Genomic DNA, 137,796 nt, shown 5'->3' with positions numbered 1-137,796 from the left:
TCAGCCCCAGAAGGGAGAGGGATCATCAGGAACAATAATCCTACTGATTAAACAATAGCTGCCTAATCTAGCATCCACACAAGGCGCTGAGCCTGCAGAGAGATCTTTCTGTTCTCCTGTTTAACGTATAACTCTACCTCTCAATATAGTATAGACAACGCGGCCTTCTTTATCCCCTCGTGATGATAAAAATGACTTTTACTATTGGAGGGTTTTCCAGCTTTTTCAAAGATCCTGTTCACATTCACTTCTTTTGATTCTCAAGATGGGATTTCGAGGCAGGGAAGAGAATTTACAGATGAGGAAACCCAGTGACTTCTAAAAATCATACAGCGGAGTGATGAGAGCATGAGGGCCAGAAATTCGAAATTGTACCAATTCCAGTGCTGTTTATACCACAACAGACCAGGGAAAGCAAGAGATACTGAGAAGCCTTGCTGCTTGAGGTATGTCAAAAGACAAGTGATGGATTAGTTGGCCTATGGAAGTATTTTACACGTTTATAATAACGATTTCCTTTTAGGCTATACTACAACAGCTGTAATAATGGATATTATGACTTTAACAGTTATATGCCTCATAAAATGCAGCTCAGGAAAATGACTTAGAATATCTGAATCCATCATAAACTAGGCAATTTTCCCCAAGATAATGGCTATAGAAATGCTTCATTATCTCTGACTCCGAATACATATAAGGATCAAACCCAATCATGTTGTTACAGCAAAATGAATATACTGTGCTTATAACAGACACAATTTTTTTCACCCCTACACTTAAGATACAGGTGAAAAAATATATATGTGGCCTTAATTAGCAGATTATAATGTTCTGTTCCACCCGGTTACATGAATAGCACCTGTGTCCTGGAGAATAATGAACGCATCCTCCAAAATATATTCCTACGTGGCTAATGTTTCCATCACCCGCATCCTAGTCCACGTATAGAGCAGTGGAGATATCAAGGACACATGGTTTCACATGGCAGGGGGAGCATATTTGCTCCCTGTTTCTGGTTTAAAGGCTAATTGGAATTTTAAAAAGATTTGCCACATTATCCTGGCAGATGGTATTTTGCTTTATCATTATTCATGGGTATTAATGACTTCCCTCTGGAGCATGTGTATCCTGTCTATTTTGAATTTCATTACATTTCATGCTGACTGCTCCGCACAGAATCGGATCCAGTGTTTTCTGTGTGGTGCCTAAGCCGCAGATTGTTGGGTTGGTCAAAGTTTTAGACTTGATGAGGAATTAAGGAACGCTTTGAAATGAAGAAAACGTTTTTCTTCTCTGACCGGAGTATTCCATCCCATTTCTTGTTTTGTTCGAGCTTGCTGTCCCACAGGGTAGCCTGTCATATCTGGTGTATGTGGAGACAGTTCCAGGGTGGATACATTCTTCGCCAGCCTGAGATTATTAGACACCCGTTCTTTTTCCCTAGAAAGGTTGGGGTTAGTTTCCTAAGTGCAGAAAATGCATGAGGACATGATGTAATGATCTGGCCACAGAAAATCATCTTTTAAATTAATCTCTTCAACAAATATTTATTAGAGAGCAGCCTCTTCTTTGTTTAGGTGATCTCTAGGATATGTAAGCCTCAGTGAGGCAGCTGGCGGAGTTGATTCCAACTGGCTAATTACCTGAGGGGAACATTACATCACAGGGCAGAGCAGCGCAGAACAGAAGATTGTGGTGGGTGGAGGCCATGGTCTGTACGTGGGAGTAACAAGCAGCCGGAGGACTATATCATGTATGTTCTGAGTAATATGGATTATAGCTCTAGGGAGCCTTCTGATAAAACCAAAGCTTTTCTGCAACCAGAGGACACAGAGTGTTGTTGGAACATTCGAGAATGGGAAGGTAGGGCCAGGGGAGCCAGACCTGGTGGATTTGCTTCCTGAAGCCCCTGTCCTAGCTTGATTCCAGATACTCTATGGCCAACTTCACATCCCTCCTCCGCAAATTGTATTCCCCTATTCTTAGATGTTGTTGAGCTAGGCACTGTTTTAGGCACTGGGATTCAGAAATTAACACGACAGACAAGATCTCTACATCATGGGAGACAGAAATAGTCTTTCTCCAGAGCAGAAAGCAGATTTGTTTAACGGCCAGTATAATAAAGACGATGTCCCCTTCTGGGACAAATGTTGATCACATTCACTTGCAGCCCATAATAAAAGACTGGTGCTTCCTAAGCTTAGGGCTCTTGAGCTGTGACACAAAGCCAGTGCCTGAATAGCACCCACCCAGGACACATTGCATTACCCCCACAGGGCTTGGGGGGCAGGGAGAACTGATGTAAATACCAAGTTCATGGTATTTACTGGATTGTGAGTAGTAAAGTCCTGTTTCTGACTTAGGAGTCTCTTGTGTTTTCTGGCAGCATCCATGAAACCGTGGTAGGCCAATTTGTTAGCTTGCAAATAGGATGAAACCTCAGACTCTTCATAGTTCTTAACACTAACTGAGCACGGTACCAGCCAAGTAAGATCTCCATCTTCTTCTTCCCCAAACGATGCCCCCCATTAGCCCTGAAGGGACTGTGAGTAGGGAAGGAATTAAAAAGCTCTAGTTGGGGGAGATAGAGAAGAAACTGGTCATCATCATCTTTTTAATGCTGTAACCTTTCCTTTGCCTTCTTCAGTAGTTCCAAGATGGGGAAATAGAAATTAAACCTTCTCATGAAGTTCAGAGTTGATATAGTTACTATACTGGAGGAAGTAGAGAACATTTCATTATCTAAGCATGACAAAAAATGTCAATGGGTTGATTCTAAATTTCATCAAAAGGGACAGGAAGAACGAACTCTACAGAATATGTATGTAGGGGAAGTTATGGGACAATAATTAATTAAGGTTGTTTTCTATTCTAATACATGTTCAACCCAACCATTGCATCTCAACTCTACAGAAAACAGGGAAAAAATAGCAATTTCCTACTTCTTGTGAGAATGATATATTTTGGTGCAGCCATTCAGCTCCTATCATAGCTCCTTTTGCAACCAGAGTGAGACTATAGTGATGGTAGGATCTAAGAGATGTCCACAGTGAGGGTAAGGTTGCAACACTCTATGATCTATTTATGATTTGGGAAATAAGAATCCTTCCAAATCAAAGCATAGAGTGATATTTTGTCATATTTTTTCTAAAAAGACATTTATTTAGTCGTTACTCAACAACCATTTCTCATGTATCAAGTCCTAGGGATACTAGTATCACTCATGTTCAGTGAACACTGTGGTAAATCAAATTATGCTTTAGAACTATATTCCGCCCCCTCGTCTTCACAGGGGAAGTAGATATTCTCACTGCATTGATGTTAGACTTGACCATGTAACTCTCTTTGACTAACAGGATGTTAACAGACATGATACAGTGGATGCTTGAAATTTGTGTTTAGGGCTTATGCTCTTGACATCTTAGCAATATTGACTCTTCCAACATGTGGACATGATTACCTCTGTAGTTAGTTAGGTCTTCTTTATACTAATATCTCAGTTATAAAAACTATATTTTAGGGGCACCTGGGTGGTGCAGTCGGTTAAGCGTCCGACTTCAGCCAGGTCACGATCTCGCGGTCCGTGAGTTCGAGCCCCGCGTCAGGCTCTGGGCTGATGGCTCAGAGCCTGGAGCCTGCTTCCGATTCTGTGTCTCCCTCTCTCTCTGCCCCTCCCTCGTTCATGCTCTGTCTCTCTCTGTCCCAAAAATAAATAAACGCTGAAAAAAAAATTAAAAAAAAATAAAGAAAAACTATATTTTATAGTTTTATGTATTTACATACATTAATTTTTTCTAAATATTTCATTTTTTGAAGCCATACATAGCATTTTTTCTATATCTATTTATAACTGGTATGTAGAAATGCAATTGACCTTATATTCTGCAACTCTGTAGGTTCCTAAAAAAATTTTTTTATACAGAAAGTGATGTTATCTGTGAATAAAGACAATTTTACTTCTTTCTACCCAATTTGGATGCCTTTTATTTGCTTCACTTATCTTATTTCACTGGCTAGGAATTCCACTACATAATTAAATGGATGTGGTTGATTAGGAAAGCTTTTTCCTGCATCTATTGAAATTATCATATACTTATTGCTCACAGACTTTATTTTACTCCACAAGATTCTTAGGACAGTACAACTATTTATCTAAGGTCCTTATTGCTTACATTATCCTCAGGTGTCTTTATCAAAGTGTTCCCTCCCCTGGGGCACCTGGGTGGCTCAGTCAGTTAAGCTTCAGGCTCTTGATTTCAGCTCTGGTTATGATCTCACTGTTTGTGGGATTGAGCCCTACATTGGGCTCTGTGCTAACGGTGTGGAGCCTGCTTGGGATTCTAGTTCTCCCTCCCTCTCTCCCCTACCCTGCCCAGTGCTCTCTCTTTCTCTCAAAATAAGTAAATACACATTTTAAAAAAGTTTCCTCCTCAGATGCTTTATGGCTGGGGTCTTTTTTTTAATGTTTATTAAACATTTTTAATGTTTAATAAACATTAATAAACAATAAATGTTTATTTATTTATTTTGAGAAAGAGAGAGTGTGGACATGAGTGGGGGCAGGCAGAAAGAGAGAGAGAGAGAGAGAGAGAGAGAGAGAGAGAGAATCCCAAGCAGGCTCTGAGCTCTCAGTGCAGAGCAGAGCCTGAGGTGGGACTCTATCTCACTAAGTGTGAGATCATGACTTGAGCTGAAATCTAGAGTTGGAAGCTTAACCGACTGAGCCACCCAGGCACTCCAAGTCTTTTTTTGTTCTAAGACTCTTTTATTTTTTTAATTTACTTTATTTTATTTTTTATAAGTTTTTAATTTTAATTACATTATAGTTAACATGCAGTTTATATTAGTTTCAAGTGTACAATATGGCGATTCAACAATTCAACAATGTATTTATTACTCAGTGCTCATCATAAGTGTACTCTTAATCCCCTTCAGCTATTTCACCCATCCCCCCCACCTCCCCTCTGATGTGCTTTATTTTAATAGAGTACACACAGTTAAAGCTTTTTTTTTTCCAACAAGAATATTTTTTTACTTGAAGCATACTTCAGAATACGTGCTTCTAAAAGATATATATAGAACATTCCATCCTTATTCATAATGGATATTGACTTATAGTTTTCTATTCTTGTCATGTCTTTGTCTTAGTTTGTATAAAGGTAATAAAATGGCCTTATATAACGAGTTGGGACATGTTTCCTCCTCCTCTGTATTCTGGAAGAGTTTGTGTAGAATTGGTATTATTTCTCCCTTAAATGTTTGATGTAATTCATCAGTGAAGCCATTTAGGCCTGGAAATTTCTTTGTTGGAAGGTTACAAATAATGAATCAATTTCCATAAATGTAGGGCTCTTCAAGCTATCTAATTCTTTTTGAGTAAGTTGACTAGTTTGTGTTTTTAAAGAAGTTTGTCCATATCCATTATGAATATATTATAAAGAAAGTTTATAAATAAATAATAAAGTTTTTATTACTTTATTACTTTATTACAATATTTTATTGCTTTATTACTTTATTACAATAAAGAAAGTTTTTTACTTTATTGGCATGAAGTTGTTGGTAACATTTCTTATTATTTTTTAATATTGTAAGATCTGTAGTGTTGTCTCCTTGTTCATTCATGATATTGATAATTTGTGTCTTTCTTTTTTTATTGACCAGAGGTTTGTCAATTTTAGGAACAGTTTTGAAAAAAAATCAGCTTTTGGTTTCATTGCTTATTCTCTAATGTTTGTCCCATTTCTATTTTATTGATTTCTACTCCTTATTACTTCAGGATTAATTTGCTTTTTCTTTTCTGGTTTCTTAAGATAGAAGCTTAGATAATTTATGTAAGACCTTAATACTTCCTTCTAAGAGTTATCGTAGGTGCATTCTACACATTTTGGTAAAGTGCAGTATGATATATAATATATAATTCAAAGGATTATCAAAATACAGAGAAAAAAGCTTTTAAAAAATCCAAGGAATGTTGCAGAGAAGTGTTTGAATTGGCCTTTGGAAGATCTTTATCCCCCAGGCAGAGAAGGAGGTAAGAACATTCTAAGCCAAAAGAACAATAAACCAGGATTTGTGAATTGACCTTTCCTTTATAAAGTGTGCTCATGAATATTTAATAACTATAATCTACAGATAGAGCACCTCTTTGAAAGACAGGGACAGAGCCAGTCATTCCCATAAACGAAAAATGATGTTGAGGCTGAAAATTTGGCTCTTGAAGTCATCCTTTTAGTTGATACCATTTCAAATGAGAATAGTATAGGCCCAGTAGAGTAAAAAAACAAGTACTTTCATGTGTGAAATTCTTGGGTATTGATCAGAACAAAGGTAAAATGAGGTGGAAATAAGGCAGTGTCTGGTTATAACTCTCAGGTATAGATCATTACAAAACACTCATTTGTCAGAGAGATATTACCTTGGAAATCCCAATTTCTCATCTACTTCTACAGTCATGAGACCTTTGTCTCTGCCTGATTTCTACCCTCTGCGGCAGATGTTATAGATCGGCTCACTCAACATCTTTCTGTATATTGTTTTTATTGCTTTTTAAAAATACAAATGTTGGAAAACAAAACACTCATTCCCCGGAACCTAGAATTTGGCCATGTGACATGATTCTGGTCAATAAGATGTGAGTATAATTTCTGGGGAGGACTTCCTTATTGCATTAAAAAGGCAAAGATGAGAAAAAGTTTTTGTCTTTCTCACATTGTCCTTCCCACTTCTTCCTTCCTGGAACTTGAAGACACTTCCTAACGTTGTAGCAGCCATCTTTTGACCATGACATTAAAAACCCTAAGGGGCGCCTGGGTGGCGCAGTCGGCTAAGCGTCCGACTTCAGCCAGGTCACGATCTGGCGGTCCATGAGTTCAAGCCCCGCGTGGGCTCTGGGCTGATGGCTCAGAGCCTGGAGCCTGTTTCCAATTCTGTGTCTCCCTCTCTCTCTGCCCCTCCCCCGTTCATGCTCTGTCTCTCTCTGTCCCAAAAATAAATAAACGTTGAAAAAAAAAAATTTAAAAAAAAAAAACGCTAAAAATGGCAGTCCAGGAGACTGCAACAGGTTTCCTGATGACATTCTTCACAGGTGCATTAGCCCTGACCTCTATAATTCCACATTCTTTTTTTTTTTTTATGCTTTCATGACAAAAAATACATGTTTAAGTGACTATTTCCATGTTTTCCATCACTTGCAATAAATGCATTCATAAGTGATGCAACTTTTTATAACAAGCAAAAATGTTGTGTGGGGACGTCTGTAATTCCAAGTTGTAATATACTTTCTTCACTGGGTTTCCAAGACATCAACATCTCTTGGTTTTCATCTGGCACTGCTGGTCGGTTTTAATCACTCCCTGCTGATCCTTCTCTTCTCCTGGTCTCAATTTATATTGAAGTACCCCAGGGCAAATTCTGAACCTCATTTTTTTTCTGGTCTCATCTAAGCTCACGGCTTCACATACCATGTATATGCTGGCAATTCCTAAATGCATATTTCCAACCCAGTCCTCTCTCCTGAACTGCAGATTCATGTGTTCAACTGCATGCTCAGCGTATTCATTTGGATGTCAGATAGTTGACCTCTTAACTTCAAAACTTGACCCCCCGCTTCTTCCCTCAAGCTTTGTCCATCTTCAGTCTCCCTCAATTCAATTGATGGCAACCCTAATCTTCCAATTGCTTATGCTCCAAATCTTGGAGTCATCCTTGACAATTCTCTTTCTCTTTCTCACACTCTGTGTTTAATCTGCCAAAGACTTTGGTTCTACCTTAAGCCTAACCAAGTGGATTCAGACTCTGGCCACTTCTCATTAACTCCATTGCTACCTCTGTGCACCAAGTCACCATCACCTTTTGCTTGGATTACTCTTGGGTCTACCTTGCTTTGCTCTTTTCCCTCCTGTGGTACACTATTTTCAATACCACAGCCAGAGTGACCCTTTAGAAATGAAGTCAGATCGCAGTTACCCCCTTGGCTCAAAACCCTGCAACGGCTCTCCATTTTACTCAGAGTAAAACATAAATTGCTGAAAAGAGGTGTCAAGGCCCTTCAAGGCGTGACCTCTGCCACCCCGCTAACTTCTTCTCCTCTAGTTCACTCTCTTCCAACCTCACTGGCCTCATTGCTAAATCACAAGAACACACTCATGCTATGGCCTTTGAATTGGCTGTTCCCTTTGCCTGGAATCCTCTTCCCCAGCTATGCTTGGATAATTCACTCATTTTCTTCATATGTCTGTTCAATTTCACTTTTTTCCATGAAGCCAAGCCTGACTGCTCTATTTTGTATTGACATCGGCACCATCCACCACCTTACTCCCACACCGTCTCTCACCTCCAACACTTCCTTTCCACCTACCCTCCTCTACTTTTTCTTTTTTCCTCCACTTACGAGCGTCTAATTTACTGTATAATTTATTGTTGTGTTCATTGTTATTTCTGTCTCCTCTGCTAGTATGTAAGCTACATGATTACAGGATTTAAATCTGTTTTCTTTACTGATATATCCCTGGTACCTACAACAGTGCCTGGTCCAGAGTAAGTGTCTAGTAAATATTTGTTGCAGGATTGAGTGAACCACCTATCCACAGAGAGGGTAGTTACAGGAGGCTTCAGGTCAGCAGAGTAATTGAGAAAGCAACACTCTGCCACAACTCTGGCAATTCTGGAGGCCAAATTCAATGTTGACCCCAAAGCTCCTGCCCGTATGCACCGATCTAAAATGCCTGTTCCATAATGGCTATGCTTTTCTCTAGTGAAAAGAGGAACAACAATCATGACAATGAATGTATGGGACGTTTTTAGTAGGACATATTTGCAAAGCGCTGAAAAGTGTCTAAACAGAGCTTCTCTTAAATCCCCCCAAATCAAACCTCCTTCTGAATGCCTTCATTTACCATCATAACACATCTTTCAGACTTATGGGAAGAATTACGTTCCTTATTTTGAATAAAACCCAAAGTTTTTAAATAATTGAAGTATAATTGACATCCAATGTTATATTAGTTTCAGGTGTACCACAGTGATTCAATCTTTGTATACGTTGCAAAACTATCACCTCAATAAGTCTAGCTACCATCCATCACCATACAAAGTTACTACAATATTACTGACTATATTCCCTGTGCTATACATTACATTCACATAGCTTACTTATTTTATAACTGAAAGTTTGTACTTCTGGATCCCCTTCACTCATTTCACCCCCCAACTCCCGTTCCCTCTGAAACCACCAATCTATTCTCTGTATCTATGAGCCTGAGTTTGTTTATTGTGTTTTTTAGATTCCATGTGTAAGTGAAATCATGCGGTATTTGTCTTTCTCTGTCTGACTTATTTTTCTTAGCATAATACCTTCCAGATCCATCCATGCTATCACAAATGACAAGATTCTATTCATTTTATGGCTAAGTAGTATTCTATTTTGTATATATATATATATATATATATATACATATATATATGTATATGTATATATATATATATACATATATATGTATATGTATATATATATATATATATATATATACACCACATCTTTATCTATTCATCCATCAATGGATACTTAGGTGTTTCTGTATCTCAGCTATTATAAATGATGTTATAATGAACCTAAGGGTGCATATATCTTTTTGAATTAATGTTTTTGGATAGATACCCAGAAGTGGAGTTGTTGGATCATATGGCATTTCTATTTTTAATTTTTTGTGGAACCTCCATACTGTTTTCCATGCTGGCTACACAGATTCACATTCCCATCAACAGTGTATGATGGTTTCCTTTTCATCTTCACCAACGGTTGTTATTTCTTGTCTTTTGGTAGTAGCATTCTCACAGATGCGAAGTGATATCTCATAGTGGTATTGACTTGCATTTCTCTGGTAATTAGTGATGTTTAGCATGTTTTCATGTGCTTATCGGCCATCTGGATGTCTTCTGTGGCTTTCTATACAGATCCTCTGCCCATTTTAAATCAGATTCTTTTTGTTATTGAGCTGTATGAGTTTTTTGTGCATTTTGCACATTAGCTCCTTATCAGATATATGGTTTGCAAATATCTTCTCCCATTCAGTAGGTTGCCTCTTTTTCATTTTGTTGACGGCTTCTGTTGATGGGCAGAAGCTTTTTAGTTTGCAATCTCACTTATTTCTTTTGCTCTTGTTACCCTTACTTTTGGAGTCAGATCAAAAAAAAAATCTGTAAGACCCATGTCAAGGAGCCTACCACCTATGTTTTCTTCTAGAAGTCTTCCGGTTTCAGGTCTTATAGTCAAGTTTTAATCCATTTTGAGTTAATTTTTATGTTATGGTGCAAGGTAGTGGTCCAGTTTATTTTTTTGGCCTGTGGCTTTCCAGTTTTCCTGGCACCGTTTATAGAAGACCTGTCCTTTCCCCATTACAACGGGGGATTCCTCCTCTGTTGTCGGTTAATCGACCATATATGCGTGGATTAAATAAAACCCAGCACTTTGCCGGAAGCCTGTCCAAGCCTGGAGTGAGGCAAAAGAAAGAAAAACCAGAGGCGAAATCCTGAGCACTGTTGGCATTAAGTACATGAGTCGTGTCGAGTGGTGGCTACTTTCATGAGAAGCATTTCTTTGTATACGTAGAACTTGAGGCGAATTTCTCAGAAACACTGACTTTTACCTCACTAAGACGGAGAGTTTGTCCCACTTCCGGTGTGAATAAGCGAACAGTGTTTAGTCTCAATTCCTCTTCAAATTCAGGACTCTTAGGTTTTGATGGAGGCTACTTGGCAAAGAACCCAGTCTACCCATAGAGGCATGCTTCAGTGTGGAGGATAGCACACAATAGTCCGCATTATGATTATGCTACAGCTGAGGACTGGCCACTTGATAGAGGTTCTCTATGTTAATGGTGCTAGAAAGGAAATTCTTTATCTGTGGAGCTGTACTGTAGGGTGGGGATCAGGGGGCACTCACAGTCAGAAATCTCAAGTGCCTCCTTAAATTTTGCACCCTTGGCATCTCACTTACCTCACCCTGATCATTGTCCTCATCTGTTCTCATTCTGAACCAAGTGGAATAAGCAGTAAGTGGTCTAGGAAGTCTAGAGTTTCCTCATGCTGAGTTCCTGTAAATAGTCACTCGCCATCTTGACTGTGGTACTCTCTGATGAGTCTTGGACAAGCCCTTCCCTGTCAGCATCTTGAAACTCTGGAGGGCTATCTGTGGGAACTTCATTATTTCTTAGAACAACAATAATACCATTTTGCTTATGGAAAAGACCATTTTCCTTCTATTTACTCCCTTTCCCTCCACAGATTATCTCCCCCTCCTGCCTGAAGCATCATTTATTCCATTTATTGTGTTTGGAACAGCAACAATTAAGAATCTGGTGGGAAGTTTTTATAAACTAGCAATTAGATTTAATAAAGGCTTAATGGTCAAATTCTGTTTAGTTGGACTCCTGAAAAAGTCTAACTAGAATGATCATAAATCCAGCCATCTTTTTATACACTAGGGGAATGCTTTCTCCTGATTTTCCTTTTTTTTAATGCAGAGTTTTATATATGATACTGCATCATGTAAGTCCAAACAATCCAACTCCTCGTAGCTCTGTAACTGTTGCTTGAATTTATCTGAGTTCTGATAAGATACTCTTCACCTGGACGGGCACGATGCTTCATGAATATGATTCATTGATTATATCGTCAGGGGAAAAAAACATCAGAAGCTGATTTTTCCGGGAAAGGTACTAACAGATCGGATTTTTGAGGGCTAATTATAAGAATGGACATGTTTATAATGTGCAAAGACTATTATCACATATTTGAAGTAAGCCTCATGACAATCATACGAAGTAACTCATTGCTATTATTCTTATATTTTAGTTAAGCAAAAGAAAGTTCAAAGGAAGTAGCATGTCTAGAATTACAAAGGAAGAGGTGTGATTATTTTTCCACCTTAATTTATAAAAATAAAGGGGACTGAGTGATGATATGGAGAGGTCAATGCCATTGAAAGAAGATTCTTCTTCTTTGCATTTCCTGAGAGGAGGGAGCTCACACCACATCATGCAGGACCACATGGGAAGCATTGGAGTCAGTCAGGAGGCAGATGAAAAGGGGGAAATATGAGTAGTATAGGTTTAAGTTCATTGGGTTTCCAGCCAGGAAGGCAAGGCAGGACAGGGTAGATGTCTTAGGACTCACTCATTTGAACGATTCCAGCAGGCTTTGGGGCTTAGGAGCTGTCCCCGGTTGTTCGGGTTGCTTTAGGATGGAGGAAATTGATACGGTGTGTGTGAATTAGATAAAGGAGGGGCTGGGGGGTATGAACTTGGGACTGGTTGGGGGGTTTGTAATGCCATTTTTGTGTACCTGTGACATTTGGATTGTAGGGGAGATATAGACAACTCGTTAGTTTGGATCTGTGATTAATGGGTGTCAAAGACAAATACAACCTAAGAAAATACAGTTAGAACCAGGTGGCATTAAGGCAGGAGCCTTACTCCAAATGCAAGACTCTTTCCATGAAAACCATTTGAAGTCTCCATCAAATTCTCCTTCTTGTGAGCTCTATACCCCCCAACTCTTCTCCAAGCCTTCTAAGTTTGCAACATCAGGTATTAGGACTACCAGCTGCTTGGTTGCTTTAGTTAGTAAGCTAAGCCATCTGCTAAGTCCTTCAGTTCTAGTCCCAAGTATCTCTTCAGTGTGTCCTTCTCATTCTTTATGTTTACTACTTTTGCCATGGGTCAGACTCCCTCGACTTTGCTCTCTCCTCATCCATCTTTTCCTCTACACCCATGCCCACCCCAGCTTCACCCGGTTTCCAGAATGAGCTTTGGTAAATGCCAGGTGTGGTGACATCACATCCTTGCTGACCTACCACATGTCTCCCTATCTCCTTCAAATTTCTCGGCAGAATATAGAGGGTCTTTCATGATTTGACTCTTGCCTCTCTGCTAGCCGTCTGTCTTACAAAAGTATGATATTGTTGTGCCCATCTATTTACCCAAGCCACAATCATAAGGTTGGTACACAGTAGAAGCTAATTAAATGTTTGGAGGATGAAGAGATAGAGATAGCAAATGAGATCAAGAGAGAGCCAGAGGTGGGGAGAGAGATTCTTAACTGAATTGGTTCTCTTAAAAGAATTGAGTTTCACTGGTGTGTAGGAAATAGTGCTAGCTTTATTTTAATTACTGTTAACTTTTTCTTGCAAGGTCTACAAGATTCTTGTGCTTGAGACAAGGATTCTAGTGCATTCAAGGTCAAGAGTCGGGAGCTGGAAGGGGTCTGCAACAGAGGCTCAGAGCTGCAGATTGTTTCAAGTTCCACAAGGGGATGCTAGAGAGCAATAGAAGTTCTAAAGAAACCTAAATTTCCCCTTCTGTCCACATCCTCATTTACTTAGTTTCATAGAAGTGAGGTGTTTTCTTCCATTCGGGATTATATTTATTTAGCGGATATGGCTCTGCCTGGGTTATTCATATTTGTCTGCTTGTGATACCAGTGTCCTTTTTTTTTTTTAAAGTTTATTTATTTTGAGAGAGCAGGGGGAGGGGCAGAGAGAAGGAGGGGAAGTGGGGGAGAAGAGAGAGGGAAAGAGAGAATCCCAAGCAGGAGAGTGCAGAGCCCGATGTGGGGCTCAAACCCATGAACCATGAGGTCATGACCTGATCTAAAGTCAGATGCTTAACCAGCTGAGCCACCCAGGTGCCCCAGTACCAGTGTTCTTTAATCCAATCCGTCCAAGTGCTTCATCTGTCTTCTTTGCTGTTTGGAGGGACTGCTAAGATGTTTTCCTATTCCTCAACTTCTTTTAAACAATTTTTATTTTAGCTTTTAAAAGTTCTAAAAAATTTTATTTATTTTGGGAGAGAAAGAGTGTGCAACGGAGGGGCAGAGAGTGAGGGAGAGAGAGAATCCCAAGCAGGTTCTGCTCTGTCAGCGTGGAGCCCGATGTGGGGCTCGATCTCACAGGCCACGAGACCATGACTTGAGCCAAAATCAAGTGTCTGATGCTTCACCGACTGAGCCATCCAGGTGCCCTCCTATTTCTCAACTTCTTTTTTTTTTTTTTTTTAATTTTTATTTATTTTTGGGACAGAGGGAGACAGAGAATGAACGGGGGAGGGGCAGAGAGAGAGGGAGACACAGAATCGGAAACAGGCTCCAGGCTCCGAGCCATCAGCCCAGAGCCTGACGCGGGGCTCGAACTCACGGACCGCGAGATCGTGACCTGGCTGAAGTCGGACGCTTAACCAACTGCGCCACCCAGGCGCCCCTTTCTCAACTTCTTAAATGCCATCTAAATAAATGTGGTTTTCAGAGGAAAGGAATAAGGTGGGCCCATGTATCCACAGGGAACCCGCTAATACATCAAACATCTTTGTCTCCATTTCTAAAGGAAGCCTCTTATGGGTGAACAAATGGCCAAGAGTGCCACTACTTCCTGGCTGACCTGGCCTCACCCCAGGGCAGTGTTGTTTTTTTTTTTTTTAATTTTTTTTTCAACGTTTATTTATTTTTGGGACAGAGAGAGACAGAGCATGAACGGGGGAGGGGCAGAGAGAGAGGGAGACACAGAATCGGAAACAGGCTCCAGGCTCCGAGCCATCAGCCCAGAGCCTGACGCGGGGCTCGAACTCACGGACCGCGAGATCGTGACCTGGCTGAAGTCGGACGCTTAACCAACTGCGCCACCCAGGCGCCCCTTTCTCAACTTCTTAAATGCCATCTAAATAAATGTGGTTTTCAGAGGAAAGGAATAAGGTGGGCCCATGTATCCACAGGGAACCCGCTAATACATCAAACATCTTTGTCTCCATTTCTAAAGGAAGCCTCTTATGGGTGAACAAATGGCCAAGAGTGCCACTGCTTCCTGGCTGACCTGGCCTCACCCCAGGGCAGTGTTGTTTTTTTTTTTTTTAATTTTTTTTTCAACGTTTATTTATTTTTGGGACAGAGAGAGACAGAGCATGAACGGGGGAGGGGCAGAGAGAGAGGGAGACACAGAATCGGAAACAGGCTCCAGGCTCTGAGCCATCAGCCCAGAGCCTGACGCGGGGCTCGAACTCACGGACCGCGAGATCGTGACCTGGCTGAAGTCGGACGCTTAACCGACTGCGCCACCCAGGCGTCCCCAGGGCAGTCTTTAAGAATTAAATTCAAGCTGGATTTCAGCTCTCACTCATTCCTTTGCTCAGGCAACCTGGAGATAGAATTCTAGAAGAATTAACGAACCAAAGGGAACTGAGAATAGCGTGAGGTGTAAACATATATTAAAAAAAATTCTTGGGGCGCCTGAGTGGCTCAGTCGGTTGGGCGTCCGACTTCGGCTCAAGTCATGATCTCACGGTCCGTGAGTTCAAGCCCCGCATCAGGTTCTGTGCTGACAGCTCAGAGCCTGGAGCCTGTTTTGGATTCTGTGTCTCCCTCTCTCATGACCCTCCCCTGTTCATGCTCTCTCTCTGTCTAAAAAATAAATAAACGTTAAAAAAAAACTAAAAAAAAAATTCTTTTCCAGAAATTTTTCGTGAGGGTGCTTTCTTTGTACAGAATGGATGTGCATCCCAAGCAGCGGAGATGTCACACTATCTAAATTGTGTGAAATATTCTAAACTTTGCAATTATTCAGTTATGGTTGTTAGATCTTACTCACAATGAGCCCTCTTTTTGTATTTTGTTTCTGTACACGGAATTAACATTCCTGTGTGATTCAAAGATGTTCGATTGCTAATAGCTCCCAAAGGGAGGAATTTGCCATGATCTACTTTAGCTTTTGCACTGCCAGTTCAAGACATTGTGAGAAATGTGGAAAATTTCCCTGATGATACACGAAAGAGCATTTTGTGCCTTTATGCAGCAGCCTAACCTGCTTTATTCTTTCCTGTGCATTCCTACATGATCTTGAATTCACTGTCTTGTCTGATTATCACATGGATGATGTATCGGTTAGATTATGTTTGACTTCATATGCCACAAAATCCACACACATATCAGTAACTTATACAACATAGAGGCTCATTTTTTATTTCACATCCAAGAAGTCCGGAAATCACCTAGGCTGGAATGGTAGCTCCACAGTCATCAGAGACCCAGAAACTATTTTTCAGTCCATCCCTCCACCCTTCGTTCAAGACTGCCTCATGGTCTAAGATGGCCTCTGGAGCCCCAGCCATCAGGTCCAAGTTCCGGGGAGAAAACGAAGGAAGGTAGAAGAGCGAAAGGACACATACCTCTTTGTTGAGTCAGCCCCCTTAGGAGGGCTTTGTTAGCAGTCTCAGCCACTTACACCTGTATCCTGCTAGCCATCCCTACCACAACGGATGCTGTTTTCTAGGTGGGAAATACAGTTTTCTAGGTGGACACACTGAGTCTTTTGACAAAACTGGAGTCTGTTACTGAGGCAGAAGAGAGAATGGATGTGGGGTAGGAAACTAACTGCCTTGACTACATATGAGAATTCAATTCTCTGATGCCCAGAAAAATACAGAGATTAAAAGCAAAATGCAAGAGGAATTCTGATGCAGAGAGTTGCTGCGCTGTCTTAACACAGTCGCTGAATGCCCATATATTCAATGGCCGTTAGGTGGAGTCGCTTGGCCTTTCTTATCTTGAACTCACCTGGCTTCATTTTCCATCAATAACGTTCTCTATTTCCATTGAGAACTCTCTCTGAGTTCCAAACTCACGTAGCCAATTACTGACTTGATAGCTGTTCATGGAGGACACGTAGGAGCCTCAAATTCGGGAGGTCCCCAAAGAAGCCCAGAGACCTGTTCCTCTCCTAGAGTCCATGCACCAGCTGCTCAAGTCCCAGATCTGGCAGTCATCTCTGGCATCTTCTCATACCTCCTTACACTCTCCAAGTTCTGCTTCCTAAGTCACTCCTAAATCTTCCCCCTACTCACCTCCATGACCACCACCAAGGGCAAGCCCACATCACTTTTCACCTGGACGGCCACGGCAGCCTCTTAGCTAGTCTAGCCCTGTCAACTCTTCCCTGCCTCCGATCCATGCTCCCACAGCAGCCAGTGAAATGATTATTTTTTAAACAACGCAAACTCCATTATGTCATTCCATAGCTTCCTACCAATCAATGGCTTCTTACTGCTCTTAGGGAAAAGTCAAGCTCAATGACAAGTACTGAAAGCCCCTGAGTGATCTGGCCCCTGCCCACATCATGTTGTGTCACTCTCCCTTTTGCTCTGGTTTCCATGATGGTCTTGCTAATGAGCTAAGTTCTTCCCCATCTCAGACCTTGCCATGCTAGTTCTTGCCGCCTGGAATGCTCTCCCTTGGATCCCTACATCCCTACATCTTTGTTTAGTGACTCTCCATGCAGTCTTTGAGGTATCAGATCCACGCATGCCCAAGCCATGCTGGATTCCTGTCAGCTCCCACAGCACACTGTACTTGTCCTTTGAATTTATCAGTTTTCTAGTTACTTGCTCAGTTGTAAGTTCCTTGAGGGCGAATCTTGTCGCCTTCTGTATTCCTGGTGCCCTCGCTCTTAGCGCCTGTTCATTCGATGACACAATCCTTCATTCATTTACTTATTACCTCAAAAACATTTGTTGATCCCTGTCCTCATTAATGGTGCAGTGGTGGAGAAAGACTTCGTGAAGTAAGTACTCAAATAGTCACCTCATAAGAGTTCTGATTAAGACTATAAGTAAAAAGATAGGGCATTACGAATGTACACCAAAGAGGGATCTGATCTTGTGTCAGAAGGACAGGGAGAATGGGAAGTTGATTTTCTATCAAGGACATAAGTAGGCATGGTTTTGCGATCTCCACTCTAACCGTCCTCTGCATCCGCACCCTTAACCTTAAACCTGACCAACCTGACCTTAAACCTGACCAACAAATATAAACCCAGTGTGAAACGAGTTCACTTGAAACATCTTTTAAGCCATTGGTTACCATAGTGCTATCTTCCTGGAGTTTCTGATTTCAAAGAAAAACAAATCGAGGAATGAGCTGCCGATTCCTCTGCCTCTCTATTCACCATTTTTTCCTGCTCATTTTCCTACCTTCAGACTCTCTCTGCCACCTTAGACTGGTTCTGCTCTGTTGGAACCTACATAGAACAAGGCTCCATGTACCAAGCTAAACATCCCCCTATTTACCATCCCCTTCGGTCCTGAATTGGGCACCATGGAGAAGTGAGGTTGTGGTCCTTATAATCTTGCAGGTTGCGATGGCCCCAGGATAGTGAACAAGAAATGCTTAGAAATGGCAAAGGAGATGGAAGGGGAACCTGGGTCCTATTTTTTTTAATTAAAAAAATGTTTTTAATGTTTATTTGCTTTTGAGAGAGAGACAGAGTGTGAGCAGGGGAGGGGAAGAGAGTGAGGGAGACACAGAATCCGAAGCAGGCTCCAGGCTCTGAGCTGTCAGCACAGAGCCCGATGTGGGGCTTGAGTCCATAGACTGTGAGATCATGACCTGGGCTGGAGTCAGACACTTAACCCACTGAACCATCCAGGTACCCCAATCCATTTTCTATCAATAAAAATAGCAGTTTCAAAAATGCTTTTATTCAAGTTTATATAACATTGAAAGAATATACACATAATGAAAGAATAAGGACACCAAGGAGAGCTGGGAGGCAGCATTGATGGAGATTGTGGGGTGGTCAGCCACCAACTAAGTCTCCTCCCCCGGCCATCCTTTGGCATCAGCCATTGCTTACAACCTACTGACATCCTCAAGATGTGTTCAGCTTTTGCTGACAGGCAAGAGTTAGCCCTTGAACAACCGTAAAGTTCCCGGCTGGCATTAGGAGGTCAGACACTCCATTTGTGTACTTAATTCGTTGGAGCCTCAGCTTTATTGTGAGCAAACCTCCACCTCCCTTACCCACACGGTAAGGATTTTATGTAAAATCTGTGGGCAGGGAGCTGATGGGGATCCCCTCCAGACCATCAGACTCAGACCCAGGCTTCTGAGTAGGTACATAATCCCTAGCAAGGAAGACCTTTGGAGAGTTCATTACTTCCTGTCCAAAGCAGCAAGTTGGCCACAAGGGGGAAGCATCATACAGAGATAGTGTTCTGGCTGGACCTGCTCTTTGTTCTGGCTTTCCTATTGTCATCCACAAAAGGCGGGCAGGTGAGGCCCACCGCCTGTGGCTGTTGCTCAGCTGTGACCCTGTCCTTCTGTGGTCTTGAACACAGCCGCGCGGCCAATAGACACTCAATGAATAGTAATTGACATGGATGAATATTCAGGACTTAACTCATTAATGAGAGTAAGCAAATCACCGAAACAGGTAAGTAGAGATGGCAAATTCTTAGATTCCGAAGATTGGTCATATACTGAAAACTGGGAACCAGAAAATCTGGTCCCAGTGCTGGCTTGCAAGGCACTCAGTGTCCTGTGCTTTTAGGCAAGTCTCTCCTGGCCGTATCCCTCATATGCTCCCCACGGCCTCTTTCGGTCCATGTTACAGTGCGGACGCGAGGATGAAGCGAGAGAACGTGGGGGAAAATGCTGAGGAAAATGGTAAAGCCGGATTAGAAGTTTACCGGCACTACAGTTTAGACAAGCAAAGAAAATGCAGCTTGCTATTTCTCTACAGTGATGTGATCTTTCTGAAGTGGGGTGTGTGTGTGTGTGTGTGTGTGTGTGTCTCAATTTAGTGCAACTTGGTTTAAAATCTTAGCTCAAGGTAATCATTTAAACTATCAGCTCTTCAGGCTAAGGTACTGTCTTCATTCACCAGGACTTCCCCAATTTTAAACTCAAAGTCCTGTGCCTGAATAGCCCCATCAGTCTGTTTGGGATCATCGCTCAGTCTTTCCAATGTCCCCTGCTCTTTTTTCTTCTGCAAGAAGGCACTGGTTTAAAGGGGAAAGGTGTAGTTCACCTCACTTGCACCAGTAAAGAGGAGCCCAGGTCTTTGGATCCCTGTAAAATTCTCTGGATCCTGTCCACCTACCTGTCTTGGGGGTAGCGTTGGAGGAAGAGCAAGGAGGACTGGGCGGATTGGGACTGCTTGGCTCTTGCTCTGGGCCCACGGCTGGAGTATGGCTCTTGCTTGAGGCCTTTGATCTCAGCGTCTTCACCTACTTCCTCCCCCTAACTGTGCCTTCAGGGCAGGTCACCAGCCCTCAGTGGCCTTGAAGACTGTCTCTCTGGGCGTGGGCACTTCTGAGTCAGCCGCTCATCATGGGCTCATTTGATTATTCCCTCTGCCACAGTGTCCATCACTGCTCTTGTCATAGTAGGACAGATAGCCCCATCAGCTGTGGGCTCTTCCCAAAGGCTTGAAACCTTCTCCCAGGATTCAAGGGAAAGTGTGCACTAGCCCCGATGTTTTCCATCTGATTCATATCTGGGTGTTTGTGACTGCCTGTGGCGGGCAGAATTCTAAGATGCCCCCAGAGTCCGGGCCCTTGTTGTGCTCACACCCTTTCCCAGTATTCAGGAGAACACTAGCCTAGGTGCTGCTGTGAAAGGATCTTGCAGATCAGTTGATCGTAAGAGAGAGAGATTACCTTTCTCTTGAGCCGGACCCGATCACACGAACTCTTTAATGAGGTCTGGAGGTCAGAGACAGGGTCAGAGGCATTGGAAGTGTGAGACAGCCTATGGAGAGGGACACACAGAAAGGCACTGAGGGCCATCCCTGGGTGACAGATAGCAAGACAGGGGACCCAGTCCTATACTTGCAAGAATAGGAATTCTGATAACAACTAGAATTGGCTTGGAAGCAGATCTTTCTCTAGTTAATCCCCGGGATAAAAATACAAATACCTTGAGATCTGTCTTGAGAGACCCTGTGTTGAGCTAAGACATGCTGGACTTCTGACCCATGGAAAATGTAAGGGAATAAATTTGTGGGGTTTTAAGCCACTAAATTTGTGCTAATTTGTTACACCGCATGGAAAACAAAGAAATAAAGACAATGTCCCTCTTTAGGGTGAGGGCCCCAAGAGAGGGAGAGGAAGCATGCTTATATCTTCCTCCCTTCTCAACCCTTTTCTCCCTTTTCCTTCCTACAAGTCTTCTGATTGGAAGGGTCAGGCTTTTCTTCCTCCACAGTAGCCAGCCCCGTAGCCTCACTGTCCTGGGGAAAGGATCACATTCTCTATGGTTCTGAGGAAACCTCTGATCTCAAATACCCACACAGGAAATGACTCTCGCTCCGGATGTTTGAGAACAACTAGAACCGAAGACAGCCAAGGATGAATCTGGTGGTTATCCTGAATAGTGAGCAAAACAATTTATAATCACTATTTTCTGAATAGGTCTTCCAACCTGCTCAAAGTGGCTGGTTCTTTCTCTTCTCTTCCAAGGTAACCAGTTTCACAAATATCGTCTCAACTCCCTGATACAGTCAGTGCTGTCGGGCCTGAACTACCAGACAGATTTAGTATTGGCAAATCACCAATATTTTTGAAACACGGGCCCATTAGTAGGGAGCACTCAGCAAAGTGTTAGAGTCTGTTAGAAGTCATGGAACCAAAGTAGTGCTTTATACTGGCAAGTCAGTTTTATTTAGAGATTGGGAGAATCAGCTAAGTACTTTGGATAGGTAATTTAAAACTGATTTGTAATATTTAAAAGAAACAGTCATTGGTTTTGGAGGGCAACGGAGCATGCACATGAATCTGCAAGATGAACACAAGTTTTCAAGATTTCAAACAATTCATAGGCTTGTTTTAGGCCGTGATGCAGACCTCAGGAGCCATGTGGCCATTCTCTTCCCCTACTGACAACCCATTGGAAGAGGAGTTTAGAAGACCATTGCCCAACCATACGGAGAAAATGGAGAGGGAGGGAGAGAGTAGAGGAGGTGCCCCTCAGGAGTTTATGGGAAGAATGAAAGATTGGGGGTCATGTGACCCACCATCACGGGAGGATCACTGAGCACCCAGGGCTGTTTGGGTTCAAGTCATAGAATCATAGAATGTTTGAGTAGAAAGCTTTAGTGTATCAGTTAGTTTCTAGATATATAAATGGCACTATCCTTTTCTTGTGTGTGTGGGAGGAGACATTATTTCCAAGTATTCAGCCAGAGGCACATCTCCAGAGAGGACCAGGATTTTTATAGTTGGAATACAAGAAGAAATAAAGCGTTGAAGTTGAAGTACTTGCAGCCCAAATAGACTCTTGATGCCTATTTCAGCAATAGTAGCTGGGAAAGCCATAGATTGATTGCCAGAGCCAGGCACTTGAGAGAAAAAAGAGTCTATTTCTCCAAATTCCAGAAGCTTTTCTTTAAATATTGAGGACCAGAGCTTGGAAGACCAAACGTAAATTTTTCCCTTTATAAACTAAAGAGAGAAGAGTGTAGCATATGACAAATTCAGTTTCTTACTACACAGAAAGGACATTTCAAACTTTTGAACTGGAAGGAGGAATTGGGGCAAGAGAAGAGAGCCAGACAAAGGACCCTGGGGTAAGGTGGGCTGTGAACACTCCGTGGGTAGGTTTGGGGATGAGAGGACGGAGAAAAATTCTACCCCGTATCCTGTGGGAAGGGAGCTCATTGAACATCCTGTGCCCATTCAACGATAGAATTACATCTTCAATTTCTGCAAGATATTCCATGAAATTCCATGAAATTCTATGATTCTAAATCTTCCTATGCAGATTGGGTGGATATTTTAAACATCCAGATTATCATCTTTGCTGGAATGTTCTGAGTTTCTTCTGATCGAGAAATGCTTGTCGTATTGGGGTTATCAGAACTACAGGGAGGTTATGAGGTGAGGATCAGAATGCTTCTGTTCACAACTCCCTTTTCTATCATGAACTGTGGTGTGGTTTTTCGGCTTCAGAAGTTAACTTCCCCTGACCTCTGTGAGAACTCTGAGCCCCATGAGCCTTTGTATTTCCTTCTATGCACTTAGAGCATAGTTACAGGAAGTAAAACAGTGACCCGTGGAAAGAAAATCCTGATGAGAAGACCCACAGGAACTCTTGATCACTTCTCACCTTCATTTTTAAAAGATCTTTTTTTTAATGTTTATTTCTTTATTTTGAGAGAGAGAGAGAGAGAGAGGAAGGGAGAGAATCTCAAGCAGGCTCTGCCCTGTCAGTGCAGAGCCTGACTCAGGGCTTGGGGCTCCAACCCATGAACCACGGTATCATGACCTGAGCTGAGATCGAGAGTAGGGTGCTTAACCAACTGAGCCACTCAGGATCCCCTAAAAAGAGCTTTATTGAGATACAGTTTACACACCATACAATTCAACCACTTAGAGTGCACAATTCGGTGGTTGTTAGTATATTTACAGGTAGGCACAGTGATTACCACAGTCAGTTTTAGAACATTTGTGTCACCCTAAAAAGAAGCCCCGTATACTTCAGCTTTCATCCCCCTTCCCCACCAGAACCTTCCTCCCTTAGCCCTGGCAAGTACTAATCTGCTGTCACTATAGATTTCCCTGTTCTGGACATGTCATACGTATGGAATCATATAACACGTGGTCTCTTGTGACCGCCTTTTTCACTCCTCACAACCCTTCGAGGTTCATCCATGTTGTAGCATGTATCAGAATTTCATTTCGTCTTACGATCAAATAATATTCCGTTGTATGGATATGCTATGTCTTGTGTATCCATTTATCAAATGATGGACATTTGGATTGTTTCCACCTACACTTCATGTCGTGGGTCCTGTAGTGTTTGGGGTTCTACTACTAGGTACCTAACAATGAGACCCACTTCCCTTTCCTGAAAACATAGGTAAACTAAGAAAGCCTGGTGTATCTGGGATTCAGACAAATCAAGTTCTGTATGTGTTAAAGTGATGTCAAACAGAGAGGCCAGGGGCTTAGGACCTTGTAGTGGAGTGTCAAGATGGCATCCAGGACAGAGCCTCAGAGAGGACCAGGCCCTCACGTTCCTTCAGAGACGATCAGGCTCAGGAGACCTGACTCACATTTACCCAACTTATTAGAACTCCTACCCCAAACTGCCTGATGAGCCAAGGATCCAGTTTAGGAATTTACAGTGTCTCCAAACAGACCTGGAGTCCGGAGTTGGCTGGTGTATACATAACGTCTCTGTAGGAAGGTCTGCATGAGAAGTCAAATTACTATCAGAAGTTTGCCTTGTAAGCACCACTGTGGGCATAGGAAACTGGACAACTTTAAAGAATTGACAGTTAAGCCATAATAGCTGGACGCACTTTGATATGTGGGCGAATAAACACCCTTCTGGTCAAGATATCCTGTTTCTCGGTAGTGTTGGATAAACACCGATCAACTCTTGCTATTTTCACGGTCTCCTTCTCATTACGAGTTGACCACCGGCTCTTTATGTACACTGAGGTTTTGTAATTACTTAGCATAGCAATATCCCAGCTTTATTTTATTGTTCACCCCTATGACTAAAACTTTTTGGCCACTAAAACCACATTTATTTATTTACTTATTTACTTACTTGCTTATTATATACCCATACTGCCATCAATTTGTATGTTAAAATGAAGATCATTGGGGCACCTGGGTGACTCAGTTGGTTAAGCAGATGACTTCAGCTCAGGTCATGATCTTGGAGTTCATGAGTTCAAGCCCTGCACTGACAGTGCGAAGCCTGCTTGGGATTCTCTCTCTCCCTCTCACGCTCAGCACCCACGGCAGCGGGATCCCCCACTTGAGCTCTCTCTCTCAAAAATACATAAATGAACTTAAAAAAATAAAATGAAGATTTATTTATTTCTATGAATTAAGTTGAATCTAATTTGAAGTGTTCAATTTTTTCTCTACCCCAAATGGTCTTATCCTCCCCATCAAAAAACACTGTTTTTGTTTTTGCACTAAATCCAACACAGATCTAAAGTTATACTCTGACAATCTGCTCTGTTAGTTGTGTTTACTCTCAACTGCACCATCTTACAAACCTATCTTTTTTTTTTTGACAATACAGTGATACCTTTATTTATTTATTTATTTTTAATATATGAAATTTATTGTCAAACTGGTTTCCATACAACACCCAGTGCTCATCCCAAAAGATGCCCTCTTCAATGTCCATCACCTACCCTCCCCTCCCTCCCACCCCCCATCAACCCTCAGTTTGTTCTCAGTTTTTAACAGTCTCTTATGCTTTGGCGCTCTCCCACTCTAACCTCTTTTTTTTTTTTTCCCTTCCTCTCCCCCATGGACAAACCTATCTTTTAAAGTAGATTATTTAGATGAGATCAGAAAGGCTACTTCAGGTGTTTTTTTTTTTTTTAATTTTTTTTTCAATATTTATTTATTTTTGGGACAGAGAGAGACAGAGCATGAACCGGTGAGGGGCAGAGAGAGAGGGAGACACAGAACCGGAAACAGGCTCCAGGCTCCGAGCCATCAGCCCAGAGCCTGACGCGGGGCTCGAACTCACGGACCGTGAGATCGTGACCTGGCTGAAGTCGGACGCTCAACCGACTGCGCCACCCAGGCGCCCCTCAGGTGTTTTTTAAAATTAATTCTATTACTTCTCATTTCAGCTAAGGTGTCATTTTCTGTTTATTTCCCAAGATTCCAGGGGCCAACCTACTGCAGCCTTCTCACATGGACTAAAACCTTGCAGGGGAGCTAATGTTCTGCACTTTGGCTTCTCAGGCAAGAGAAATGGTGAGAGACGAGTGTCTGAGGGTGTCATTCCTAGCAGGAACGAGAGTAAATGGCACCAAGAAGGGAAATTGGGGTGAGCAGAACTTGGGAATTGGCAAAAATCTTTGAGAACTAAAGCTTGTCAGTGGTTAGCCTCCTGGAAGCAGGCCCTGTACTCTAATTATGCTCCCTGATGTATACATTGGATTGTGGAGATGCTCCAAGAAATACAAGTGACGTCTGATACCCAGAGCAGAGAACATGACTGTTCTAGAAAATTCTTTGGTCGCAATTGGAAGACACCAGTGAATTAGGATTTGAGTACCCTAGAGAGAATATAAAATAAAAAATAAAATAAAAGATGGGTTTGGCTCAAAATAAAAGATGGGTTGGGTTCCAGATAAAAAGGAGAAAACTCCATTCTTGGACTATGTCGGTGGTTCTTAACGTTGGTTGCCAACTGCAGTCACCTGAGGGCCTGTTAAAATTCCTGCGCCTGAGTCTCATCCCTAGAGATTCTGATTTCATTTGTTTGGGATGACGCTTGGCCACTGGGGCTTTTTTTAAAAAACTTCTGATGTGCACCCAAGGTTGGGAACCATTGGGTTAGAGGGTGGAAGAATGGAGTGACCTTGGAAGTCACAGGAGGAAACTTGGAGGGAAGAGGAAGGGCCTGGAACAGCCTAAGTAATTAGAGAAGTTCGTACCGCAGGGCCTTCTGCGACCCCATCCTCCAGGCTGCCATAAACACTGTGAAGAGAAGAGCGAGAAAGAGAAGGAAATAGGGAAAGGCTGGGATTTCAGGACGGTGGCGTGGAACTGGGTCACGGAACCTTCTGTTTGGGGGCTGCTGTTGGTCTCGGTTACAACAATAGCTGTGACGCAGCAACTCCCCGGTGAGGCTGGTACAGGAAGCAGAGAACATGTAAATGGCGTCTCTTGTGGGAGTTTTTTCCTTCTCGCTCCCCTCTGGGCCTCTCTGCACAGGGTAGGCTGCGCCTAACATCTTTTTTCCCTTGCATTCTGCATTTTCCAGGCATGGGAAGGAAGGCAAAGAGAAGGCTTCCTCTGACCGGCAAGTATCTGGCAGAATCTGGCATAATCTGGCCTACGGTCTGCGGAGTGGATACTCTGGAGCTGCATTTTCCCCAGTGCGTGCCTTAGACACTGGCTCCTCCGGGTGTCCTTCCCCGGGGCCACACAAGCTCGGGAAAGGCAGCGAGCCTCAGCGCCCTCACTGACATTCGCAGTGCGCGGTAGTCATGCTCTGAGACCTCCCGCAGAAAGAAACCTGTTTTGTTTTGTTTTGTTTTGTTAACCCTCCTGTCCCTAACTCATCTGGCCGTGGAACTGTGTTTTTTGTTTTTGTGTTTTTTTTCTCCTTAGCACATTAACATCTTGCCTCTTTCTCATGACACACTTTTGGGAAACTGCCCCAGGAACCACAATCAGTGGCTTCATTCACAAGGGACAAAGAAGGCAGCTGCATCCTGCACTCGCGAAACGGGGCAAGAACCCCAGTTGGGCCCTGGCCTCTCACTGTAACCGTGCCCTTCTTCCACCCCTTCTGCGGCTTCCTCCCGGTTGCCATGGCTACGCCCCTGGAGAGTCAGGACCAGGCCTTCTCTTTCTTCCCCACCACCCCTCCTACCCACCCCTTTTGTGTTTCCAAGGGCGCTGAACACTGAGTAGGTGATGTTTTGAAACACTGATTGATTGAGAGTTTGGGATTTCATCTGGGCCATCTGCAGGTGAGCTGGGAAGGAGGAGAAGGCAGTGCCGAGGCTTTGCTTCTATAGATCCGGTAGAAGTGCGGGGCTAGAGGGTGGGAGAGGGCACGTCTGGGAGCTCACACAACCTCGGCGTTGCCTTAAAAAAAAAACAACAACGCTATGATCACAAATATTTCACCAATTAGGAGTGGCAAAGGGCACAATGGAAAAAGAAAACATTTTGGTTTCTTGGTATGTTTGGTTCAGTACTATTTCTGGTCATGTTTCTTGCTAGGATGTTGTTTTTGTAATAAGTAATTTTCTTTTAAGTTTGAGAAGAAAAGAATGTCCTACTTTCTCCTCTGTCTTTCACTGGCGATCATGTGTTCAAAGCCCCAAACCAGACACATGGCCTGATGCACAGCCTGACAGGGTATTTGAAATAGGGGCTCTGATGAGACAGAGTGGTTGAAATGAAGGTGCCCGTTTGAGAAAATTTGGTCTCCTGGCTGCTGACATTGAGTAGGGTCATTTCTAAATTATAGAGACAGTGAAGCCCATTTTGGTATCCGTTGATGAAAACTGGGTGTCCATGTATTTTCTAAATTGATATCCACATTAAAAAGAATCTATTTATTGCTACAATGTCAAGAGCGGCCTTCTCAGAGGGGTGGGGGGAATAGAAATTCTATTCAGTGCCCAAGTGCATGAAAGACCTGGTTATTTCTAGTCTGCTCTCTACCCAAGGCCAGGCTTGGGTGTTTTATGAATGAAAGGTTTGTGGACATCTGTTTCATGCAAACCAAGTGCCTGGGAAAACCTCACACTACTGGTTCTGTCTCCCAGACGGCTGAGAAGGCTTCCCAGGGTCTGAAAGTATCAATTCTTAAGGCGTGAGCACCAGCGGAGGATTATAATTTAAATCAGCTGGTTCTTAATTTCTTAAGTGTGGAAAAAAAGTGGGTGATTAGGAGGATGGGCGTGTGTGTGTGTGTGTGTGTGTGTGTGATGGGTTAACATTTGTGGAGTATCTGCTATGTGCTGAGAATGTTATATATCTATAGTATACATAAACTGATATCTATCTCTCTATAGATTTGTATCTGAAAGACATGTATACTTATATAACTAGTATTTATATATCTGGTATATGTATAATGGCTATATACATATAAATTGATATAACTGTGTATCACTTTCAGATATATATCTGAACCTCCATCAATATATATCCATATATCTGACTATATATCAATATGTATCAATATATGTCTATATATCTATATCTGTCTATATATATCACTTTATTTTATTTTTACAGCTTTGTTTGATACTGATAAGGAGAAAAGGAGCTAGAGGTCAAAATTGGGCAGATAAATAGGCTTGCCCAGGGTCACACAGTGGAGCCTTATTCTCAGCTCAGGTCTGTCTGACTCCAAAGTATTCTTTCTGCTGCACGTTTTTTTTTTTTTTTTTTTTCCATATCAACCTTTATAATCACCAGAAATGTATTCATTAAGACAGAGATGAGGTGGCAAACACGAGCCAACGATTATGCAGTGATCTCAGTCCCCATCTGAAACTCTCCATTTAAAATCCCACTTTCCTGGGGCACCTGGGTGGCTCAGTTGGTCAAGCATCTGACTCTTGATGTGGCCTCAGGTCATGATCTCACGGCTCGTGAGATCGAGCCCCACGTCGGGCTCTGCACTGTCAGGGCAGAGCCTGCTTGGGATTCTCCGTCTGCCTCTCCCCTGCTCTCTCTTTCTCTGTCTCTCTCAAAACAAATAAATAAACATTATTTTTAAAAAATCCCACTTCCCTGACATGACTGTCTATTCTTCTGCTGCCTTTTTCAGGCCTTGTTCCCTGGAGCTGTTCTTTGACCCCAGCTGTGCCCTCCAGTCCATCAACCTCTCTCTTGTACCACCGGATTTCTTGCCTTTCCTTAGTGCATCTTTATGGTTCTTCCCTTGCCCACTGAATATGGCCTACCCCGTGTGCTGCCCATTGTCCTTCCTGTCTTCTCGTACTGGAAGAACCCAGTCCCAACACCTGCCTTCTCTGTGCCTGCCTCCCAGCTGATAAGGGATTTGGGAAAAAATCTCACAGATTGGTATTATTTCAATAATGTTCAACAATCTCGACACTGCCCAGTAATCTTATTGTGTCTTTCTAGTTAGCTGGCTGCCCCCCGCTCTGCAAACACCTGACTTCCCTTCCTCCGGCCCCGTCACCCTGAGCCAGTGACTTCGCTTTCACACTTCTCGGAGAGAGTAGGTACCACCAAGAGGAATGCACCCTCCTTCCTTCTGCCGAATCTGCACGCCTCCCGGTGTTTGCACTTCACTCCCTTTCCTTGGCAAGGTTGGCATCCGCTGCCGTGAATCCAGCCAGGGCCAAGGACGGGGGCCTCCATTCTGCTCCATGGGGGCCTCTCCGTGTGCCCGGCTTCCCAGGGCAGGTCCCAAAAGAGGACACTAATCGGAAGCTGCATCGCCCTTGAGGCCCTACCTCAGAAGTCACGGGGCATCTTTTCCAAAGTGCTCTATTGCTTAAGGCATTCACAGAGACCTGCCCCGGGGGCAAAGGGACGAGACGAGGAGATGCACACGCGGCCACTTGACAGAGGAGTAGCAGGTTCTGGAAGAGCATGTGGGACGGACGCGTGGTCCTGACCCTTTGAGGGAAATACAATCTGTTGCAATTGATCCTTTTCCTTTTTTTTCTTTTAGAAAGAGAGAGCGAGAGAGCAAAAGCATGGGTGCATGTGTGCACCTGAGCAGGGGAGAGAGGCAGAGAGAGAGAGAGAGAGAATCCCAAAGCAGTCTCCACGCTCAGCACCCACGACACTGGGATCATGACCTGAGCCGAAATCAATAGTTGGACGCTCATCTTATGGAGCCACCCAGGTGTCCCTGCTCTTTTTCTTCTAGTTCTCGTGTAGAGTCTGGGTTCCATGTCACCCATCTGTCTAGATTAGTTGCCCCAGACAAGCCAAGGCATCCCCTTCCTGCCTTTGCGGTTCTTATAAAAATTTTGCATTACACAATTATTCCTGTGGCAGTTTTGTTTACCATCTGTTATTCAGTGTCTTGTCGCTAGTGTAGACTGGGTGCTTCTCAAGGACAGGACTATGTTTTTCCTACTCACCCCTGATCTTCAGCGCCTCCCAGTACCTGGCATGCAACAAGCCCCAAATAAACACCCACCCATGAATAATCTGACGAGGGGGGAATAAAATCTGCCGCCCCCACCCCCTAAAATAACATGAATTCAGATGGCGTTCGGTCGTGAGTTCATCCTGAACTCATACATCAAGTGACTGCAAACGGAAAGGGGTGAGATGCAAACTGCAGTTGTAACGTGGTAAACGGCATTGATTCCTCTGGTGTTGGTAGATGTTCAGCCCAGAAAACCACAGAAGCAAGTAGGCGTTGCTTCAAAGGAGGCACTTTCAAAACCAGGGGCACTTTCAAAACTTCTCTCGGAACTTTCATCTGAGAGACTGGTTACTACTCAGAGGGCTGATGTCCTTCAGCCAGAGGGGATCTGGCAAAATGCACAGAAAAGAGAACTCCTCTCCCTGACTTTAACCTGTCCACCTTCAATCAGAGACTCTGGGCTCAAATGAAATAAAAGAATGGTAAGTAATTCATTTAAACTCAGAATTCTAAACTGTTAGCGAGCCAATGGGTGCAGTTTTTTTTTTTTTTCATCTATCACAACATAAAAATTCTTATTTTCCTAAGGTAATTGGTAGGAAGGTTCACACTGAACAAATTAAGAAAAGATAGGAAAGTCTGGGAGCCTTGGACTGTGTCGATTTCTGAAAGAATGACTGGTTAGCTCAAAGTAATGAATAATTAATGGGATTTCGGTGCCCTCCCTCAGGAGTCTAGACTAGGAATCTAATGAGAGCCACAAGTGTGAGTCACATATGTAAATCAAATTGTCTAGTTGCTGCATGAAAAGAGTAAAAAGAAAAAGGTGAAATTAATTTTAACAACGTGTTAATTTAACCCCATCTATCTAAACTATTATCACTTTAACATATAATAAATAGGATGTTATTAACGAGATATCTGACATTCCTGTTTTTGGTACCTCATCTTGGAAGTACGGTGTATATCTCACACTTACAGCACATCTCAGTTCCAACTAGTCACCTTTCAAGTGCTCATTAACTACAAGTGCCTGGTGGTTACATTTTGGAGATAGGGTTCAGGCCGAAAGCCAGGCCTCTTGTACCAAGACGCCAAGCTGAGAATGTAAAGGAAAAGTTCTCGAAGGGAATTAAAAGTGCTCCTCGAGTGAACCCACAAATGATAAGAAAGCAAGAGTCTTGTTGCTGATACGGAGAAAGTCTGAGTGGTGTGGATAGAAGATCAAAGCAGCTACAACATTCCCTTAAGCCAGAGGCTAATCCAGGGCAAGGCCTTAACTCTCTTCAATTCTGTGAAGGCTCAGAGAGGTGAGGAAGCTGCAGAAGAAAAGTCTGAAGGTGGCAGAGGTCGGTTCGTGAGGTTTCAGGAAAGAAGCCGTCTCCATAACATAAAGTGCAAGGTGAGGCAGCAAGTGCTGACGGAGAAGCTGCAAGTTACCCAGAAGGTCTCGCTCGGATAATTCAGAAAGGTGGCTACACTAAACGGACTTTCAATGCAGATGAAACAGCCTCCTATTAGAAGAAGATGCCATCTGGGACTTTCACAGCTGAAGAAAAGTCAAGGCCTGGCTTCAAAGTTTCAAAGGACAGGCTGACTCTTTTCTTGTTAGGGGCTAATGCAGCCGTGACTTTACACTGAAGCTAATGCTACCCATTCTGAAAGTCCTAGGGCCCTTTAGAATTACACTAAATCCACTCTACCTGTATCCTATAAATAGAACAACAAAGCCCGAATGACAGCACATCTGTTGACAATGTGGTTTACTTAATGTTTTAAGCCCACTGTTCAGACCTACTGCTCAGAAAAGAAAAGAATCCTTTCAAAAGATTACTGCCCGTCGACAATGCTACTGGTCACCCAAGACCTCTAACGGAGATGGACAATGAGATTAATGTCATTTGCAGGCCCTCTAATACAATGTCCATTCTGCAGCCAATGGATCAAGGAGTTGTTCTGACTTTCAGGTCTTATCATGTCATAAGGCTATAACTGCCATAGGTTGTGCTTCCTCTTAGATCTGGGCAAAGTAAATTGAAAACCTTCTGGAAAGGATTAGTGATCCAGGATACCATTAAGAACATCCATGATTCATGGGGAGAGATCCAAATATCAATATGAACAAGAGTTTAGAAGAAGTTGATTCCGAGCCTCGTGGATGACTGGGAGGGGTTCAGGACTTCAGTGGAGGAAGTCACTGCAGACGTGGTGGAAATAACAAGAGAACTAGAACAAGTGGGGCCTGACGATGTGACGGAATTTCTACAATCTCAGGGCAAAACGTGAACAGATGAGGGGCTGCTTCCCATGGACGAGCAAGAAAGTGGTTTCCTGAGATGGCATCCACTCCTGGGGAAGATGCTGTGAAGACTGTGGAAATGGCAGCAAAGGAGTTAGAACACAGAATATGACATAAACTTAGCTGCTAAAGCAGCAGTAGGGGTGCCCGGGTGGCTCAGTCGGTTAAGCGGGCAGCTCTTGATTTCAGCTCCGGTCATGATCTCACAGTTTGTGAGATCGAGCCCCACCTCGGGCTCTGTGCTGACGGTGTGGAGCCTGCTTGGGATTCTCTCTCTCTCCTCTCTCCGCCCCTCCCCTGCTCACTCTTTCTGTCTCTCTCTCAAAAAAAAAAAAAAAAAAAGATAAGAAAAAGAAAAAGAAAAAGCAACAGCAGAGTTTGAGAGGACTGACTTCAATTTGGAAAGACGTTCTGTTGTGGGTAGAATGCTATCAAACAGCATCACATGCTACAGAGAAATGTTTTGTGAAAGCAACGGCCAATCGAAGGGACAGGCTTCATTGTTGTCTTATTTGAAGAAATTGCCACAGCCACCACAACCTTCAGCCATCACCACCCCGAGGAGTCAGCAGCCTTCAACATCAAGCCTCCAACCAGCAAAATCATTATGACTCACCGAAAGCTCGGATAATGGTTAGCATTTTCTAGCAAAAAATTATTTTTCCATCAAGGTATGTACATTGTATTTTTTAGACATAATGCTATTACACATTTAGGCTACAATATAGTGTAAACAAACTTTTAATATGCACTGGAGAACCAAAATATTCATTTGACTTGCTTTATTGCAATATTCCCTTTATTGCCGTGCTCTGGAACCAAACCTACCATATCTCTGAGGTATGTCTGTGTGCCATGATACATGTGCCCATTTATTTGTTTAACTTATGTTTCCCCTAGAAGACAGAAAGTCTTGCGTATAAAACATTATTCTAGTCCCTAGATCTAAAGCACTGAACCAGAATTTAAAGTATGTCCCTGCTTGTCTAAGGTTTAATTTGTAGTGGAGGGACACTGAAAATAAACACATGAATGAGCACGTCGGCCATATCATGTATCACATCCTTCCATGGTCTATCATCTCATAAATCACTTAATGAGAAAAGCAATGCAGAAAAACAAAAGAGGTAAGGGAATAAAGAACAATATGGGAGAGGTAAGGTCTCTTGTTTTAAGCAGAATGCTGAGGGAGGAGTTCACTGCTGATGCCTGAACAGACATGAATGAAGTGAAGGAGCGAGCCATGCAGGAATCTGGAGGGAGTGAAGTCTCGGCAAGAAGAATAGCAAGTACTAGGATGTTCATTGACATGGAGAAGTACTTGGAGAAAACTGAGTAGTGGGAGGTGGGAATCAAGATTTCAGTTGGGCCCTTTAAAAATTGAGTTGCCTACCTAGTAGGTGTGATATTGAAAAGTATCAACAGATAGGGGCACCTGGGTGGCTCAGTCAGTTAAGCGTCCGACTTCAGCTCAGGTCATGATCTCACGACTCATGAGTTCGAGCCCCGAGTCTGGCTCTGTGCTGACAGCTCTGAGCCTGGAGCCTGCTTCAGATTCTGTGTCTCCCTCTCTCTCTGCCCCTCCCCTACTCATGCTCTGTCTCTCTCTGTCTCTCAAAAATAAATAAAAACATTAAAAAATATATATATCAGCAGATGGGACACCAGGCTGGCTCAGTTGGTGCAGCATGTGACTCTTGATCTCATGGTTGTAAGTTCGATCCCCATATTGGGTGCACAGATTACTTAAAAATAAAATCTTAAAAAAAAAACTCGACAGATGTTCAACAGATGCTGGCCAATAAGGAAGGATTCTCCACTATTCAGAGCTGATGACACTTATAAACCAATGATAATACCATAGTGAAACTTGCCAGTGAGTGTTAGCTCTGCCTATGAGATGTCCAAGTGGAGACATGTGATTCTGGAGTTCAGGAGAGGATCAGGGCTGGTGATGAGTGGTTTAAGACCATGGGATTATGGGAGGTGACGGGGAGGGGAAAGTGGGTGACGGATATTGAGGAGGGCACCTGTCGGGATGAGCACTGAGTGTTGTATGGAAACCAATTTGACAATAAATTTCATATTAAAAAAAAAAAGACCATGGGATTGATGAGATCATCAACTGAGTGGGTGTAGAGATATACAAATGAAAAGGTCAAGCACTGAGAAAGATAGCCTGCAAAGGTGAGAAGTGACCATTGAGGTAGAGGAAAACCAAGTAGGGGTGGTGTCCTAGGAGCCAAAGGGAGAATGTATTTCAAGGAGAGAGCAATCTATGGTGACAAGTGCTGTTGCAGGGTTAAGAAAATCACCGAAGACCCATCGTTGGATTGGAAACGTGGAGGTCATTGGCTTTGACCAGGACGGTTTTAGTGGAGTCGCTGGGATAGAAGCCTGCTTGGAATGTGATCAAGAGATGACCAGAGCTGGAAAGTCTGCTTAACTCTTTGAAGACGGTGTGCTGTAAAGGCGAGCCGAGACATGGGGCTGGAGCAGGAGAGGGATGTAGGGACGACTAAGATATGTCCGTTATTTGTTTCTTTGTTCCAGATGAGAGAAATTACGGTGTTTGCTTACTGATGGAAATGATCTGGCATAGAAGGCATCGATGAGAAGCTACTGCAGAGCAAATCTTTGAGCAGGTGGAAGGAAATTGAATGGAGTGCAGAATAGAACATAGACAGGTACATGGTTCATCCTTTGCACCAGGGAAGGCAGAGTTTGTGGGCATGGATGTGGGATTGGTAGGGTTGGTGGGGGAGAATGTAGAAGTTCTCTTCTTCTTGCTTCCACGCGCTCAGGGAGATACAAAACAAGATCAGTGTATTTGGAAGGCACTACTCCAAGATGCTATAAGTGTTCCGCTCTCATACGTGGAATTAGGGGCATTTTAAACGATCTCTTTGCCTTTTGTAGTTTTGATTTCTATCCAGTGTGTAATATTATACATTTTTTCTGAGTAACATGTGTCTTCTCCCACTGTCCTCCTTTTCTGCCGCTCAGAAAGATGATCCTGACCATCCTGCCACTCACCAGTTGTATGTCCTTGAACTAGTTACTGACATTTCTTTGTGTCTTAATTTCTTTATTAGCAACGTGGAGATGATAATGTCTGTGCTATTTAGTCTGCTGGGTTGGAAGAGTATTAAATGAGAAAATGTATGCAAAAATAATTTTAAAAAGAATCAGCATGGATATAAAATGTTCCTAGTGTGGTTATTTCTGGTCTGTGTAGGGAAGTCTGAGGCAGGGGCGGAATCTAAGAATAGGCGGATCATCCGACCACCTCTTACGAGCTAAGTCCTGAGAGCAAAAACTACTTTTCTGATTCCAACAGCGCTGCCTGCTTTTATCAAGCGTCTAATTAAGATTAAAAGCTTTGTGCCCAACTCTAGACAACAAAATAGGGAGCATGTTTCCTTTGCTGTTACGTTAAGTTAACTTTATTACTTGGCACTCTAAGTGAAAATGTTTCCTACTGGGCCAGGTTTCTCTAGTTGGCTTCAGATACATTAATTGTGACATTTACCACAATTTTTGCATTTGTATTCAAAACCACCCAGAGAATATATGGCCCTGATTATTCTTTTGTTATTTTTTTTTCCCAAATTACCGTGATCTCATTGTGAGATATGCTTCAGCACATGGGTCCCGCCGGCTTGTCATCATTAGACACATTCATAGAAATCTATAAATAAAAAAAAAAAAATCACAAGATGAAGATAATACCACTTATTTAAGACACTTTGTATGAATTAAGCAATGATAGTGGAGTCGCATAACTCTTCTGCAAGTGCAATCCTGAAGTGCTTTTGTGTTTCTTGGCATTTGAATATTTCATTGTGAGCCTCGAAGATTATAAAATGGAAAGACAAGGACTGGGTGGTGGTTGTTGTGCCGCGTGGACACGATTGAAGATAAATGCTCATTAATCTTTGCTTTCAACTTATTTACATCCCCTCCGTTTTTACTGTAAGACAGTATAACCCCAGCATTAAAGAACACTTTGAAAAATAAGAAAAACACCACCGTCTATCTCATCATCTGAATGGAACAATTTTCCCTTTTGTGTATTCTTTTTTGTTTGTTTGTTTAAAAATTTTTTTTTTTTTTTTTAGGGGCGCCTGGGTGGCGCAGTCGGTTAAGCGTCCGACTTCAGCCAGGTCACGATCTCGCGGTCTGTGAGTTCGAGCCCCGCGTCGGGCTCTGGGCTGATGGCTCAGAGCCTGGAGCCTGTTTCCGATTCTGTGTCTCCCTCTCTCTCTGCCCCTCCCCCGTTCATGCTCTGTCTCTCTCTGTCCCAAAAATAAATAAAAACGTTGAAAAAAAATTTAAAAATAAAAATTTTTTTTTTTTTTTTAGCGTTTATTCATTTCTGAGAGGCAGAGTACGAGCGGGGAAGGGGCAGAGAGAGAGGGAGACACAGAATCCGAAGCAGGGTCCAGGCTCTGAGCTGTCAGCACAGAGCCTGATGCGGGACTCGAACTCCCGAACTGGGATACCATGACCTGAGCCGAAGTCGGATGCTCAACCGACTGAGACACCCAGGCGCCCCACCCCTTTTGTGTATTCTTGGTGCATCTTTGTTCTTCCACGTACGTAGCTTTTCATGGTTGCAATCATAGTATGTATGCAGTTTTGAGTATAAATTTCTAGAGTTGCATTTATTTATTTAAGTTTATTTAATTATTTTGAGAGGGAGAGAGAGTGGGTGAAGAGTAGAGAGAGGGAGAGAGAGAGAATCCCGCACTGTCAGCATGGAGCCAACGTGGGGCTCGAACTCATGAACCACAAGATCATAACTGATGAGGTTTTGGGGGGGTGATAGTGGGTTCATGGAGTCCCGAGCCAATGATCAAGAAATAATTTTTGAAGATGTCTTTGGTGCAAAAAGGTGATTTTGTTGAAGCATAGGGACAGGACAATGAGGAGAAACTGGGTCTATACTATGGGGGTGGGGGAGGTAAAGTCCAGGGGAAGTTTCTAGTGAGATTTTTATATGCTAAAGAAGAGTCACAGGATCCTGGAGGCCTAGCCATTGTCAAGCTAGGATTGTTTTTCCCTCTAGCAAAGTGTTAACATAAAGACAGTAAGGAGTTCCTGGAGAAACACTTTACTCTGCCAGCCTCAAATATTTGCCAACAGGCTACAGGTTGTAAGGAAATTTAGTTCTATCTGCCATTTCCTTCTGCCTCTGTTTCCCGCATCACTATGGACGGGTGATGGAGACTTAGGTCCTGCCTGACTCTGCTCTCTGTCAGTTAACCATTTGTTTTCCCCCTTTCTTTGTTCTTGGGCAGCCAGGAGTGCCTGAGGAATATCACACATATCCCACCTGGTTTGGGGGTGGTGGGGGGTGGGTGTTTGTGGCCTGTCAGCTTGCCTTATGCTCCCTCGTCAATAACCTGAACCAAAATCAAGAGTCGAATGCCTAACTGACTGAGCCCCGAGGTGCCCCTTGGATCGCATTTAAAAGAGGGTGTTCTGGGGTACAGAAAAATTGCCCAAGTTATGTTTCTACCTTCTGTTAAAACTAGACTGTAGTAGAAAAACCCTGAGGTCAGACCTTACAGAGAGGAAAACCCTCTTGGTGGTGGTGGTGGGGGGGGGGGTGGTTGGAACACAAACTGGCTGGTTATGGCTGATGTCTTCTCAGGTAGTCCTTGATTAAAATTTTGATACTTTTGGCTTTGATGTTGATGAAGATCTTATGGTTTATACTGTCTCAGAACAAATTTCAACAATGAAATATATTTCACAATTGCCGTCTCTAATTTCACAGACCATCATGTTTCACGATTGTGTATGGTAGATTGATTGCAAATGTGGGGCCAAATTTTCATCCCTCCTTGGACCCACATCCTTGCCACATGACTTTGCCGCCATTCCCTGGAATGTGGGTGGGCTTCTATTATGCTTTGGCCCATGGAATGCAGTGGAAGGTGATGGAATGTCAGTTCTGAGCTTAGGACTCAGAGCGTGTGCGCACATCCACTCCAGCCTGGGCTAGCCTGATGGAATTTAAGAGACCGAGTGGATCAGGGCCAAGGGAGCCCAATGGAGGCTCAGCCCCGGCCAACCACAGCTGCCCACAGAGGCATGGGTGAGCCCCATCAAGGTGAGCCGATCTCGCCCAGCTGAGCAGAACCACCCAGTGGAGAAGTCATCCCAGGCTGTTGCTTTTTTCAGCCACTAAGCCGTGGGCGATTTATTGTACAGCCTTAGTTGGGTAATATGTAACCGATAAAAAGTTCTATCACATTTTGACCTTTCAGACAATTCTAATTTCTCCCCTTGGGTTTCTGCTGTAACATTAAGTTGCAGAATTGGAGTGGAAGAACATGCCCTATTGCCATTGCCATCACCCTTCTTCCACAAAAGGCTAAAGATTTGTGAAGACTGTAGATTGACTGAAAAGTACTTCGACTCTCCATTGAATGCTTGCGCTCAGACGATCTACCTGAGGGCTTATGTCCTGCTTTCTTCAATGAGGTGAATGTGAGGTAAGACTGCCTTTATTTTATTTTCTTTTCTCTCTTTTTATCCAATCTATCAAGCCTACAATCTGTCCTCGATAGATTTTCAAGCGAGCAGGAAACTAGAAAAGATAAAGGTTTGAGTGGTATTGTTACAGGAGAAATGGTCTGGATGGCCGCAAGGTAGCATCTAATTAACCTCAGATGCTGGCCCCGAGGCTCCTGATAATAGAAGTGCCCAATGCACAAAGAACTAACAAACTGCCTGAAATTCAAGCAATTCACCTTTTTGTAGGGGCGATTCTGCGGCTGTTGTTATTTATTTTCATTCCAATATTAAATGATTTAGCATATAAATGTGGCTTTATTCCCATGCGGTGTTTCTCAACACAGCAGCGGGTATAAGAAATTCCTCCTATGAAATTATGCTGTTGCACAGGCTCGGGCAGCTCACAGGTCAGGCGAGTTCCCAGGGAAAGCAACAACCCTTCAGCACACAGCAAGAATGACATAGCCAGTCTTGTCCCCTCTGTGGTACTGAGTTCCTGATTTCTTCTTTTTTTTTTTAATTTTTTTTTAATTTGCATCCCAATTAGTTAGCATATAGTGCAACAATGATTTCAGGAGTAGATTTCTTAGTGCCCCTTGCCCATTTAGCCCATCCCCCCTCCCACAACCCCTCCAGCAACCCTCTGTTTGTTCTCCATATTTATGAGTCTCTTCTGCTTTGTCCCCCTCCCTGTTTTTATAAGATTTTTGCTTCTCTTCCCTTATGTTCAGTTGTTTTGTGTCTTAAAGTCCTCATATGAGTGAAGTCATATGATATTTGTCTTTCTCTGACTAACTTCGCTTAGCATAATACCCTCCGGTTCCATCCACGTAGTTGCAAATGGCAAGAGTTCATTCTTTTTGATTGCCGAGTAATACTCCATTGTATGTGTGTGTGTGTGTGTGTGTGTGTGTGTGTGTGTGTGTGTATATATATATATATATATCACATCTTCTTTATCCATTCATCCATCGGTGGACATTTGGGCTCTTTCCATACTTTGACTATTGTTGGCTATTGTTAATAGTGCTGCTATAAACATGGGGGTGCATGTGTCCCTTCGAAAGAGCATACCTTTATCCCTTGGATAAATACCCAGTAGTGCAATTGATTTCTTCTTAATACACCCTGATGAGGAGGGTGATTAAGTTATTCAAGGAAGAGGAAGAATGGACTTAATCTTCTCTTCCTTCAGTTTTAAACATTCATTTTATATGTTCCATTACAAAAATACACACAATTATTTCTAGAAAATTGCAAAATACAGAAAAAATAGGTAGAAAAGTGGTCCCTCAAAATCCGATGAATAACTTTGGGATATTCTTTTCCAGTGTTTTAAATTATTTTTTCTTCTTAAAAAAATTTTTGATGTTTATTTATTTTTGAGAGGAAGACAGAGCATGAGTAGGGGAGGGGCAGAGAGAGAGAGAGAGAGAGAGAGACAGAATCCGAAGCAGGCTCCACAGTCTGAGCTGTCAGCACAGAGCCCCACAAAGGGTTCCAACCCACGAATCATGAGATCATGACCTAATGCTGAAGTCGGACGTTTAACCGACTGAGCCACCTAGGTGTCCCTCCATTGTTTAATTTTCTATAAATGATTGCAAATGCAAATAAATAAACAGAAGATACTCATAAATAAGGGTAAGAGCAAAGTCAGAAATTCTAGTGGATTTGGAAGACAAGTACAGGGCCATTCCTTCCTCTAAAGAGTAAGGGCAAGGGGTGCCTGGGTGGCTCAGTCATTTAAGCATTCAACTTTGGCTCAGGTCATGATCCCACGATTCGTGGGTTCCAGCCCCGTATTGCACTCTGTGCTGACAGCTCAGAGCCTGGAGCCTTCAAATTCTGTGTCTCCCTCTCTCTCTGCCCCTCCCCACTCACACTCTGTCTGTCTCTCTTTCTCTCTCTCTCAAAGAATAACTAAACATTAAAAAAAAATTTTTTTTAATGAAGAGTCAGGGTAATCATGATGTCATGAGGTGGGGAGGAGGGGAAAGTACAATGAAGACTTAGGCTGGTACCTGGCAGTAAAATTCACTATTAATCACAATAAATGGAGCAAACAAACATCAATCTGGAGCTTTGTAAGTGCCAGGCACCGTTCTAATCGCTTTCTCTATATTAACTCATTTAAACTTGGCAACAACCCGGCCATTCAGGTGTCACTGTCATCCTCACTTACACAGGAGGATTTGTTAGCTGGCTTGCCCAAGCGGGGAACTGCGATCCAAACTCACATAGCCTGTTTAAGGTGTCCTTGCTCTTAAAGGCTATGCGATTATCTTATTATTTTCTTTATTATAATTATCAATCTGGACTCCCCAGAGGACTCCGACACCTTGACCATTTAGAAGGGGCCCATTTGGCACAGCTTTGGAGAATTTCATGTCACCATTGCAATCATTTATTGGCTTAAAAGCATGTTCCTTTGAAACTGAAATCTGAGTGTCATTCGTCACCATTCATTTGTGTTATAGCCTGTCAGTACCTTTTCTTTTTGCCACTTTTCTTTCAGGACACAATAAATTATATTCAAATGGCAGCCATGGAGGAAACTTCCCTTTCCTTCCTCATCCACCAAGCTGATCGATGGGCGCTAAAGCCCCGGGGAAGCAGCATCTGTTGTAACTCAAGGATCCCTGCTCGAGCTGAGTATGAAATTAACAGACACAGAGCAGTTAGCAGCTCAACATTTGTTCAAGTCTGGCACATGCACACATCATTAGCAACTATATTTGAGGAGCAAGATCAAGGAGGTGAGGAAGAGGGTGTATCTGATTAAAGGGATATTCAGGAAAGAGGAAATTCAGAGCATTTAGGTAAAGCTTCATGGCTAAAATAAATGAACTGGAGAGCAGAGCAAACAGCCAGGGACATGGGATAATTTTGCCTGTGCAACTTCCCAAACAAAGTCATTTCACGCAGTGGATCCCCCAGAGTGGCTGGCTGCCTCTTTTACTTCAGCTCCATGGGCTGTCTCTCCATTAAAATTCGAGGGCAAAGATTTTGCTGTCCTGTTCACTGCTGTAATCTGGGCTCTTAGTAGATAAAATTAAATATTCATGGAATAAGTTAACGTATACTTGCTCAAAGCCTGCCTTGACCTGAGCTAGGCAAATAAAACCTGAGATGTTCGGCAGGAATCCAAGGCAACGTGCGTGCCGGAAGAATGGCATCTTCCAACCAAAACTTGAGTGTTAATTAAAGTGTACAGAATTAGCGGGGAAATATTATGGGACTGCCTCTCACGTGCCCAACATTACTCTAGGCCCCAGAGGAGATACAGTAGAAGCACAATCACAAGGAACAGTGAATATTTGCTGAGGGCTTGCTATCGGCCAGGCATATGCTAAGCTCATTCCTCCCATTAGCGCGCCCAATTCTCCCAGTACCACCTACGGGGCAGGTGGGCAGCAGGCGATCATCTCCAGCGGGTATTCAAGGCAACTGGTGCCAGGTCAATTTCATAATGCGCCCAGGGTCCTACAGCGAGTAAGCTTTGCTGTGCTCTCCACCTCCATCCCCTGGGGCCCTTGAGGAACCTGCCCCTAATCTGAGGACACGAAAGGGGCACATGTGAACAACGAAGCCTTAGCCTCGGTGGCCCTGGCAACCGAAAGCGGGGGAGTCAGTGTAGACTTTGACACAGAGCTCCCGGAAGGAGGCTGTACTTGGATCTGTCTTGAATTTCATCATGGGTTTGTTTCTATGCCCGTCTCTCTGTTCTCCATCTACTCCTCCGCTCATCCTCCCTCCCACCCACCCAACAAACATGTCCTGGGTTCCACTGTGCACCGGACGCCGAGCGCCGAAGTGGAATTTGTGCTGAGGTAGTCGCATGGGAGCCGTGTGTGCTCCTTGGCACGAGAGGGCCAAGATTAACCCCCCCCCCCCCCCCCCCACACACACACACACACACGCCAGCAGAGGGGCTTCCCCAGCACGGGCGGTTTGGTGCTGTAAACACTGGGAATGCTCGTATCCTTGACCCAGCAATCTGACCTGCTGGAGTTAGCCCAGAGGGAAATGATCTGTGCCAAAGTCACTACCTATAGCGCTGTTTGTAACGAGTACGTATTGGAAATAGCCACGTGTTCGTCCAGAGGGAACTGCTGAAAAAAACAAAACAAAAAACTCCACAGTACCCCCAAAGAGATTACTAAGCAGCTGTGAAAAGGAGTGAAGAGGCGTAATGAAGTGATCTTTAAGACATTTGAGTGAAAAACGCAAGGAACATACGAACGGTAGGCTACCGTTTGGGTCAAAGGTGGGAAATAGGAACAAGCTGGGTAGGCTATCTAGAAAATACCGCTGGAAGGATACACCAGGCACTGATGATGGTCTGTGGGTTTCAGTGGAAGGCACAGGGACTTGAATGGCAAGAGGAGCAGGAGGGATGTTTGATGACATACCCTTTTGTGTGTTTTGAATTTTGAAACTTGCGTGCGTGTTATCTATATTCCCCTCTAAAAAGTAAACAAAAAATCATGGGCAAAGACCAAGTTACCAGTGGTTTATCTATGAGTGATGGAGTTTTAATTTTGGTCCTCCACATCTCTCAAGGCACTCAAGAGGGGAATCCTGTGTGCCAGGATGGGTCGGCAATCTGGAACCCTCCCTGCCTGACTCACGCCTGAAGTGCTGTGACATTTGCTTTCTGTCCTTGGCTGGACCGGGCACCTTTCCCAGGGTTCTCTTCCTTAGCAAGGGAGCTTATCCCCAGACCTGGTGTTTGCGGTTTGGAAGAGGGTGGTCAGGGTGGGCTTCACGGAGAAGGTGACATCCGTGCAGAGCTTGAAGTAGGTGAAGGAATGGTTCCCCTAAGGGCATTCAGGGGAAGGGAATTCCAGAAATACAGAAGAGCAAAGTCAAAGAATGTGAAGTCATAGGGTGTTGGGCTGGGCAGCAGACCTTCCAAGAATGGAGTATACAAAAGGCAGAGAAGACACAAGACAAAGGCATAGTCCACAGTTGGTGTGTGGGTGAGGAAGGTGGGGATCATAGACAGCCTTCTACCTCTTTCCTGGAGATTCCACATCCAGACATCTGCCCATTTCTTGACTCTGATCTCATGTTCCAGGTCTACTAACTGGCCTGCTCCTGGGTCCCTGAGACCCAGTCCGTTGCTGTTGGCATCCCGGCCTTAGGCCCTGTTTCTGTAACCATCTCTGTGATCTGGTCTCTCCTGGCTGCCACCAAGGAATGGGGACCTGAATTCCATTCTGGGATGGAGACTGCTGCCAGTTCAGTCCCTGTGGGGGCCACGGGCATTGTGAGGAGGGGAGACAGGAGTAGGGAATCCGTCTTTCAATCCCTGCTCTCACCGGTCTTCCTGCTACTTCAAAAGCGGCACACCTTTTCTTCAGGTGCCTTTGAGCTCCCGAGTCCTCATCCTCAAACACTCCTCCCCTACTTTGTGTGACAAACTTGTTCTCTTGTTTCACTCAGAAAATGAGTGGTCCTCAAATGTCCTCTTTGGAGAAACGTTCCCTGACCTCCTGATGGAAGACGGCTGCCTCTGCCCCTCTATTCCTTTACCCAGTTGAACGTCTTCACCCCGTATATGGACGTGTTTAGTCTCTGTCTCTCCTCTCTTAAATACAAGCTTGAGGATAGTAGGAACTTTATCCAGAATCCCAACCCTGGCAGATGGTTGGGCCTCCTGGAACTTGCCTCGGTGAATGGGTCTGGTTCCAGATTTTGGTCCCTCCAAGTCAACTGCGTCCCACTAGAGAACCAGACTCTGCCTGTCGGGGGGATGGAGATTCCTAGGAGTTAGGAGGAGATGTGTGGGTGAATAGAATGGCATTATGGGCAGGCACTCCAGGAACACCGTTCCCCATCCTGAAGCAGAGGGTTGCGGAGGCAAGGGCAGTGTTTGCCAACATTTTACATGAAAAAAAAAAAAAAATTACAGGGACCTTTTACCTTCTCAGAATCATGCTTCTCTTGGTCTTATCAGCTTTAAGGTGGGTGTAAAGTGCTCATAATTTTAAGGTTCACAACTGTTGTAAGGTGGCAATCTACTTTTTTTTTAAATGTTTATTTATTTATTTATTTATTTTTTCAACATTTTTATTTATTTTTGGGACAGAGAGAGACAGAGCATGAACGGGGGAGGGGCAGAGAGAGAGGGAGACACAGAATAGGAAACAGGCTCCAGGCTCCGAGCCATCAGCCCAGAGCCTGACGCGGGGCTGGAACTCACGGACCGCGAGATCGTGACCTGGCTGGAACCGACTGCGCCACCCAGGCGCCCCATAAATGTTTATTTATTTTTGACAGAGAGAGAGAGAGAGAGAGAGAGAGAGAGACAGAGTATGAGCGGGGGAGGGGCAGAGAGAGAGAGGGAAACACAGAATCTGAAGCAGGCTCGAGGCTCCGAGCTGTCAGCACAGAGCCCGATGCGGGGCTCGAACTCACGGAGTGTGAGACCGTGACCTGAGCCGAAGCCGAACGCTCAACCGACTGAGCCACCCAGGCGCCTCTGTGGCAGTGTACTTTTAATCTTACTGATTCTTCATTCTTGAGAAGCAGCTTCGACGCCAGTAGACTGGGTTTCAAATTTGGGCTCTGACGTATGGTGACTTTGGGCAGATCAAACCTTTCTGAGCTCATTTCCTCATCTAACACAAGGTGGGGGGAGTGGGCATGGGGGAACTATATTTACTTCCCATCGTTGGCAGGACATAAAGCATGGAGTCTTTGGTACATAGTAAGAGCTTAATTAATGTTTCACCATTTCCTCCGTCCTCAGCCCTTCTCCACATCTCCTATCACGAAAGATCTTTTCCATGTACTCTGTGGTCCAAGAGATTAATACTCGCCTGTAAGCCGTGAGGACTGAGAAAAGGAAGCGCACGATCTTTGAGATCATCAAAGACGATCTTTGAAGCGCAATGCCCTGGCCACAGGTCTGAGAGCTATAAAAGCTGATAAAGTCAAAACAATTTCTTTGCTGGTGGAGTTATACTACATTTCAGGCATATTTTCACAAACGCACAGGTGTGGCTTAGCTGATGTAACAAAAATACCCCCAAATACAGAAGCTTACGTACGCTAGGAGCTTGTGTCTTTCTTATATAATAATAATAATTTGGAATATTATATAATAATAATAAATTATATAATATATAATAATAATAATTATTATATATGGCTGCGAGGGTGCTGGGCAGATTTTATTTCTACCTCCATGGCCACAGGCTATGCTGATGCTTGGTAAGTGGGGGTCTACTGCTAGAAGAAGAAGAAGAGAGTGGGTGTGAGGGGACGGTAATCTCCTCAACACTGCTGGTGTGAAGGCGAGAGGGCAGCTGACTGGCTTGGGGGGAGCTCGCACCCGCTGGAGTGAAGCAGCTGCCGAAAGGTGCCTTTTTACCTGCAGATAGTGGGTTTTGAATAAATGGGGAGCATGCATCTTTCTCCCTCCCATTTAAAAAAATAGATGTCGGGGCGCCTGGGTGGCGCAGTCGGTTAAGCGTCCGACTTCAGCCAGGTCACGATCTCGCGGTCCGTGAGTTCGAGCCCCGCGTCGGGCTCTGGGCTGATGGCTCAGAGCCTGGAGCCTGTTTCCGATTCTGTGTCTCCCTCTCTCTCTGCCCCTCCCCCGTTCATGCTCTGTCTCTCTCTGTCCCCAAAATAAATAAACGTTGATAAAAAAATAGATGTCATCCAACAAAACCAAACCTAAGCAGCTTCATGCCCATATTGTATTTTTAACGGATCCGTGCCATTCTGAGCAGTTCTCGTTGTTTCGGAAGCCAACTGAGGGGGTTTGTTTTGAAATAGAATCAAGGTTTTACCTCAGCTCCTGGAGGTTTTGTGACCCGTGGTGATCCTTAGGGTCAGTGCAGAACCTGGGCAGCTGGTGTGGCCCACGGTCATGCTGGAAGCTGGGTGGTCACAGTCACAGCGTCTCCACTGGGATGTCAGGGCTTGTGACTTGAACTGCACTTCCCTCAGCGTCCACGCTTTGGTTTCCATTTCTGCTAACAAGAGCCAGAAGAAGCAGAATGCCAAGGATTTGGGGGAGAGAATCCCTCTTGACACTGATTATTAAGTTCTCTGCCAATGTCAACTGCAGCTGCATGGTCATGGCTTCACCCCTAGGATCTTTAGACACAGAGGCTAGTAAAATTAGCTCACATTTTTATTGTTGAGTGAGTTGAAAGAACAATTGTATACCCTTTCTCTCTTTTGGCCCTCTCATTTGAGGGGGATTAATATTTTCTTCTTGTTATTATTACCAGTTTACAGATGAAGAAACTGAGATACAAAGAGCTTATGGGTATTATTCAAGGACACAAAGCTGGCGTGTGGTTCTCTGTTATTAAATGAGATCGATTTTAAAAATTACATCAAGGCGTGTTTGTTATATGAATGGGTAAGTATTGGTAAAAAGTATGATCATATCAGAAACTGTTAGACTCTGTCATAGAAAAGAGAATTCTTGGGGGCAGTTGAATGGACTTTGTACCTACTCCTGCTTTGTACCTCAACCTAGTAATGACATTGGCACAACGGAACAGGGTTTTGGGGCAGATTTTCACCTCTATTATCTCTCTAGTTCATGGAGCAGATTCACAAAGATCAACAGGTCTGTAGGCTAAGTATGGTTAGGACCTAAGTCTTATTTATTTTTGTAGTCACTGTGGTGTTTTGCATGTAGTAGGTGCCTTCTAAAATTTTTTTTTTTCAACGTTTATTTATTTTTGGGACAGAGAGACAGAGCATGAACGGGGGAGGGGCAGAGAGAGAGGGAGACACAGAATCGGAAACAGGCTCCAGGCTCCGAGCCATCAGCCCAGAGCCTGATGCGGGGCTCGAACTCACGGACCGCGAGATCGTGACCTGGCTGAAGTCGGACGCTTAACCGACTGCGCCACCCAGGCGCCCCTAAAATTTTTTTTTTTAATGTTTATTTATTTTTGAGACAGAGAGAGACAGAGCATGAGTGTGGGAGGGTCAGAGAGAGAGGGAGCCACAGAATCCGAAACAGGCTCCAGGCTCCCAGCTGTCAGCACAGAGCCCGACGCGGGGCTCGAACTCACGGACGTGAGATCATGACCTGGGCCGAACTCGGACGCTCAACCGACTGAGCCACCCAGGCGCCCCAAAACTTCCATGGGATAAATGCTCTCATTTGGTCCTCAGGACAGCTGAGGACAGTAAAGACAGATGGTCTCCCCATGGAAAAGGCTTGGCCCCTGAGGCTCAGGGAGGCTGAGTGACAGGCTGCATGTCACAGAGCTAAGAAGTATGGTAGTAGAGAATGGGCCAGTAGTTTCCAGGTTTCCTGCCCCAGCGATCCTGGTATCATCCCACACCATGCTCAGGCCTTTAGCTACTTTATCTCTGAATCCAAAGCATGCACTCATAGGCACTCCAGAGGTCCATGTAAGTATCATTTTTCTCTCCGAAGAAGCCTGTCTTTTTTCTTCAAGGAATAAATTCAGAGCTTGAGACAATTGGTCTGGTTCTTTCTCTCTTTCAGTAAACGTGGAAATGCATCCTTTAAAACATGCACCTCCCGCCCTTGAAAATACAAGTGTGTTTTCTTCCCCTGTAACCCTGCAACAGAGAATTTGGTCACAGGTCTATTTTATCACTTGATTTTTCTAAAAAAAATGAACAGGACTGGGAAAACTTCCTTCAGAGTCCCCAGTGGCCTAACCTGATCCTTTGTCCCCCAGACCTAACTCTCTCTTTACACAGTTGGACTGAAGTCAATTCTAAACTTCTTGGGAGACAACCTTCTGTTCGGATTCCCACTGACCCTAAGATTTACTACACCACTCTTTTCCCCTCAAACCCGATTCTCTTGTTCTTCAATTCCTTCTTTTGATCAATGGCACCATTTATAAGTAAAAGTCTGAGGAATGACCCCTCCTTCTTCCTCCCATAGCAAGCAGACTGTAAAATGACCCCCAATGATCCTCACCTCCTGATGTTCCCTCTCTGGTATAATCCCCTCCTGTGAGTGTGGGCAGGACTTGTGATTTGCTTCTAACCCATGGGATATAGCACAGGTGATGGAATGTCACTGCTATGATTCGGGTCCATATGATTGTGACTTCTGTCTTGCTAGAAGGCTTTCTCCTTCTTACTGACTTAGACAAAGCAAGCTGCTATGGTGGGGAGGCCCAGATGGAGAGATCCTGAGGGCAGCCACTGACTAGTAGCTGGCAAGGAATTGAGGCCCTCAGTGCAACTGAATTCTGATAACCAATGACCATGTGAGCTTGGAAGTGGATGCTTCTCCAGTTGAGCCTTCAGATAAGATCTGAGCCCTGGCTGATAAGCTGAGAGCTCTTGTATCTCTATGTTTTTCTGCACTCCTTCTGCCTCTGCTTTGTGTCAGTCCTCATTTGGATAAAACAACTGCCCCCATATCAGTCAGGGTCCCAGCAGGGAGCCAACAGGTACTCCCAAAGGATTTAACTGAGGAGCGGTATGGACAGGGTTGAAGGACTGGTAACAACAGGACACCATTATCATCCCAGGCCTAAAAGGGCAGGAGGAGTGAATCGTGATGCCAGAGGTTGATGAAAGCAGGAATACAAAAAGAGTTGTCTGGCCAGAGCTGTGACTTTAGGTAGAGAAAGAACACAGCTGCTGTCTGAACTGTGGACGGGTAAATAAATACCTTAACCTCTTTCTCCTTTTGTCCTCCAATCCCTTGCTATGGCTTCCACTGGGCAAACTCATTCAGAAGCCAGATTAGTGTCCTGCCCTTGGGCTGGGATTTACACCGTGGTCTGTCCCGGTTGTCAGGCCTTCTGACTTAGACTGGAATTATACCACTGGCTTTCTTGGGGCTCTTTCTCGCAGATGGCAGATCATGGAACTTCTCGGTCTCCATAATTGTGTAAACCAATTCCTCATAAGAAATCAATGTCCTTCTCTCTGTATTTGTATCAGTATCAGTATCTGTATCAGTATCTGTATCTGTATCTGACCCTATCTGTATCTGTATCCGTATCTATAGTATCTATATCCGGGAGACCCAGCACTGCTGATTTGGTTCCAGTGTATATGATTGCTTTGACCACCTCCTTTTCCTCTCAAGAGCAGAGACTTTGGTTTATTTACCTTTTTATCCCTAGGGTCCAACACAAACAAAAAAGCACAGTTAATGTAGGTTTGAATGAGGTTTTTCCTTTGCTAGCCAGTGTCTTAGCTTGGATTCCTCTCAAGGCAGACCCTGAGACAAGACTTGGGCACAGGTATTTTATTTGGGAGATGATCCCAGGAAGCAAAGCGAGGGTGTAGAGAAAGTAGGAGTGAAGAGAGAAAAGCCAATGAGTTGCTGCTGTGGGCAGGGGACCCAGTCACACTGAGGGTCCTGAGAAAGCACAGGGAGCCATCACAGGGCCATCCGCCGCACTACAGGGAGGTGGGGGCAAATCCACTGACTCCTGTTTCCTGTTGGTTGAAGGTTGTCTCCCAGGGGAGTTAATTTGCCCACACGGCTGGTTGTTCCGGCATCAGAGCAAGCCCCGTGGAGTGAGAAAGTCCCCAGGAGGAGCAGCAAAGAGTGACAGGCACCTGAGTTGTCACAAGCTGAAGCTGTCTTCCCAGCTGTAGGTGAATGCAGGTGGTGCTGGTGGGAGTGGGAGGGGATGTGGTGGGGGTCCCGGAATCCAGTCTCCTGGATGAGAGAGGAAGGGACCATGAAATCGTTGTTTCCCATTTGTAAACACCTGCTTCTAGATCAGTCTGCTTCTTTAAAGCAGGCTTGTGAAATACTTTTGGAAGGTTACAGGAAAAGTCAGTTTTTTAGTTATTAGTTTTAGTAATTATTGATGACACTTCCTCTTCAAAAGAGTTCTGCTTTGGATAATAAATTAATTTGTCATCCAACCCTTAGAAAATAGCTGTGGCACTACCCACCCCCTACTGCCATCATTAAGAGCACATGGGCTCCGTGTCTACCTCTGTCCTGAGCCAATGTTCAGGACAACGTCCAGGACTGTGGTATGTTGGGACTCCCTCTCTTCCCCATTTGCACAGGGGAACTGGACATTTAGAGGGTGGGGGATGGAATGGACCTCTCTTTCCACTCAATGGTCTTCAGCTTGCCTGCCTCCGCGCCCTTGAAGAATGTCTGGTTTGTCCACTTGTCTGGTTTTCAGTTCATCCTCACTTCCTGGTTGCATTCCAAATTCCTCTGGTGCAGAGGGTACCCCAGATCTCCACTAAGCTGGGACCCTGACCTTCTCACCTTCTTCCAACCCCTATTTCCTGGGGCTGGACCCAGCTTCCTCATCCTTTCTGACCTACAACAGTCATAACACACTCAAATTTTTGCCAAGAGGCCCACTCCCTGCCCCACATGCTTGGCTTAGACCTTGAGTCCCAGAACTGCATTGGTCTGGAGTTCACCATGCCCCCTGGCCTTGGGGCTGAGCTGCTAGACCTTCTCGGAAAAGGTTTGCCCTTTGCTGTCTCAGCTGATTTTCTCTCATTTCCATTTGAGCAGGCCCTGGAATTTCCAATGTACTCTGGGACCAAGATTGTCTGGATTATAACAAATTTTGGCACAAGTGTGTTGAAAACACATGAGAGAAAACCAAAGGGATAAAAATGGTGAGTTCTGTACAATTCATTCATTTGGTTCATTCATTCATTCATTCATTCATTCATAAATTTACTCAAATATTACTGATCTAGCAACACAGTTCTAGACTCACGGTAGGTCCTTAGTGTTTGTGGGATTGCCCAGACAGGGCAAGTACAGAAGTATGTCCCCCAGGGCTACTGAGAGCCAGGTGGGGAAGACTGGTGTACTCCACCCTTATCTTCCTCCCACTCAACTCAAGGTGCAGACTCCTCTCATGGCTCAGGATGGATGGAGTTCAGTTGGGAAAAGCGCGTTCTTCTTTTTTTTTTTTTTTAATTTTAAAAAATGTTTTATTTTATTTTTTAGAGACAGAGAGAGAGAGCGTGAGCAGGGGAGGGGCAGAGAGAGAGGGAGACACAGAATCCACAGGCTCTGAGTTGTCAGCACAGAACCTGACGTGGGGCTCAAATTCGTGAACCAAGAGATCAAGACCTGAACCAAAGATGGAAGCTTAACCACCTGAGCCACCCAGGCAACCCAGGAAAAGTGCATTCTAGTGTATCAGCTACATGACCCTAAGGCTAATAATAATGTTGAGATCTTTTTTTTGCTCTGGGTTCAAGTTTCCATGAAGCAGGTGATCCTGGCCTCTTTCTGTTCCCTCTTACCTCTTCCCTGACCTCCGTATCTGGCTGCTCATGGAAAGACCATATTCAGCTCTGCTCTAAGCTTTATGGGGCCAGGCTTCTGGGGGTGATTCGGTGCTGACCTGGTGCTATGTGGGACTAGAAGCTGAGTCCGATTCTGGGGTGCAGAATTAGGAAGCCTAAACCCTAAGCCATGTTCTCCCTCATCGACTATATACAGTAAGAACATTTTGATCTCTATTTTCCAAATACCCATGTCTGTCTTCCAATTAGTTCTTCGCTCCAGTGGGAAACAACGATGGAAGTTACTGGGCCTCATCAAAACCCACCATGTAGTTCCAATTCATGGGGTTGGTGAGGATTAAATGAATATTTAGAATAGGACCTGGCACTTAGTGAGAGCTGTTGTTATCGTTGGTAGGAATAATAGTAACAGCAACCCGATTCCTCACCCCACCTAGTTGAGGAAAACAAAAGGAACATTATTAAGTATGTAGTTCAAGCATGGGCAAATAATGTTTTGGACAAGGGAAGGAGAAGTGGGTAGAAATGCACACAGCAAGGTGGGGATTGTGAGAAGAGGAACGGGTGATGTGGGATCAGTCACACCCAAATCTCCACAGGCCCAGACAGCTTCCCTGAAAGCAGGCTCAGAACTGGTCTCCCCAGGGGAGCCTGGGCAGCCTTGGATTGCTGGTAGGCTCCACCAGAGGCAAATCCTGAAAAGGATCACTCTACCATGGCCTTGGGCAGGAATGCCGCACCCTTCTTGCCTTTGTTCCATTTCTTGATCGCGGGGTGGGGGTGGGGGAGTGGAGAGAAGGAGAAGGCGAAGCAGAAATATCAGACCATATTAAGTTGAGGCTGCCTGAGTCTGAGGGGGTGGGCCATCAATGCAGATACCTTAATTTGCTTATTCAAAGCCCTGTTGATGAGCAGGTTAGTCTCTTCTCATTACTTATAATTAAATTATTGACTGAATAGCTACCACATATCTACTTCAACTCACTGTGTTTATTTTGGGTGTTAACTGGCCCAGGGAATACCTCGAGGAAGATGCCAATAACTCTTTAGCAGCTTATATAGGATACTTTTTCTTTTCTTCCAAGTTATTTTACATTTATTTCTTTTTGAGAGACAGAGAGAGACACAGCTCAAGCGGGGGGAGGGGCAGAGAGAGAGGGAGACACAGAATCCGAAGCAGGCTCCGGGCTCCGAGCTGTCCGCACAGAGCCCGACGTGGGGCTCGAACCCTCGAACCGCGAAATCATGACCCGAGCCGAAGTCCGACGCTCAACCGACTGAGCCACCCAGGCGCCCCTCTTCCAAGTTATTTTAAAATGCAACAGTTGGGAGAGCTATCCAGCATTTTTAAAGTTATTATTGGGTGTTTCTTACAACTTGCCTGAGGTGGTAACGAGCAGGGGGATCTCCCTAATTTCCGATGGCTCCCTGAATGCACACTAGTACTTCCATTGTCATTTTGAAGGAACAAATGTGATGATCTTACGTGGGGTGCAAATGGTGGAGAGGTGGATATCCTGCAAATGTAAATGTTCCATTTTACATTAATAATGAAGACAGCTAAAGAGCCATTCTGGCAGCGAACACACCTTTTTGAGTGTCTTAAGTATGTCGGTGCCAAGAGCAGTGAATGAAGGGAGAGTAGGTGTCCCTGCCCCTCTACTAGTCCATTCCCAGGACATCCCAGCCTCACACGTGGTCCCAAGTAATCCAAGATGGAGCAGGGTGAGAGGGGATCTCTTTCTTTCCCTTAGTTGCTCTGATCATCTGACTTTTCCAGCCCCTTGAGCAAGATGGCTGAGGTAGGTCAGAGGATTGACTCCAACAGCCAAATGACCCAGGTTTGGGGACCAGGGCTCTAGGAGTGTGGCCGGGTTGAGTTGGAGGGGGAGAGTCCAACAAGCCTGATAGTACATATTGGACCCCTAAGTGCGTCAGCACTGCCTCATTTATGAGGATTGTTGCCACTGACTTAAAGTAGCCTCTTCTATTATGGTGAACCTCCCAGACTTGGTCGCCGTTGACCTCTTTCATGAGATGATTTCCTCAAGGTGGGTATTTAGTTTCTTGGATGCGAAACCTTTAAAGTTCATATAATTTGTTAACAGTTTTACATTGGAGCCACCATAAAAATATTCTCTAAATTGGATAGCAGCTAACATTACCTTGATTCCAAAACCAGACAAAGACCCCACTAAAAAGGAGAACTACAGACGAATTTCCCTGATGAACATGGATACAAATTTCCCTGATGAACATCATCAATTTCCCTGATGAACATGGATACAAATACAGACCAATTTCCCTGATGAACATGGATCAGCACACCGGATCCCACAATATATTAAAAGAATTATTCACCACAATCAAGTGGGATTTATTCCTGGGATGCAGGGTTGGTTCAAACTCTGCAAATCAATCAATGTGATAAATCACATTAATAAAAGAAAGGATAAGAATCACATGAGCCTCTCAATAGATGCTGAAAAAGCATTTGACAAAATACAGCATCCTTTCTTGATAAAAACCCTCAAGAAAGTTAAGGAGAGAAGGAACATACCTCAAGATCATAAAGTCCATATATGAAAGACCCACAGCTAATATCATCCTTAATGAGGAAAAACTGACAGCTTTCCCCCTAAGGTCAGGAACACGACAAAGATGTCTCTCACCACTGTTGTTCAACATGGTGTTGGAAGTCCTAGCCTCAGCAATCAGACAACATAAAGAAATAAAAGACATCCAAACTGGCCAGGAGAAAGTGAAACTTTCACTCTTTGCAGACAACATGTTACTCCATGTGGAAAACACAAAAGACTCTACCAAACAAACTGCTGGAACTGATACATGAATTCAGCAAAGTCACATGATATAAAATCAATGCACAGAAATCAGTTGCATTTCTATATACCAATAATGAAGCAGCAGAAAGAGAAATCAAGGAGTTGATCCCATTTACAATTGCACCAAAACCCATAAAATACCTAGGAATAAAGCTAACCAAAGAGGTGAAAAATCTATACACTGAAAACTATAGAAACCTCATGAAAGAAATTGAAGAAGACACAAAAAGATGGAAAACAATTCCATGCTCCTGGAATAGGAAGAACAAATATTGTTAAAATGCTGATACTACCCATGGAAATCTACATATTAAGTGCAATCTCTATGAAAATAACACCAGAATTCTTCACAGAGCTAGAGCAAACAATTCTAAAATGTGTAAAGAACCAGAAAAGACTCTGAATTGCCAAAACAATCCGGAAAAAAAAAAAAAACCCAAAGCTGGAAGCATCACAATCCCGGACTTCAAGCTGTATTACAAAGCTGTAATCATCAAGCAGTATGGTACTGGCACAAGAACAGACACCCAGATCAATGGAACAGAATAGAAAACCTGGAAATAGAGCCACCAATGTATGGCCAACTAATCTTTAACAAAGCAGGAAAGAATATCGTGGAATAAAGACAGTCTCTTCAGCAAAAGGTGTCGGGAAAATGACAGCGACATGCAGAAGAATGAACCTGGACCACTTTCTTACACCATACACAAAAATAAACTCAAAATGGATGAAAGACGTCAATGTAAGACAGGAAGCCATCAAAATCCTCAAGAAGAAAGCAGGCAAAAACCTCTTCGACCTCAGCCACAGCAACTTCTTACCTGACACGTCTCCAGAGTCAAGGGAAACAAAAGCAAAACTGAACTATTGGGATCGCATCAAGATAAAAAGCTTCTGCACAGCAAAGGAAACAATCAGCAAAACTAAAAGGCAACCGACAGAATGGCAGAAGATATTTGCAAATGACATATCAGATAAAGGGTTAGTATCCAAAATCTACAAAGAACTTCTCAAACTCAACACCCCAAAAAATAAATAATCCAGTGAAGAAATGGGCAAAAGACATGAATAGACACTTCTCCAAAGAAGACATCCAGATGGCCAACCGATACATGAAAAAATGCCCAACATCATTCATCGTCAGGGAAAATCAAATCAAAACCACAATGAGAACCACCTCACACCTGTCAGAATGGCTCACATTACAACCCAGGCAAGAACAGATGTTGGCGAGGATGCGGAGAAAGAGAGACCTTTATGCACTGCTGGTGGGAATGCAAACTGGTACAGCCACTCTGGAAGACAGTATGGAGGTTCCTCAAAAAATTAAAAATAGAACTACCCTACCACCCAGCAATTGCATTACTAGGTATTTATCCAAAGGATACAGGAATACTGTTTCAAAGGGGCACATGTACCCCAATGTTTATAGCAGCACTATCAACAATAGCCAAAGTATGGAAAGAGCCCAAATGTCCATCGACAGATGAATATATAAAGGAGATGTGGTATACGTAGACAATGGAATATTACTTGGCCAATAAAATAATGAAATCTTACCATTTGCAGCAACGTGGATGAAACTAGAGTGTATTATGCTAAGCGAAGTAAGTCAGTCAGAGAAAGACAAATATCATACGACTTCACTCCTATGTGGACTTTAAGATACAAAACAGATGAACATAAGGGAAGGGAAGAAAAAATAATATAAAAACAGAGAGGGAGACAAACCATAAGAGACTTAAATACAGAGAACAAACTGAGGGTTGCTGGTGGGGTGTTGGGTGAGGGGAAGGGCTGAAGGGGTGAGGGGCATTAAGGAGGACACTTGTTGGGATGAGCACTGGGTGTGATACATGAGTGATGAATCACTAAATTCTACTCCTGAAATTATCATTACCCTATATATTAACTAATTTGGATTTAAATTTAAAAACATTGAATAAGTCAAAATAAATAAAGTGGCTAGCAAAAGCCTTCACTATTTGCCCCAGTATTTCTACCTCAAGGACATAAGTAAGTACCTGGGGAAAGACTCCAACTAGGGTGTTTATCCACACTGACAGAGGGAAAAAAACAATCAGGATCAACCTAGTTATTCATCAATTGGGGATTGGTTAAATAAGTTATGGTGTAGCCATATGATGAAATACTGTGGAGCCACTGAAAATGTCAGAGGGTTATACTCACGGATATACAAGTATGGTCAGAAATACTAAGTGAAAAAAAAAAAACAAACAAGATGCAGAACAGCACATACAGTCTGACAATAAAAGCCCCCGTTTATGGAGTGCTTCCTGTGTGCCAGGCATTGTGCCAGCGGCTTTTCCTGCATTATCCTAAATAATCCTTACAATACTTCAGTGAAGCTGGAGGTATGCTCTTCATCTCCAAGATGAGAAAACTGAGGCTTGAGCAAGTGAAATCGCTTGCTGCTATGGACTGAATGTTTGTGTCTCCTAAAATTCAGATGTCGGAACCTATTTGGGGGTGGGGCCTTTGGAGAGTGGCTAGATTATGAGGGCAGAGCCCCTATACAAAAGAGTAGCGCCCTTATAAGAGATCCCAGAGAGCTGCCGTGTCCCTTCTGCCACGTGAGGACAGAGCAGGAAGACATCTATGACCCAGGAAGGGGGCTCTCAGCAGACACTGAAACTGCTGGAGCGTTGATCTGGGACTGCCCAGCATCTAGAACCATGAGAAAGAAATGCCTGTTGTTGAAGCCACCCAGTCTGTGGTTTTCTGTGGTAACAGCCTGAATTGACTGAGATGCTTGTTCAAGGTCACATGCAAAGCTGGGATTCAAGCTCTGATTCTCACAGTCTGTTTTTTGGCTTAAAATACACACATGCTCAAAACAGACAGAGGGACATCTGAAAGATACATAACGCGGTGTTCGTGGTAGTTAATTCAGGATGGTGGGATCACAGATGATTTTAATTTTCTTCTTTTTTTTTTTGCCTATTTGTATATTCTAATTTATCTTTAGTGAGCAGGTATTCTTTCTTTCCCTTCCTCCCTCCCTCCCTCCTTTTTCTCTCTTTCTTTTTCTTTCTTCCTTCCTTTCTTTCTTCCTTTCTTCTTTCTTTCTCTTTCTTTCTTTCTTTCTTTCTTCTTTCATTCCACAAATATTTATGGAAAGCTCTCTGCATTCCAGGTACTGGTTTAGCCCTGGAAATAGGGAACAGAATAAACAAAAACCCTTGCTCTCACGGAGCTTCCCTTCTAATGGAGGGAGGCAGGCAATTAACCAAATAAATACACAGTGAATTTGAAGGCGAGAAGTGCAGTGGGAAAAATAAAACCGGAAAGGGACATGGGGAGTGCAGGACAGCAGATTGTGATTATGACCTTGAACAGAGTGGACCAGTGTTGGCTTGGCTGAGGATGTCATACTTGAGCTGAAAGCTGAGGGCCGCCCCGGCGGGGGGGGGGGGGGAGGGGGGGGTTGGCCACGCAGAGAAGCGGAGAGAGCTGGAGGAGGTCAGGGTGCGGCCATGACCGCTGGCCGGCAGTGGGCAGCGAGCGGGAGGCTCCCCACCCCCCACCCCTCCCTGTCCTCACACATCTGCCCTGCCCACCATTCCCAGGTGGGAGCTGTAGCAAGGACAGAGCTTTGAGGGAGCGAGGAGTTGAAAACACCTGCACGGTAGATGAGATTGAACCTCTTAAGGCCTCCGTGGAAACCTTTAAGATTCTGGTGAGCGGACGCATAGAGCTGCTCCTGCAGCGCCCAAGATAAGCCTGTCAAGTGAGTTCCCCCCATCTTTAGCTGCCCCCAACCTGGACTGGCTGCCTCTTGTGTGGGCCTCTCCTTGCCCTCTGCGCCCCAGGCCAGTTTCAGATTTCACCCAGAAAGCACCTGAGTTTGTGAAGCAACACAAGGGTTCTAGGCAGCGGGAGGGAGAGCAGAGCCTCCAGACAGGAATCTACCTGGAGGTGTCGAGGACTAAACCCAGAGGCTAGGGTGCCTGGGATGCAGGGAGGAAGGTGGGAGGAGGAGAGGAGGTCAGAGATGTAGCAGGGGCCACAAGAACTTTCCCTCGTTGGGGAGACTTGGATTTTTGTGAGCAAGACAGAGAGTAGAGTGAGTTTTCGGCAGAGAGGCAACGTGATCTGACTTATTTTAACAGGATAACTCTGGCTATGTGGGGAATAGCTATGGGGGAGGAGGCCAGAATAGAATCAGATAGAACAGTTAAGAGGCTGCTGAAATCATCTGGGCAAGAGAGATAGTGGTGTGGTCTAGGGCAAGGCTTCTCCGGCACAACACTAACTGATATTTTAGGGATGTTAAATCTTTTTTTTTTTTTTAAGTTTTTATTTTAATTCCAGTTAGGTAGCATACAGTGTTGTTAGTTTCAGGTGTACGATATAGTGATTCAACAATCCATACATACGGGTGGTAATTCTTTGTTGTGGGGGGCTGTCCTGTGCATTGTAGGATGATTGGCAGGATCCCTGGTCTCTACCCACTAGATGCCGGTAGTGCCCTCTCCGTTGTGACAATCCAAAGTGCCTGTGGATATCGCCAAAGGTTCACTGGGAGGTGAAATTGACAAATGTGGTTGCAACTCACAGAAGAACCAGGTTGAGAGCAGTGGAGATGTGAGAAATGGTCGGATGCAGAATTTGTGGACTTTACGTGTGGCCAATGAGAGAGAGAGGAGTCAAGGCTGACGCCAAGGGTTTTGACCCGAACAACTGGAAGAGGGGATCTGCCATTGACCGACATGGGAAAGTCTACTGGTGAAACAAGTCGAAGGGCAGGGCTGCCTGGAACTCACAGGAGAGGTCTGGACTCTAGTATATGTAGTATTGATTGCTTATGTAATCTTGGAAGAGGCAGGAAGGAGTTGAGATCACCGAGGTATTAAATGGTGTTACAGTGACCATACAGAAAGGAAGTATTGCCGAGAGGTCTAAAGACCTTGAGACGGAAGTCATGCATTCTCAGGAACTAATGCATTCTCAGGTTTGAGGCTTAAGGTCAAGAGTATCTTACCTCAGTGAGGGTAGATGGTTACTCAACACTTTGGATTTTTCTGTTAGGAGAGGACACCAGGATATCTCTAGACCTTTAGAACCGAAGCAGTGGGCTAGAGCTAAGCCTCTGATCTCCACAGCCTTGAGTCAATATTGAATTATTTACTATCGTTCATTGCTTCAATTATTCGGTGTTTGATTTCACCCCACCAGAGAGGAAGGTGTGGTTCAGGGAAGAGCCTGTCACCCGAATACCTTGCATATTTGATTTACCAAACTGAGAAGAAAAAAAAAATTCTCTGGTTGCAAAAATTCCGTTGTGCTTTACCTGCAGTTCTTTGGCTATAGCTGGAGCTGAAAAGTATTTTGCTACAGCACAGCTATATATAGAAATTTCTCATCTGTCTGAACATATAAACAACTGCAGGAAGTTTGGAATATGTTGCTAAGACTGTTCTCTTGGTTTCTTTGTCACAGATTTTCTTGCCATTCTGTAGGGGATGCGTTGCTTTCTCTCAGTTTGGTGGGTTGTCTTCCCTACTCCTCTCTCCTTAAACTTTTGGCAGAAGCTCTTACTTCGCTGTTGAAGAAATTGCCTAAAAGAAAATGGCGCCCTGTTTTCCAACTGAATGAGCAGATCCCTCAATGTCTGGGAAGACAGTAAAATCTCTCTAATTCAGAATGGAGGTGGCAGGGGAGAAGGGTCAGGAGGGAGGGAGAGGAAAAGCCCTGACTTTAAATTAATGAAAATTCTGAGCTGAAGAATTTTGTTTTCACTTTATTTCTTTTAAGTAAATACAATGACAAGGAGTAAGTTAGTAAAAATTCTTTAAGCAGAAGTCCTACTGGAACACGCTTTAATAAGTATGAGAAATACATAACGTGTGAACATTATTGCTAAAGTGCTTCTTTAAAAATAGCCTGAAAAGAGACTTTCCTGAAGAGTTTCCATATTATTAACTAAATTGGTACAGTTGAAAAATTGCAGTTTCATAAAGTCTGCCTTGGTGGGTAACAGTGAGGATGATGTTCCCTTGGCGTTATAGGGCTTGCCCACTTGTCTGATGAATGCGATCCCGGTGGCAGGTTGATGATGTCTAAGCAGAAGTTAGGGTTAAGAATAATAGAAATAATTAATCATAAAGGGTTGTGGTTTTTTGGTGTTTTTGGGGGGTTGCATTTTTCTCAAATTTATGCTACAGGTGCATGAACTCATAAGATGTTACCTTCGTAAATTCAGATAAACTAAGCATCTCTCTGTTATTGTTTTTTGCAACTGATCTTAAAGAAATACAAGTAGAATTGCCTGCAGCATATTCAAGGTCTACCAACTGGAGTCTTCACTTTCTTCACATCCTTAGCAAAGTCACCATGGGACATTTCCCTATTTCCCCAACACTAAATGTTTATGGACATTTAGGAGGCTTCTAGAATCTGTCCAATAGAACTTTCTGCAGTGATGGAAATGTTCTATATTTGCTTTGTCCAATCTGGTGGCACTAGCCATATGTGGCTTTTGAGCACTTGAAATATGGCTAATGCTGATGAACTGAATTTTAAATTTAAATTAATTTTAATTTTATTATTTTTTTTAATGTTTATTTTTGAGAGAGAGAGAGAGAGAGAGAGAGAGAGAGCGCAAGCTGGGGAAGGGCAGAGAGAGAGGGAGGCACAGAATCCGAAGCAGGCTCCAGGCTCTGAGCCGTCAGCCCAGAGCCTGACGCGGGGCTCGAACCCACGAACCACGAGGTCATGACCTGAGCTGAAGGTCAGCGCTCAACCGACTGAGCCACCCAGGCGCCCCTTAAATTAATTTTCATTTTAACAGCCACATGTGGATAGTGACTACCACCTTGAACAGTTTAGCTCTAGACATACTGCACAGCTTCAGATATAGAATTCTGTATAACCTAGGACCTTCCCTTACTTCTCTCCTCTCCATCTCCGTCCTCCTTTCCTCCTTCCTTCTATGAAACATGCTCTGAGTACCTACTGCATGCGGGCTCTGTGGATGGTACCAGAGAGTAAAGATTAAAGACATGCCTCTGCCCTCCAGGAATTAAAAAGGTTGAAATGACAGTGACCGGTTGTGAGAAGAGCAGTTGTGTGGTCAGGGCCCAATGAGCATGGGCGTATGGATCTCTTCCTCAAATATATCCGTGTGGCAGGTACTCATTTTTGCTAAACCTCATTTTTTAAATGTTGAATATTCATCAAAATATTTATCAAAAGTAGCCCAGTGGGATTTATCAAGAAAGCTAAATGAAATATGCATGACTTTGGTATCCTGGGGATGTGGATTGAGGAAAGACATAAACAGAAAAATGGGAACAAGAGAACTGGGGGTTAGTCGGGGAGGGAAAGAGAAAGGGAGGTTCTGGCAAAAGGTGTAATGTGGTAGTTTCCAAAGAGCGAGGATGGCGAAGGCCAGGGAAGAGCTGGTGTGAAAGGGCCTTAGAGCGTGAAGATGGGGGGATCTGGAGGGAGGTAGGAGTGCCTGGGTCACTGTTAGTCTCAGCTTAGGATTTGTGCTTAGAAAAATAGCTAGGAAGGATTTTGGCTTTTTTGTATATATGGTTTTTTGTATATACAGTTGCCAAGAGAAGGTTCTGGTTAGACCCTGCACAGCTGGGAAATAAAATAGAGGAAATAAAATAGTTGGCCACAAAGCAGAAGGAAGCCTGGATCATGTTCATTATTATCCCTGAAACATACTTCCAGCTCTAATTATGATTAACTGTCTAACTTCTACCTCTCTGTTTGAACGTCTCCACTTCTCACTCACTCTGTGCTTTCCCACACCACTCTTCTTTCAGATTCTCAGAGCTCTAAATTCCTTTTCACTTATGAGCTTCCACACATGATGCATGTTATATATCCAATAGGTTCTAACTGAGCACCATATATATATATATGAGCCCTACCTCAGGATTCCAGTGCTGTCCTTGTTCCTTACATGCCAGTGACGGAGTGTGGTGCTTCCAGTGGGTCATCTCTGAAGGAAACTAGTCAACTAGTCTGCCTTGGGGCACACGTTTATGGAATGAGGGAATAAAAAGAAAAGAACTGGGTTCCCGTGACTAAGTAAAAGCAGGCATTGCACAGTACTTGAGCAATGACAATGAAAGACGCGGGAAGTCTAGACAACCGATGTCATGCTGCAGTTTTCTAGTCATCATTCATGCATTCTATCCTTGCATTCACCTATTCCGTCAACTGATAAATGTTGAAGAACTTAAGATGCAAGCAATAGGGACACAATAGGGAAAAAGACTTACGATACACTGGAGGAGATAAATGTTAAGCAGATAATTATAAAAACACAAAATAATTTAAATTTTTGATGTAAGCTCTGAAGGGAAGTTACAGGGCACAATTATAGAGAATTTCACCTAAGCTGGGAATCATGGAAGGATTCTCTGAAGAGGTGACATGGTAGCTGAATAGTTGGAGAAGAATATTTTTTAAGTAGAGGAAACAGCGTATAGCACTCTTCCTTCCTGGCCCCCTTTGCAACAGGCGTTATGTAGCCATTTATTTCATTGTATTTACTAGTCCTTCTCTCTATCTGACCATCTGCCCTAAGAGATCAAGAGTTGTCTTGGTCTTGATTCCTGTAGCACAGTCAATATTCAGCCCAATTCCTGCCACATATCGGGTACTCAACAAAAATCTGTTGGAGCTAGAACATGTAGAACACGCAGAAGCTCAGAGGTGAAAAGGAATTTGGAGCTCTGAGAATCTGAAAGGAGCCTGGGGTGGGAAAGCATAGAGTGAGGGATGGAGAATTTCAAATAGAGATGTGGAAGTTATCCTGGGCCTTGTGGGCTACATGGAGGAATCTGGGCTCTGTCCTAAAAGCAATGGGAACCTATTGGAAGATATTAAATAAAGAAGTGATGGAACTTGTGGTGAGCAGAGCATAATGTATAATCTTGTTCAATCACTGTGTTGTACACCTGAAACTAAAGTAACATCGTTTGTCAAATACAGTCAGATAGGTAAAAACAAAAGAAGTGATGAAATCAGATTTTCAGTTTAAAAATATTATTCTGGCTGCTGTACAAAAAGCATATTGGAGGGGTACCTGGGCGGTTCAGTCCGTTAAGCGTCCGACTCCTGATCTCAGCTCAGGTCTTGATCTCAGGGTCATGACTTCAAGCCCTGTATTGGGCTCTGTGCTGGGTGTGATCTACTTAAAATAATAATAATAAAAAGTATATTGGGGAGGAGCAAGAATGGACCCAGGAAGGCCAATTAGGATGCTTATGTAGTGTTCTAGGTGAACTATGTTGGTGACTTAGGGAGATGAGGAGAAGTGGATGGATAAAAGAGGTCAACTAAAAGACAAATAACCCAGTTGAAAAATGGTCAAAAGATCTGAAGAGATATTTCTTCAAAGAAAGGAGGCAAATGGTTCATAAACACATGAAAAGATGCCCCATATCATTAGCCATCAGGGATATGCAAATCAAAACTACAATGAGATACCACTTCACAATTGCTAGGATGGCTCGAATAAAAAAAAGATAATAACAAGTGTTCATGATTATATGGAGAAATTGGAAACCTCATGCAGTGCTGATGAGAATGTGAAATGGTGCAGCCACTTTGGAAGCTGGCATTTCCTCAAAAGGTTAAGCCTAGAGTTACAATATCACTCAGAAATTCCACCCCTAAGTAGAGACTCAAGAGAAATGATAACGCATGTTCACACAAAAAGTTGTACACAAATGTTTATAACTACACTATCCGTAATAGTCAAAAGTGGTTAACAACTCAAATGTCTATCAGTTGATGAATGGATAAATAAAATATAAGGAGTAATCCTCATGGTAAAATAAGAACTTTATACTGTTTTGCTTCCAAAGAACCCTGATTTTAGCAAATACCTATGAGAGAGAGGCTTTGTGGAAGTCCAGAAGCCCAACAGAGAAGTTCTAGCATACCTGATGCAAAGATCGTTCAACATTCACAAATCATTGCATGTGATACAACACATTAATCCAATGAAAGACAAAAATCATACGGTCATCTCAATCGATGGAGAAAAAAGTTTTTGAAAAATTCACTTCATGTTAAAAACTTGAATGGTGACTACAATTAACACTATATTGTATATCTGAAAGTTGCAAAGAGGGCAGATCATAAAAGTTCTCATCCTAAGAAAAGCAAATTATAATTATGTGTTGTGATGGATGTTAACTAGACTCATTGTGGTGATCATTTCACAATATATACATATATCAAAATCATTATTTTGTATACTTGAAATGAATATAATGTTATATGTCAATTATATCTCAATAAAACTCTTAAAATATTGGGTATAAAATGTATATAATAAAGGTCACATGTGATAAACTCATAGCTAACATCATACGCAATGGCAAAAGGTTGAAAGCCTTTCCTTTAAGATCCAGAACAAGACAAGTGTGCCCACTCTCACCTCCTACTCAGTGGAGTACTGGAAATTCCAACCAAAGCAATTAGCCAAGAAAAAGCAATAAAAGCCATCCAAATCAGAAAGGAAGAAGTAAAATTGTCTCTGTTTGAAGATGATATTATCTTATAAAGAGAAAACCCTAAATATTACACACACACACACACACACACACACGCACACACGAACCTATTAGAACTATTCAACAAATCCAATAAAGTTGCAGGATATAAAACATACAAAAGTCAGTTGCATTTTTATCACTAACAACAAAATATTGGAAAAGGAAAAAAAAAACAATTCCATTTACAGCAGCTTCAAGAACAATTAAATACTTAGAAATAAATTTAACCAAGGAAGTAAAAGATATATACACTGAAAACTATTAGACTTTGATAAAAATGAATAAGACACAAATAAATGGAAAGATAACCTCATGTTCATGGATCAAAGAATCAATACCATTAAAATGTCCATACTACCCAAAGCAATCTATACATTCAATCCAATTCTTATCAAAATTCCAATGGCATTTTTCACAGAAATAGAAAAAGCAATCATAAGATTCATGTTGAGTCACAGAAGGTCCCAAAGAACCAAAGCAATCTTGAGAAAGAAAAACAAAGCTGGAGACAATACATTTTCTGATTTCAAACTACGTTACAAAGCTGTAGTAATCAAAACAGTATGGCACTGGCATGAAAATAGACACATAGACCCATTCGGCAAAATTTAGAACCCAGAAATCAACCCATGTGTATATAATCAACAAATATTTGACAAGGAAGCCAAGAACCTTCAATAGGGAAAGGTAGTTTCTTCAATTCATGGTGTTGGGAAAACTGGGTATCTACGTACAAAAGAAAAAGAAATTAGACCCCTATGTTATACCACTCACCAAAAGTAACTCAAAAATGGATTAAAGACTTAAATGCAAGAACTAAAAACCATAAAACTTCCAGAAAAAAAATAGGGGATAAATCTCCTTGATATTGGTCTTGGCAATGATTTTTTGGTTATGAAACCAAAAACACAAGCAACAAAAGCAAAACTCAGCAAGTAGCACTCCATCAAGCTAAAAGGCTTCTGCATGGCAAAAGAAACAATCAATAAAATGAAAGACAACCTGTGGAATGAGAGAAAATATTTGCAAACCATCTATCTGATGAAGGGTTGATATCCAAAATATATAAAGAACTCCTACAACTTAATAGCAAAAAACAAATAATCCAATGTCAATATGGGAAAAGGACCTGATAGACCTTTTTTTCTAAAGAAGATGTATACACGGGCAACAGGCCCATGAAAAGATGTTCAACATCACTAATTATCAGGGAAATACAAATCAAGACTACAATGAAGTATCACCTAACACCTGTTGAAATAGCTATAATAAAAAAGATAAGAGATGATGAGTGTTGGCCAGACCATGGAGAAGAGGGAACCCTGATGCATGAGGTTGGGAATGTAAATAGGTGCAGCCACAATGAAAAATAGTATGGAGTTTCCTCAAAAAAATTAAAAATAGAACTATCATATCATCCAGCAACCCCACTTCTGGATATATATCCAAAGGAAATGAAGTCACTATCTGGAAGAGACACCTGCATCGCCGTGTTCATTGGAACATTATTCACAATAACCGAGACATGGAAACAACCTACGTGTTCACTGATGGATGAATGGATAAAGAAAATGTGGTCTATGTGGGTGTATGGAATACTATTCAGCCATAGAAAGAAGCAAATTCTGCCGTTTTCCACAATATGGATGAGCCTTGAGGGCATTATGCCAGGTGAAATAAGTCAGGCAAAGAAAGGCAAGAACTGTATGATTTCACTTATATGTAGAATCTGAGAAAGAAAATGGCAACAGGAGAGAGGGGCACAGGAAGCAGAGATGGGAAACTGTGGAAGAGAAAATGGAAGTAGTAAATCTGAATGCTCTGCAAGTCTGTCTCTCAGAGCCCCGGTAAAGTTGTTCCCCACATGCAGCCTCTAATTTGGGCACGGAAGTTCGAGGTTGTGAGGAAACCCCTTTAATAGCTACAGCTTAGTTATGTAAGCCACTGTCCATGGAGGGGAGCAATCCTGAACTTTCCTGGAAGCCCTTCAACTTGAAAGACCCTCTTATCTGCCATGTCATTAGGGGGCCAGCATGGTAGCCATTAGATTAATTTAATAGACTTTTATATAGCATTTATCAACATTCACATAGCAGAGATACCATACAGAAATGCCAGCAGGAGATATACGAAGCATGTAACTAGTGAGAATGAAATCTGTGGGAAGCATCATGGACTCAAAGGCTCCTGATATGTGTTAAATAATAATGGCTTCCCCCAGGGTTCCAATGATATGCAAATGAAAGGATCTTTAAAGTTTAACTGTCCCCCTGGAGAAGGTGGCCGGTTTGGTCCCCAGAGTGAACAATCATAAAAGGGACAAAGTAGTTTTAGGCAGACTCACGGCTTAAAGAGAAATGCCTTAAGGAAATGCCTTTCCGTGAATGGCAGGTGTGATAAACTTGTTCTGGTTCATTCCTTTTCTGTGTCCTGAGGCTTGGGGATGCGCTGTGATGTTTACATGACTTGGGAGGGGCTGGGGAAAAGTTAGGGGCTCCCACAGTGGAGCCGCAGGAATTAAAAGTCCTGGGACTTCAGTTTAAGGGGTCCAAGCCCATGTTCGTTGTAGCATTATTCACAATAGCCAAGACACGGAAACAACCTAAGTGCCCGAAGACGGGTGAATAGACCAGGAAAATGTGGAATCTGTATGGCAGAGATGTGTGCAGGCACCAGTGGTGGGTGGAAGAAATAAGGCCCGGAGGAGCCAACAAAAGTGAGTGAGGCTAACTTAGGATGAGATGGCCCGCAGCGGGAGTTAGAGGTGAAACAGGTGAAGCCTTGTGAATGGAGGTCAATTGCATGGGACCCTTCAGAGCTTTAGGACCTGCTTGGCGAGACGTTGAGACCAAAAGCTAGTTTAGCAAAACAGAAAAGGTCTATTCCCTCGGCAGCCACAGAACCATTGGTTCTTAAAGATGTCTCAGGGAACTTGAGGTCCGTGGAGGTGACATGTTCCAGAACTATCGGTGGCAGGAATCCGGGTCTGGGTCACAGCTCTGTTTGCTCTTATCCTGGGGTAGAGCAAGGGACAGCGCTTATCCAGATGAGTAACTGTTGAACTCAAGGGCGAGTCAACAGCAGGCCCGCCTGACTATAGACTCGGGCCGTACGTTCCAATAGCTCTGCTGGTGATAAGGGTGGTGTATCTGAACGTGGAGTGGGAAGGTGGGCGTTATTTCTTGGGCGCCCTAACTTGCTAACATTTGTATTGACAAGGATGACCATTTGAAGAGCCAAATAGCACGGGGAAAGTGGGGCTTCTGAAGTCGTCTTGCTTTTGGATAAGCCATAGGCTCAGTAAGAGTGGGGCCCGTGGGGTATCTCTCTGGGTGGGATGTTGCTCCAATGGAAATTACTCACAGGGAGCGGCTGGTTTTGTTGTGGCACGGGTCTCAGTGAACACACGCTTTGTCAGTCCCAGTATGCCTGCCGAGCGCTGCCACCTGAAACTTCACAGGTCCTGCTTGGCATGGGCACTGCTTTGCAGGCAAGGCTGTGTCAGAGATCAGATCGTTGGAGGCATGAGCGGGCAGGACAATATTTGCCGCCTTTATTGTGTTTCTCAGCTGCGTCTGCCGGCAGAGACTTCAACCTGGAAAAAAAAGAAAAGAAACGAAGAAATCTGTTCCGTGCATGCTGCTCATGAGATTATAGTTTAAATTGTTAGTGTCAGACCTAGGAGACAGTGTGACATAAGACACCCCCAAATCTGCTCCCTGCCTGCAGGGCCCCAAGAGGGAATTGGAGAAATTACGCACAGTTACCTGGCTTGTCTGTTGATTCCTAATACATGGTTTCATATTGACTCTGGATTCACTGATTATATAAGCTCTGACCATGGCTGTAGATGGCTTCGTCCACATAAGATGATAAACAGAGACTCCCCCCACCACCCCCAAGAAGAATCCTTATAAAGGGAATGTGTCATGCTCTTGAGACAAGGCAGAGAAGCAATTACATAACATTCTTACATACTCTTCGTCCAAGAGAACTATTACAAGGGCCCGTATACTTTCTGGGCCATATACTGCCTGGAACTTTCTGTCTCTAAAAATTAGATTGCTCTGGACATCAAGGAAAAACTAGAGTAGCGTGAAAAAGATGCTTCATTCTCACCAGGACAGGAATCCAGGAAGAATGAACATGAGATACAGGACAGTAGGCTGATCAAGCTGGAGGAAGAGAAAGTTTTCCTTAAGAGAAAGGTTGACATATTTTCAGAGGAAGATAGAGGAGCCTGAGGTAGAGAAACGGAAAGAGGAGGTGCATGCAGGTAATGACTGAAGCGAGTTAGGGAAGGGGAGATGTTTTAGTTGTCATAAGATCTGAAAATAATGGATTGGGGATCAGCGACATCTAACAGATGAAGAGAGGCCAGAGAAGTGACCAGAATGGCTTCTCCAGGAGGAGCTAAGATCCAGAAAAGCTGGGAGAAGCAGCCCTTAGAGACACTGATAGAGTCCACAATGAGAGCCATTAGGGAGCCCCCCTTGGAGACTGAGTAAACTGTCAAAGTCATTCCATAATATGGGGATAGATTTGACAAGGACTGAGTAGAAAAAATCAGCATAAAACCCCATCGTATTGGGGTACATTAATGATTAAGGTAAGGAAGCTTATAGGTTTTGCCCATTATCTGGGGATTCCTGACCAGTAAATTTATAGAATTATGACATTAAAGGAAGACCGAGTGGGGCGCCTGGGTGGCTCAGTTGGTTAAGCATCCGACTTCGGCTCAGGTCATGATCCTGCGGTTTGTGAGTTCGAGCCCTGTGTGGGGCTCTGTGTTGACAGCTTGGAGCCTGGAACCTGCTTCAGATTCTCTGTCTCCATCTTTCTCTCTGCCCCTCCCCTGCTCTCTCTCTCTGTCTCTCTCTCAAGGATAAATAAACATTTAAAAAATTAAAAAAAAAAAAAAAGGAAGACCAAGCAAAGATGCCATCTACCAGGCAGAGGCAGGCAGGCCTGGGTTAGATGTTAGTTTGATGGGAGAATATCTCCTAGGGGATTACCCTACTCAGAGAGTGACATTGAACAAGACTTTGAACAATGCTTAGGTTTGTTAGTCTTACAATTCATTGACTTTATGTCTCCTACTATGGAAGAACAAGTGTGAGGAATATGTTGGCAAAAATAACAGTTGCCATGGGAGAGAGAAGGAAGGGAAGAAGGGCATTTGATTCCAGCAAATGTGTTAGGTCTTTGCAGGAGAGAGGAAAGGGGATCGGCTCTGGAAGGAGATTCAACTGTTAGAAACTCACTTCTGTGAGGGGCACCTGGGTGACTCAGTCCATTAAGCATCCAACTTTTGGTTTTGGCTCAGGTCATGATGTCGGGGTTCTTGAGATTGAGCCCCATGTCGGGCTCTGCGCTGACAGCATGGAGATTCTGTGTCTCCCTCTGTCTCTGCCCCTCCCCCACTCGAGCTGGCTCTCTCTCTTTCAAAATAAATAAATATTAAAAAAAAAAAAGCGCGCACTTCTCTGAGAGGCGAGGGGAATAGCAGAAGAAATGGAACACTGGTGTATGTCTCCCTGCTGAAAGTAAAGACAGACCAGAGAGCACCAGTCTTTGCAGCCTGGAACCATCCAAACCTGAGGAAAACTGCATTTTGAGAAGCACATGGCAGAGGTTTGAGTCCTCACTGGCTGCCCCAGGACATAGGCTCTGGACTCAGCAACACCATGTTCACTTCAGGGACCTGTCAAGAATGGTTCTTCCCAGATGTGAAGACAAGGGAGGGGGTAGTTCCCCAAGAGGCAAGTTCTACGCACGGACCTCCTGATTGCCTTTGAGACGGTCAAAGCACCACTGTGGCTCAGTACTCTCTATTCGCAGTTCCAAGAGGATCTGGGGGCCAGTGTCCCTAACAGCTTCCGCTCTGTTCATGACTGAGATGTCAGACACACAGGACTCAAAGAGCAATGGACGCTCAAAAGTTTGCCTATGCTTCAAGGAGCGGAAAGACCTCGCATAAAATCTGATGTCTGAGAAGGTTAATCGCATTTCTGAGGAAGTCCCTACTCAGAGTGGAGACATTTTCACCCTAGATATGGCATATAAATTGCGTCACAATTAAGGCCTGCATGGAGGAGTTTCCCAGCTGGACTTACGTTCCAGCTCTGGGCATCTGGGAAGACTCATTCTGCATTTTCTGTTTTCTCCCCGGATAACAAGCTTCTGCTATGGTCCTTGGCAACCTCACACCCTAATTCTAGGAACCTGATTTTTTCTGGAATAGCTGACTGTGCTTTTTGTTTCTCAAATTTGTGGGTATGAAGCTAGCACTATAATAATTATATGTGTTATATTAAATTTTTGGACTCTCTAAAAAGATGACATTCATGAGAGACTTCGAGGCTTGAAGAAAATATACCCATACCAATGAGAGGACAGTGGATGCTGCAGGAAGAATTCCCCTGTGAAATCCAATTCCACTCTCCCCACCCCACCCCGCACCCCCCTTTTTTTTTTGCATCAAGAACTCTCTGATTTAAAAACTTGAAAACTTTGGATTTTAGACTCACAAGGGCAACGTGTTTCGCTTTAGAAGTTTGAGTCCTTTGGACTTTAATTTGCAAGAGGATTTAATCCGTGGACCTAAATTCCCACCCCCCCCCACCGCAAGAATTTGACAACACAGAGGCATTTTTATTATTGGAGTATGTTTATGTTCTTAGTCCATCTAGTTTCAGAGCCTCGGATGATCTCTATCGGAAGATGTCTTTCGGCATGGGAAATAGAAGAGGGTGCATTTTCGGCCTTAGTTGAATGTACCACTTGATCTTGATTAATGTGTTGGCTAGATTCATTGGTGAACTTTCTGGTGGCCAAGTCGATACTTCCATCTGTGGACTCGGGAGGATCCATAAAGGAAGAGTGATGGGTGGTGTCAGGGGAGGCCTCGTGGAAACAAGACTTCCTACAGAACACTGCATTCTTCCTCCCAGTGTCTGTAGGGGAAACTTCCACTGGAGTGACATTCATAGCTCCTTTCTGTCTTGTGTGGGTAGTAAACTTGGGAGCATCCTCAGCTTTCTCCAGATTCTCTCTCTTGGGCACTGCCTGCCCGCAGAGAAGACACTTTCTGGAATGGGTGCTCTGCCACAAACTCAGTGTAACAGGGCAGCCCCTGTCCATGCAGGGGATGCAGTGTGGTCCAGCATGATCTATGGCCGGTGGGTTAGTTGAGTTCAAGGAAGTAGAATGAGCTGGCCCATTAGGCCAGACGTTGGGGCCGTATCCTCCAACATAGTCTCTGGTCAGTGATCTCCATCTGTCTGATTGTGTAGACGTCTATGTTTTAGTTCTCTTTTCTATAGAAAAATAATAGGTGTATACTGCACCATTGACCTTCACATGCTTGGCTCTGATTTGCTAAAAGGAGAGGGCCATGGAGATTAGGGTAAGGGAGACATTCCCAAGGATGTGCCAGCATAGCGCCCAGTGGGTTCTTGGTGGCACTAGAGACAAACCCAATGACTATAAGAAATCCCAGACTCATTGCAGAACATGTACTTGTAAGACATGTATGACACTGTGATTTATAATAAGAAATATATGGGGCGACTGGGTGGCTCAGGGAGTTAAGTGTCTGACTTTGGCTCAGGTCATGGTCTCATAGTTCATGAGTTTGAGCCCCACATCGGGCTCTGTGCTGACAGCTCTGATCCTGGAACCTGTTCAGATTCTGTGTCTCCATCTCTCTCTCTCTGCCCCTTCCCTGCTTGCTCATGCTGTCTCTCTCCCACTCTCACTCTCTCTCAAAAATAAGTAAACATGATGGGGCGCCTGGGTGGCGCAGTCGGTTAAGCGTCCGACTTCAGCCAGGTCACGATCTCGCGGTCTGTGAGTTCGAGCCCCGCGTCGGGCTCTGGGCTGATGGCTCAGAGCCTGGAGCCTGTTTCCGATTCTGTGTCTCCCTCTCTCTCTGCCCCTCCCCCGTTCATGCTCTGTCTCTCTCTGTCCCAAAAATAAATAAACGTTGAAAAAAAAAATAAATAAGTAAACATGAAAAAAAAAGAATATATATTTGGTTGGTCTTGGGTTCCTCTTTCTGGCAGAGCTCCTAAAACCCTTGGAATTTCTTGTGAAGAGAATGATAAAGGTCCCTTTTGTTATGTTAATGAGACAACTTTTAGAAAGCACTTAAGGGTGGGAGCTGGTTGCCAGGAGAAACAACCTGGGATTAGAGCCTTGGAATTTTCTGTCCCATCCCCCTGACCTCTGGGAAGGGAGAGGGGCTGAAGATTGAGTTCAGTAGTCAATGGTTGATGATTTAATCAACGATGTCTATGTAATGAAACCTCCATAAAAATCCCAAAGGATGGGGTTTGGAGAGCTTCCGGGTTGGTGAACGCATGGAGATTCTGGGAAAATTGCATCCTCTGAGGGCACAGAAACTCTGGGTCTTTTTCCTGTACCTTGCCTTCTGCATCTCTTCTATCTGGCTGTTCCTGAGTTATACCCTTTTATAAGAGACTGGTCATCTAGTAAGTAAAATGTTTCCCTGAGTTCTGTGAACCATTGTAGCAAGTTAGTCAAATCTTAGGAGGGAGTCTTTGGAAGCTCCGATCCTATGGGTCAGAAGCACAGGTGACAACCTGGACCTGTTGGTGTCTGAAGTACATGTAGGGGACAGTCTTGTGGGACTGAACCTTTAACCAGTGAGGTCTTATGATGTCTCCACATAGATAGTGTCAGAATTGAGTTGAATTGTAGATACCCAGCTGATGATGGAGAATTGCTTGGTCGTTTGGGAAACCTACCGCCCATCCCCGCCCGCCATGTTGAAAATTGGGTGCAGAACATCATAACATGTATCACAGGAGAGCTGTGAACTGCTGAAGTGTTCCCTGTGGCCCATTCCTGTTCCTGACCCCAGGATGATTTGGATGATCCAAGAACAGGTGCATTCCCTGCTGTCTCACTGTATTTAGCAGCTGGTGAGGGACCACTCCTCCCTACCTTTCCTTCTTTTTCTATTATATTCCCCTCCCCAAACTTTCCATCCAGAAATTCTTTGGCCATCCCTGTCCCATTTTGCATCTCTTTTTTTTGTCCCCCCTGATATGTTTGCTCTCAATATAATCCTCAGATTGCTAAGAGAGCTGATTTAAACATAAACAATGTCTAGATTAATTTCTTTGTAATTCAACAAAAAATAAATTCTAGGGTTAGTAACACCTCTAACAGAGTGTAGTATAATTTCCTTATATTGTAATTCTATAGGTAACAGTATGGAAAGCCATTCATTTTCGTTTCAACAGATATTTACGTGAATGCCTACTGTGTACATTTCAGCGTCTTTGGTACTTCGTTAGGTGTCAGAGATACCGAAATGGGAGTCACTGTCAGTGGGCTTGGGGGAAAAGAATAAGTAAAAAAGGATAAGAGAACATTATAGTAAATAGTAGGATGGAGGTATAAACAGGTTGTAATTTGTGCACATTGAGTCCAGAGGAGATAGAATGGACCCTACCTGTCCATTGGTTGGTTGAACCGCATGCAAATAGTCAAGTTCAATTTTCATGTTTTACATATGTCACAATTTAATACTTACCATGATGTTCAAGACTCAGTGTCTTACAGTTGACTTTTATTAGGATGTTATAAAAACCTGTATGGAAGAGATGTTCTTGGAGCAGGTCCCCTGGCCTCCCTTGGTTTCCTTCCGCTGACACAGTGACCGGTGACTGTGTGACTAAGGAACCCTCACCAGCTCCATGAGCTGAGAAGCCATCTTCAGTTTCCCTACGTCCATCCCTTTCGAGAGTGGTGGTTCAAGTGGTTCTTATCAGCTTAAGAGGCAACATCTAACCAGTGCTTCTCAGACTTTAACATACAAACGAATGACCTAGAGAATCATTAAAAGGCAGATTCTGATGCCAATGTGTCACAGATTTAGCACTTCTGATAAGCTTTCAGGAAATGTTGATGTTGCCAGTTGATCAAAACACACTGTGAGTAGCAAGATTTCAATATATTTAAACTAACAGAATACAAACAGACAGTTTGTCTATGTCTTTGGAGAACTGCCCTTGTGGAGCTTTATGGTCTGGTTATCAAGACTCCTTGCACTCCAGAAGGCTGCCTGGAGTAGGTGATATGTGCATTGAGGCTTTATTGATAACTAAGGACAACCTGTCTACCACCTTTCCCTTCTCCTGAGATAGGGTATTCCTCACGTCATCCGTGGGATGCCTACAGAAGCTGCCATGTTCTAAAATACCACTAATATTATCTCCTGTACAGATGGGGAAACTGAGGCACAGTGACAGTTACTTGCCTAAGATCATACAGTAAGGGGCCAGGCCAGGGTTTGAACCCAGGCAATCTAGTTCAAGAGCCAAACACTGTGCTTTGCTGCCTCTCAACTCTAATACTCTGATCACAGATGACTCACCCAAAGGTTGGTTGACTCCTGTTTTAAGGAAAGGAGAAAAATGAAAGTGAATTCTGTAGAAAGTTGATATGTTTCCTCTGAGAACTGGCTTCTTTTGCTTATTGTCTTCTTCTTTTTTCAATATCCAGAACGGAACCAGTTAAAATAAGAATAATTACAGTCAAAATTGAGGTCAGTTCAGTGTTACATTTGTTTTCTCCCACATCTGAAGAATTATTTAATACTTTGGAAGGAAGAGAGGAGAAAATAAAGGGGGGGAAAAAAAAACCCTATTTTAGTCTGCTGGGGCTGCCATCACAAAACACCACAGATTGAAAGGCTTAAACAACAGAAATGTCTTCTCTTACAGTTTCAGAGCTGGAAGTTACAATCCAAGTGGCAGCATGGTCACTGTCTGGTGAGAGCTCTCTTCCTGGCTTGGAGATGGCAGGAGAGAAAATGAGCACTTGTGGCTCTTCCTCTAAATAAGGCCACTAATGCCAGCATGAGGTCCTCACCTTCATGACGCCATCTAAATCTAATTACCTCCCCCAAACCTCAACTGTAATACTATCACTTTGAGGGGTAGAGCTTCAACATAAGAGCTCTGGGGGACACAATTCCATCCAGAGCAACAACCCAGTGCTGGTGGATCCTTTGTATGTACTGGGTCCAGATTTTTTTTTTTTTTTCCTTTAGAAAATCACCCTGTCACGTAGCAGGACAGAAACAGCATACAGTGGGGGATGTGGCATTTGTTACAAAGGACATCTTTGCAGGGGCTGACTAGAATGTTCCACCCACTCGAAGACTGAACTGGGTTGGGGTACAGGCAGCATGTATGTGTGTTGGGGGAGAGAACCTACTTTCTGCTAGTTTTACAGGTGAGGAACGATTATTTGGAGTGGGCACCTGGAGGTATATTGTCCTTCTTTCCAGATTCCAATCTCCTCAGTTCAGTCATAATTAAAATAACATCGCCTAAGGGAACCTACATTCTGCAAGATGGCCTACCTAAGAAATGAATGTTCTCTTCATCAGTTTTGCTGAAAGGAAGAACGGAAATTGGCACAAAAAGGGGACTTTGTAAGACAATTATAAAATGCAGAATTTGGGTTTTGCTCCCCACATGTATTTTGGGCAAAATTGGCGAGTGGGAATGGGAGCTGTTCCATTGTTTTTCCCTGGAAACTCAGAGTATGGAGATGCCACCGTGACAGCTCTCACCTCACATGGGCCAAGGGGTCTCTTCTCCAGAACTTTCTGGACTAGGGATGAGAAAGTTGGGATCGTTTTTTTGATGACTGAAGCCATAAGATGGAAAAGTCAGGGCTGTTGGCTGCCATGTTGTCTGCTAGTCTGCAAATGGATAAAATTGAATGGAGAAGCATGGCTCAGAGATGGAGGGTCAGGATGGGTTGAACGTGCTCCTCATCCCCAATTCTTATGTTGAAGTCCTAATCCAGTATCTCAGAATGTGACTGTCGTTGGAGATAGGGCCTTTAAAGAGGTAATGAAAGTAAAATGGGGTCATTAGGTGGGCCCTAATCCAATATGACTGTGTCTTTATAAGAAGAGGTTAGGACACAGATGCCGATAGAGGGAGGAACACAAGAAGACTAGAAGACGATGTCTACCAGCCATGGAGCAAAGCCCTCATAAGAAGCCAGTGCTGCCGGTATTTGATCTCACATACCTCTAGTCTCTAGAACTGGGAGAAAACACATTTCTGTGTGTAATCCACCACATCTGTGGTACTTTGGTATGGCTGCTCTAGAAAACTAATATAATCTGAAGTCCAGGCACATTCCTGTTCACGGAATTCATGACGACACACAGTATCCTTATGATAAATTTCTGTTGTATCCTGAGCCATTTTGAGTTTGGTTTTTTATCATGTACAACCAAAGGAGTCCTGATTAACACAGTTTGATAAACAGTAGGAGTCAGCGAGTAAAGGGAGGAGGGAAACCATTCTGCAAGTGCAGAGGCACAGAACCCTAAGAATGGCTGGAGGCTGGGCTTGAGGAGGGGCAGAGCCGGACCAGTGGTCTTTTATGCCATAGTGTGAGTGCTCTCAGGAGAGGAGAGTATTGAAGTAATTTAAGCCAGGGAATTAGGTGATCATATTTGGACTTTCGATAAAAAAAAAAAAAAAACACACACACACACACAAAAAACAGACCACAGAAGGATGTGGATTGGAAGGAATTAAAATAGAATGCCTGTGCAGGATTCTGCAGGAGAAGCAGCAATACCTGAACTAAGGGTCTGGCCATGGGGAGATGGTCTGATTCATAGGCACTTTTTAGGAGGCAGAGTTAACACATTTTAGTGATGGGTTAGTGCTCAAAGGTGAGAGGGAGGGAGAAATTGAGGGCAACTTCAGGTGTCTTGGCTTAGGGGACTAAATGAACGGTCTTGCCTATTGCAGGGACAGCAGAAGCAGGTGGAGAGCAGCTCTGAGATGTAAATAGGATGGGCTCAGTCCTGCACGTGTAAGTTTAGTTGGGCTTTGGGGATTTTTGTTGAAGAAATCCAATATGAAATCAGGGGGCCCTAGTGGTGGAAAGAAATTTAGGCTGGAGAGTAAATGTGGGTACAGATGACACTGTCCAGAGGGAGGAGAACAGGAAAGGGAAAGAACCTTAGTTGAGACAGACAACGAGTGGCCAGGGAAAGAAAAAGAAACAAAGGTGCCCATGAGGAGGTGTTGTTCGGAAGTGTCACGGGCAACAAGAGGGCAAACCGGGTAAGGATGGAAGAATTTCCATTGGCTGTCACAGAACCACTGGTGAATTTGGAGAGAGAGAGAGAGAGAGAGAGACCCCTTTCAAGGAGCACAGAGGAGTGAGACAGTGGGGGGCCATCTTGTCTTGAGTTGAGGAATAAATAAGGGAGGGGCGTCTCCGGGTGAGCCAGTGAATATGTACAAAAGGGAATATGTAAAGCTCCTCCGAGAGATTGGGCTGTCAAGGGCAGGGAAGAGATGGGGGCTGGACAGATATCCATCGGTTGAAAGAAAGTCGTTTGTTGTTTTTCTCCTACAACAGAAAGGGTTTTTGCGTATACTTGCGCGAAGGGGATAAAATTGATAGAGAAACTGAGAATGAACGGTTGGCACACTCATTTCTAAATATTTATTGAGAACCTACTAAGGGCTAGGAACTTAGGGAACACCACAGACAGGGCCTTGCGGCTCCAATATTCTAGGAGCTCAAGCTCATAGAGGTGGGGGAGTGATGGCAGAGGATCCAGAACGATGAGGCTGGTACAAGGGGAGGAATTCCAAGTCCACTGAGGCAGAAGGAAGAAGGAAATGTTGGACGAGGGTACAGGTGGCTTTGTTGGGAGAAGAGCAGAAATGGGTGATATTTCTGCTCTTTGGTAAGTACCTGCTGAAACGGTTGCATGGAGGGGGCAAATGTGGGGCGGAGGGCTTGAGAGAGGCAGAGCTCGGAATTCTTGACGGGCGTGGGCTAAGAAGTTGACTGAAGAGACACAGATGACGGAAGAGACATACGTGCATGGAAGGCCTGGTTGAAACCAAAGACTGTAAATTTGTGAAGTCTTCAGATCCACGACGTTGTTTGATCTTCCCCAGCACAGCCCAGCTGCCTGGCACAGGCTCGGAGCCGGGGGACCAGTGACTGGCTGCGTTCTTGTTTACCACGTTATTCACTTTAGTTACCACCTTGGATTGTCCGATGGTAGGTGCCCAGAACTCCCCACTGAGGATTTGGCAGCCAAGACCAGGCTCCAGGGAAAAGAGTGCAGTGATGGCTCAGCAAAGCCTCCAGAGGGGCTGGGTCATGAAGTAGAGGCATGAGTGCCTCATTTATGCCGACTCTGATCCAAATGACCCCATAGCTCACCCAGCTGAAACTCTAGAATGCACATGTTAGGGCCACTGAGGACTTTGATGCCCTCTGAGGTTACTTCTACTGTGTGGCTTGGATAATATTTTGAGATACTAATCCATGGGTTTGTTTTTTCTCACCCTACTGTGCTCGTTTTTTGTATCTCCTTACTGAAGCAGGTAGCAGACCCTGTACTCACGGCCTCGGGCGTCATGTGTGTTCCAGGAGGAGAACAGATGGCCAGGAGTTCTTTCTGTCCTTGTTCTCCAAAGCCTAAACCCTTGAGGGAAATGGGTTGTCCTGTAGACACAAAATGTCTTGGCTAGGAGAAGGGGGACCACTGGATGTGTTAGTTTCCTAGAGTGACTCTGACACAGTTCTAAAAGCGGAGTGGCGGGGCGCCGGGGTGGCTCAGTCGGTTGGGCGGCCGACTTCAGGTCATGATCTCGCGGTCTGTGAGTTCGAGCCCCGCGTCGGGCTCTGGGCTGACAGCTCGGAGCCTGGAGCCTGTTTCAGATTCTGTGTCTCCCTCTCTCTGTGACCCTCCCCCGTTCATGCTCTGTCTCTCTCTGTCTCAAAAATAAATAAACGTTAAAAAAAAATTAAAAAAAAAAAAATAAAAGCTGAGTGGCTCCAAACAGACATTTATTGTCTCACAGTTGTGTAGGCTAGAAGGCCAAGATCAAGGTGTCAACAGGACCATGCTCTCTTTGATGACTCTAGTGGAGAATCTTCTCCTGCCTCTTCTAGCTTCTAGTGTTTTCTGGAAGTGTTTTGTGTTCCTTAGCTTATAGATGCATCCTGCTGGTCACATGGCTGTCTTCTCCCTGTGTGTCTGTCTTTGTGTCCAAAGGTCTCCTTTTGGGGGCCCCTGAGTAGCTCAGTCGGTTAAGCATCTGACTCTTGATTTCAGCTCAGATCATGATCTTGCGGTTTGTGGGTTTGAGCCCCACATCCAGCTCTGCCCTGACAGTGTGGAGCCTGATTGAGATTCTCTCTCTTTCTCTCTCTCTCTCTCTTTCTCTCTGCCCCTTTGCCACTTGCACACCCTCTCTCTTTCTCAAAATAAATCAATAAGCTTAAAAAAATCTAATTTCTCCTCTTTATAAGAATACCAGTCATATTGGATTAGGACCCATCCTAATGACCTCATTTTAACTTGATTACCTCTGTATTTCCAAATAAGATTGTATTTCCAAACAAGGCAACATTCTGAGGTACTTGGGAGGTGAGATTTCCACGTATCTTTTTGGGGAGACACAGTTCAACCCATGTCATTGGACTTTTTCCCTACTGCCTGGCTTCCTGGAAAAGATGCCAGTAAGGTCCAAAAGAGAGAGAGTCCTCCACAATGGGCATCCAGTTGGAAAGGCTATAGGCTGTGCAGGACCTCAGTGACCAGTCTGTGTGGGCTGAGACATCTTCTACATGCACCTCCAGATGTCCCGACGCCCTGGAGATTTAGGACAGTGGCACAAACACAGTCGGGGAGGGGTGCTAACCTCACAAAGAGATGAGGTTTATCATGAAAAGTTACGAGAGATAATAAAGACCATTATGTTTCTTGTGTACTTGAGGGTGTGAACCAAGATTTACGCCCACTGTGCCTGTCATCGACATCCCACCCCTCCCCACCAGCTGTCATTACTGTCTGGACCTCTTTTCACTCAGGCTCTTAACAAACCAGGTACTGATCTTCCCAGCAGTTGCGTCTTCTAGGACTTGTTTACCCCCGACTACTTCCTTTCTCTCTTCCTTTATTTCTGTTCAATACAACCAGAATCAATATCGGTAATTGTTACATGAAAAAACAAAAACAAAAACAAAAACAAAAACAAAAGCAAAAAAAAAAAAACCAAACAACTCAATTGTGCTTTTTTTTTTAATGTTTTTATTTATTTTTGAGACAGAGAGAGACAGAGCACAAGCAGGGGAGGGGCAGAGAGAGAGGGAGACACAGAATCCGAAGCAGGCTTCAGGTTCTGAGCTGTCAGCACAGAGCCCGACACAGGGCTCGAACTCACAGACCGTGAGATCATGACCTGAGCCAAAGTCGGACGCCCAACTGACTGAGCCACCCAGGCGCCCCCCAATTGTGCTTTTTATAAAGGAACAAATGGTGAACCCTAGAAAATAATCCGCCTGGTCACTTCATCTTCCGCTTTTTATTTCCCTTCTTCCGTTTTTCAAAAAGCAAAATAGCTCTTATTTGATACATACCATAGACAGAAGCAAAGGAAAAAAATGATATATGGAAAAGAATATGATTTCATAACCGGAGACGGAATTGTGTTCAGAGATGAAAAGCATGCAGTAATTTTCTATAGTGAAAAGCAATTTCCTTCAAACGTAAGTCATAACTTCTTATCCTGTTCACGATTCTGCAGTTTCCACGTTTCCCCAGAAAAATAAACCCCCATTTCCTGACCTTGCTGAAAAAGTTCGAGTTGGGAAATCTGCCACTCAGCTCACCCATAGTCACTGGTTACGGGAGGAAGCCTCAGCCAGCTGGAGGTGCCCCCAGGCCCTGGTCTCACCCCCTCTTCTGTCTAATTGGCTGTGTGATCTCAGAGGGAAAATAAACTTAGGGCCTCAGTTGTGCTTATCTCATCAGAAAATATGAATTAAAAAAAAAAATCAAGCAGGGGCACCTGGGTGGTTCAGTCGGTTAAGTGTCTGACTTCAGCTCAGGTCATGATCTCGCGGTCCGTGAGTTCGAGCCCCGCGTTGGGCTCTGTGCTGACAGCTCGGAGCCTGGAGCCTGCTTCCGATTCTGTGTCTTCCTCTCTCTCTCTCTCTGCCCTCCCCCACTCACGCTCTCTCTCCCTCTCTCAAAGATGAATAAATGTTAAAAAAAAAAAATCAAGCACACATTCTTTTTCAATCATTTCTTTATCAGACATGAGTGCCTACCATGTGTCAGGCACGGGGGCTAGGTGCTGGGGGGCACAGTAAAGAGGATAGAGCCCCCCCTTCTGGGACGACAGGCATAAATATTACATCACAACCCAGATAAGTGCGGAGAAGGGAGGCACCAAGTGTTACACGAATGTAAAACAGGGAAATTTGAGCTCATCTGGGATTCAGGGAGGGTTTCTGAGCAAAACCCCTCCAGGCTGTGATGTGAGAGAGAGGTAGGAGCTCACCAAGGAAAGGCGTGCAGAGTTAGTGAGCATTTTAGACAGAGGGTCCAGCCTAGGCAAGACCGTAAGGGAGGAGGGAGCGTGCTGTGTATGAAACACTGAAAGATGGGGTGCAGAGAGGTGTGATGAGGCTGGAAGGAGCCAGCACGTGCATGTGCAGGACCTTCCAGGCCATGATAAGTGCTTGATCTTTATGCCAAAGCGATGGATGGAAGCATGGTTGTGTGTGTGTGCGTGTGTGTGCGCCATCATTCATCCACATCAACCCTCTGGTGACAGGTGTCATGATAAAAAGTGAGTCTCTAAAATTCTTTGAGATTCTAATTTTCAGAACAATTTTTGGTTTATGAGATCCTTGAGTGTGGCACTTGCTTCATGATCAATCTTCTGAGAACTGCGGCTGGACTATAATCAGTATTCGAGCCCTCTGCAGCTACAAGATTGCCTCTACAGGATGACATAGTTTCTATTAAAAATACAGACGAAGAGAAAAAAAAATGGAGAGAGACAAGTAGATAGTTATGGAGATCATTTGGAGAGATGCACGTCAAAATGTTATCTCTGGGTTATGGGACTAGTCAGTGACTTCTGATTTTCTTTGTGGCTACATTTTGTATTTTCCAAGATTTGAGGAGTTTTTTAAGAGCTCCCTAAAAATACACCTGAGAGTAGGGTGTATTTGGGAACTGAGTAGGGTGGAATCAGGTTCCTGGGAGGGCTGGGGCTTCAAAGGAATACAAAGGAGGGAGGGTGCTGTGGACTGAATTGTGTCCCCCCCTAAAATTCATATGTTGAAGCTATGACCTCCAGTGTGGAGGCTAAGAAAGTAAGAATTAAGGTGAAGAGAGGACGCGAGGGTGGATTCCTGCTCTGATAGGCTTAGTGTCCTATCAGATAGCGTCCTATCTAAGAGCATATTTCAGAAAGCTTGCTCTCACTCTGCCATGTGAGGACACGGAAAAGATGGGCGTCTACATGGCCCAAGGCCTCCAGGTACAAGGAGGCTGGCTTTTGCTGGAGACCGAATGTGCCGCCATCTTGATTTCGGACTTCTCAGGCTCCAGAACTGTGAGGAACAAATGTCTGTTGTTTAAGCCACTCACTCTATGGTATTTTGTGTTGGCAGCCCAAGCTGACTAAGACAGAGTTAACTCCATGGTGCAGTCTCTCTGGGAAGGCCTCATTGTGAAGGACAAATGTAAGTTGCACCTTCTTCAATTTGATTACGTAGTGTTATTATATGCCTTTTATGAAGCAAAATCATATGTTAACATCTAACATATGCCAGAAAGAAAGAAAGAAAGAAAGACCAAAACCAAAACCAACCCAATAGGTCCCAATAAGAAGTACTTAAAGCATGTAAGTATCTCTAAATGTATATCCGTGTGCATGTAATATTTGCAAGGGCAGAAACACTGGCCCCCAAATAAGATTTGAGCCTCATTCTATCCACTGAGACCGAAACAGACAGGGATTTTCCATGGCACTCTATGCTGAAGAGTCTTGGCATCCAGACTTCTGGGAAGCAAAGAACTTCATTCTGTGAGGAGGGCAACACTCTAGGGGTAACGGAAGGGGTAATAGAACAGATGTAGGAGATGGCTCTTGCTCAGGCAGAAGCAGAGTGTGTCTCAGAGGAAGCAGTGGTGATAAAATTCTGAAGAATGGGTTGAAGTTCACCAAGTAGATGGAGAAAGAGAGAGAGAGAGAGAGCACTCTCTGAAGCTCATGAGGGCAGGAACTGTGGGTTCTTGTTCTCTGTGCCTGGTACCTACCTGATACGCAAAAGGGGTTTGTGGAGTAGATGGGTGGAGGGACACAGCAGGCAGAAGAAACAGTATGTGCAAAGGCACTGGGGCCAGAAAGAGCATTTGATGTTTGAAAAATTATAAGTTGTCTGATATCGCTGGAGCCGAGGGTGCGGGGGTGGTGTGGGGGGAGCGTAGGGGTGTGTGGAAGGGCAGGAGGGTGACGGAGGGGAGTGGAGCACAAAGGAGATGAGTTTGGAGAGGATAGGAGCTAGGTCACGCAGGGCCGTGTACGTTGCACTTGAAAATCTGGACTTGGTTCTGTGGGCAGTGGTGGCATAGATTTGTTGGCAGGTGGCAGAATCGGGGTGGTGACCCGGTCTCAGGATCTTAGCTCACGTTTCCTCCATTTCCATCCAACTCCTTTCTCTTTATCCGTCGTCACCCAGGACTTTGCAGAGAGGTGCCTGGTCCCAGCGGCCGGAGGGCAGGGCCAAGCAAGCAGGTCTCAGGCAGAGCTGTTAGGGGGCAAGCTGTTTCTCTTTCTTTCTTCTTCGGTCACTCCCCCTCAAACCCAGTGTCCCCGCTGCTCACTGGCCCTGACACCGTGCAGCTGCTCCCTGAATGGCACACCCCAGTTTAGGGTTGGGAGGGGCGGGAAACTGGAAAGCTCTGAGGTATGCCTGAGGCAGGGAGGCGAGCCCTGAGGGGTCCCTTCTGGTGACCGTAGGCAGGCTGTGTAGGGCCCTAGCATCGCCACCTTCCTGGGGCCAGTGGTGGCTGCTAAGGGATGGCGTGGGAGCCTGGCTGAGGATGTTGGGAGGATCACGAGGGGTTTGTGGGTGCCGCGGACCAACACAGAAGACGGGCTTCTGCGTGTTGGACGAGGAGCACTGGTTGAAGCGTGGGCGGCTGTTTCGAAGGACATAGCCAGACTCGCGAAGTACACTGGCCGTGTGGGGGAGTCTCACCTGTCTGCCTCTGTGCCCCCCCCGACCCGCACACCGGCCACCCCCCACAGCCAGCTCTTACCTTCACCTTCTGATCCCAGACTGGCAGAAACGGTAACAGGAGACGTGAGTGCCCCCCACAGTGGGGAGCCCCCCCCACGCCCCCGACTGCTAGGCCAGTGGTGCCTTGTGCAAACCGGGTAAAGACGGCCCTTCTCTAGATAATTCCGCAGCCACCTGCTGTAGTCAACCTACCTCAGGACCTTGGCCTATCCCTCCTCAGCACTCCCCAGCTGCTCCAGGCTTCCTGCTTTGTATGTCCCCTGTCCGAGAGAGGCGGTCTCAGAGAATCCCGCCAACAAAGAGGCCCCAAGACTGAAACATGGGCACATGCATTTTTAAAGTGCACTTTCAAGACTGTCTGGAGAGGAATTGCACGTGAAACACAAAAAGCCCAAATCAAAGGTATTGTTGCCGCGCTCTCTCTCTCTCTCTCTCCATCTGTGTCGCGAGTCACCCAGGCAGGTACAAGGCCCCAGATGCTTCCATGGGGCTCCCTCTCTGCGTGCTACAGATGGTTCTCCCTTCATACATATTTCATCTGTTTGAGTGTATGTGGTTCGGGGCGAATAAAAGCAAGTGATTTTTGTGTCTCCAGCTTTGCCTTCAATATTTAGAGACTGTATTTCCACCAAAGCCTCCGAGATGGAACTCGATGCAGAACAGTCCCTGCCAACGTGCATTCAAGCTCTCTGCAGAAAGGGGGCTCAAGGTTGTAGATTCCCATTAGCAAATTGGCATCTCATCCTCTGTTCTCCCCAGTGGGCCCTCGAAAGCTGAAATGCCAAGTTACTTCCCCAGAGAAATATTTCCCTCACAGAGTACATCTCGATCAGACATGTCACACGTCCCCAACTGTAACCAACTATCTCTCCACCAGCCTCTGTGTATGGTAACCGACATCAGATGAGCTCATCACATGCAGAAATGCCGGGGCCATAAATCTTTCAAAAGATTAAACGGAGGCACAGAATCAGCCACCAAAGTGGGGACTAGAAAATAGGTGAATGACAAAGACAAAGGCTGTTCAGATTCGCTGTAAGATTAAGCAACTATCAGAAACGGCCAGAAATCCTGTAATCGGGCTGGGCCCATCTCATTCAGATCTCCTGACAACGCTTATCAGTCCCTTTTGGTCCCCCAAGGAGATTTAAAAAAAAAAAAGAGTTGAATAGAAATAGTCATTTCAAATATCTTTATTTCCACATGTATTTCCTCTGAGGAAGTCAGATCTGATCATGTCACCATACTGCTTAAAATCTGATGGCTCTGGGGGCTCACAGGAAAAAACACATGAATTTCTTAGCATGCACGTCCCTTACCAGCTGATCTCATGGTGCTTTCCTGGGCTCCTTGCTGACTGCTCACTTGCGTTTGAATTACACTGAACCGCTCAGGACTCTCATGTATTTTAACACCACATGCCTTTAGCTTATGTAGTTCCTCTACTGGAATGCCAGCCATGTTGTGGGCTTGGCTTCCTGCTACCCATCCTTGACGTCCGGTTCCCTCTAGGAGGGGCTCCCACTGCGGGAGAGTTCAGTGCTACACGGGAGGCACTTAGAATAATGCCTGGCATAGAGTATACACTCAACAAATGTTACCGATATTCTAATGGCTCAGTGTACCGCTGAGAAAACAGGTCCAGACTCCGCATCGGGTTCTCGCTCAAATGTCTCACTCAGGTGTCACCCCCCACTGCCCCGCACAAATTCGCCTATAAACATGTGCGTGCGCTCTCTGGCTAGTTCCTGTCTGCGTCTTGCCGCTGGAGCTCCCATCCCATCCCTGCTCCTCACCTTTGCCTCATCCTTTTCCTTGATGAACAGTTCTCTGTCCCTAAGGTCTTAGCTTAGGATCCTTTCTGCCCGAGAAGCTCACGGAATACAGAAATCAGAGCCATTTGAATGACACGAAGGCGGGGTTCCCTGTGGATTGTCCACCTGGATACGGAGATTGACATTACACTTAGAGCTGAAGTATTCAGTTGAGTTTTTCCACCTCGCGTCAGTCTCAATGCTCAACCTCATGTTCTCCAGATATAGTCTCAGGGAAATTCTGGGCAGTTTTCGTAGGACTGGAAATCCTCTCCGTTGCGTACTCGGGGCAGGGTCCTGTCACTTACCACCTGTGTGCCTTGGAGCGAGTTAGCGCGTCTCTCCCTCTCTTAGCTTTATGGCCTGTACAATGTGAGCTGGTTGCACAAATGACTGCCTCATCAAGTCACAGTGAAAGTTAAATGAGATAATTTTGCAAAACTTTTAGTCCGGTGCCTGGTACATAGTAAGCATTCAACAAATGACAACAATCCTTATCCGTCATTACGTATTTACTTTTTCAGATGAGTCTCGTTGCTGCTTCGTCTAATCACTTGACTCCACGGTATGGTATTTTCATGCCGACTCTGGAAAGGGGCGAGCTTTGCAGCAAATATCCTCCTTAATGTGAATTGCTTCCTTAACTATTACAAAAGGCTTTACAAAACAAATCGACTTCGTTCTACCCTAAATTCCTTTCTTCTTCCCATCAATAAACACTTTTGGGGGATATTGGTAGAGGCTGGTCAGGTTTACTGTAATAACAATCTCTAAACCTCAGCGGCTTGAAACACCCAAGGTTTATTTCTTTTTTTTTTTTTTTTAATTTTTTTTTTCAACGTTTATTTATTTTTGGGACAGAGAGAGACAGAGCATGAACGGGGGAGGGGCAGAGAGAGAGGGAGACACAGAATCGGAAACAGGCTCCAGGCTCTGAGCCATCAGCCCAGAGCCTGACGCGGGGCTCGAACTCACGGACCGCGAGATCGTGACCTGGCTGAATTCGGATGCTTAACCGACTGCGCCACCCAGGCGCCCCCCAAGGTTTATTTCTTGTTCGTGATATGTACCCCTTGAGGCTTGGCAAGGGGACTCTGCCCTCTGAAGCCACTCAGTGTCGCTGGGAATGGGGCGGTCATTATCAGAAACGATGCTGTTGCCTCTGGCCAGAGGGAAAATAGAGCCGTAGGTGGTTTCAGACCAGCAAATAGGTGCTTCGGCCTGGAAGTGGCCCTTGCCGCCTTGCCCTCCACGCACTGAGTGCACAGGTCCCCTGCCCTACCCATGGCGAGGGAGAGCTGGCGGTGCAGTTCGAGGACGGGGAGAATTCCAGGGCAATTCTAGGAAGGCTGTACTTGACTAGGGTGACAACCACGGGATACCGGCTCTGTGCAAAGCACTGCCTTAGCACCCATAGGAGGTCGGGTGATCCGTGAGCTATGACCACTGTGACCTTGGTCCTTGGGGGACCTACAGTCTGGCAGGAGAGATCAGAGACGGCAGAGGGCAGAATGAAGCAGATACCACTTCTGAGTTTCCAGCAGCATGTCACCGAGCCCGGAGGACGAGTGGACTGGTTCATGCCCACAGCACTGCTTTGGACACTGAAGAAATTCATTACCAGGGGCCTGGCAGGGACTGTAAAGATGTTATTTGGGAGATGAGAACCGGGGTAGTAATAGCTCATCATTTTTAAAGTTCTGGTGCAGGCCGTCATCATCAACCCCGCCACTTATTTAAACATCGATCTGTCTGCCTGATGGGCTAAGCCAGTAGCCGACACGGTCCTGCCCTGGCGGAGAGCTTGGGGACCAGGGAGCCACAGGCAGACCGAGCACAGCACGGAGGGGGGTGGGATGCCCTGGAACCCGCTCCCATTCCATGCTCCCATCCCCACCCATGCTCCAGCCTCAGTCACAGTTACTGGGCACTAATTTGTTACAAGAAGACAGGGAAGGCAATGTGGGGAGACAGAGAGAGATGTGGAAGCCTTGGCCCTGCCCTCGAGGTGCTCAATATATATTTAGAGACCTAAGACAGAGATGCAAGGACACATCACAGTCGAAATCTCGTAGGGGTTAGTGCCTAAATGAGTAATCCAGACCTGTTCTATAGCATCTGAGAGAGAGAGAGAGAGAGAGAGAGAGAGAGAGAGAGAGAAAGCCCCCTGCTGTGAGAGGTCCGGGAGCACAATGGAGGGGGCAGACCTCCCTCACCCTGGGGATGGGCAGGTGTGTGTTCGTTGGAAGGGATAGCACGGGAAATGGCATGTGCAGAGGTGGTCAGGGAGGATGTTGAAAGGTCCAGGTGGACTCTAGCCAGCAGAAGGGCTTTATGTGGTGGTGCCATAGACAGAAAGGGAGGCAGGTGGGAAACATATTGCAGTTTCCAGGGTCAGATTCCCCCACAGGGCAGTGAGGGCTCTTTGAAAGGATGCGACATGTTTTAGTGTATTTTGTCTTCACACCTACTCTCAGAGGCTAGCAGGAGAACTGAGGAGACTGAGGCTTGGAGGTCGCCCGGTAATAGGAGGCAGAGCTGGGCGGTCACACTCCCGACCGTCTGGCGTTCAGCCTCATGTCCCTTCGATCACATACACTTAGTGTCCGTGAAGACTGTGATGTAGGAACATGACCTGGTTACGCAACATATCAAGAAGATCAAGCAAACTGTGACAAGGAAGATGGATGTGGGGACAGAGACTGGTGGCAGGGAGACGGAGAACTGGTGGCAGAGAGGCAACTCTAAAAATGAAAAATTTGGTAAGGGCTTGAATTGAGATAATGACGAAGGGAATGGGTGTTGCCATGGACCATAAGGAAGTCACAAATTGGGGAGAAAGACGGCGGCTTTGGTTGCAAACATACCCAACCAGGTTGCTACTTGGTATGGTGAGACCACATCCATAAAGCGTTAATTGTTAGACGCACAAACACTGTGTGACCTTAGGCAGCTATTTCCCCTCCGTGAGCCTCAGTTTCCCCCCATCTAGATTGCTGTATGAATGTGGAGCATTGAACACCGTCTAAGAAACAGCGGGAGCACCTGATTAGTGGCAGCTGACATTTATGGAGAGAAAGGCCAGAACTTGGGAATGTGCCTTCTCCAAGACTTATCTTCCTTGGCTGCGAATTCCAGCAGTGTGGCCCCTGGAGACTCTGCCTACAGCTTCCGTTATGACTCTTTGTCTGATTGATCCTCTTGGGTTTGCCCATTTGAATAGTGCACCTGCCCTTCTGTATCCCTACCTCCATGGTGGAGGAGTCTGGCCTGCCCTGTGGTGTGGTGAGCATGGGATCTCCAGATTTCCCAAAAGAGGAGGGTATGGTACCCACTTCCTGGTCCACGGTGCTTCTGGAGCTGTTAAGCCTCCTCTGTATGTCCCTACGTTACATTCTCTTTACATGGAGTCAGTGCATGTTCTACACCAAGCGAGTATTTGAAAGAAGACACCCTCAAACCCCAATCATCACCACCACAAGGTCACATAAACACTCTCTGTTCTTATCACACAGCAATATTATCTGGTGCCGGAGAATTTCATAAACAAACTTGGGTGTGCAATTAAAAAAAAAAGTCCCCACACCAGGCAAGCAATCAGATTTCTACATCTTAAAAGCCCCAATGACTTGCATACATAGCAACCAGGTTTGTCCTCATAAAATTCATTCTGCTACCCTCAAACTCATCATAAAAAGATCTATATTAAAAATCAGCATTACGATGTCCATAAAAGATTGAGGTGAAAAAAAAAAAGGAACGCCGAGTGATTCTCACAGGGCCTAAGGCAACCCTCATATGAGGCAGGTTTCCATAAATGTCAGGGTAGCTGAAGTCAGCTAGTAAAGGTGACTTACTACTCACTTAGTAAAGGTGAGGAGCATCAGAAACCATATACTTGTGTATAACTCTTTGGAAACTGAAGAACAATGAGAAAAGCGTAGCTGAAGGTTAACGGTTCTGTTAGCGCTCTCTTCCCTCACCAGCCACCCTAGCCCAAACACATCTCGTGGGATCCAAGTACCGCTAGCCTGGAAATTTATTCCCTCCGCACACGCCTGCATCATTTCCTCACAATCAGACATAGTTGCCTGGGATGTTTCTGTTGCCACAATCACCTGGCTTTCTCTCTTTCTCTTTCTGCTTCTTTCCTTCGTTAAAGCTGCTCTGGGGGGGGCGCCCGGGTGGCTCAGTTGGTTGAGCGTCCGCCTTCGGCTCAGGTCATGATCTCATGGTCCGTGAGTTCGAGCCCCGCGTCAGGCTCTGTGCTGACAGCTCGGAGCCTGGAGCCCGCTTCGGATTCTGTGTCTCCCTCTCTCTCTGCCCCTCCCCTGCTCGAGCTCTGTCTCTCTGTCCCCAAAATAAATAAAAACGTTAAAAGTAAAAAAAAAATTAAAAAAAAAAAAAGCTGCTCTGGGTTCCTGGACCTAGAAGAGGTCTTGTAAGTTGGTAGATTCACACCAAGTAAGTTGGTGACTTCCCTCATGGAAGTTTCTCTTGACCTCCGAAGGGGTCCCCTTCGAGAAGAGGTTCTGGGAAAACCTGCCTGGGGGTCCTCGGTCACTGGCAGAGGCAGGTGGCATGACCTCACTGATATTACCTGCAGGATCGTGCAAACGAGTGTGGAAGACGTGGTCCCTGCCAAAGTCTCGGCCTTGTGGGACAGGAAGTCGAGAACCTACTGGTGGCCCCTCTAGTGGCAGAGGAAGAAATTGGGGCGTAGATGGTCACCATGACCCGTCAGATATCAAAGCTCAACTTCATTTTATTTTATTTTATTTTATTTTATTTTATTTTATTTTATTTTTAACGTTTTTTTATTTATTTTTGAGACAGGGAGAGACAAAGCATGAACAGGGGAGGGTCAGAGAGAGGGAGACACAGAATCCGAAGCAGGCTCCAGGCTCTGAGCTGTCAGCACAGAGCCCGACGCGGGGCTCGAACTCACGGACCGCGAGATCACGACCTGAGCCGAAGTCGGCCGCTTAACCGACTGAGCCGCCCAGGCGCCCCTCGAAGCTCAACTTCAAAAGGCCTCGATTCCTTCATCTGCAAAATGGGGTTAACAAAATCAGGATGAAATGAGATTATTTGTAAATTACCAAAACAAACAAACAAACAAACCACAACAGGGGCTTTTCTTCCCTTTTGAGCACCTGCCTGCCTCATGGGCCAGTGGCACGCACACCTTTCTATTCCAGTCCCCTGTCATCCCCTCTCCGGCCACTCAGTGACACTTGCTTCCTCTCCTGCACCCGCTTGCTCTTCCTGAAGCAGAGAAGGTGTCTGTGTGTAGGGTTTGGGTTAAGACCGTCAGCTCTGGGGACCGATGAGCCTGGACTGAACCCCTTTGCGCCCACGGGGGCCTGTCTATCGTCACAGAAGAGCTGGACCAGCCGCTCTAGAGGACAGCAGGGGCAGGAAGGAGGCATGACAGTGCTCCAGGCCCGCCCCTCAGAGTCACAGGGAGGGTCATTTGTACACACTTTGGTTTCTGGAGTATCTCATGTGTGCCACAGACCAGACCTCACACCAGTTCCCCCGCCTGCTGGCTCACCTGCCGAGCCCTGGTCACAGGCCAGGGCTGACCATACCTCCCGCTCCTTCCCGACAGCCGGCGGGGATGAAGCCATGCCTCCATGCTGGCTACGGCCTCCTCTCCAGCCTGTAGGAGCAGAGGAGACGGTCTTTCTGGATGAGAGAGCCATACACACCCTACGTCGCATGGGACAGTGAGAGAGACGCTTCTCTTAAGCTCCGTCTTAGTTTGTGGGCATTCCTCGGAGCAGCAGGGAGAAGCAGATGCTGGTCTTGGACCAGCAGGGAGAAGCAGACGCTGGTCCTTTCATCCCTACCCTTGCCCTAGAACGGGGAACCATCACCACAGTGTCCATGACTGTGTCACTGGCACTGCTCCTTGGCCCGTGACCCCTCATCCCTGTCCCCTCTGCGCGGACTCAGGTGGTCCACGTCAGCTGGGGTCGTGAACGCGAAGCCCTTCCCTTCTGAGCATTTCCATCATGTGCTGCCATCGATGCTCAAAGGGGGCACCGGTAGAGGGTAAGTCCGCCTTCTGACTTGCTCACGGGGCCATGGGAAACTCCATGTTTGGACAAAGCGCTGGGTTACAGTGAGTGGAAACAGGACAAAATATTTGGATTTGAGATTACCAGGGAAAATCTATGACCTGGAGCTGCCAGCCCTTTTCTCTTAACCTGACCACTTTCCCAGGGGCGTGGTGGGGCGGGGGGGGGGGGGTGATGGAGGGTAGGGGGGTGGTGGGAGGTTCTGAGTTATCAGTGGGAACCGGGTTTCCAGAACAAAGACAGGGGAGCTCATATTTTTTCCTTGTCACTTTTGCCCCTAGTTATTGCCATCCTAGCCAGATAAGAATGAAGGGAGAAGGAGAAGCCAAGACAAAGGAAGAAAATTAGCTGGGCCATGAGGCAGGGGCCTTTTTTTTTTCTCTTGGGCATCAAAGGGGGCCATCCATCCTTTTATTTCCAACCTGTCTGATTTCTGACCATCACAGTCTTCCAAGGCATGCTCGGAAACTAAGAAGACAAGGGAGGAGAGAAGAGAAGAAAACTTTATGCTAACCTCGGGGCGCCTGGGTGGCTCAGTTAAGTGTCTGACTCTGGATTTCAGCTCAGGTCATGATCTTGCGGTTGTGGGATCGAACCCCACATTGGGTTCCATGCTGAGTGTGGAGCCTGCCTGGGATTCTCTCTCTCAAAGTAAATAAGTAAACATTAAAAAAGAAAAAGAAAAAAAACCCTTATGCCAACCTTGAAAGAACAGATTCTGAGATCTGAAGAGAGTGCGCTAAGGTATCTCTGTTACTTCGACTAATTTTGATTGGAATTTATCTCTACCTTATCCGCCTCCTAAGATGTTATTGGCAGTTTCCAACAAAAGATGCAGACAAGAGAGCCAAATTCAATTATTTAATCAGAATTCAGTGAGACTCTTAAAATGCGCCGGGTCCCGGGGATGCAGGGAGGTCGGCCAATGCAGAGAGCAGGGGCTTTGGAATAGTTCACAGCTGCGTAACTTGGGCAGCTTGCTTAATGTCTTTGAGCACCGGTTTCCTCTTCTGCAAAGCAGAATTAATAACTGTAGTACCTACCTCATGGGATTGTTGCATGAATTTAAGTGTGAAGGGCTTAACACAGTCTGGCAATTATTATTTTTTTTTTCAATGTTTATTTATTTTTGGGACAGAGAGAGACAGAGCATGAACGGGGGAGGGGCAGAGAGAGAGGGAGACACAGAATCGGAAACAGGCTCCAGGCTCCGAGCCATCAGCCCAGAGCCTGACGCGGGGCTCGAACTCACGGAGCGCGAGATCGTGACCTGGCTGAAGTCGGACGCTTAACCGACTGCGCCACCCAGGCGCCCCATAGTCTGGCAATTAAATGAGCACTTAATACACGGGAACTATTGCTGTGCTTATTTCTGCGCTAGGAAGTGGTGGTGGGGACGTTGTCCTTGCTCTGAAGGAGACCCAGGGGCGGGGAAAGACTTGGGGCGTTTGGGGAGGAGTATGCAGGGTGCCGAGTGAGTGGGACATGAACAAGGACAGGAAGGAAGCTAGGCTCACTTTGGATTTACCCTCTTGGCAATGAAAAGCCACCAAAGCCCTGAGCTGCAGGGCTATTTCAAGAGATTACTCTTTCGAAAGTGTAATCGTTATTTCATAGTAACGTGGAGGGTGGGCTGAAGTAGGAAGAGACAGGAAGTAGTTATGGGCCTACTGTAAGACCTGAGGTAGAGGTGAAAATAACCTTCATTAGGACCTTGACAGTGGGGAGGGCAAGTCGGAGGCAGAGTCCCAGGCTTCTGGCCTGTGGGGCTTGGGATGCTCCCCTAGAATGGAGGTCCCACCAGAGCCGGGGGCTTGGTTTTATCCAGCGATGTATACCCAGCACCTAGAGCAGTGCCTGGCACACGGGAAGTGCCCAACCAATGTTTGTTGAGTGAGTGCGTAGATGGGAGTGACCCTAACCAGGGAGAATAGGAAGCTTGAGGGTGAGGACAATGATTTTGTTTTAGATGTGCTGATTTTGAGTGGCCTCTGGGGCTTTCACGCGAAAACGTCTCATGTGGAAAATGGAAACGTGGGCCTGATGCTCGAGAGAGAAAGCTGGACCCGGAGCAGGGTTTGGGCCTCTAGGAGGTGACAGAAATCACGGAATGGTTAAGGTCAGCCTGGGAAAGTACCCAAAACAAGAAGAGGAAGGGTTACGAATAGAAAGTTGGCTGAAGACTCACACTTGAGAGGGGAGAGATACAGGACAAAGAGCCAAGGGCTGGAGAAAGGGTAAAAGCCACATAAGAAGGGAAGAGACAGCAAAGGGTGTTCTGCCGTGTGGCCTCTGACACGTAGCTCCAAGAAAGCCGTGCTGACTGCTACGGAGTCTTTGGATAGAAGCAACGGGCTCCTTGATCCGGCAGCTGGGACATCGTCAGTCAGCCTGTGGGCAGTAGGGATAGAAGCTGGATCACGGCCTCCAACCCCCCCCCGATGACCCACAGAAGGGTCTGCTGACCATTTCCACTTCGTTTTCTCAAATAATTAGCAGATGATTCCAAACCATCTTCATTAAATGTAAAACCAAGCGGCAGATTCATCCAATACTTAGGAGTGACGTTTCCTCCCCCCCCCCCAATTAATAATGCCCTTGCTCAGCAACATTGTCACCAATTTAAGGAAAAAATAGAAATGTTCACATTCTAATCACATTGTTCACTTCCCTACATTGCTTTCATGCGATTATTTTAGGTTATTCCCGTGGCTGTTCAGAGCGCTCGAATCTGCACAATCTGGGAGCACGTTGTCACGTCAGAGAAGTTTAAATTGGGTGCGTTCGTGCCTCGGTGGCTATGAAAACCTCATGTTCTTAAATGTCATTTTCTGAACTTTAGGTATGCAAACTCGGAGTGAGACTCCAAGGCAATGATTGCTTTTTCCAGCCATGATTAGGTTTGTCTAAACCATTCGGTCAGCTCCGTTATATTAAAATCCTTAAGAGAAATGAGAGAAACCAGAACATGCGATCTGAAGTATATACATCCTCTCCTATTGTTTGGGAAAGCCAATGGAACAGACTGCACGTAGAAGAACCTCATCCTCAGGACCGTCGTGCATGGATAGTCCCGGGCTGGTGATGCATTCTTGTATAAACTCGGCTTTCCCTAGCTCAGCGGCTCAGCGGAGCCTCAGCCCCAAGGAAGGTTGCCTGGCTTTGCAGCCTTGCCTAACAGTTGATGGATACAGCGCAGTATGCCTGTTCATATAAATATTTTAAGTTGGAAAAAACCCTTTTGTTATTTTTCTCCTTGCCTAAGAAATACTTCCATGAACTCTTCCCATAACAGAGCCGTGCTCCGGCTTCAGTAATTCTGCCCCGGGTGACAAGGAAATAGCTTCTTGGCATCGTTGGCTTTCCACAACTGTTTTAAAAAACGATGAGAGAATATGCAGAACCACGCCACTTTTAGGCAAATAGAAAAGTTCCTCATTTCCTATAAACTGTTCATCTGTTCTCCTTGCCAGTTCCGGATGTGGAAAAAATTAACAATAGCATTAGTAAGGAAGCCAGTGTATTCACACTCCATTAACCTCAGAGAGTCCGGCTTCTTTGAGAGTTTCTCATTTTCTTCCCATTGTGCCGTGGTACAACCTGTAACCTGGATTTTAATCCAGGAATTGCTTCTTCTAGGAGGGCTTTGGTGACGAACCCCAGCCCACACGGTCTCTTCCTTCCTGTAGTGCGTGCGCGTGTGCTCATGTGCCTCTGTGCCTGTATGTTTCTGTATTATTTTCTATTTACTTGTTCGGATATTTGCCTTCCCCGTCTCCTTCGTTAGTCTACAAAATATTCCAGAATGAGGATTGTGTATCTTCTTCTTCTCTTGTTTTCCGTTTCAAAGCATCTAGCCAGAAATTAGCATCAAAGAAGTGTTTAATCAGCGCTCGTGGATGACATGGTGTTAGGACAGAAAACTAGATGCCAAGATCTGGGGTCGTACCCCTTCCTCCTGACTAATACATTTTGTTTTTCTATTATTACCCTGGGTTCCAGTGAGGGTCCATGAACCCTCTGAAACTGTACCAGAATTTTAGTGAAATTGTGCTTCTGTGTGTGCATGTGCCCTTTTGGGGGCCATCATTAGATTAAAGGGGCCCAGGTTTCTCAAAGTCTTGAGGAATGAGCTCCCTCCCTCCCTTGGTGTTGGCAAATGGACAATGCAAAGACTGAGTGCTTTTCCAGAACCGGTCAAGAGTCTTCCAGACATGAGGAAGTTTACCATTAAAAGCCTTAAAAATATTTTTTTTTCTTTCTTCCTTTTTTCACTTTGGAGGGAAAGAGTGTGTGCGAGCAGGGGAGAGAGGCTGAGGGGGAGAGAGAAAATATTTTATTTATTTATTTTTAATGTTTATTTTATTTTTTGAGAGAGAGAGAGAGAGAGAGAGAGAGAGAGAGAGAGAGAATCTTAAGCAGACTCCATGCTCAGCACAGAGCCTGATGCAAGGCTTGATCCCGTGACTCTGGGATCATGACCTGAGCTGAAATCAAGATTCAGCTGCTCAACTGACTGGGCTACCCTGGAGCCCCAAAATTAAAAGCCTTAGGGATAAAATAGAGTTGGGGAAGAAGGGTTCTGAGTTGGCCAGAGATCAAAGCCCAACTGGGGAGACTCTGAGGTCCTAGTATCCCCTCCACAGTTATCAAACGTAACTAGACATGCAGTGTGTTTGGCATTGGCCTTCCCCTTCTCTCTACCACCAAGCTCTTGCCACCATCGGCTTTTTCAAGCCGTATCTCAGTTACAAATCCTGATAACAATGCTTTCCTTAATATATGCTGGACCTTAACTGCTGACATGGAAGTAAATCCTTAGGAAGAGGAATTGGAAGAAGGCGAAGAAAGAGAAAGATACAAGAACATAAAGATAGAATATGAAACTGGCCCCCAGATCTAGAACGGATGAAGGCAATGGCATGGAGAGCTTCCTGTGTCGCCTAGAGGGAAAAGAGTTTGCTAACCTGGAAACAGAAAGAAGAGTGATTTTTTTAAGTGCATGTTTCAAATAAATTAGTTCATTAGTCCCAATATTTCTAATGAACACTTAGGGTTGGTATGAATCACTTCTTTGATGATTCCATTAGGAAAATGGTTGAGTGTGCAGTTGGAGTGGGAGTTTGGAGAGAGAAGCTGAGAGATCTGTGATTTCGAAGGTGGACAGCTCTTCTCCCGTAGGTTTGAGTGTCCTCTAACTTTATGAAAACAGGGCTTCATGAGCTCGGCTGCAGAGGCAGCCTCTGGTTAAGAGATGCAGAGTTGGGTCCTTCAGCCAGTGACTGGCACATAGGAAATTTACACTGGTGGTTCACTCATTGCCATGGCAACCACTCGAATGCAGAGAAGTACATTTGTTCATTTTTACAATTTTTCTATTATTTATACTGAGGTATCTTTGAGAGGATGATACATTTCTGGGGAGAAGCCAGAAAAGCTATCCCTGAGACAAAAAAGACGATTAACCATAGGTGCCCCAAATTGGAAATACATGTTTGCTAATCACTGGGGGGCATGATCTCTTCCCACCTAGCCTTGAGGGAAATCTTCAGTGCCCAACGGGATTTTGTGTTATTCACAAAACAGGGAAATTGGCAGGCCTCACATATCAAACCCAGTCCTCAGCAAATCTGCAGATATTTCTTCTTCTTTGCCAGATCTGTTTCTTTTTTGATTCAGGGCTTTCTCACAGCGCATGGTTCATTATACTTAATTACCTAGAATATGTCAGCACATGCACATGTAAGGTGGCTTTTTAAAAACTCACCTGAGAAAACTTCTTGTCTGACTCTGAAAACATAACGCAAAATCTAGGTTTCAAATGTAATGAATTTTGTTTTTCACAAATCTCTCAAAAGAAATGAATACACAGACAAGCAAACACATAAGCAAGCAAGTAAACAAATCTCCATACCCTTTCAAATTTAATGGGGATAATTTGATATGCTTCTAATTTTTGCTGATATGATTCCAGGGATTTAGAGTAAAAGGTGGAGGGATCAGGGCAGTTGCTATGGAGAAATAGAGAGTGAGGGAAAGTTCCAATCTTGAGCAGAGATATGTGGTGAAAGATAGTTCTTTTTTTTTTTTTAAGTTTATTTATTTTTGAGACAGCGAGAGACAGAGTGTGAGCAGGGAAGGGACAGAGAGAGAGGGAGACACAGAATCTGAAGCAGGCTCCAGGCTCTGAGCAATCAGTACAGAGCCCGATGCGGGGCTCGAACTCACAAACTGAGCTGAAGTCAGACGCCCAACTGACTGAGCCACCAGGTGCCCCATGTGGCAAAAGATAGTTCTTTAAGAACTTTGAATCTTACATGATCATATGTCATATATATAACTGCAAATATAATAATTGAATGCATACATAAAATGTATTACATATATAATACATATATGCTAGAACTAACTTAAAATTCCAAAGATGGGAATTGCTTTATTATGGTTTGTACAAAGAATGGAATACCCATAGCCATTAGCCAGTAAGAATGATGATGTAGGTAAAACTCATTGACATGCAATAATACCTATGATATATTGAGTTTTTAAAAAGTAATAAAGGAAGAAAATGAAGAGCAGATTAAAAACAATGTGTATCTTATAATCAAATTTTGCTTTACAAATCTTCTGTTTATGTATCAATATGTCTATATTTATATGTATAGAGAAAAAAATTCAGAAATAGTCACTGAAGATTTAAGAGCCATTATCTCTGGTGATGGGTTTGTATGCAATTTCTCTTGTTTTTTTTTCCTCCTTCACAGAACCATGACTGGAATAGTGATATGATGGTAGTTGTATTTTATGATTTATTAATCACCCGTTATGTGTCAGGCGCTGTGTTATATGCTGGGGATAAAATGGCAAATAGAGAGTTGGCTTCTGTTCCTTCGGAACTCGTATTTTATGACTGGCTATATTAAGCCAGAGCTCTTGATTCTAGTTCTTAGCCAGGGCTCTTGCAAAGAACAAAGTCATTTTGCCTAGTTTAAGTGGAAATGCGATTTATGAAAGGATGTTGATTACCACCCAGAATTGTTAGGAGACCTGGAGAAACAGAGTCAAGGCTACCTTTCGCGAGCGACACCCCAAACCGTATCAGCTGTTGGTGCAGATGCCAAACAGGAAGCGAAAAGAACTGGATTTTACTGCATTTCTTACTCCTCCAGCACCGATGTTGCTTTTACACCAAGAACTTGTCTTTCTATCTCCTGCATCTCCCAAAAGCTGGACGCACAGAGTGCCTCCTGCACCAGCACAGATGGAAACTCCACGCACGTGTGGCTTGTCAGAGCCTGGGTCACGCGTTTGCATCCTAGTTGCTCAGGAGACTGGAATTCGGGGTTCTGAAGTCACATGCATGACAACGGGGGAAATTGTCATTGACAAGCACATTGACAAGGCTGAATTCTTAATGTGGGAATTTCCGCCATTAGAGAGAGTCTTTCTAAAATTTTTTTTAATGTTTTATTTATTTTTGAGACAGAGAGAGACAGAGCATGAGCAGGGGAGGGGCAGAGAGAGAGGGAGACACAGAATTTGAAGCAGGCTCCGGGCTCTGAGCTGTCAGCACAGAGCCTGACGCGGGGCTCGAACTCACAAACCGCGAGATCATGACCTGAGCCGAAGTCGGTTGCTCAACTGACTGAGCCACGCAGGCACCCCTAGAAAGTCTTTCGAAATGATGATAACAGCCAGGGATCTGACAAAGGTGCTCACAGACCATTTATTATAATCAGAACTTTGGAAATTACATGTAATGGAAACCCAGTTCAAACTAGATTAAGAAAAAGAGGAAATAATTAACTCCCACAACCACAAAGTCAAGGTTCCTGCTGGCCTCTGTTGTGGTTGGAAGAAGGTACTGAAATGGTGTCATCAGGTATTAATCTCTCTTTTTCTTGTCAGATTCTTTTTCTTTTAATGTTTATTTATTTTTGAGAGAGAGAGAGAGAGAGAGAGAGAGAGAGAGAGAGCACGCACGGGCAGAGAGAGGAAGACAGAATCCCAAGCAGGATCTGCACTGATAGCCCCAACACAGGGCTCAAACTCAGGAACTGGGGAGATTATGAACTGAGCCCAAATCAAGAGTCACTTGCTTAACCGACTGAGCCACCCAGGCGCCCCTTGTCAGATTCTTTCATGTGAAGATCATGATGGTCCTTGGAATTCATGCACACTACCTTAGAATCATTAGCAGACATAGAACATTTCTCCAGGCACGAAGGACTTGGTTCAGTTTGGATCGCACGGCCATCCTTGAACCAGTCATGTGCCGGGACTGGGGTCATATGCCCACAGTATGGGCTGGGAGTGTGATGGGGTCAATTTCACTCAAACATATGTCCTGGCTCTACCACTTACTAGTTGTATCATCTTGGGCAAGTCACTTAACTTCTCTGAGCCTCAGTTTTGTCATCCGTAAAATGGTAATGGTAATTTGTCTACTTCAAGGGTTGTTTATACAGGTTAAAAGAATTCCTATTTGTAAAGCACAGAGAAAATGTGTCATGTAATTAGTGATATGTGTTTGCTATTATGATCCTATTCTCTTTGAGCAAGAGGGAGAAAATGACAGGTAGGTGAAGCTCATACATTTCTACCGCATCCTGGAATAGGGAGTTGAAAATGTGAGTCTGGGATTTATAAAGAGGTCTTGGCTAGAGCCTGCTGAATGCAGCAGGAGTCCTCTCAGATACAGTGCTCAAAAAAGAGTGGAGCGTCTGAGCTCCCCAGGTAGAAGGTACGGTGGGGGGCGGGGGGGGTGTGGAAATGAGTAGGGGTAGGACATAGCTCCATAAGCGGATGAAATTTTCAACACCAATGTTTCTTACATGATGCCCCGTTGAACAGAAGTGCAATCTGCCAGTGTTAAACATGCTCTTTTGGGTGTCACATTCCTACCTTGTGGCTAACTCCTCTTGTGAGATTCTTCTCAACTGTGTACACTTTAAGGATTTTTAAAAGGTGGTGGATCATGGGACCACGTTAAAGTGAAAGATTTTAGTTCAAAGAAAGCAAACTATTGAGAAAGTTAACGTATGGATGACAGACTGAAAATTAACACAGTGTTTGAGACTTACAGGGATTAGTATCCAGAACATGAGGAACTCCTAAAACTGAAAAACAGTAAAATGATGTGAATAGACACTAGAATTGTCTTATCCTAGAGATACCCATAAAGAGGTCCATAATGTAATCTACATAAGAATATTCCTACAAGTGATGTAATAGCACAAATTTGCAGGTAACCTAGATATTCATCAGTAGGGTTATCTAGATACTGCAGAATTCCACACAGGAAGCACAAGCTATGACTAGTTGTACAAACAGAGATACGAATAGGTCCTAAAAACATAATGTTGAGTAAAAGAATGAATAAAAATGAGATCTTTAAGTCAATACCTCTTGGCAAATTAGAAATGCAATATAGAAAATAACACTATGAATTTGGCAAGGATATAAGCATGTTTAAACTCACAAATATGTTTGGGCGCCTAGGTAGCTCAGTCAGTTAAGCATCTGACTCTTGATTTTGGCTCAGATCATGATCTCACAGTTCATGAGTTCGAGCCCTACATGGGGCTCCTCACGAACAGCGCAGAGCCTGTCTGAGATTCTCTCTCTCCTTCTCTCTGCCCCTCCCCTGCTCACTTGCTCTCTCTCTCTCTGAAAATAAACAAAATTTTTAAAAAAAGACACAAATATGTTAGAGTGGATAGTTTTGGGGGAATGGGAATGGGAAAGAGAAGAGAATTGAAAATAAAAATAAGCGAAAAAAGTCCTTTTTCCATTCTCTCCTCAGAAAGTGTATATATATATATATATATATATATATGAGAATTCAAAGCCTGGAAACCTGGCTGAAGTAATATTTTTGGGTACACAGTAGTTATATAAGCGTGTGTGAAACCTGGATGTTAATTAGCATATTTCATTGTCTCTTCCTTCACATTATGTCTGGGATCTACCTCCTTGCTAACACCTCCACCGCTACACCTTGTTCTAATTCATCATCTTGTCATGCCGTAACTAATGCAGTTGTCTCCAGACAAGTTTCCCCGCCTTGCCATGCCCCACTCCAGGCCTCCTACCCGCCAGCAAATCTCCAAACAGAAGTGATAGTTTTAAGTACAGTAAAACCTTGGATTCCGAGTAACTTGTTCTGCGAGGGCTCCTCAAGATGAGCGAACATGTCTCGTAAGTGTTAACTTGAGAAGTGAGCCATGTCTTGCAATACGAGTCGTAGGTGACACCGAATGTCACCGAATGTCACGTGATCACGACTGAGCCAATGGCTCTTGAAATTCGCTTCCATATACGAGTGCTGTGGATTATAAGCATGTCTCTGGAACGAATTATGCTCACAAACCAAGATTTTACTCTACTTAGTTCAGATCATATCAACTGTTCAACTGAAAACCTGTCAAAGTTTCCCCATCTAACAGAATAAAACCCTGTACACATAGGTCTACAAGTCTGTGCACCTCCAGACCCCCAGCATACCTCCAAGACCTCAAATCCTATCTCAGGGTCTTTGCCCTTGCCGATTCCTCTGGCCTAGAACACTGATCCCTGCTCAAGGTCATCTCATCAGAGAAGCCTTCCCTGACTACCCCCTCTAAAATAGCAAGTCCTCTTTGCTCTTTCCAGATCTATCCCTGTTTTATTTTTCTTCATGGCATTTATCACCACCCAGATGCCAGATGCCCCTACCCCACTAGAAAGTAAGTGACTTAAAGATAGGGATGTCTTTTGAGATATTTCTCAATTTTCAGGGCACTGAGTAAATACTAGTTGAGAGGATAAACGAATGAATGAATGAAACCAGAGGAAGAGAGAGAGAGAGAGACAGAGCCAGGAAGACAGAAAGACACAGAAGAGAGAACTGCTCTCTGTTGGAGCCACTGTGCTTGGAGTAAGAATGGGTTTTTAGCGTAATCCCTCACTCTTTTCCTTTCTTTCCTTCCTCCCTGGCTTTCTTTCAGGTGTCAGGATTGCCAAGAAATAGCTGTAACATGGAGTGGAGGTTCTCTGCTCAGGAAGGGCCACGTCCCTATGACATGTGAGACCTACAAATACTTCCTTATTTTTACCAGCCCCGGGAAGAACTTGCACATGTCAGAAAGCTAAGTACTCCTTCAGACAGGTGGAGACAGCTCTGGAAACAGGCATCTCTTTTTTCCCTCCTAATTTAAAATCACAGGTCCATTGCAGAACATTCAGAAAGCACAGATAAGCAAAAGGTGGACAATACAAATATTCTTGGGGCTCCTGGGTGGCTCAGTCGGTTAAGCATCCAACTCTTGACTTGGGCTCAGGGCATCTCATGGTTTGTGAGACCCAGTCCTGCATTGGGCTTTGTGATGACAGCACAGACTTGCTTTGGATTCTCTCTCTCCTTCTCTCTTTGCCCTTCCCCTGCACATGCACATATTCTCTCTCTCTCTCTCTCAAAATAAATAAATAAACTTAAAAAAGAAGATACAAGTATCCAATAACTTTGGCATTCTGAGATGACTTTTTGTTTTTCAACGTTTATTGATTTTTGAGAGACAGAGAGAGACAGAGTGCAAGCAGGGGAGGGGCAGAGAGAGAGGGAGATACAGAATCCAAAGAAGGCTCCAGGCTCCGAGCTGTCAGCACAGAGCCCAACGCAGGGCTTGAACTCACCAACTGTGAGATCATGACCTGAGCCGAAGTCGGCGCTCAACCGACTGAGCCACTCAGGTGCCCCTAGATGACTTCTGCTAATATTTTGATGTATTCCCTTGCAATTTACTTTTCTGTACATTTTCACTCCTATATGTTCACGCTCACCTTAAAGAGGAAAATGAAATTTTTAAAAAATGACACTTAGTGAGAATGGCATTTTACCTCTGTGGTTTTTCTTCCAAAAAACGTAACCCGAATCTAATCATAAGTAAAACATCAGTGTTGTTTTTTGTTTTGGGTGGGGGGGGGGGTTGAGGGACATGCTACAAAATATCTAACCAGTACTCCTCAAAACTTTGAAGTTCGCCAAAAAAAAAAGTGGGGACGGGGGGGGGGGGGACGTTTGAGAAACTGTCACAACCAAGAGGACCCCCAGGAGACATGATGACTTGATAATATGCAGAATAGAAAAAGGGCATTAGGGGAAATCTGAGTGAAACATTAATTAGTTAATATATTAATATTAGTTCATTAATTTTGACAGACGTACCAAGAGATGTAAGATGTAAATAGTAGGGTACGCCATGTGTGGGGAGGGTGGGAGCAAACGTATGGGAATCCTCTGTATTATTCTTACAATTTTTTTTTTTTTTTTTGTAAATCTAACACTTCTAAAGTTAAGTTCATTTTTAAGGTGGCACTTGAAATACTATACCTCAGGTACATTAGCTCCCTACCTAGGGGGAAACAAAAGGATTGCTTCTGGAAACATATCAAGTTTCCTAGAATTTGTCATCACGATTCGGTACCCCCACCGCCTCCCCCGCCCTCCTCCCCAGTTGCTGTTGAGTGAGGCAGCTAGAGAGAGCTCACTGTTTCTGGGGGAGGGAAACCCCGAGGAGTGTAATTAGCTCTCTATCAGATACAGCCTGAGGATTTATATGTTTTGTCATGTTTAGGTTTCAGCTTGGAGCTCAGTCAGGTTATTTTAAGATCCTTGGCCTTTACAGGAAAAGGGAAGCATGGAAAACACATCAATTTTTATAAAACCTCGTGACTAACAAAAATGATTTACATGGAAGCAAGCAACTGGGCCCTGGAAGTCAGCAGTCCTGTTCAGAAAACTGCATGGAATTTCCTCGTTCTAAGAGCGTCTCTTAACATGGTCCGTGACAAGAGGGAGAGCGGCCCTCTCATTTCTTCCTCTGAGAAGGGCGGAAGGATAAAACATTGGATCCATTTTGCAACCAATCTACCACAACAGGATATAACAAATAATACATGTATATTAAATCTATATATAACAGTTTTTAATATATGCTATTATATATATATTATATTTAGAGAGAAATCTAACACATAATATGAGCTAACATATAACGTGCATGCAGAATATATTTGCATACGGATGCACGTTATATGTTAGCTCATATTATGTGTTAGAGCTCTCTCTCTCTCTTTCAAGCATAAAACAAATATCCATAGAACAAGTGCCTTTGCACTCATCACCCAATTGAAGATGGAGCATAGTTCAGTATCTTTGAGTTCTCCTCTGGATTTCTCTCTCATCACATCCCTCACCCTTTCCCTGGAGGTAACCCCTGTCCTGAATTTTTTTTTTAAATGTTTATTTATTTATTTTGAGAGAGAGAGAGCGGGAGAGAGGCAGAGAGAGAGGGAGAGAGAGAATCGCAAGCAGGCTTCGTGCTGTCAGAGCCGAGCCTGACATGAGACTTGATTCCACAAACCGTGAGATCGTGACCTGAGCCAAAATCGAGGTTTGAAGGTTCACCTGACTGATCCACCCAGGCGCCTCTGATTTTTGTGTTTCTTATTCTCTTACTTTCTTTACAGTTATTACCTGGAAAAAATACATTTCTGAACAATGTGTATTTAGTTTTGCGTATTTTAAAATTTATATTAATGGAATTAGATTGAATGCCTCTGTGGCTGGTTTTTTTCAGCCACCTGTAATGGGCCTTTTTAGCATATGATTATTTGCTACTTAAGTTTCTTCTCCTGCGAATTATCTTTGTATCACTTCTGTCTACTTTTCTATTGGGTTGCTTATCATTTTCTTATTAAACTTGAGAAATTTTAAAATATTTACATCCTGGATACCAATCCCTTGTTGGCTGTATGATGGCAAGTATTGGTCCTATTTCTTTTTTTTTTTTTTTAATTTTTTTAACGTTTATTTATTTTTGAGACAGAGAGAGACAGAGCATGAATGGGGGAGGGGCAGAAAGAGAGGGAGGCACAGAATCGGAAGCAGGCTCCAGGCTCTGAGCCATCAGCCCTGAGCCCGACGCGGGGCTCGAACTCGCGGACTGCGAGATCGTGACCTGAGCTGGAGTCGGACGCTTAACCGACTGAGCCACCCAGGCGCCCCGTATTGGTCCTATTTCTAGTTTACATTTAAACCTTCTTTATGGCCATTTGAATAAAGAGCTCTGAAGTTTACCAAATATTAAAAAATTTCCTTTATAGTTTGTGGTTTTTATTGCCTTTCTTTAAGAAAGCCTTCCCTAGTTCCAGACCCTTCAGGTAGTCCCTATTATTTTCTTTGAAAAGATTTAAATTTTTAGGTTTGCATTTCCATGCCTGATCCAACTGGAATCCACTTTTTGTGTAGGATAAGAGAAAATAGTCCCATTTCATTTTTTTTTTTTTTGAAAACATTTCTGTTTTCTGCTTTCCAGCGCTGCTATTGAGCAGTCAAAGCTCAGTCTAAACCTTCCTTTTCATATAATACATCTTTTTTGTCCTAAAGGCTCTTTTCTTTATTACTGTGATCTGTAGTTTCACAGGGATGCATCCAGCCTTGGGTTTCTTTGCTTGTGACTTGTTAGGCTTCCTGAATCTGAGTGCTTGTGTCTTTCATCAATGCTGGAGAATTCTTGGCTAACGTGTCTTTAATATTACATTTTCCCAATTTTCTTTATTATCTTCCTCTGACATCTTATTAGGTGTACTTTTAGCCTCTGCGTCTACCTTGGAGGGATCTCAAACTGCTATATAGTCTAGCAAAGAGCCTCTCTGTCTGCGTTCTGGGCAATTACTTCAGATCTATCCTTGGGTTCACTAATTGTCTTGTCACCTCTATCTAAGGTGTCATATGATATGTCCACCGAGTCTCTAATTTTATTTAGTGTACTTTTTTTTTAGAAGTTTTATCTGGCTTCTCTTCATACCTGTCTGTTCATTAAAAGAAAACTTTTCTCATTTAAAAAGCTTCAGATATATCAAAGTAAAAAGAATAGAATATTCTTATGTTCCCATTAACTCGCTTCAATGCTGAGCAATTCATGGCTAATCTCATTTCCTCTATATCTCTCCCTACTTCCTCTCCCCCTTCAGATAATTCTGAAGCAAACCCACGACATATCATTTTACCTGTAATAATTCAATATGTATTTATAATAGACGAGGATTCTCCAACAATACCATTTTTTACCCCCTTAACACCCACTGCTATTCCTCAATATCAAATACTCCTAGTCTTTTAAAATATACTTTGGGATGCCTGGGTGACTCAATCAGTTAAGCATCCAACTTCAGCTCAGGTCACCATCTTGCAGTTCACGGTTGGAGCCCGGAGTCGGGCTGTGGGCTGACAGCTCGGAGCCTGGAGCCTGCATCCGATTCTCTGTCTCCCTCTCTCTCTGCCCCTGCCCCGCTACACTCTGTTGCTCTCTCTCAAAAGTCAATAAACATTAAAAAAAAGTAATAAAAAAGGGGCGGCTGGGTGGCTCAGTCAGTTGAGCGTCCAATTTCAGCTCAGGTCACGATCTCTCAGTTTGTGAGTTCGAGCCCCGCGTCGGGCTCTGTGCTGACAGCTCAGAGCCTGGAGCCTGTTTCTGATTCTGTATCTCCCCCTCTCTCTGCCCTTCCACTGCTCGTGCTCTGTCTGTCTCTCTCAAAAACTAAATAAACATTAAAAAAATTTTTTTTAAATAATAAAAAAATATGATTCCTTGGTCATACTTTTAATATTTCCTTTGATTTCTATGAACACATTACTTTAATTTAAATTTCACATCAAACTTTTCCAATATGTATTCCTGGAGAGCAGATACTATTATTTGTTATTTCTGCTGACTCTTGCTTATGGTGGTTTTGTGTTTGCGATTTTTTGTTTCCTTTTTACTGTGAGCTTATGGTCATTGGAATTGGTCTGTGGGAATTCTCTGAGACTTGGATTAAGGTTCATGGCCCCAGAGGTTAGTGATGGTGTCTTCCAGGCACTTTGGGTCATTACTAACCCGTAATCATTCTCAGTTTGGATGGTTCGGGCCACCCAGGTAGTATGAATTTTGAGACTAAACCTATGTGATTAATAATTCTCAGAGGAGCCTTTATTTTCCAGAGTCAAAGCTGACAGGGGTGAGAGTTCTTACTGTGTTCTTGCTGTGATTTAAAAAAAAAAATTTTTTTTAATGTTTATTTATTTCTGAGACAGAGAGAGACAGAGCATGAATGGAGGAGGGGCAGAGAAAGAGGGAGACACAGAATCTGAAGCAGGCTCCAGGCTCCGAGCTGTCAGCATAGACCCTGACGCGGGGCTTGAACTCACAAACTGAGATCATGACCTGAGCTGAAGCGACTGAGCCACCCAGACGCCCCTTGCTGTGATATTAATTTCATATTTCCAGTTTGTCCTCACTGAGGTTGGTGACTTGTAGGACCTGTTCTATGCAAGGGTCTCGATTTGCCTTCCTAGCTTGCATAAACCACTGGCATTGTCTCCTGTCCCCAGTACATGCACATAATGTCCTGTTAAAACAGAAAGGTCCTTACAACCCTGTATTGGCAGATTCCCTGAAGGTAAGTTTTAGCTTTAATGCCCAACTACTGCTTTGGATCCATGCCTTTTTATCCTCGGAGCATTTCTTTCATTTTTAAAAACTCAGCTAAGCTTTTAAAACGATACTATGAACGGGGTGCCTGGGTGGCTCAGTCGGTTAAGCGTCCGACTTCAGCTCAGGTCACGATCTCGCGGTCCGCGAGTTCGAGCCCCGCGTCGGGCTCTGGGCTGATGGCTCAGATCCTGGAGCCTGCTTCCGATTCTGTGTCTCGCTCTCTCTCTGCCCCTCCCCCATTCATGCTCTGTCTCTGTCTCAAAAATAAATAAAAAACATTAAAAAAAAATTAAAAAAAAAAAAACGATACTATGAAAACTTCATCTGGATTTTAAAGTGTCTCATCCTGGGACTCCTTAGGATACCACCGCATTTCCAGAAAGGGGCCTCCAAATTATGCTTTAAGTCTCTCTCCCACCCCTCGCCCCCAGATTGCCCGCTGGTATTTGATCTCCTTCAAAGTATCTCCTACCGATTCCTGAGACCTTCCCATTCAGGAGGCTGTGTGAGGCGCTCGTAGGTTCGGATCCTTTACACCCTGCGCTCCTCTGCTCTGTCTTCCTCATCTGACCGTCCCACTTCTGCTGCCAATAACCCTCATGAGTTCCTCATTCTGCAGAGCAAGGCCGTCTTTCACCGGTGACCACCATTGTCACTATGTTTTTGGTCTTGGTACGAGACACTGTTCTTCCTTCCCTTACTTTATCCCAAATAATTGGATTGGCCTTTGCCTTCAGTTCCCTAAAGCGTGAAAGTTATGGGACGGGGTTTTATAACATAGAGCTGGACTTACACCTACCGCCCAGGGCCAGACTCATCCTCAGGACTTCTGGTTTACCTACCTCTCTGCATCTCTCTTAACCCTGTTGCCAGGCGGCAATGGCTAGTATATTTTCCAACGCTCAGGAGCTTGTGCTCATGGATGGGGTTTGGAGTCCAGGCTGAAATTCACAGAGTCCTAGAGAGAGGAATTTTCCATTCTCTTCTTCCCAGGCCAAGCCCCATCTTCCAGTCTCCATTTTCTTATCTAGAATGAGTACTGTCTCCTATGGTCATTGGAAGGAGGATTTTTTTCCCCCCAGATAAATCCCAGGGAGATAGAGCCTTACTTGACCACTGCCCCTCCCCCTCCAAGACACCGCAATGCCAGCTTGACATTAGGTGTATTTTTCAGTATCTGATTTTCCAGTCTCCTATTAACACCGTCTACAGAGCTTTACCATTCCCTTTTACTTTGGAGTGCATTGAACCTCATCCATTTTTTGTCCAAAGCCCTGCAGAGAAAGACTTAGACAAGAAACACGCCGAAACTTCTCCAAAGATACATGATGTTAAAGAGGTACCAGGCAGTCTCAGGTTGTATGGAGAATATCTGCTCTCTGAGGGGCCAACAGTCTGCAGAGATGGAGCATTCTTTAAAACATCTTCCTGGGGCGCCTGGGTGGCGCAGCCGGTTAAGCGTCCGACTTCAGCCAGGTCACGATCTCGCGGTCCGGGAGTTCGAGCCCCGCGTCAGGCTCTGGGCTGATGGCTCGGAGCCTGGAGCCTGTTTCCGATTCTGTGTCTCCCTCTCTTTCTGCCCCTCCCCCGTTCATGCTCTGTCTCTCTCTGTCCCAAAAATAAATAAACGTTGAAAAAAAAAAATTTAAAACGTCTTCCAAATTGGGGCACCTGGATGGCTCAGTCGGTTAAGCATCTGACTTCTGCTCGGGTCAGGAACTTGTGGTTCGTTAGTTCAAGCCCTGTGTCGGGCTCTGTGCTGACCGCTCAGAGCCTGGAGCCTGCTTCGGATTCTGTGTCTCCCTCTCTCTCTGTTCCTTCCCCGCCCCTCTCAAAAAGAAAGATTAAAAAAAAATTTTTAAAACATCTTCCAAACATACCGGACTAAACAGACTCCAATATCCACCCGGGGCCTCCTTTCCCCATTATATAGTAAAAGATGCAACATTTTAAATTGCACTTTTTCTAACTACTCTGCTCCGATGTTTTTAAAATGAGAATCGTTGTTTCATCTAGGGTACCTTCTTAGATATCTTTCTAAACATACCATGGAATGATGTCTTACTCTTAGTAGGTCCTTATTACATGTATGTTTCTGTTACAACCTAGTATGAATTACTGTTAGTGTGGATAATTTGACTCTTACACCTCTCTTCCTTCTATGCCATGGAAATGGGGGCTTCGATGGGATATGAGGCACTTGAGACCTTTAAATCCATATTCTACCAAGTATTGTATGACCCTGGCCAATGTATCTTCTTTAACTTCAGTCTCCTGGTAAAAATGTTGCTATATTAAAGAACTCAGCCAAGTGTCTCAATGTCTATTCACACTCTCCTCTCTTTGCTCCTGCCATTCTTCAGCCTCAAAATTCTAGAGGCCACCTGGCTCTGGGGGTGGCCAGGTGAAGCGCGGTCCCAGGGCCCTCGTGCCCACACTTCTAAGTTCTACGGATCATAGGTAGTTGTACTGCAACATCCCCCATTCAGATACTCTACTTGGCTTCTCTGGCCCGTCTGTGGACTTTCGTGGGTTCTTCCCTCCCAGACAAGAAAGGGATCAGAGAAGGCTAAGCCCTATAAATCAGTAGTTTTCAAACTGTTGCTTTTGACTCATGAAGGAATTCTGAAATTAATTTAGTGGACAATGAGCAACTTGAAAAATTAAATAGCATAATGGAAAGAAATGTTCACAGTAAGAAGTAGCATTTTGCGAAGCTTTTGTATGAAAGGAGTCATGCTGCGTGCACAATGTATTTCTTATCGTGGGTTGCAGCCAAAAAAGCTTGAGAAACACTGCTTTGAAGGGTTTGGATACAGGCAAAATTCGTTTTTAATTCTACCAAAATAAAGTCACACAGATGAATATTCCCAGATAAACAAGAACAGCGTGTCCTACGTGGTAGACTGGTTGCTTTATTGGCCCCAATTCTTTTTTTTTTTTTTTAATTTTTTTTTCAACGTTTATTTATTTTTGGGACAGAGAGAGACAGAGCATGAACGGGGGAGGGGCAGAAAGAGAGGGAGACACAGAATCGGAAACAGGCTCCAGGCTCCGAGCCATCAGCCCAGAGCCTGACGCGGGGCTCGAACTCCCGGACCGCGAGATCGTGACCTGGCTGAAGTCGGACGCTTAACCGACTGTGCCACCCAGGCGCCCCTATTGGCCCCAATTCTTTACACATTCTTGTTATGAGTCTACATTCTTGTTATGCATGTCCGTGCTGACCCTGCAGGCAGTCATGTGACTTGATTTGGCCAATGAGATGCAAGTAGACAGGTGGACAAGGCTTGCTCTTGCTCTTACCCTTTCTATTGCCTCAGGAACATGTCCATGTCCAACATAGTCTGTTGGAGGAAAAGAATCACGTGGAGAAGGGTGGCATTCTCCCAGTCTCCCAGCCAAGGCCATCCTAGCCCTGGTGACAGCCAGCCTACTACCACAACTGAGAAGACCAGAAGAACTGCTTAGCCAAAACCAGCCCAAATTGGGGCCAACATGCCTATTCATGAGTGTGTATATATATTAATGCAATAGGGGCTTTGTAGTTGTTATGGAACATTGTGATAATAGAAAATTGATATCACCGGTTAGGGAATTTCAATCATTAATAATGCTCAATATAATAATCATCATTACAATGAAATACGTACCAGGTTTTCAAAAACCATCTCATGGGGCAATTTCAAGAAACACTTTGCATCTTCATGGTTTACGTTGTACTGGGTGCCACAAAAGGGCTTTTATTCAAGAAAGGGTTTATTTAACTGCTTTAATAGAAGATGAGAAGGCAGAAGTATTTCTGCCCAAGGCTACTCAACTAGGTCCTGTTACCAAGAGAGTAGGGATTAGCCACTCAAGATCTCTTCTTTCAGAACTACGCACAGGTTGCTGGCCTCTCCCATTTTCCAAAATAAAAACCCTGGTGCCTGCCCATTCTTCTGGACCTACTCAATTTTCATAAAAGGTCCTGTGGGATGTCAGTTTGAATAATTAGAATTGACATTTTGCTTACAAGCAAAATAGAGGCTCTTCCTCAGGAAACCACAATGACATGAGTATCTTCCAAGTGCATATTGTCCTCCAAATAACCCGATTTATTTTCCCTAAATTTGCATTTTCATCTGATCATTAAAGATGAGTTTGTCTTTGTAACAGGAAACCTGTGATTCTCTTGACGAGTCTAGTTTGTCCTGTTGGTTATCTATCGCAGCAGGATCCGGCGCCATTTACTCAACTGAACATCCCGTTTCCAGGAACTATCAGTTATTTAACAAAAAATACTGCCCCTAAGAAAGAGTGCTTACCCCAGTCATCAGTGAGGGAACAGGGAGTGACAAAGTAGCAGTGAGGGTTGGAGGTTCTTTCACAGAGCCTGTATCAATAGGTTAAGAAAATATCCATCATCCAGGTTAAAGAATTGTGTGTATGTATATTGAGAAGGAGAAAATGGAACATAGGGTAAAGTCCTTGAAAGCCACCCCTTGGTGGGGCGCCTGGGTGGCTCAGTCAGTTAGGCATCCGATTCTTGGTTTCGGCTCAGGTCATGATCTTGCGGTTTCATGAGTCTGAGCCCCGTGTCTGGCCAGCTCCGTGCTGACAGTGCAGAACCAGCTTAGGATTCTCTCTCTCTCCTGCTCTCTGCCCCTCCCCGACTCGCGCTATCTCTGTCTCTCTCAAAAGAAATAAGTACACTTGAAAAAATTAAAAAAAAATACAAATAATAAAATAAAAGTAATTTAAAAAGCCACCCCTGGGCACTGACAAACTTCATCAGTTAGTTAGACACATCCAATAATTTTGAATTAAAAACAACCCCAAAGGGGCGCCTGGGTGGCTCAGTCGGCTGAGCGGCCGACTTCAGCTCAGGTCATGATCTCACGGTCCGTGAGTTCGAGCCCTGCATCGGGTTCTGTGCTGACAGCTCAGAGCCTGGAGCCTGTTTCGGATTCTGTGTCTCCCTCTCTCTGACCCTCCCCTGTTCATGCTCTGTCTCTCCCTGTCTCAAAAATAAATAAAAAACATTAAGAAAAAAAAATTAAAAAAAAAAACCCCAAATACCCTGTATCCTATTGCTAATAGAGTTACTGAGCAGCAATTTCACATACGTCTCAAATATGCTTATCCTGCAATGCTCTGAAAGAAGACAAATTTATCTCGAGCAACTTCTATGTGCTGGGCAGTATACTGGGTACAGGCAAGTCATAGACAAGTAAGACCCAATCCCTGGCATCGAGAAGAATCTATTCTGCAATAGTGTGATGTGGTCATCTCTGACGCCAGAGAAGGGTTCAGTATTTCTGGTCTTTGCTGACTTAATTTCGGTAGCTCAATGGGGCTTTACCCAGGGCTCACCATTTCGCTCTTGATAGGTTGGTCGTCCTTTGTGTCTTCTGATGCTTTATTTTGAGTTGTTTGGAGTTTGCATTTGGCACGCAGGTAGGTATCCCATAAAAATATCCATCAAATGAATACAGAAACAATCCTAGTTTTTAAGTGCCTCGGAACGAGTGGTCAGTTGGTTTGGCAGAATCCACAGGATTTTGTTTGTATGCGTGAACATCAAGATACTTACTCGAATCTAATAAACATTTTTAGAACGTAAATACTTTTTCAGCTAAGGATCTTAGGTTGACTTAAATCAAAATTGAACTTACATTTCCTCTAGTGCTTACAACTTGGTTTGAAGCTTAAATACTCGGGTTCAAAGAATTTCAGCTTTTAATGAAAATCCTTCGGATGCCATCAAACTAGTAGATTAAGTGTGCTGACTCCAATCGCCTGGCTCACAAAATGGGCCTGCAACTCTATGTTAATGAATGTTTACATAAGTCCTCTTTTGAGAAATGGTTAATAGGTAAGTTTAAGATAATCTATTTTAGTTAGAAAACACAAAACATTTCTGAATGCATTTAAAATAAAATTTGTTTTATTAAGAGTCTTTTTCATTAACCTTGAGATCATGTAAATTATAAAGAAATTAAATTGCTTCATAAGTAGTTTTGCCCAGGGGCACCTGGGTGGCTCAGTCAGTTAAATGTCTGACTTCCTCTCAGGTCAGGAGCTCACGAGTTCGTGAGTTTGAGCCCCGCATTGGGCTCTGCGCCAACAGCATGGATTTTCCTTCAGATTCTCTGTCTCGTCTCTCTGCCCCTCCCTGGCTTCCTCTCTCTCTCTCCAAAAATAAAATAAAAACATGAAAAAAAATAGTTTTGACCTCCCGGTGTACTTAAGTGTTTTTTTTCTTTCGTATGTTAGTTATCACATGTGTTTGTGTGTTACGAATTTATGATTTTTATGAAATAAGTTGAATGCTTATGGCAAGAGAGCTCACTATTTAGTGATACACAGTACGATCTCAGAAAGGTACAGGTATGCATCGTTCAATTTTTATTTAGGGTTAGGTTCTTTTTACTCTAAGTGACTGTCATCTATTCAACCTAAAACACTTCATAAAGGCTTTAAAAATAATCTGTGTTAATATCTCCTGAAGATAGATATAATTCATCATCATGTATTCTAAGACTGTCTTCTACTTTTGGGAAAACCAATGGGTTGGGTGATCATGCCAACTAATATAATTACAGTGTTGTAGAACTAGAAAGAACCCAATGTAATCCCAGTTCTTTATTCTACACCGGCAATAAATTGGCTCACAAAGGTTAAGTGATTTGCTCACCTTTCTAACCTAATATACAAAGATAATTTCAGAATTGTTGAACCTGGGGATGCACCTGGAGTAACATACATTATTATCCCCGGTGAGTCTTTTCCCAACCACCTGGCTTCTTCACACAGTAAAGTATAAGGGCAGAATATCAAGCTGCCTGCAGGGGCTATGGGTGGGTGGTGTGGCTGATGAGAACCTATGGCGTGCTTTCCATCACTCCTGTCATATACATGATCCTCAGATCTCACACCAGAAACCAAACCAGTGGGAAGCAGATGACTAGAAGGGAATAATGAACAAGTGCTGATTTCATGCCTACAAATCCGGACTTCGTGCTAGGGACTCGATGTGACCATTTAAAATTCGTACGTTGAATCCTAACCTCCAAAGTGATGGTATTTGGAGGCAGGGCCCTTGAGAGGTTATTAGGTCTTGAGGGTGGAGCCCTCACTAATGAGATTAGTGTTCTTATAAAAGAGACGCCAAAGAGCTCCCTCCCACTTTCTGCCCTGTGAGGACACCATGAGAACAGGCCATCTACAAACCAGGAAGTAGGCTCTTACCAGATACCAATCTGCTGGCACCTGATCTTGGACTTCTGAATTTTGATCTTAGTCTCCAGAACCGTGAGAAATAAATGTTTGTTGTTTAAGCCACCCAATCTATGGTGTTTTGTAACAGCAGCCCAGATGGACTGAGATACTCAGGAGTCCAACTTTTTGCTAGAACCAACAGGTGACCATTTCTCAAAGTCAGAAGATTTCACGACCACGTTCCATCCAAGACCAGGTATACAGAATGATGAAGTCAAGTCGAAGGCCCTTGGGTCTCATTACTGAGACGCTGAAGCATGGTTATGATGCTTCAGTTATGATAACGTGGCAAAAATCTGCCTTTTAAGAGGTTGGCAACTAGGAAAAACTTCTTGAAGAGGAAATTCCCTATCGAAAATTACCAGTGTGCAGGTGACTAGTTGAATTTTTTTTCCTGGTTTTGAGGAAGTAGTGGGGGATGGTGGAAAGGATCTAGGCTTTATAGGGAAACAACCTTGAATTTGAACCTTACCTCCACTGCATGGTAGTTGTGTGGCTCATCTGTAAAATGGGGCAATAATACTGCTGTTACAACATGATTTTAAGAATTAGGGGTGCCTAGGTGGCTCAGTCAGTTAAGCCTCTGACTTCGGCTGAGGTCATGATCTCGCAGTCTGTGGGTTCGAGCCCCGCGTCGGGCTCTGTGCCGACAGCTCAGGGCCTGGAGCCTGCTTCGGATTCTGTGTCTCCCTCTCTCTCTGCCCCTCCCCTGCTCATGCTCTGTCTCTCTTGCTCTCAAAAATAAATAAAACATTTAAAAAAATTTAAAAAAACAAAAGAATTAGATGCCAGTACCTACAAGATCTTTAATAGGTGCTCGATGAATGGTAGTCATTATTAATTTTCCCCCCATCCATGTGAAGGAGGACAATAATGGTATAATGGTTTCTATTCCTCATTAAATACTAGGCAATAACTTTATAAGTTCCTATTTCAGATCTTCACAACAACGCCAGGTATTATTGTTACTGTTTTTCATAAGAAGGAAACAGACTCAGTAAGGTTAAGTAACATATCAAGGTCGCTTGGAAAGTAAGGTGCAGAGACAGGGCTCACACCCAGGGCTGTCTGTCCAGCTTTTTTACTACTGTCCTATGCTCTCTCTCTACATCCTTTGGAATCAGGAGGCTGATTCCACTCTATACATGCTCCTTCTTCCTGTGTCTATTTAGGCTGAGTGATTAATGAAGATGATTAAAAACCTCAGAACGAACGCTTGAAAATGCGTGCAAGAGGGAAAAACCCCAGATTTCTGCAGTTTGAGTTGAGACCCTCGGGACCCAAGGTGAAACAAGCAGGCAGCAAGACAGATGTTTGACTTTGAGCTTAAACAGTGGAATTTTTAGTGCTCTGTGTTTGTTTTAGAACATAGTTTATAGTGGTTGCTGTTGAAATGATGGGAAGATAGAAATCTCTTTTAGCATTTGGAAGTGCTTTTTTTTTTTTTTTTTTTTTGCTTTTTCTTTTTCATTTTCATCTGAGTGGCAGTGTTACGACTGGCTTCAGAAGATGAAGGTTTTAAGACCTTTATGCTAACTTCCGATGTTAGCTGATTTCCTTCAGCTCTGCTGTAGTGATATTCAGATAAACACAATTTTACTCCATGCCTTCCATTAACACGGTCAAAAGATTAAGACACACAAGGCCACGTTCCTTTCTCTCCGGCAAAGCATTTAGCTGGGATTACACTTACCTTCTTGGGGTTTTCTTGCTTCTTGTAGATTGTCCTGATTTCCCTGGTTCCTGATGTCGTGTGGCTCTGTTTCCTGGACTTGTAGCTGGAAGTGTGGTTGGAGGGCAGCCTGAAGGCTTTTCTTCTGTGCCAGGCTGAGGTGCTGAAACTCAGGAGACTGGCCTGATAGCCAAAATGCTTCTGGCCCGATTTGCAGAACAGAATGCCGATTTGTTACTTTATTCATTTGTCCTTTTTTCGATATTACTATATCTGGAAAGACAAATGACAGTCGGTTAATCCATCAGCAAGTATTTCAGGGACGTTGAAAGAGTATCTACTCTACTATGGACACTATGGGCAGTTACAAGAAGTGTAATATACTGGAGTGAGTAAGAGTTCCTGGAGAAAAAAGCTCAAGTCTGATAATGATGATTATGGGAATGGGGGGGGGGGAGCGGTGGTAATTGTCAATTACCGAGCATCTTTCATGTCTCGGGATCAAGGATCTGTCTGTTTCTGAAATTACTCTTTCTCACGTGCCCCACTTCCTTGAACTGCCCCAGTGCTATCGCTTGGTAGAGATTCTGTAGGTAGCTTGCTTTCACGCTTTAATTGTTAGGAAGTAGCAGGATCAGGGACACTAGAAATGTGGTGTCAGAAATGTGAACTAAATCCCTTCATCTCTCTGTTTGACTTCCCTGGGAATAATCATACCAATGAGGTATCAAAGGGTAGTCACAAGAGGCTTATGCAAAGTACCAAGTGCATGCAAGATGTTTTCTAATTGGCAGTATTTATTGCTATTATTACTAATATTAGACACACATACCCTTGCCCTCTCAAAGGTCTCAGTGATGAGGAAAGGAGTTTTAAGAAGAATACGGTCAACAGTGATGAATGCCAGAGAGAAGCCAAAACGTAAGGAGAATAACACTCCGGTAATTTTGCTTTGTTATTTGAAAAGGAACCCAGGCAGGCCACGAGGTTGGGCATGGGGAAATAACTGGAAAGTTGCACACGTCTGCCCTGTATATACCACGCACCTGCCAGCGTCTTATACTCTCATTTCTACTAGTTTCGCGTCAGGGCTGGGCTAATACTGATTTCCTGAGCCTCATCTTTCTGGTCCTGGTGGCTACTTGTATGTCCCTGGGACAGACTCGGATCCATTGTTGTTTTATCTGGTTCTGTTGAAGCTTCCTGCCACGGCTTTCTTCTGCCCAGGAGAGGCTGACTGCATTCCCAGGGAAGCTATCCTCAACCACAGCCTTGGGATTTATGAGTGAGTTGAAGACACTAAAAAGTTACAGCCTCCTGAAGGCTGCCCAGAGATTGAGCTGATGATAACAGTCTCCTCCGCTCTAGTCGTCATGAGCCATTTTCTGCTTGTTAACAGTGGATAGAAAGAAAGTAAAATGCGGTTCCATTTTGCAGACAATTATTTCACAAAATTTCAGTACTTGCTTTGGTCTTTGTTAGTTTGGGATAAATTTAAATTACGTAAACAAAATCTTCCTTCTCTTGAATATTTCCGCTTTTATGTGTTTCCCTTCGATTGTTCTAAATCTGAATGAGAGCAGCACTGGACCTCAGGTGACCTTTCATCGAGAGATCTCAACGAGCGTTGCTGAAAAACATCTCAGAGGTGATTTTAACTAACTAATTAAATATCGCAGAGTTTGAAAAATAGGTAATGCATATTTATGGCGAAGTTTCCTAACGGAACCAGAGGGGAAACAGTAAGAACTGCGTCTCCTGATTTCCTGGTTTTTTTTGCAGCAGGTCGGTGGCATGATGCAACCCAGTCTGAACACAGATGAAATGCGACATGTCATATTATGAAAAAGAAATGTTTCCTATTCTGTCAATGCTGTAGATTTGCCAACTATGAATATATTGAATTTACTGACACGGACTGACATCTGCAGCTGTTTACGATATCATCAATAACAACAATAGCGAAAGACCCAGAGAAGGAGAGCAGAGAGAAGAACATAAAAAACGTTAAAGATGGGGGAAGCACAACCCCAGACCTGGACGTGGCCCCTTGAGATTCTTTATCATGTCCACGTTATTGTGTGACCAGTCTGTGGAAGAACTGAGTTAAGGTACTTTGTGGTGAAATGTAACTTAGAAGTCTGACTCTTTCTCCACGTAACGAACTCCAGTGAAACCACCGCCTGGGTGGCCGAGTGGGTTAAACGTCTGACTTGGTTTCGGCTCAGGTCATGATCTCCTGGTTCCTGGGGTCGAACCCCGCATCAGTCTCTGCACTAACAGGGAGGGGTCTGCTTGGGATTCTCTCTCTCTCTCTCTCTCTCTCTCTTTCTATCCCTCCCCCACTCGCCTGCTTTTGTGTGTGCACTCTCTCTCTCAAGATAAACATTTTAAAAAGAGAAAGAGGGGCGTCTGGGCAGCTCAGTCGGTTAAGCGTCTGACTTCAGCTCAGGTTGTGATCTCGCGGTCCGTGAGTTCGAGCCCCGTGTCGGGCTCTGGGCTGATGGCTCAGAGCCTGGAGCCTGCTTCCGATTCTGTGTCTCCCTCTCTCTCTGCCCCTCCCCCGTTCATGCTCTGTCTCTCTCTGTCTCAAAAATTTAAAAAAAAAAAAAAAAATTAAAAAAAATGGAAAAAAAAAGAGAAAGAAATACCATGTCCTGTTACCACCCTCTTAGAATAATTCATAAGGGCAGTCCCTATCCTCTGCTCTGGCTTTGCAAAATAATTTCAAAAATTATTTATAGGAAAACATAAAATCTATATGGTCAGGTAGAATTTCAAGAAACGTTTCACGTTTCCTCGGGCATCCTGACACTTTTATTACTTCCCAGCCGGATTCTAAGAACAAAAGAACCTGTTTATAATACTTACCATTATGTGTTTTTTCCAAATAGCTATTCCCATTTAAAAACAAAAACAAAAACAAAAAGAGGGCGCCTGGGTGGCTCAGTCAGTTAAGTGTTCGACTTCGGCTCAGGTCACGACCTCACAGTTCATGGGTTTAAGCCCCCCATCGGGGCAGAGCCTGGAGCCTGCTTGGGATTCTGTGTTTCCCTCTTTCTCTGCCCCTCCCCCACTCATGCTTTGTCTGTCTGTCTGTCTGTCTCTTTCTCAAAAATAAATAAACGTTAAAAAATTTTTTTTAAAATTGGGGTGCCTGGGTGGCTTAGTGGATAAGCATCTGACTTCAGCTTAGGTCATGAACTTGTGGTTCATGAGTTCAGACCCCACGTTGGGTTCTGTGCTGACAGCTCAGAGCCTGGAACTTGCTTCAGATTCTGTGTCTTCCTCTCTCCTGCCCCTCCCCCACTTGCACTCTCTTTCTCTCTCTCTCTCTCAAAAATGAATAAACATTAAAAAATTAAAATTAAAAATAAATTAAAAAAAATAAAAAACCAAAACCAAAAACTCCAAAAGTCTAAGGAAAGCCTTAAGAGTAAGCCTCTGGGGGCGCCTGGGGGGCGCAGTCGGTTAAGCGTCCGACTTCAGCCAGGTCACGGTCTCGCGGTCCGTGAGTTCGAGCCCCGCGTCAGGCTCTGGGCTGATGGCTCGGAGCCTGGAGCCTGCTTCCGATTCTGTGTCTCCCTCTCTCTCTGCCGCTCCCCCGTTCATGCTCTGTCTCTCTCTGTCCCAAAAATAAATAAAAACGTTGAAAAAAAAAAAATTAAAAAAAAAAAAAAAAAAAGAGTAAGCCTCTGTCCCCAGGCTGCTCTCAATTTTCTTTGTAAGCTTGATTTCCTTGGATCAACTTACTGGGTTTGGCCCAAAATAAGTATAAGGTTTTTTCTCATGCATGGGAGTATTATGACCAAGATGGTCATTGGAAGTTCAATTAAGCACCTCTAAAAATGATACTATTTCCAAGTTCACATATTTCATACATGGATCATACATGATAAATTTTACCTCCATACCACCCCCAACCCCTTTTATCCTCCTTATATTCTCTAGGCTTTGAAATTTTTCTCCAGTAGGAGCTAACAAACCTACACACTAGGACAGGATTGAATCTCGGGCCAATCGGAACCAGGGCTTTATCATTATTAATTAAATAATAAAGCAGTTCATTCACTTCTATTTCAATGACTATTCTACAATGGTAAATGAACAGTGTGTAGGTAAGTATGTAGTTGCCAGATCAGTTGGTCTTTCTAACTCTTTTCCACTCCCTTCTTTATAACCTAGTCCTCCCTCTTTCTCTACTTAATGTCTAAATTTATTTGAAATTATGTACCTCTCACCTTACACGCAGCAAGTGACTTACCCTGGGAGAATCTGCCTCTCTGGCAATATGTAATGCCTGCTATAGAAATAAATGTCATTTAAGGATCGAGTCTGAGTTTCTCGGGTCCGGGATCTGTGTCTTACATGACATTATAGTTGAAGCTCTTGAAATGCTATGAATTAAGAGGACAACTGAGAGGGCAGGGGGATGGATAAATGGATGGATGGAACCAGGGATGGACGAGTGGGTGGATGCGAAGGAGGCTATGAAATTTGAACTTGACATATGAAATAAAAGGTTCAAACATTTAAGAAGCTCGAGGAGTGTGACAGACCTCCAACATAATCCTGAAAGATAAAAGCAGCCGCTGAGAGATAACACATGCAGATTCCTTAGGAAAGCAAAGCCCATAACAAAGCACAAAGTTTCCAATACTTTCTTTTTTAAGATAGAGGACTAAATCCATTACATTGCTGCTTTCCAGAGTTTTCAGCTGTGAAAATTAGTCTACCTTCCAAACATGTTCAGAATATATGAGTTGTCCACCTACCTCCTTTGCTATTTATTGAGAAAGATTATGCTCAGAGTCATTAGAAAAGTAATTCTCTCTTGATTTCTCAAGAAAATTCCCAGATGTGACCTGCACCTTGATAACAGAGAATTTAGCTTGCCAGCAAGAGCCAAATTGGATTTTGGTTGTATTTTGAAGTAGGGTTGCTATACCTCTCTCTTATTTCAAGGACAAATTCAAATACCTTCTTTCCTCCGGTCCATGACTGTGACTCTGATGGGAAATACCAGTGGAATAGATACATTTCTTAGGTGGCAAAAATTCCAATTGACAAATATTGTTTAAAAATCCACCTGTGAGATCAAAGTGTAAAATTCAGCTCTGAAACGTTATGCCTAGGAATGCAGGATCAATCTCTTAATCTCTCCCGAAATAATACTACCCTAGAGAGGCTGAGTGATTATGCAAATCAGATGCTGTAAATGAAATTACTTTGTTTAAAATGACCAATTCTGTAGTGGAATTTAATCACTTGAACCCTGGCATTATTTAAATACCAGACAGCATGATCCAATGGTACAAACTGTCAATCATGCACCGCACCGCATCTATTAATGTCGCCTGGATGATGCTTTGCCCTGAAGTAATGATAATAAATTTCAATTAGTTAAATACAAATGATGGGCCTTATTTGTTAAAGTAATTTCAGATGAGAGAAGGAAATTATTATGAAATATATGTTGTCACATAAATTTGCATTTTGACCAAACAGGGGGGCTGTGTGTGGGAGTCAAGGACAATATTAATAGATTCTCTTTAACTTGAGTACAAGTTGTAAAGCCAAAAACTTTTGCCCGGGAGATGAGCTTCTGAAATAAGTCCCAAAGTAAATATAAAATGGCCACCAAGGGTGCGATGGTGTTTGGATTTAAACGTTTCTTCCCAGTTGATAGAATTCAAGGAATATGACTACATCACAGGGACTTCAGAAAAAATAAGCATATTAAGGAAAACTGGAAGAGAATTTGCAAACATGGAACTAGTCCTGTTGGGCTGGTAGGATTACGGATGGGTTTTCTTTTATTCCTTCCAATTTTATGAATTGTTGTAATAAAAAGAAAATGGCTCAATTGTGCTCTTAGGTCCAGGGTTTGATCGACTGAGTCAGAGTGCTCTGGGTGTCTGCTCTTCCCCTGGAATGGTCTGCTGTTTGCCGAAGCTGTTTTTGGGGTTTTTATTAAGGCCTGGAGGAAAAGAAGAAAGTGTGTGTGTGTGTGTGTGCGCAGTTCTTTCTTATAATGCTGTCCTTTTTTTGCTCTGTGGAGGAAGGTATTTTCTTTGTACACGTTCTCTCTCTCCTTTGGTGTCTGCTCTCTGGGACAACTTGCTGAGAGAAATCTCCAGTCAATGAAAGATTCCCTGGTCACAAGTAATTATGTTTTCCTGTTCTATGTCATTGTCTCTACATTTGTAAGAACAGTATCATATTCTGCAGAAATACGCATGATTGCTACACCCTTCAGCAAACTTTCTGAAACATATTGGGAGGTTAAAAGGATTTTCCAGTCACTTTGTGTTTAAAAATAAAAGGCAAGAAAGGCAAGAAAAATACAGCACTTTGTGTTTGTAGTATAGGTCCTTTCTAAATATCATTATAAGATGGTAAATTATGGCCTTACATTTAAAAATAAAATTGAGAGAGTACCGGGTACCTGGGTGGCTCAGTCGGTTAAGCATCCAACTTTGGCTCAGGTCATGATCTCACCGTTCTAGAAGAGTTCGAGCCCTGTGTGGGGCTCTGTGCTGACAGCTTGGAACCTGGAGCCTGCTTCGAATTCTTTGTCTCCCTCTCTTTCTGCCCCTTCCCTGCTCATGCTCTGTCTCTCTCTCTTAAAATAAATAAACAATAAAAAAATTTTCTAATTGAGGGAGTAGATATTACTGAAAAGTGGATGAAGTAGGAAATGTGTATTCAAGTTCAGATTTGGCTATTCTTAGTCTCCCTGCAGGTTTTAGACTCAGTCTTCCCATCAGTGCAATGTCCAAAACGTTCTTATCCTGTCTGTCAGAGGACCAACGTGAAGATGCTTTATAAGATTTGGCTGTTATTGATGCTTTATGCAAGGATTCCTTTTCTTTACTTTTTTCATCTCTCTGCAAATCACAAAGAAGAATTTCCAGCTCTTCTCTCCAAGAACTGGTCCCACCCATCATCACGTTAACACATGGCCTAGCCTAGAAAACAAAATGTTTCCTTCCCCCTTGTCTGGCATTCACAGACATGGACCTACATGCAATCAGAGACCCTTTACACTGCTGAGAGAATTATTTTCAGTGACTCGTGATGCTATTTAAGGCCAGAGGGACCATCCAGAGCCACTGTGTCAGGCACTAAGTTTTTCCAAACAAGAGCTCCTTGCTGGCACTGGACTGAATCGCTCTTACACAACATATTCCATCCACCAGTATGTCTCTGGAGAACCTTTAGTTTACCGTCATCCATGGAATATAGGAAGCCGGCATGAAGCTTTCTAAATTCTTAAGTCATTTGGCAGGAACTTGAAACAAGTCATAGCTAAGGGCAGAAAGAGTGGAAAATGAGCCCCAAGCTGACTTACGAAATATGTGAGCTTGCAGTCGCCTTGACATCAAGCTTCTTTACGGTCTGTCTTTTTGATTTGCCAACATTTTCCCTTAAGCACTCTGATGTGATTTTGTGGTTGTTCATAATAAAAGGTAGGAATTTCAGGTGGCGTCTTTCCCTTCAAAAATATAGCCATGAAAACACGGGGAGCTCTTGGCCTATCCACAGGACAGAGGAAACATTCTAATGGTCTCCGAAATATCAGGTGAGGCCCTGGGAGGCAGGCATTTAGTGGTGGGGGGCCAGGGCACTGATGAGGAAAAGGGGATGCAGTGCAAAGGCTGCTATGCGGACTGGGTGGGACACCTTCAGGCGGGGTTCGTAAACTGGGGTCAAAGAAGAGCTGTCTGTGTTTGCAGACTACAGGCAACAAGGAGAAGCAAAACAGTGAATGAAGATTTGGTTGAGGGCTGGGACTGTCTTCCTACTCTTGGGGCAGTATTAAATTCTTAATGACCCCGCAGGGTTGTTGGATCGCTGGGGAATGGGGTAATACTCCATAATTTCTCCACTAAAAGCTGGCAAAACAGATCCATTTCTGCCCACATGAGACATATGGGGGAATAGATGTTAATTTCACAATCACTCAGATCGATAATAATTATACAATAGGAGGAGGACCATGGATGAGAGACAACTGTAAGGAGCTAAAAGAATATTTTAGCTCCATTTTAGAATATTTCCCTGCGTTTCCTTCCAAATGCACTTATTTCATGAACAACTATTGTAGTTAGTTGCAGGTGAGTAAAAGATTTCCTTAAGATGGAGACCTCTGGGCTGAGCTCAGGAAGATCTTCTGAGGTATGGATGAGGAGAAAGGGCTCTGGGAGCTGTAGAGAAAGCCAGCGTCCTCAGGAGATGGCATTAGAGAGGTGATTCTGTGGGTAGCAGATTGATCAGAGAAGTTTGTGTCACGGATTCTAAATTCCCGAGGACTGGGTGGGAACGTTTGGAAGGGAAGGAAACCCCCGGGGGGTGGGCGAAGGCTCTACCACTCCCCACCCCCTTCCCTTAACAGTGCATGAAGTAATCCATTCTCCACATTTGCTGCATTGTTTCAAAGTCGATCTGGGACTTTAGGTTCTTGACCCTCACCCAGCCTGACCTGTGGTTACGAAGAACTACAAATGTCAATGGCAGCTGTGAATGCCTGGAGGAGCCTTCTTTACCTCCTTGGACACTTGGGAAATGTAAAGAAATCAACCAAAAAGATGGTGATACGAGGAACAGGGATTTGGGCTACAGTGACTGCTGGTTCCTGCTGCCAGACAAGAGAGCAAGCGACGATTCCTAGTTGGGTGCTGAACAGTCTCTAACTCATAAAGATGAGTCTCGGAGGGTCCCAGTGCACTCGAATGGCAGACAGTTGGTTGGTCTGGCATTCTGGGAGTCTTTTGCTTTATCTTACCTTTCAAATAAGGGTCTCGTCCTGCTCTGTCCAAAAGGGTAGCCGCTAAGTGCTTGCAGCTCTGGGGCACTTGAAATGCGGCTAGTCCAAATTGTGAGTGCCAGTAGGTATAAATAACACCCACTGGGTTTGAAAATTTAGCATGGAAACAAGCATGTTGGAGATCTTGTTAATAGCTTATCAATCATCTAGTGAATTGGTGATGTTCTGGATCTACCGGGTTAAATTAAATCCCTTATTAAAATTAAGCTCTCGGGCAGCCTGGGTGGCTCCGTCGGTTGAGCCCCCGACTTCGGCTCAGGTCATGATCTGGTGGTTAATGAGTTTGAACCCCACATCAGGCTCTGTGCTTCCGGTCTTCTGTCTCCTTCTCTCTGCCCCTCCCCCACTAGCACAGGTGTGTACCCTTTGTGTGTGTCTCTCTCTCTCTCTCATAAATAAACATTAAAAAAAAATAATTTCTCCTTTTCCCCTTTTCTTCGATGCAGTTACTAGAAAGTTTAAAGTCACGTGTTCACATTTGTGCCTCGTACCCCCTTCCTCCTGGACAGCGCGAGTCCAGTCAGCCTGAACTTCACCTTCTCCGCTTCCGTCTCTGGTCCTGTCGAGGGCAACTTTCCCCGGCACACCAACGTCAGGCAGGAGATCAGTAGTGGAAGAGAGGTGCTACCTGAGTCTGTATTCCGTTTCGAAACGCTGCATTCTCCTCGTCTCGACACCTTAAGACAGAGTGAACAAATCCGTGTGGCTTGTCTAAACCTCAGGCTTCCATGGCTGCTTCCTTGCAGTTCCTGGGGATAGAGGGAGGGGCCCGTCGCTGGTCTCTCTGCTCCCCTGAGCTCTTCATCTGCCTGGCAGCCGGAAGCCTGTGCGTTGAGAATTGTTCCTGCCAGTTTGGCCTCTCGCAGATGTAGCTTTGGGGAAGGATCTGCAACAGTTCTCAGGGCATCAGGGGAAAAGGCGGCACCGAGCCAGGAATTCTTTCGTTCCAAATGCGGTGTTTACAAATGCAGCTGCGAAGCTCGGAGACATACACTTGGCACCTTTGTTCTCCTTGGGACGGGAAGAGGCCTCTCCCCCAGGAATCCGCATTTTGAGATGGAATTCTTCAAAGCTCCGAAAGCCTGAAGTGTGGGGGGAAAAAATGAGGCACTAATGAGGTCATTTCAAACCTGATGGCAGAGAGTGAGGACGTTGTTTTTGTCCCCTACGCCCACTCCTTGTCAGGTCAGCCCCAGGGAATGTCTTGAGTTAATCTTAAGATGACCCATTGGAAATGGATTTAGAGTAGCACTCTCGAGACACAGAGGGATTTGGTTGAGAGAGAAGCAAATGAGATCCTTCTGGAAGTAGATCGCATTTACCAAGCCCTTCCGTGGGCCTAGCACTGCGGTGAGCATTCATTCACCTGGCCTTTGCCACAGTCCTCCAGCGGGGGGATACAGGCATTCCTTTCAGTTTACACACCCGTAAACTGAGGCAAGAGACTGTTCTGCCAGTTGCCTGAAGTCCTAAGCTAATAAACAGCCAAGACGATGGACCGCCTCGTTCCAGAGCCAGTAACCTCCGCACTAAGATGTCTCCCATTTGTGAGGGCTCAGATGACACGAGCAAGCTTCGCTGTATCTGTTAAATCAGCAAACTTAATCTCTTCCCTCATATACATATTCCAGAACTTTATGTGCCTGCAGACATTTTTGTAGCCTCGGAAATATTCACGCTCCTTCCCTATACTTAATGCAAGGTTCTGGGAGTGCCTCGGCCTCCCTCAGCATTAACGGAGAGGATATTGTGATAACTTCCCAGATGTGATATTTTAATCTTCCAGATACTGTGGCCTTTTAAAATATCCGTTTCTTGAGGGAGGGGGTTTTTCTTCTTTGTTATTATGTTTTCAGTTCCCCAGGATGGGGTCTGGCATGTAGTTGGTGTTCATGAATCTCCCTTCCAAGTCTTACTTAAGTAGAAATTAAGAGTTGGGCGCCTGGGTGGCTCAGTTTGTTAAAGGTCTGACTCTTGATTTTGTCTCAGGTCATGATCTCAGGGTTTGTGGGATCGAGTCCCGTGTCGGGCTCTGAGGTGACAGTGCAGAGCCTGCTTGGGATTCTCCCTCTCTCTCTCTCTCTGCCCCTCCCCTGCTTGTGCTCTCTCTCTCAAAAATAAATAAATAAACATTAAATAAAATAAAACCTTAAAAAAGAAAGAGTTAATACCATTCCCCTTCCAAACAACTGAGGGGATGCTCAACAGAAGATAATATTATTTATTATCTCTTACATAATCTTTTAAATTCTTTTCACCTCAGAAACTTTAATTACCAATGGGCAAATGTTTCTCTAATTATTTGGACATAATTCCAATGTCACAGTCAAATAATTGGACTTGTAAATTTTAACAAGAATAACTACAAGCAAGTAAATAAACTAAATAATGCAAACATTCCTATTTAACAGGCCTTCTTGGATTAAAAAGAAATATTTTTGGTAACTGATAATTTCAGAGAACCCATTATATTCTATTCATTGCATTTATCCCTCCTCAAAAAGTATAAAACCAGTGTTCATTTTTTATGAGTCAAAATTGCAACATGTATAAATAATCGGTTTTCAATGATGCATGCAAATAATATCAGAATTTGTTTTAAATGTAGAAGCAATTGTGGAATATAATTACAGTGTATGCAGTTCAACACCCTCTTGCTCATTAATATATATGGACCCTCTAATGGATGTTCATTGTTTCCTGGGAATCAAATCTGGTCAGATCCAAAGAAGATAATTTCCCCTGGTTGTCAAATGGAGAATAGGCTCAAAAGCAAATCAATAGCCATATCTAAATCAATTGCAACATTTAGAAGAGCAAGACCCCCTCAAACCCCAAACCCCAATTTGGTTAATATTCAGAAAGTAATATTAATCGTAGGAGCATAAAATATGCTATATAAAGCTTACCTCTTCGTGGTTGACCAGTTGCCCTTCCATTTTAGTGGGTAGTAGAGAAAAAGAGCATATTGGCTTTCGTTTTGGCGGTTGGGGATGGGTTTAAAAGCTCTGTGTATTTATATAACTTGTATACGTTTGTGTGGACCTACTCATAACCATGCCTGGCATCATTGCCAAATTTAGAGTGATTTCTCAGTTTTGCAAATTTTTCAAACTCTGGCTTACTCACATTTGTCATTCTAAACTGCAATTAGAATTCTGTGGCTTTGTGCCATGTCCTCTAGAGCATTCCCTTTTGGGTAAGCCGCAAAGATGGGACAATGAGTGAGTCCTTACAAAGTCTGCTAAGCTAGCCAGGTGGGCTTCAAATGGCAGCGTTCGAAGTGAAATTGCGCAGGCTCAAAAGCCCCCGGGGCACTGCCTGCCCCTACTATATTATCCCCTACTGTGATCATTCCTGTCCCCAGCCCTAAGCTAAGGTAACCTGTAAGCTGATCTTGAAGTCTGAAGAGGAGTTAGTCAGGTGGAGAAGGGCAGGGATGGGGAAGGTGTTCAGAAAGGGTGAACGACCTGTGCAAATGTTCAAAGGCCAGAGAGAGAGACGGCACGGTTGAGGAGCCGTGAGTGGGTTGGAAATGCTGGAGCCCTGTGTGCGCATAGAGATGTGGCCAGAGCCACAGGCTGAGATGGTAGAGATATGGGCGTAACACACAGGGCCATATCCAGATCAAGAGCGACACTTAGACAAGCAAGGCCTACCCAAAACTCCAACCCCAATTTGCTTAGTACACAGAAAGAAATGATAATGATAGGGATGTGAAATATACCACAGAAAGCTTCCTTCTTTTCATTTGACCCTGCCCGCCCCTGCCCTTCTATTTAGTGAATAGAATTAGCTAAAGGGGTCTATTGGCTTTGCTTTAAATTTGGTTCTGGAGGGCAAGGTTGCCGAAATTCTTGCTAACTGAGAGTAATATAATTAATTTTTGATTTCTGAAAAGAAAAGGGCATTCTAAAGGTGTGATAGCGGAGAGAGAGTGAGTGAGAAGAGGGGGTGGATGGAAAGATCTTTAAGATGTAGAATGAATAGTCTCTGATGACCTAATGAAGGGGTTGACACCCAAGTTTCTAGGGCAGGTCGTTTGAAGGATGATAGTCACCGATCAAAGCCGGTACTAAGTATTCTCGTTATTATTAGGGAACAGACACGGGTGAGGGAATAGATACTTAAAAACAAGATAATGTAGCTTTATTGGGATTTTCCTGTAGTATAAAAACTCTCTAATGTGTGCAACCGAAAGAGGAAAAACAACACATCATTAAAAACAACAAAGAGATGTCCACCTCCCTGCCCCCCACCAGAGATTCTGATTTAATTAGTTAGGATGGGTCCAGGCATTCTTTAAAACATTATGATTAAGGGGCACCTGGGTGGCTCAGTCGGTTAAGCATCCGACTTCGGCTCAGGTCATGATCTCGCGGTCCGTGGGTTCGAGCCCCACATCGGGCTCTGTGCTGACAGCTCAGAGCCTGGAGCCTGTTTCCGATTCTGTGTCTCCCTCTTTCTCTGACCTTCCCCTGTTCATGCTCTCTCTCTCTCTGTCTCAAAAATAAATAAATGTTAAAAAAAATTTTTTTAAACATTATGATTAAAAAAACACAGTATAAAGTCTACCCTCTTAGCGTATTTTAAGTGTGCAGTATACTGTTGCTAACTATATACACACATCGTTGTACAGCAGAAATTTATGGAACTTTTTCACCTTGCATGACAGAAACTCTATACTCACTGAACAGCAACTCCTCTTTTCCCCTCCCCCAGCCCCTGGGAACCACCATTCGACCTTCTGCTTCTGAGTTTGACTTCATATAAGTAGAATCATGTAGTATTTGTCCCTCTGTGACTGGCTTCTTTACTTAGCATGATGTCCTTCAGTTTCATTCATGTGGTAGCACAACACAGGACTTCCTTCTTTTTTAAGGCGGAAATATATTCCATTGTATGTAGATACCATATCTTCTGTATTTATTCATCTGCTGATGAACATTTAGGTTGCTTCCATATCTTGGCTATCGCAAACAATGCTGTAATGAACACTGGAGTACAAATATCTCTGCCAGATCCTAATTTCAGTGAATACCCAGAAGTGGGATTGTTGGATCATATGATAGTTCTATTTTTAATTTTGGGGGAACATCTATCTGTTTTCCACAATGGCTACACCATTTTACACACCCACTAACAGTGCACAAGGTTTCAACTTCTCCCCATCCTTGCCAATATTTGTTATTTCTGGCCTCAAAAAAATTTTGTTTAATTTTATAATGACTATTCTAACAGTTGTGAGTTGCTACCTCATTGTGGTTCTGATTTGCCTTTCCCTGATGATTAGTGATATTGAGTACCTTTTAATATACCTGTTGTCCATTTGTATGTCTTCCTTAGGGAAATGTCTATTCAAGTTTTTTTGTGAGTTATTTGATTGTTTTCATTGTTGTTGGTTTTGTTTTTTGTTTGTTTGTTTGGGTTTTTTTGCCATTGAGTTATAGGAGTTCCCTATATACTTTGGTAATTAACCTCTTATCAGATATATGATTTGAAAATATTTGCTCTTATTCTGTAGGTTTCCTTTTCATTTTGTGATTGTTTCCTTTGCTTTGCAGAAGACTTTGACACGTTGCCCCACTTACTTATTTTAGTATTGTTGCCTGTGTTTTGGTGTCAAAGGCAAGAAATCATAGGCATTAGGTGCTTTTATAAAGCTCCTCCAGATGACTTCAGGGTGCATTCCGGAGAACTGCTAGTCTAAATTACACCTTGCTATGACATGTGGTTGCACTTGGACGTGAAAATTCTGTTAGTCAAACGGGTTAGCAGTTAACCGCATTTATTGTCTATTTGACATGGTGACCCCTAGAGGGAGAGGTGTATCTTACTTTCTGGACTGAATAGGAATGAAGTAGGGAAAGTGTAGTTTGAAAGAGCACCTTCAATATAGTTATCAAATTTTATTTCTGAATCATAATGTTTTTCATACTTTAAACTAGAAAAAATAAAGCTCAACCAAATCTTTTTTAGTCCTGAGATATTCAGTGATTCTAAAGGGTGTGTGTGTGTGTGTGTGTGTGTGTATCATGTGTCTACAAAATTTTAAATTTAGGAGATGGTACCTGCAATTGCATTCTTTTACGTGGGTTTAAAAGTTTAGGAAACCAGGGGCACCTGAGTGACTCAGTTGGTTAAGGGTCTGACTCTTGATTTTGGCTCAGGTCATGATCTCATTGTTTGTGAATTCGAGCCCCACATCGGGCTCTGTGCTGACAGCATGGAGCCTACTTGCGATTCTCTCTCTCTCTCTCTCTCTCTCTCTCTCTCCTCTCTCTCCTCTCTCTCTCTCTCTCTCTGCCCCTCCCCTGCTCATGCTCGCTCTCTCTCTCAAAAATAAATAAACATTAAAAAAACTTCAATGGCTTTAAAAAAAATAAATACAAGTTTAGGAAGCCAGGTCTAGAGAGTTTGTCTTTGATTCAATAGGCATATGCATTCATTTATGTAATATTTATTGAGGGCCTCTTTGCTATCAGTGCCTCTAGCTATATTGTTTCTAAACTACTCACCCTGGGTGGTAGGTATTATACCCATTTTATAGATAAAAGTGTGGCAGAGAAAGGCAGGAGAGGATCACGCAGTTAAAACGTGGCTGGAATGTCAGTTTCATGAGGGCAGGGATCTTTGTTCTGTCCACTGCTGTGGACAGCATCGGGCATATTTTAAGTACCCAAAATATATATGTGGAAGAGGCTGAGCTGGAGAGTGGGGCTGGTTTCTGTCCGCTATCTGGAGCTGCTGTTTTTCCCTCATACCTAGGGACCCTCAGCTCTTCCTGTCCCTTGCCAGCTTTTCCTTCCCCTTCTGAGTTCAGAGGAAGCCACGCCCCCCTCCCCACACTCCTACCCCAGGTGGCTTTGCAGGGCTGCATCTTTATGTGAGGCTGTGAGGGCGGTCAACTGGGTCCTTGAGAGCACTGTGGGGAGGGCATCTATTCATCCAGGAAATATCCATTTACATACTAAAATCTGGTTGATCTGGAAGGTTAGACGGGAACAATTACTACTGTGTGTCCACAGGCCAGGAAGTTTAATGTCAAACTCAACGGCGTTTGACAAAATATCCTGCCATAGTAGCGAAAGAGGAACAATCATAAAAGTGTTTGAATGAAAACACACAGAAACAAATATATACAGAATGCCCTGTCTTAGCAGGGCTATTTTAACTTCATCCCTGAATTGAATTTATTTGCACTTGTATTTTAACAATCTTTGTGCCATTAAATGGCACTGTTTCCAAAATATGCCTGGTGAACTAAAAAACACTGCCTTACTTCCACAGCTTAAATATGAAGGCTTCCAGGAAAAAAAAAAAAAAAAAGGCAGAAATGGAATGTGCTTACTGTTTTCTATAATTTTTGTTTTTATCATTTCAGAGCACTCAAATGAGGATTGGGGAAATCTTCATGTCATTCTCTTAATAAAGCCACAGTGAACCCTTAATGCTACTTCTCCTTCCCACACACCAACTTTCTAATTATAAAAGGACCTTTTCAGACTTATTCAGGGCATATAATCTTATTTGCAGCTCCTAATTGGAGGACTGTGTTTGTTGAAAAGAACAGAAGTCTTCAGTCATTTAGAATAAAGCTGGCTCATCCACCCCTGTGGGAAGAAAAGAACTATTTATTTTATCCGTTAATCCCAAATACAAACACAATAAAGCTGTCTTTTCTAATAGTGACCTATTTCATGTTAAATTGGGATAGAGCTAGCTTTGCTCAATAAGGCTATTGTGGTCAACAAAAAAGTCAATCTTATTAGGATTCCCATTGAATACCTTCCAATAACTTATCTTTTAAAATGCTGAACCCAAAGGCCCAGTTGGATTCTTTATGTTGTCGGACACAAAATGCAGATCTGGAAGGGAAGTAACCTCAACTGGTGAGCCCCATCTAGCGACAGGGAAATAAATTGCTGGTCACAAACCTGGGCTGGAGTTTTATCCTTTATCTTTAATCTGAATCTTTAATTCTTCTATTTGTGCCGAAGCCATTGTGTCTTCTTTTACACACACTCTCTCTCTTTTGCCTAGATTCTTGTGTCGGAGAATAGAGAACTTTTTATACCCAGCAGTTGTTTTTTTCTTAATAACTTACATCCCAGTCTTTTAAAAAATTAACATTGTTCAGAATTAGCCAGCTTTCCCCATTTACCGTTGAATTTTAACGTGTGAGCGGTCATCTCTCATGAATGGCATCAGATAGCACTTCTAGATGAAACCGTATTTGATGGAAATAATATTATCCATCTACCAACGTTATCAATGTTATCAAAAGACCACAAAGACTTTTCACTCATAAGAACTTCGGGGAAGCACGACTGAGTCACAGAAAAATCGAATGAGAGATCTACAGATTAAAAGCTTTCAAAGTCTACTTTCTTGGGCAATGTCACCATTTGACCACTGGCTTGGAGGTTGGTTTCTTTTAGCTGACCATATTAGAAGTTAATTTTGGTGTGTCTGCATTCCATATTTCTGCATTTCTTGACTTTCACTATCACAGTAATAAACATGTCAAAACTAGATAAGGCTGCAACGGGGATCGACTCCAATCATACACGGGAAATGCTTTTGCTAAGGATTCTGCCTTATAAATGCAAACCTTCTTTGTTCCCAGAAGAAAAAAAAAAAAAGGTTGATAATAGCCATATGTCACTTTAAAATGAAGTAGAACACATTCCTCAATTTATCTACCCTTGAGTTACCTCCAAAATACCTTTCCTCTAGCCTATGTGCCCAAACACCAGAAGCAGACCTAGGTATAGGAGTTTTCTAAGTTATGGAGGAGAGAACAAAGGACTCAAGTTCAAGTGCTAACATGGCCCTTCACTGGCTACGTGGCCTGGGGAAAGTCATAGCTCCCATCAAGGTGTCATGGGCTCGGGCCATGGTGCAGGTAATCCCTGTTCCTTCACCTCCCAGCTGTTGGACTTTAGCCAAAACACTTCCCTAAGCTTGGACTTCCTCAATGTAGATCATGGTATTGCCTTCATAGAGTTGTTACGAGAATTGATTGAATAAAGTATGTGAAGTGCTGAGCTCAGGGTCTGGCACATAACAGAGTGTTCAGTAAATATATTACTTACAAAACGAGGGAACCAGCATCCACCTCTCAAGACTGTTGGAAAGACTCAGTGGAATGAGTCTCCATGGAATGTTGGTCAATTCTAAGGCATTCTATAAATGTTAGGGATTAGAACAAACCTGATAGGGCCCTCTTTTAGGCCTCAAAGAAAGAAGGAAAGTGGTTGTAATTGAAGAACACGAGGCTTTTATTCATCAGCACACGCTGTATGGGCTGAACAAAATTTTTGTAGGTCGAATGATTTTGTACCTTGGGCTTGCATTCTAATCGGGGTTGTAAATTTCTGAAGCAAGTAGAATGAGCTAGAAGGGAGACTTGAGTTTCCTCATTTTTTTTTTTTTTTTGAGGAAAAAACCCAATGCTCCTTGCTTCTTCAGAGATCTTTGCACACTCGAAATTATTTAAGAATTTTAAATTATTTGTTTGGTGTCTGTCTTTACTTCTGGAGTGTCAACCCCCTGAAGACAGGGGCCACGTCTCTTTGGTCCACACTGTAGCC

General features: G+C 44.0%; 1 long non-coding RNA gene across 2 annotated transcripts; it reads left to right on the top strand.

The window, feature by feature from the left end:
* The first annotated feature begins 30,364 nt into the window (after positions 1–30,364).
* On the top strand, positions 30,365–120,291 carry LOC125163307 (uncharacterized). 2 transcript variants are annotated; one of them, XR_007151392.1, is made up of 10 exons: positions 34,381–35,163; positions 35,258–35,391; positions 39,026–39,210; positions 41,751–41,991; positions 47,488–47,621; positions 50,676–50,820; positions 51,108–51,214; positions 51,720–51,826; positions 84,384–84,455; positions 120,219–120,291. It is a non-coding gene; the product is annotated as an uncharacterized LOC125163307 (long non-coding RNA). The 2 variants fall into 2 exon arrangements; XR_007151391.1 differs by lacking the exons at positions 34,381–35,163; positions 41,751–41,991 and adding an exon at positions 30,365–30,887.
* Positions 120,292–137,796: the final 17,505 nt, after the last annotated feature.

The sequence above is a fragment of the Prionailurus viverrinus genome, chromosome B1, assembly GCF_022837055.1.
Source record: "Prionailurus viverrinus isolate Anna chromosome B1, UM_Priviv_1.0, whole genome shotgun sequence".
Taxonomy (NCBI): domain Eukaryota; kingdom Metazoa; phylum Chordata; class Mammalia; order Carnivora; family Felidae; genus Prionailurus; species Prionailurus viverrinus.
The sequence above is the reverse complement of the archived record's forward strand: the minus strand, read 5'-3'. Positions and strand labels throughout refer to the sequence as shown.